Source organism: Sphaeramia orbicularis, chromosome 15 (genome assembly GCF_902148855.1).
Source record: "Sphaeramia orbicularis chromosome 15, fSphaOr1.1, whole genome shotgun sequence".
NCBI lineage: Eukaryota > Metazoa > Chordata > Actinopteri > Kurtiformes > Apogonidae > Sphaeramia > Sphaeramia orbicularis.
The window spans coordinates 51,712,951-51,845,096 of NC_043971.1; the positions used below are offsets into that span (position 1 = coordinate 51,712,951).

A 132,146-nucleotide genomic window follows, 5' to 3' on the forward strand; every position below is an offset into this window, starting at 1 on the left:
TGTTTCAGCCACTGTTTGAGTAAAGTTCTGAAGATGAGTAATAATAATAATAATAATAATAGTAATAGTAATAATAATAATGTTTATTTAGTGCTTTAATGCAAACGGGCCAGTGATCAAAGCTTAGATAAAAACAGAAAATAACTGTCTTAAAAGATAAATTATACAGTTATAGTGGAAATAGTTAGATTTAGACCATAATGAAAAGAAAAGAAAAGAAATTAGTGAGATTATCACTAAACCCTAAAAAGAAAAGCACTCGGAGAGTGCAGACCTCCACCAAGACAGATCTGGCCCCCCACCCCACCCCACCCCGCCCAAATCACCACCAAAATTAAATAATTTCTTCCTTGTGCCAGTATCAACATTTCCTGTACATTTCATGAAAATCCATCCATAACTTTTTGAGTTATCTTGCTAACAAACACGCACGCACGTAAACACACAAGCAAAGTGATCACAATAGGATGGTACTAAAGTGGATTTGACACATGACAGTGATAAATAAACTAACAGGATCATTGTCTTATTGTAAGTGTTGAAACTGTTCCAGTATTTATTCAGTTCCTTCATTAAACCTGTATTTTGTCCAAACATGGTTGTTCTGTAATAGAATAATAAACCCTCACTGTTTCTGCTCCATAAAACTGAACAAACTGATTTACAATCCAGCCTAAAACGTTTGGCAGTAACTCAAATGTTTCTGTTGTTTTTGCTGCTTCAGTTTTTCCCACATGTTTCTGAGGTGCATTGAATAATAATCATAAGCATTTTATACGTTTCATAGGCTTGGATTGGAAAATAAATCACATTTATGCAAACCAGTTGGTTTGTGTTTCTGCCAAAACTCTCACACATATGGAAAGAATGATACAACTCTTCACATTTGAGCACCTTTAATATGAACCATTCCAGATGATCTGAATTTATATGGAACTGATGATTGGAAAATAAATTGATGTTTTGTTGTTGATTTAAAAACTAAATTTACTGAAGAACCCATTAGATCTGATGTGTGTTTTTAAATAATGACCTGAGTGGTGATTAATGACACTGTTGTGTATTTGTTTGTATGAGTCTAATAATAGATTCATTATATTTACTGTTGTTTTCATACAGTTCACTACTGAAGAATGTGGCACAGTGATATCCAGTCAAACGGTGTCAAACAAAGGGTTAAATACTGATACACACTGGTGTTTCTGTTCATTCAGCTGTTTTATTCAGGTATTAGTGACATGAATGATATTCATGAATTTGTGACAGGTTTCTGTGACTGAAAACTCTTTAAGTTATTTTTTGTTTCATAGGTTTTTTAGAAGTTGTGAATGAAAAGGAGAACGTTTGGAGGTCTGGACCCCTCATCCCCTCGTCTCCTCACCCCCTCAGCTCCTCATCCCCCCTCCTCATCACCCTCCTCATTTCTTCACCTCCTCATCCTCCTCATTACCACCTCATTTCATCACCTCCTCATCCACCTCACCCCCTCATCCCTTCTCCTCATCACCTCCTAACCCCCTAACCTCCTCATCCTCCTCACTGCCGCATCCCTCTCACCTCCTCATTTCTTCACCTCCTCATCCTCCTCATTCCCCTCACCCCCTCATCCCCTCTCCTCAGCACCTCCTCATCCCCCTCAGCCTCCTAACCTCCGTCATCCTCCTCACTTCCTCACCTCCTCATCCCCTCTCCTCAATCCCCTCCTCATTTCGTCACCTCCTCATCCTCCTCATTTCCTCATCCCCTCACCTCCTCATTTCTTCACCTCCTCACCCCTCATCCCCTCTCCTCCTAACCCCCTCACCACCTCATCCTCCTCACCTCCTCATCCCCCCATCTCCTGATCCCTCACCCCGCACCTCCTCATCCCCTTACCCCCCCCAAAAAAAACATCAGATCCCTCCCTCTCCTCTGTTTATTGCCATTCTCATTCTTTCATATGTGCATGAATCTTCTTTTTTACTGACTGATGAACGCTGTGGAATAAACGCTGTGGAATAGGGCTGCACGATATTGGAAAAAACTGACATTGCCTTTTTTTTTTTTTTTTAACCCTGCGAAATGTATTGCGATATGAAAAAAAATACATAAAAGGATATAACAGCTGTGTGGTGCCGATGTAAATGGTCAAACAAATTAGTTGTGTTTCCTCTGGTTGTGTCGACAGGTGGAAGACACTGTCGACACAGAACACATTTTTCAGTTTTATCCTTCTGTAGCTGAAATAATTCCAGATAACTGACGATGTTATTTTTTTTGGCACCAAGTCTTTGTTTATGGTGATTTTTCTCGTGTTCACTGCTCATTTTTCAATGTTGTTACCAGCGACTCACTCCAAATTGATTAAGAACGATTGTGATTGGTGGATCACCTGTGTGCAGTGTGTGTCACATCCCTTGAAAGTAATAAGAACCGTTGAGTTCATTTGCCTCCTACATTGGCAGGACCTGTGATGTGACTATTGCGCACACTTACAGTGCAATGTCGATGCTCAAACGATACACTGTGCAGCTCTACTGTAGAATAAATGCTATGGAATAGATGCTGTGGAATAAACGCTATAGAATAGACACTGTGGAATAGATGCTGTGGTCAATCCCAGTGTGTGAGATCGCTGTCTAAGCATTAGCTTATTTTCCAGCGTTGGCTCTGAGGATGCGCCTGTTCCATTTTTCATGACTGTTGGAGTCTTTACTGAACACAGACTCATCTCATTCTGCTGCTGCCAGTGTCGCTTCACTGTATTTTCTTCTGGCGACGCTGGATGATTCAAGGCTCAGACTCAACACAACAGCGCCTGTTTGGTTTGGTTCCCCAACTAGAAAAACCAAAGACTGTTCAACTGCAGATGTGTGTGTGAACGGTGATATTTAACTGTGTATGTGTGATTTAACTGTCTGTCTGTGTGTGTGTGTGTGTGTGTGTCTGTGTGTGTGTCTGTGTGTGTGTGTATGATTTACTGTGTGGTTCAACGTCAGTCACATCAGATTCAGATGACGTTAAGAATCCTCCTGTCAGGCAGTAAAACCCAAAACACATCTGATCTCATCTTATTCTGTTTCACATCAGGTTCCTCCACCTTTACTGGTTTATCTGTGACAGCAAACACAGAACTTACTAAGAACTTATCACTTTATTATTTATTACCTCTGCCAAGTGAAACAGCGGAGGTTATGTTTCATCAGGGTCTGTCTGTTTGTCTGTTAGCAAGATAACACCAAAAGTTATGGATGGAATTAGGATGAAATTTTCAGAAATGTTGATACTGGCACAAGGGAACAAATGATTACATTTTGGTGGTGATGGGGGGGATGATCTGTCTTGGCGGAGGTCTGCGCTCTCCAAGTGCTTTTCTAGTTCTACTTGTACTTTCTAATGTGCAATTGCCTGTTTTCACAACGTTTTTAGTTATTCTGATTATTTTCTTAGCTTTTTGTCTTGTAATATGTCCTGTGTGTACATTTGCTGTTGTGCTGCTTCTAGAACCTTAATAAACTTCTAATTTCATCTAATTTCATCCAAATTGACAAAAATAAAGTCACAGTGAACAGAATTAGCAACAAAAATGATAAACCCTTTTACAATAAGGGATTCCCTCAGTTTTAAAGGGTTTGGATGCTGTGATTAGGTTTTTGTTGTCATTTCACTTTTTTTTTTTTTTTTTCATTTTAGACCTACCCTGTTATTAGTTTTAGAAAATGACAAAGTCAGTCTCCTTCCAGACCAAGTCAACACTAGCGCTGCAATGACAGGAAAAATTAATCAACACTAATTTAGTTGTCAACAAACTTTATTAGAACTGGAGTTGTTATGCAAAAATTATCAATGAAGTTTTCTCTTCTGTTCTATGTGTTTTAATAGCCAACAAAAAGGTTTAGAAATAACTTTTAGATAACTTTATTTTTAGTTTTAACTAGCCGACAAATAGTCAACAGTAAAATTTGCGGATGATAATTTATTAATCGACAGGTCATTAGTATGAGATGCTTATATGTTTAAATTGTTAAAGGAAAGGAAAATTTAGGTTATTGCTACAATATAAATAAGAAACCTTTGTCCTTTTTTTGTATGCAGTTCATAATCGGACTACTGGTAGAGGTCTCATACAGTAATCAGTATGTGTCAACTATTGAAATACGTTCATTAGGTTTCAGGCCCTCGTCAACACACCAGTAGGCATCATGCATGAATAACAGATACCACAACCCCACCACACTTGTAAAAAAGCTGATTTCTAGGGTAACATAATGTCCTTTCCATCCATTTTTTCTGTTTTTTCAGTTCTTGTAACTGCAATACAAACCCAGCGATATGTGAAATACCCTCTGACACACATCGTCGTCATGCACAGCCCTTGATTTACTGACTTTCACCGTGAGAAAAAGCAGTTGTTTGGCCCAAATGAGTGTAATTATCTCAGTGTGTTTCTGCTCCCATTCGTCTGATGGTTACATGGGTCTTCTGGCGGCGGTTTTCAGAATGGTTCAGGCTCGTTTCATGTACGAGAGCCGCAGGTGTGTTATGTCACCTCACGCCAAATCCCAGTTTCATGCCTTAATGAAGCACATGAGCCTGGGGTGTATTTTCCCACATCACTGACAGTAAATGAAAAGACAAACTGTATTAAACACTATTTACAGTGTAGTGTCCACAAACACCGTTATCTTCTACAACATCGATGCACCAGTAAACCCATGAGTTGGATCAATGACAGTGGATGGACACACTGGGTTTATATAGATAAATAATAAAGAAATGAACAAATATGAATTTAAAAAATTAGAAAATAATAGATTTAAAAAGTGCCCCCCCCCCCACAAAAAAAATTACAAAATGAAGTAAAAAAAACAATAAAATAAGCAACAAAATGAACAAAAACAAATAGTTAGCAAAATTTATAAAAATTAACAAAAACAAATGAGAAAATTCACTAAATAATAAATAACATGGAGATCATTATTGTCACTGTTACAGGAACAATGAAAATCAGTTTAGCAGCAAACACTGAAAAGTCCAAAAAGACTGCATAAAATATCACAAAATACTGATAAATATTGTCAATATCCTAAAAAACTACACAGATAAAATCCAGTGGATCCAGTGAATTGACAAAAAAAAAAAAAATCTTTGTTCTGGTTTGGATTCAGACCCTCTGTCGACGCTTCAGGGTCGACGTAAATCCCAAACTCCTCTGGAATTCTTCCTCCGTGGGTTTTGCCATCTCAGTCGGTTGAACTTTAGAAGCAGAAACATCATCTGTCACCAAGCACAAGAAACAAACAAACAAGCAAACAAAAAAAAAAAGTCAGTGTTTTCCTGCAGTCGACTGTAGGATGAATGGAATCTGATGAATGCAGGGAAATCCACGATGTGGACAAAGTCTGTGGACACGCTGGACATCAGGTGTTTGTTTTCTAATGGGTCTGGGATCCAAAACAATAATGACTAATGTCAGAATATAGTTTTATATTATGGGATAAATATCAATGCATTGGTTAGTTTGGGTTAAAGTGTTATGTTTGCTTCCAAAATGACTCACTAGTCACTTTTCCATTGAATCTCAAATTGTGTGAATATAACTTGCTTTTAAAAATTTCTGTAATGGAAAAGCGACAATTTTGCCAAAATTCTCGTTTTTCAACTAAAAGTTTTTGTGCAGGCAAGAGGTGTTTTTTTGGGTGTAGCGCAAATGTTACATCACGCAAAAAAAAAGCCCCAGATGTTGACGGACGTTACAACAAGCAAAGAGGAGTTTTATAAAAGAAACGTGTCGGTATGTGTGGACACACCAGGAATCCAAATCATTTTTTAATTTAGTATGAGATAGAGGGGTAATATATAATAATAATGAATATATCTGTAAATCAACACGATATTTACGTTTGGTCAAGCATGTTTAGTGAATGACTTCTCGTGTCATCTCGTCGATAATAAATAACAAAATCATCGCATTTGTGATTTAATGGAAAAACCCACATTACGCACTTCTGTTTTTTTCGACATTTAGTAAATATGGGTAAGTTTTGAGCAGATGTCCTGATGGAAAAAGAGACTAGTGATGGTTTGGACTTTGTTTATATCACTATTGATTTTGTTTTTATCTATGACTGGTTTAAAATGTTCTAACCTCGTAAAACAATATTATTGATGTTTTCTAAACTATATGGACATAAATATGGGACCAATCATATCTACAGCTGTAAGAATGTCGTGTTCATGTGGAGCTGAGATAAAAAAAAAAATCAGTATTTCTTTTATAAGTTTAATGGTAGATTTTTCTTCCTCATGGAGATGTGATGAAAAGTAGATGGTGAGATGTGATCGAAGATTATTTACAGTCAGAGCAGGAAAATATTATAGAAAGTTAGAGGTAGAACATTTAAAATCATAGTCATGGATTTAAAAAAGAATCAAGGTTGATATAAATTCACTCCAAACCATCTGAGTCATTTTAGAAACAAAGATAATAATTGAACCCAGACTAACCAATACAATGATATTTATCCCATAATATAAAACTGTATTCTGACATTAGTCGTTATTGTTTTGTTAGAAAACAAACACCTGGGTTCAGCAGGTCCATATAATGGATCAGTACCAGACCAACACCCCATCATCTGTCGGTGTCCACAGGTGAACAGGACTGATGTAAATGTGTTATCGGTCCGTTCTGGTTCAGTATCAGAGGTTAGGCAGCAGCTGCTCAGATAAACCATGAATGGGCCGCAGTCGAGTGTTGGACGGCGGCGGACAGAACTCGCTGTTGACTGGGGTCCAGCTGGTTCTGACGCCAGGCTGCACTAAAGACTAATGAGGTGTTTATCCAAGAGGCTCTGGACTCTGCCCCGAAGCCCATCTGTCACCAGCACAACGCCACATTGGCCTAATTCAGCTTCTGAGCACCAAAGAAGAACAGTTTCCACTGATTCAGATGATTCTGTTACAGTTTATTAACCCTTAAAGACCCAGAACATCCACCTGTAACCAGAACCACCTACTGATGTTAATGGGTAATACCTGGTGTGTGTGTGTGTGTGTGTGTGTGTGCGTGTGTGTGTGTGTGTGTGTGTGTGTGTGTGTGTGTACACATATACATTTCACAGTTGATTGTATACAGCCATGAAAAAAAATTCTTAAACCACCCCTTGTTTTCTTCAGTTTCTTGTTCATTTTAATGCCTGGTCCAACTAAAGGTCCATTTATTTGGACAAATGTAATGATAACAACAAATTTAGCTCATAGTAGTTTAATTTCAGAGCTGATATCTGTCCATTTAACATGTTTTCTTCATAAAAAACCAAAATCACTTCAGTTCTTCCATCAATATCTATGGCATTGTACTGACAAAAACAGTGCTTTAAGACATTCCATGATTTCTTTTCTGTTTTAGTCACATGACACACACAGGAGTTAGGACTTTAATGCATAACTATTGTTTTTGATGACTTTTAAAGGTCTGATAATTTTACCAATTACCAGCATTTTGGTCGTTAGTTTTACATTCATTTTATTAATAGCATTTAACACATTTAATCTGAGGAAGATCAACTTATAAATGCAGTTGTTTCTATCTGAAGACTTTAAACCTTGAATATACAGTAAACATTATAGAACCACATAATTTTTTTTGGAACAAAGTCACGTGTTTTCCTTCTTTTTCGTGAGCTTTAGTGACATTGACAGTAATGAACCTGACACAAAAATGCCGAATTAACGCTGCACTGAGCTGCATTGTCTTGGTCCTGACGTGTCCGTCGTATAAATAAAGCCTGTTCATATCAGTATAAACTCCTCCATCGTAACGTCTGGGTTCAAGTTTAAGGTGGTTTTTCCTGGTGACATGAGCATTGGTCAGGTCTGAGGATAATCCAGACATCCCCCAGTGCAGACAATTCCCACCAGTTCTAAAGCACAACCCAATCGATGCGTCCACTTTCGAGGCGTTGTTGCAGGGAAACGGGTGAAGTGTTTTAAACCCCTAAAGCCGATGCATTCATCGATCCGCAGCTGCACAGGAGGTGAATTAGGGATTAAAATTAAGATATTAGTGATCAAAAAAGGTTAGTCATTTAAAGTCAGGGTCAATATTCAGACTAACATGATCTAAAGTGGATCAGAACTAGTCAAATAATAACAGAATAACATATAAGTAATGACAAATACAAACTTTTCTGTTTGTTTTAGTGTTAAAAAAAAGTAAAATTACTTGAAAATATTTACATTTACAAACTATCCTTTCATAAAAAATGTGAAATATCTGAATATGAACAACATGAACTGTGTTAAGAAATGTACTTGTCATTTTAACATAATTTTCTCACATTTTTGTCCATTTTCATGCATGTTTTGTTATTCATATTTGTTCATATGAACTCTCATATCTTCTACTCTCAGATTTAATTTAAAAAAAAGTAAAAGTCATTAAAGAATATGAATTACTTAGGTGCAAAACAACCTAAATCTATCTGAACTGGTTACTATAGGTGAATTTAAAGCTATTTTAAAGGAAATCAATGAACTTGGTCAATGTGACTGTTTTTAAACTTGTACAAATGATTGTTTTGTAATTACGTTTTTGTATTATGTGTTGATGATGTCTGGTCTTGTCAGAAACTGTATAATGCTGCTTTTCTTGGCCAGGTCACTCTTGAAAAAAGAGATTTGCAATCTCAATGAGGCTTTTTTTTACCTGGTTAAATAAAGGATAGCTATATATTTAGAACTTTTTATTAAAAAAACAAAGCTAAGGCAAGAAAAATATAAAAGTAGATGTATTTCAGTTAGAGGGGTTAATCTTGGGAATGTCCCTGTAGATTGATTCGAACAGTCTAAAACACTAAAACTTTTAAAAAGATGTACAAATGAAACTATTATTTAAAAAAAATAGAGCTCAGGATTGACTAAAGAAAATACTTGTTTTAAAAGACTAGATCAATATTGATAGTTGAGATAAAGACATGATTTACCTTAATTAAATTGATGTTTAAAGTAATTAATGACTGAACAAGACTGCTACTACTACTAATACTACACTACTAATACTGCTACTGCTGCTAACCACTACTAATACTAATACTGCTACTACTACTATTGCTACTACTACTGCTACTACTACGATCTACTACTGCTACTACTACTACTACTGCTACTACTACTAATACTACAACTACTAATACTGCTACGGCTGCTACTACTACTAAATACTAATACTGCTACTACTACTGCTACTACTACTATACTACTGGCTGCTACTACTACTACTGCTACTACTACTATACTACTGCTGCTACTACTACTACTGCTACTATACTACTAATACTACAACTACTAATACTGCTACTGCTGCTACTACTACTAATACTAATACTGCTACTACTACTGCTACTACTACAACTACTGCTACTGCTACTGCTACTACTACTATACTACTGCTACTACTACTACTGCTGCTACTACTACTATACTACTGCTACTACTACTACTGGCTGCTACTACTACTATGCTACTATACTACTAGCTACTACTGCTGTTGCTACTACTACTAGCTACTACTACTACTACTAGCTACTACTACTCCTGCTGCTGCTACTACTACTACTGTACTACTACTGCTGCTACTACTACTATACTACTACTGCTACTACTACTACTGCTAGTACTACGATTGCTACTACTACTGCTATTACTACTTTCTACTGCTACTACTATACTACTACTAATACTACTATACTACTGCTACTACTGCTGTTGCTACTACTACTACTAACTGCTACTGAATTCTGCTGCTACTACTACTACTACAGCTACTACTACTGTACTACTACTGCTACTACTACTATACTACTGCTACTACTACAATACTATTACTATACTACTGCTACTACTACTACTACTGCTACTACTACTACTACTATACTACTGCTACTACTACTATTACTAAGTAGAGTGTTGGCCCGTGCGGATCCACTGGGTCTACATGTGGTAGTTTTTATGCTGTTGTTTATTCCGTGCATGCTGTATTGCATTATGGCCATAGCAACATGATTTGTAAACTATTGTATTCTACAATTAGTAATATCTCCCAAAATATTGGGTCCTATTAACTTACCGTTTGCACTAGTCTGTTCATTGACCAATAATACAGAAGTATGACAAACTGCAGCAGTCAGCTGTGTACGGATTTAGTGTGACACCCGAGACACACATACACCTACAGCCGGGGAGCCACTTGGCTTTCATCATATAGATAAATGTCTCCTACACTTAAGCCCCAAACTCTTTTCCCTCGTATCTTTACAAAGATCCAAGAGGAAACACTGGATTCATGAAGATAAAACATGTGGTGGTATTTGTCAGGAAGGCGTGGCCTAAAGCCTGTAAATATACGCCTCAGATCTGAATCCCTGTTGAGTAAACTCAGCTCTGCACCATGTAAACATTATCTGTGTTGTTCTCCACCACCACCACCCCCCTCCAGCCCCTGTCCCTCTGAAAACGCCACACAGACCGATGGTAAACATCCACTGGAGACAGTAGATGGAGCTGTGTGTTTGATGGAGCATCTTCACCGATTCGTAATGTACGAGTCCTTTAAGTTTTACATCCTACAGTAGATGAGGATGAAGATAAGGATGAAGATGATGAGGAGGAAGATTATGATGAGGAGGAGGAGGATAAGATGAGGATGAGGAGGGTGAAGATGATGATGATGAGGAGGAGGAGGATGAAGATGAGGGTGATGAAGATGATGAGGATGTGATGTTGAGGAGGAGGAAAATTATAAGAATGAGGATAAGAAGGAGGAGATGATGATTATGATGATGATGTATTGTTCTGTTGGCTGAGTCCACTGCTTTGGAGGGTTTCAGGTGTTGGGGTTGTGTTCAGTGGTGTGTGTGAGGTGGTGTGTGTGTTGGGGGGGGGTCTGTCTGTCCTTCTGTCTCTGTCAGTCCGTGTCTAATTCAACTGTTTTCTGTGGCTGAGTCACTGATCGGGGGGGTTTGGGAATGGTTGGGTTGTGGTTGGGGGGGTCTGTTTGTCCTTCTGTCAGTTGTGTCTAAATCCGGTGTTTTCCCGTTTTTTTATTTTTATTTTTTTCAGACTCTGGAGGAGCCCCCTACTTGACGGTGGGGGACGGATGTGAGCGCCAAGTACCGAGGGGCGTTCTGCGAGGCCAAGATTAAAAACGCCAAGAGGCTGGTGAAGTGCCAAGGTAAGGCCACACCCACACTGGGGGGTGGGGGGGTGGAGGAGAGCGGGCTGACCCAAACCCAGAATCAGGTTTACATCAGCACATCATGAGTCTGAATTATTTATACACAGGGCTTTACTCAGAGTTAATTTTCTACATTTCATGTCTCTATTAAGTTTTTTTCCATATAAAATCCACATTTTATATGGATTATAAACCTGTTGAATTCAAACATTTATTTTATATGGATTCAAAGATTTTTTATTGTCTATTCACCAGATGCACAGGACAAACAGAAAAATGAGAAGAATATAGAATATGTCGTGAAACAGTGATGAAAGAAAAAAAAACCCAAAACAATATGAAATATGGAATTGGATGAAAGCAGACAAATCATTGGAAACATGAGATTTTATGTGACTTAAAAACAAAACAAACCCTAAAAAAACAAACAAAAAAACGTGCATCCTAGTAATGATGCCCACCGTTTTAATGTCCAGATCTAACATGCATATTGATTGTTTTTTAATCTGAAAATCAGGATTTGTCTGAACTGAATGTCCACAAAAATAAATCCACTAATGGACTGAAACACCCAGACCAGGGGTTATGGAGTATCCTATTTCTGAGGTGCATTAAACACATCTTGGTTGTGTTTCGGAGCAGGTCTGATGGTTTTCTCATTACTCTCATCTGTTAAACCCTCTCTACATCCTCTGACGTCGTCTGTTCGTCGTTCTGATGTTCTGATCGACACCTGTTCGTTTCATACAAACAACTTCATTTCTCGTCTCTGGTTTGTTTTTGCATTTGGTAGCGTCCACCTGTTGCTTTCCCGCCACACTAACCTCACATGCTGGTTCTGGTTTTTACTGCGTATGGGGCTGAAACCCTGATCCGGGCCCAGTCCGGTACACAGGGGGGCCTGTGGTGGCGCTGGCGTTCTGCCTGGGTCACTGATGTAGCGTGGTATGTATTTCCCGAGGACCCGAAGCATCTGTATGATACAGTTCAGACAGTACGAGTGTGTGGGAGAGGCAAAGATGGTCCTTGGTGGTTTCACCGTGGCATTTCCTGGGGCTTTCCCTTTGCATTCACCGTGGCGTTTCCCAGCGCCATTGCACTTTCAGCCATATCATCAGATAGCCTACGTTGAAAGCGCTAAATAGCATTTTTGGTATCAGTAGTTCACAGTGTATAAACTTCTTTAAAATAAATAAACATGCGACGCTTAGCCTGGCGGGGGGGCAAGAAAGGCCTATAATGCACTGGGGAATCACTGAACAAAAAAGAAAACCAAAAAAACCAAAATGACCTCCGCCATATCTGCATTTGAATAAATACCTAAAAAATATCGGTACAGCACTTTTTAATATCCATACGGTATCGTGAAATGAAATACCTTGATATATTGCAGAACCGATATTTTCTTACAGCCCTAGTTCTGATCCACTTCAGATCATACTGGTCTGAATTGGACCCTCTGGTCTGAGCGCTCCTGTGTTTGACCTGGTCCTCCATCTGCTGCTGATGGGTTTGTCTGTGGGGTCAGAGGTCACAGGTCACATGTTCCTCCTTCTCCATTTCCCTGTGATTCCTCGCCTCCTTCCCTTGCGTCTGAGCGCTGGTATCATCTGTAACTGATGAAACGCTGCCTGTGGAACCTCTCCATTCCTCCGTCTTCCATCTTCTTTAATGACCTGACATCCAAGCTGCCTCCTCCCTCCATCTCCGTTCCATTCATTGTCTCCGTCGCGCCTCTCGCTGACGTTGAATCGCTGTTTCTGCTGTTGTTCTACTTGACTCCGACTCGGCGTTTTCTTCGACAGCTGCTGCTTAACATCTTTTTTTTTTCTCCTTTTTTTTCCCCATCCCGCTCTGGTTCAGCGCTGATTCCAAACTAAATCACAGTCAATAAAAGCGAAGCCGTTTCTTCTCTGACATAATTATGTTACGTTTTACTAGTACATGCTCTGAAAAATCCCTTTAATTTCCCTCAGCAACAGAAAAGGAAGCACAGGAAGGTTCTGGGTCTGGAACATAGAGGACAAGCAGGTTCTCAGGGTTTTGGCTGCAGTCGTACTTTTCACAAAATGCAGATGTAGCAGCGTGCATGACGGCTTTGGGGTTGTTTTCTGACACACGTGGATGCCAGGTCACTATGGAAACGGGAGATTACTACAAGATGCCGAGGGTCAAACTCATTTTAGTTCAGGTTCCACATTCAGACCAATATAATCTAAAGTGGGTCAGAACAGTCAAATAATAACAGAATAACCTACAAATGATGTTTGTTTTAGTTAAAAAACCAAAAAAAAAAGTCAAATTACAAATGAATTTTATTTTAAAAGCCATTTGAAAGAAGCGTAAAATCAATGAGCTTGGTCAGTGTAACTGTTTTTAAACTTGTACAAAATGATTGTTTTGTAATTATTGATTGAAAGTTTTTGTATTATGTGTTGATTATGTCTGGTCTTGTCAGAAACTGTGTGTTTATGCTGCTTTTCTTGGCCAGGTCACTCTTGAAAAAGAGATTTACAGTCTCAATGAGGCTTTTTTTTAACCGGGTTAAATGAAGGATATATATGAACATGTTTATAACTCTAAACCATAAAAAAAACATGAATAAACTGAGCAGCCATGAAAAACATGAAATTCTTCAGAAAAACAAGCGTAATTTTAATAATATTTTGCCTCAATTTATCATTACACATCTACATTGCAACATTCAGATTACATTGGATCTACAAATACACACAACATTTAATAGCAGACAGAATATTGGTATGATTACATTGATTTATATTAAGGCATTTCAGGTTTTTTCATGGTTATTTAGATTATTCACATTTTTTCATAAACTTTTTCATCATGTAATTTTACCTTTTTCCACACTAAAATTAGAAAAGAAAAATTTGAAGTCTTAACCTGAAATATCTGAAGAAAATAACTGCAATTCTAACAATGTTGTGCCCCAACTCATTATATATTCATGTGTAAAACAACTGGAAATGTTGAGATTTACAAACTATCCTTATACAAAAAAATGTGAATAATCTGAAGAACCATTAAACCCTTAAGTTTTTTTTTTTCTTTCTGATACTTTAATGGTCCTATGTCTACATGGTCTTCTCAGATCAGCTGTCGTTGATCTGTTTGACGTTTATGGTCTGAGTTTGTTCATGTTCTGATGATGTTTGCACCCGTTCTTCATCTAGAGTCTCATGTTCCTGTTGGTTCTCATGTGACTCTGTTTTCCACAGGTGACCTTTAAACCAGACCTGTCCACAGCCGAGGTCCACGACGACAGCATCAAGGGACCTCTGAAGGTAAGGACCGGTGGACATATAGACACAGGGACGGGTGGACACAGGGATGGGTGGACATGGGGACGGATCATGAAATGGTTTAATTTCCTTTTTATGGTAAAAGTTTAATGTAATAAAAAGCTAAAATATTTCCACTGTCGTCTTTCATTCTGATTCTATCATGATTCTAATATTCTAGTTTTAAAGGGTTAACGCCTGTTTTTGTTGTTCGTGTTTGATGAAAGTACTGATGTCTTTGCTGTGATTGGACATTTTAACATGGGCGTGTCCGTCCCCAGGTCGGCGCTGTTGTCGAGGTGAAGAATCAGGATGGAGTTTATCAGGAGGCGACGATCAATAAGCTGACAGATGCCAGTATATATACAGTTGGTAAGGCCAGGACACACTACTACTGATGCTACTACTACTATTCCTCCTCCTCTCTCTTTCTCCTCTTCCTCATCCTCTTTTTCCTCCTCTTCTTCCTCTTCTACAACCTCTCATATGTTTGTGTTCTGTGAGGGGTTTGGTGTTTTTGCCACTGGAGTTTGTAAGGATACTGCTGGTGTAAAGTGTCTGGTTAACTCTTTGTTTTACAATAACAAGTATTTAAACACTGAATACGTCAAACAAAAGAAGAGAACTTCAACTTTAAACACAAAAAACTATTTGATTCTGTCTTTGTTCCTTTCAGTCCAAAGTGAACGATGCTGTATATGTTGCTATAGGAACGATGCTGTATATGTTGCTACGGGAATGATTGTGTATATGTTGCTATGGGAACGATGCTGTATGCGTTGCTATTGTAATGATGCTGTATGTGTTGCCACAGTAATGAGCTGTTTGCATTGTCACGGTAATGATGCTGTATGCGTTGTCACAGTAATGATGCTGTATGCGTTGTCACAGTAATGATGGCTGTATGGTTGTCACGGTAATGATGCTGTATGTGTTGTCACGGTAATGATGCTGTATGCATTGTCATGGTAATGATGCTGTATGACGTTGTCACAGTAATGATGCTGTATGCGTTGCTACGGTTATGATGCTGTATGCGTTGTCACGGTAATGATGCTGTATGCATTGTCATGGTAATGATGCTGTATGTGTTGCTACAGTAATGATGCTGTATTCATTGGCTACAGTAATGATGCTGTATTCGTTGCTATGGTATGTTGCTATATGCATTGCTATGGGAATGATACTGCTTTCGTTGCTATGGTAATGATGCTGTAGGTGTTGCTACAGGAATGATGCTGTATGCGTTGCTATGGTAATGATGCTATATACGTTGCTATAGGACTGATACTGCTTTCGTTGTTATGGGAAGGATGCTGTATCGTAGCTATGGGCATGCTGCATATACATTGCTACAGCAATGTGCTGTATGCGTTTCTATGGTAATGATGCTACATACACTGCTATAGGAATGATACTGTATGCGTTGCTACGGCAATGGGTGCTGTATGCGTTGCTATGGTAATGATGCTATAGATGTTGCTGTAGGAATGGATCCTGCTTTCGTTGCTACGGTAATGATGCTGTAGGCATTGCTACGGTAATGATGCTGTATGCGTTGCTATGGCAATGATACTGTACACTGTGCCTATGGGATACAGGTTATTTGTATTTGGACACTTTACAGCGTGTCCTTTATTTTTCTGGAAGAGCTACTTCTTTGTTGTTTGTTTGAATCCCCCACAGCACCCCCTACAGTATAACAGTGAAAACAGGGTGGACAGATAAGTGCAGTCAGAGGTGGGAGCAGAGTTCATATTTCTAAAACAGTGGGTGGAGTTAAAGTGCAGCAGGTGGTTGGTGTGGTGGCTGATGGCGGCTGTGGGCGCCGTCATCTCTGCAGCTGCTCGGGGGGGCTTTTCCTCGTCTGGAAATGCTCGGTTTGGCACATTTTCACTCTTCCATTCATCAGAAGCAAAACAAGTGGTGTCACCGTTAAGCTGCGCCGAGTGTTTTCCTCGTATTGTTGTTGTTAAAACGTATTTGAGCAGCTGATAATGGAGCACACGTGTAAGTCACAAACGGGTTATTGTGTTTCAAGTGGAAGTGAACCCCCACTGTGGGTGGAGCTCCGCCCACTGGACTGTGGACTTTACTCCAACTGAGTTTCAGACTCCAGCTCATAATGAACCCCATCGGTCCGGATCGGATGGAAAAAAACACAGGTTCATTTAGATCTGACCTAAATATAGAAGTGGAACCAGAAGGCACATATTTAGATTCAGTGATGTTAAACGGTGGGGTCAAACATACGGCCTGTGGACCAAACCGGCCGCTAAAAGGGTCCAATACGGGAGGGAGGGCGGATAGACTTTATTTCGAACATAAGTAGGCATAAGAAATGACCAATTTAAACAGGACCCTCCAATATATTGAAGGAAAGAAATCAACTAAAAAAAGAACAAAAGTCACATAATATAAAACTATTTCATTGTGTTCTTTAATAGTTCAGGGTTCCATATTCAGACCAAAGTGGTCTAAAGTGGATCAGAACCAGTAAAATACTGTCATAATACCTTTAAATAACGACAAATACAAATATTGCTCTTTGTTTTAGTGTAAGAAAAAATAAGTAAAATTACATGAAAGTGGTTTATTAAACTATCCTTCATAAGTAATATGAATAACCTGGCATTCTTCAGAAAAAGTGTAAAGTAACCAGTATTCTGCCTCCGTTAATCTTTTACACACGTACGTTATAATAACTAGTGTGTTGACTCATGTGGATCCACAGGTTCTAGATGTGGTCGTTTTCTGCTGTTGTGTAATCATGCATGTTGTACTGCAGTTGTCCAGCAGTCATTGCCAAAGCGTTCTGGCCATAGCAATGTGATTGTAGGATATTGTATTAAAAATGACTAATATCTCCCAAAATATTGGTCCTATCAACTTTCCGTTTTCATTAGTCTGTTCATTGACCAAAAATACATAAATATGATAAACTACAGCAGTCAGCTGTGTACGTAGTTAGTGTGAATCCCAAGACACACACACACACACACACAGGCCACTTGGCTTTTATAATATAGAAAATGGATTAGATTTCTGTAGCGCTTCACATTATTGATCTATTATTCACTCTCTTACAGATCACAGTGGATCTACAAATACACCAAACATTTAATAACAGATGAAATATTTTTTTAATAAGTTTCTCATAAGAAATTTCAGGTTTTTTATAGTTTAGATTTTCACATTTTTTGTTAAAGTATGATTTGGTAATGTAAACATTTCCTGTTGTAATACACATGTATATAAGAGGATATGTGTTAAAATTTAATATTGTTATATTAAAAATAATATAATATAGTTAAAATTGCATCTATTTTTCTTTAGATATTTCAGGTTAAAAATCCAAATGTTTTTGTTTTTTTTTTTTCATTTGTTTTAATGTGTAAAAAAATCGTCAGTGGATGAAAACAGTGTCCTGACGTCACTCTGACAGAGGTTTCCTGCTTCGTTCTAATCTCTGATGTGGGTGTGAACTAAAACCCTGCATTAAACGCCCCCAGGGCTGTCACATGATCACATGATGCAGCACGGAACCTGCCCACTTCCAGCCCCGCCCACCCATAGTGACAGCGCTGTTACAGAGTCATTTAATCACGTCTTCACAGCCTCCATTGGATCTGTGGTTTAGAGCTGGACAATAATAAGCATCATGTTCTTCTAATGTTAGACAATTTATGACTTTAATCTGTTTCCTGGTGACACGAATGAAGACGAACCCAGTGAAAAATCCTCTTTACTCAACCATGTGACGTATATTACACATTAAAGTGCATTGTTAGCACAGCAATAACAGTTACAGAAGAATAATGTTGATTTTTGAGAATTTTTCAGAAAGCAGAATCTCATTAATCTGATGAACTGTGGTCTGTGATTCTACTAAATTTAATTTTAGCCAAATATTAATTTCAATAAAACAATAAAAACACCAGGTCGATATATTTAAACTAAAATGGTTTATAATGGGATGGTTTAATGGATGGATCAGAATCTAAACAATCATGAAAAAATGAACAAATGTTGCATTCTGACCTAAACATTTAATATAAAATAATCTGACCTTTAATAACATAAAGTGTAAAGTGTGTCGAATAAACTCACCTGGACACAGGAAGGATATGGTAAAGACCCAGAGGATCCGTCTGTAAGGGTCTGTTTAGGATCCACCACCTGTTGTGGTGCTTGACCTTTGACCTGTGTACTCTGGTCTAAGTTCTGTTTCTCATCCACAGTGTTCGACGACGGCGATGAGAAAACGCTGAGGGCGTTCGTCTCTGTGTCTGAAAGGAGCTCGACACTTCGCAGAGAGTGAAGTAAGTCTGGTCCACAGGTTTAACACTGGCATGGGTTCACTGGGACCTGCAGGGACCACATAGACTACAAAGACCGCATAGACCACAAAGACCACATAAAGCACGTAAACCACATAGACCATGTAGACCACATAGACCACATAGATCACATAAACCACAAAGACTGTGTAGACCACATAAACCACAAAGACCATGTAGACCACAAAGACCATGTAGGCTACATAATCCACAAAGACTACAAAGACCATGTAGACCACATAACCACATAGACCACGTTCGACAGCACTGGTGCCCAACATATGGCCCATGGGCCAACACCGGCCCACCCAAGGGTCCTCTCTGGTCCACGGGATGAATTTGTAAAATGCAAAAATTACATTAACATAAATGATGTTAAAATCTTTTTAGTTCAGGTTCCACATTCAAACCAATGTGATCTAAAGTGGATCAGAACCAGTAAAATAATAATACTGTATAATAAACTATAAATAATGACAAATACAAATATTTCTGCTTTAGTGTAAAAAACTAAAATTGCATGAAAGTGTTTACATTTATAAACTGTAAATGTGAATAATCTGAACAGATATAGAATCAGTATATTGTACCAATATTCTGTCTGTTATTAAATGTTGTGTTTATTTGTAGATCCACTGTGTCTGTATGTTATAATGAACATGTAGAAATGATAAACTGAGGCAGAATATTGGTCAAATTACACTGATTTTTCTTAATAAATTCCAGGTTCATGTTATTCATATTTTTTAAAGGATAGTTTTGGGGATATAACCATTTCCATCATATAATTTTACTTTTTTCACCATAAAACGTATAGAAACATTAGTATTTGTCATTATATTCTGTGTTCTTCTGTTGTTTTTCCACTGGTCTGATCCACTTTAGATCATAAATTCCATCACTGTTGTGTGTAAATGAGTCCCTGTGTTTTTGTGGCCCTCAGACCCTGGACCGACTCCCCCTCACCAACCCTGAACACTTTGGAACGCCGGTCATCGGGAAGAAAGGCAACCGCGGCCAGCCGCTCCAACCCCATGTGAGTGTTTTTACCTCCAAGTGTCTCCGTCTGATGCTCACTTTGGTTTATGACTTTTATTCACAGTTCGCTCCTCGTCATCGCCGTCGTTGTCATTGCCGTTACCATAGCAATTGTAGCAGCATGGTTATTTTGTGCATTTATCACCTGTTTTGGGTCGAACTTCAACACAAATGCAGTGGTTTGTCTTTTTGTCTCTGAATCTCCTCATCATGACCTTTTATTCTGTTGAAATCACGTCTCCAGCATCCTTATCGCTTGTATTCCAGCTTAAAAAAAAAAAAACAATAACCGATGACACTAAAACCTAAAGTGTTTTTTTTTTCTGTTTCATCTCTGTCTGAACTCAACTGTTTCTCGTTTCCAGTCAAGAGGAGGAGCTGTCGGCATCGTCCAGCGAAGAAGATGACGGCGACCAGCGGCAGAACGAGGACCTGTTCGGTAAAGTCGTCTGCGTGACGCCGTCGCTGCGGGAGACAAGAAGAAGACCACATGGTACCCCGGCACTGGTGAGTGAATCCGAACCTCCCGTTAAGGCATTTTCTTCTCATCAGATGCACAGATGGAGTAAAAGAGCTCCGATCACAGAAACATCCAAGTTAGTTTGTTCCAGAATCATCAGTTTGATCCTTTAACCCTGAGGTCAAAGTCAGTTTAGTTCAGGTTCCACATTCAGCCCAGTCGGATCTGAAACGGACCAGACCATAAAATAATAACAGAGAGAACAGTGAAACTACATGATGAAAGTGTTTACGTCTGCAAAGTATCATTAAAAATATGATAACATGAACAACCAGAGTATGAATTACAAACCATCCTTTAAAAAAAACATGAATAAACTGAACAACATGAACGTTATTAGAAAAATAAAAGCAATTTAACCAATATTCTGCCTCATTTAGCATTTATACATGTAATGGAATATCAGTTAATGGGTCATATTCAGATTATATGACCTAAACTGGAATAATAACAGAAGAACCCAGAATATAATGACAAATACTAACGTTTCTATATGTTTTACATAGAAAAAAAGTAAAATTATATGATGGAAATGTTTACATCCACAAACCATCCTTTAAAAAAATGTAAATAACATGAACAACCTGGAATTTATTAAGAAAAATAACAGCAATTTAACCAATATTCAGTCTCAGTTTTATCATTTATACATGTAATGGAATATCAGTTTAATGGGTCATATTCAGATTAATATGACCTAAAATGGATCAGACCAGTAAATAATAACAGAAGAACCCAGAATATAATGACAAATACTAATGTTTCTATGTTTTACAATGAAAAAAGTTAAATTATAATGATGGAAATGTTTACATCCACAAACTATCCTTTAAAAATATGAATAATGATCTACAAATACACACAACATTTAGTAACAGACAGAATATTGGTACAAATACACTGATTTTTTCTTTAAAAAATGTTTGTTTTTTTATGGTTACTTAGATTATTCACATTTTTGTAAATGTTTCATCATGTAATTTAACTTTTTACACTAATACGGAAACAAAAGAAAAAGTTGGAGTTGTAACGTGAAATATCTAAAGAAAAATAAGTGTAATTTTAACAGTAGTCTGCCTCAGTTTATCATTTACACATGTTCATTATAACGTACAGATACAGTGAATCTACAAATACAACAAACAGTTAATAACAGAGTATTGGCCCAATTACATAGATTTTTCTTTAAAAAATTTAGTTTTTTTTATGCTTACTTTGTTCACATTTTTTGTAAATGTTTTCATCATGGAATTTAACTTTTTCACACTAATACAGAAAGAAAAGAAAAATTGGAGTTGTAATGTGAAATATTTTAAGAAAAAATACATGTAATTTTAACAATATTCTGCCCCAACTAATCATTTATACATGTACATTATAACGTACAGATATAGTGGATCTACAAATACACAAAACATTAATAATAGACAGAATATTGTGCAATTACACCCATTTCAGGTTTTTCATTTAGATTATTTACATTTTTTTGTAAATATTTCCATCATGTATCTTTACTTTTTCACATAAAAAAAATTAGTCATTGTAACCTGAAATATCTTTTTAAAAAATAGGTGCAATGTTAACAATATTCTGCCCTAACTCATCTTTTATACATGTATATTACAGCTGGAAATTATTACATTGACAAACTATCCTTTAACAAAAATTTAAATAATCTAAACATAAAAAAACAAAAAATTCTTCCGTAAAATCAGTGTAATTGTACCAATATTCTCCTGATCCTAAATGTTTTGTGTATTTGTAGATCCACTGTGATCTGTACTTTATAAATAATAAAATGAGGCAGAATATTGTTAAAATTACATAATTTTCTGAATAAATGTTAGGTTGTTTGTGGTTGTTCATGGTTTTCACATCCACTGAAAAGCTGAGAAACTGAGTTTTTTTTTTTTAAAAGCACGAGTAAGGATCAGTGTTTAAAAAGGTATTGAACATTTAAACTATAAGGACAGGTGTAAAACTGCAGCAGAAACAGCAGTTGGATGTTTTAAGTCTTTCTGACCTGTGTGACTCCGCCCCCCCCCCCCCCCCCCCCCCCAGCGCTCACTAAAACGGTGACAGGCATCGTTTGTTTATGTAAGTGCTACAAGTAGGACCAGGAGGATGGGAGGAGGACGGTGGGTGGGGGGGCTGTCCCTTTAACTGTGGAGTCAGCAGAGCCCCGCCCCCTGGTTGGGGTTGTTGTTGCTGCCTGGGCTCCACGCTGCCTCCCTGTGGCGGCCAGCAGTACTGCAGCCTCATACTGTGAAGAGGCAGAGGGTGGAGCAGATTCCACTGGAGGGAGGAGTCACAACAACAACCCCCCACCCCCCCCCCCCCCACACACACACACACACACACACACAGGGCCTAGTTTAAGGAGAATCTAAGAAACAGGTGTGAAGGAGTGCATCTGTGAACAAACATGAGTCAGATCAGTGCAAAGGCTCTGATGAATCCACACATCAGTGCATTTACACATTTAACACCATATGGAGGAAAATACATCAACATGTCGTCACAGACGCCATTAAACCACACAGTTGGAATGATTTAGTTCAGTCACGTTCCTGTTTTTTTATTCCTATTTAATCACACACTGAGTCCAGGTACACAACAAGGAGTCACATGATCACTGTCATTATGTGAGAAGAAGGAAAAACTATTTTATTCCAATTTTACAACATTTAAGTCAAATTTATCTCAGGTTCATGTTCAAAGTTTAACCACATACTTGGAAACAAACAGAATTTAAGTTTTTATTGAGTTATTTCGATGTCAGACGGAAATAAGACTTGAAACACTGACAAATCAGGAGGGTATTCTTATTATTCTTATTATTATTATTATTGTTATTAATGTTATTATTGTTGTTATTATTATTGTTATTATAGGAGTATATTTGTGTTTAATTTGTTCTGTCTTGTTTTACTTTGTTTCATCTTAGGTTTTTCATTTGTTTTAAGACTTTAGTTTTATTTTTTACTTTTTCACTGATGGTGTAATTTTATTCTTGGTTTTAGTTCAATATAATGAACCTGGTTCTTTTTGAGATCTACCAGAATAAGTTGTTTCTCAGCTCCATTCACTGTCATCATGAACAGGATGTTTTTATTTGTTATTATTATCATGAGCCTTTTGACCATCAATCATTCATCCATTATTAGGCTAAATATTTGTAATTATTAAATGAAAAACCAGTTTAGTTTTGTTTTGTTGTTGTTTTGATGAAGTCTTGTTGTGTGATGTTTTTCTGAGGTTTTATTCTCTGTCTCATTCGCTTCAGCTGTTTTTATTGTGATGTTGTTTATCATATTATTGCATCATCAGGGTTTTAAGTGTTTCGGATGCTCTCATCCTGGTTTTACATCTTATTTTCATCTTTTTGTTTTTTTTTTTTCATTGTTTTGTTTTTGTTTCAGGTCATCTCCCCCGACTGCCACGACGATGTCAACATAAAGAAGGACACCGTCTTCATCCGATCTTTCAAGGATGGAAAATTGTGAGTCTTTATAAGAACATTGTAAGAACAACAAACAAAACAAATAAAAAAATAAACAAAATGAGCAAAAATCTACAAACTGAACAAAAATCAGCAAAAAATCAACAAACTGAACAAAAATAAACAAAATGAGCAAAAAAATGAACCAAAAAAACCCCCAAATAATCAACAAAATAATCAACAAACTGAACAAAAGTAACAAGATAATCAAAAAATGAACCAAAAAAACCCCAAAATAATCAACAAAATGAGCAAAATAATCAACAAACTGGACAAAAAATAAACTAAATAACCAACAAAATGAGCAAAATAATCTACAAACTGATCAAAAATAAACAAAATAATCACCAATTAGCAAAATCGACAAATGGAGCAAAAACATCAACAAATTTAACATGTCAAACAAAATAAACAAAGATAAACTGAAAACATAAAGGTATATATTAAAACATCCATGGATATAAACAACAACAAACAAGTCTAATGACATCTGCAAACATGTGCACTGCAGTCTTCAACACATTTGGATCTGACTAAACAAGATGGAAACAACATGATAAGAAGATGAAAAAAATGATGAAGAGAAAGTTAAAGAAACCACAGTTGAATTATTTATGAAAAATGAAAACCTGGTACACAAAGCAGCATGAAAATAAAAAGAAATAAAGATGTGAGAGAGAAAAAAAATACAAACAATAAAATGAAAACACTAGACAAAAGTGACATAAATGTGTGAAAGTTGAAGAAATCAGACGGTGAAATAATTCAGGAAAGATGAAAATAATAAAAACGTAAAGAAAAAAACATAAAAATGACATAAAAGATCAAATAAAATGGAGATAAAATGATGAGGACATAATGAAGAAAGTAGGTAAATATTCATAAAAGACAAAATGAAACTGAGATGAAAATGATGTACAGTGGGGCAAAAAAGTATTTAGTCAGCCACTGATTTTGCAAGTTCTCCTACTTAGAAAGATGAGAGAGGTCTGTAATTTTCATCAGAGGTACACTTCAACTATGAGAGACAAAATGAGAAAAAAAAATCCAGGAAATCACATTGTAGGATTTTTAAAGAATTTATTTGTAAATTATGGTGGAAAATAAGTATTTGGTCAATAACAAAAGTTCAACTCAATATTTTGTAACATAACCTTTGTTGGCAATGACAGAGGTCAAGCGTTTCCTGTCAGTCTTCAGCAGGTTTGCACACACTGGAGCTGGTATTTGGTCCATTCCTCCTGCAGATCTCTACTGTAGAGCAGTGATGTTTTGGGGCTGTCGCTGGGCAACACGGACTTTCAACTCCCTCCACAAATTTTCTATGGGGTTGAGGTCTGGAGACTGGCTAGGCCACGCCAGGACCTTGAAATGCTTTTTACGGAGCCACTCCTTCGATGCCTGAGCGGTGCGTTTGGGATCACTGTCATGCTGGAAAACCCAGCCACGTTCCATCTTCAGTGCTTTCACTGATGGAAGGAGGTTTGGGCTTAAAATCTCACAATACATGGCCCCGTTCATTCTTCCCTTAACACACATCAGTCGTCCTGTCCCCTTTGCAGAAAAACAGCCCCAAAGCATGAGGTTTCCACCCCCATGCTTCACAGAAGGTATGGTGTTCTTGGGATGCAACTCAGCAGTCTTCTTCCTCCAAACACGACGAGTTGAGTTTTTATACCAAAAAGTTCTATTTTGGTTTCATCTGACCACATGATCTTCTCCCAATCCTCTTGTGGATCATCCATATGCTCTGTGTCAAACTTCAGACGGACATGCCTGGACATGGACTGGCTTAAGCAGGGGGACACGCCTGGCGCTGCAGGAGCAGGAGTCCCTCTGGGCGTAGTGCGGTACTGATGGTAGCCTTTGTTACTTTGGTCCCAGCTCTCTGCAGGTTCTGGGATTTTTCCTCACCGTTCTCATGATCATTTTGACCCCACGGGATGAGATCTAGTGTGGGGCCCCAGATCGAGGGAGATTATCAATGGTCGTGTATGTCTTCCATTTTCTTCCAGTTGCTCCCACAGTTGATTTCTTCACACCAACCTGCTTGCCTATTGTAGACTGACTCTTCCCAGCCTGGTGCAGGTCTACAATTTTCTTCCTGGTGCCCTTGGACAGCTCTTTGGTCTTGGCCATGGTTGAGTTTGGAGTCTGACTGTTTGAGGCTGTGGACAGGTGTCTTTATACAGAGAACCAGTTCAAACAGGTGCCATTAATACAGGGAACCAGTGGAGGACAGAAGAGCTTCTTAAAGAAGTAGTTACAGGTCTGAGAGAGACACAAATCTGGCTTGTTTGTGGGTGACCAAATACTTATTTTCCACCATAATTTACAAATAAATTCTTTAAAAATCCTACAATGTGATTTACTGGATTATTTTCTCATTTTGTCTCTCATAGTTGAAGTGTACCTCTGATGAAAATTACAGACCTCTCTCATCTTTCTAAGTAGGAGAACTTGCAAAATCAGTGGCTGACTAAATACTTTTTGCCCCACTGTAAATGAGAAAGAAAAATGAAAATGACATAGAATGACGTTAAAGATGAAAAATATATATATCTGGGTTAAATCTAAAGAAAAAAGAGAGTAAAAAATTAAGAAAAGACTGAATAAGAGAAAAACCCACGTCTCCTGTGAGTTAATGTTTTATGTAGATTTTATCACCTGTTTTTGGTCCAAACTTCAACACAAATGCAGCGTTTTGTGTTTTTGTCTCTGAATCTCATCCCTGAGTCTCAGTTTCCAGTTAAATTTCTCCTGAATCTCCTCATCGTGACCTTTTTATTCTGTTGAAAAGGCGTCTCCGTCGTCCTTATCGCTCATATTATTCCACTAATATTCAGCACAAGGACCAGATGAGAGGCAATGAACCTCACATTTCCACATCCCTGTCAAGTGTTTCCTCTGATGGATTCTGTTTCCACTTCCATCAAGTTACAGCAGGAGTGTGTGGTGTTTTGTCTGTTCTTTTTCTTTCTGTTTTGTAGAATTGAGTTCCAGTTGTTAAAACCAGCTCATTTTTCACAGTTTATGTGTAAAATAGTTGAACTGACGTTGACATGGATGTGAATCTGTTTTGTTTTGGGTTTTTTTTTCAGTTCCATGGTTTTGCGGAAGGACATCCGTGAGCTGAACAGTGACTGTCCTCCTAAAGCCGACGCCAGCCTCAAACCAGGTGAGTTTATACTAGGGATTAAAGTTCTCCGTCACCACGACGGATTTCCGTCAAATGGAAAAATTGAGGGGGGAAAAAAGTCATATTTAAGTAACTTCCCCACGAGTTCCAGTCGGCACCGCGATCCTGTCCTGGGTCTGCGGTCCAGAATCTGCAGGTGTTTAACACAGGCACAGGGGGCTGGTAGGTTTAACAGTGATGATAATAAGATGACTTCTTTATTTTTATGTCGGGAGGAGAGATTGATGACTATTTCTCTTTGGAAGGAAACGCTGCTCATTCTGTGCCTCAGAAACACATGGACAAGTTCAGCTTTACCGAAGTTCAGCCTCCAGACGCTAACTTTAGTTTAGTGCGAACAAGTAGCTTTCATTATGAAAGAACCACAGCGAAAAGGGAAGAAGACAGAACTGATCTACATGGACCTTCATGTTTGGGTTCACAGCTGATCTCCTCTTGCCGGTATATGACTAGTGTGTGTGTTTGTGTTTGTGTGTATGTGCCCTTTCCGTGCGTGCGGCTGTGCGCGCCGCGGCCTTACGCGGTTACGCGCCCGACTGCATAAGTGCTTTATTTTGACCCGTTTAGCATCTTATTTCTATCTGTGTGGTACAGTACGAAGATAACATTGAATGAATGAGTAACACCCTTGGTATTTGCAAAGCCACTGTATTTTAAATACCCTCAGAGAGGATCTGTAACGGAATATAATTTCTGTTTCAGTTGACGTAATTTCTTCCAATCAAAAGAGAACATCATATTGGTGGGAGGGGGTTGTGGACGCAGGTTTGACCACGTACAGATTATTTTGGCTAGCATATATGACATCATGGACACGTTTGTAGAGGAAGGTGCTGAAGTGGTAACTATTGAGAGATGCGTGAAAAATAGATAGAGGTGGGCGTGGCTTGATGAGAAGGGAGACGATGGAACTGCAATTAGATCATGGTGCAAAAAAATGAAGCTGCCTGGTGCGTGCATGTGCGTAGTTTGCCACAAGAAAATTCTGTATGGTTGCAATGGTAAAAAAAGTCCAGATCCGCCATCAATCTGAGAAGCTGAAGATTAGTTGGCTAGGGTTACATTTACACAGACATTTTCCCCAAAATTCATGTGCTGTTGGAGTTGGAGTTATGTTTTAGGAGTTCCTAAATTGTTAAATAAAAAGTTTTTCACTCATTTTTTTGCAGTAAGGTTTTCTTCTAGTTATTTTCATTTGCTTCAAAGGTTTTCATACCCTTTAAAATTAACCAGAGAGCACCAAAATTGACCTGAAGCTCTAAAAATTTTCGGGGGGAGGACCCCCAGACCCCCCACCAATACCACTCATGACATTTTTTCTATCCATGTTACTAATCTTCTACACCTGTACACTCTCTCATTCAGTGTGTGTTTTACAGTATTGCCAAATTTGACTATATAAACTTGTACACTATAGTAGTATTGTATTGCATCATTTTTAATAGTGGCCAACGATTTTGACCAGAAGAAAATTTTCAGTCAGATGAAAAATTTTTGCTTTAATCCCTGGTTTATACTGATGTTAACCCTTAAAGACTCCCACTAGAACAGGACTAGACGTAGTTAGTTATGTGGTTTATGCAGGAAAAGTGTCAGAAAATGTCTTTTTTTTTTTTTTTGTTACTGTTATTATTTGGGCAGACATGGTGTATGATATTCTGTTCATGCTTTCTTTTCTTATATTCATCATTTAATAGGTGTTATGTATTTTACTTTATTGTTTTGTAGTTATGTGTGTTTGTTTTGGGGTTTTTCTCCCTCTCTCTTCTGCCCAGTTTACTCAGTTCTGGTTGTAGTTATTGTTACCATTATAATTATCACCATGGTTGTTACTGTTTGTATTGTTGATACTTTCTTGTGACGGATTTACAGATACAATACAACTGTCAATGAAATATATAAACCACAAAAGTACAGAAAAAAAAAAAAAACAGTAAAAGAACAGCGAAACTGGACAGAAACACAGTAAATCACACTCGTACAACACTCCAAAACAGCACCATCACTATTATATACAGGGTTATTCAAAAAGAATGAACTGATTTCATCACACAATATTTTAATAAGGAAAAGCATTAGAAAACTCCTGCCAAGTCACAAGTATTCTACTCACAATCAACTTTTATTTCCTCTTACAAGTGTTCAATGTGTCCACCACCTGCAGCACAGACAACGTCAATGTGATAAGAGAATTCCTCCCAGACGCGTATCAGCATATCACCATCCACTGAGTTGATCACTGTTGTTGTTCGATGTTTAAGGTCATCCAGGTTAGCCATTCAGAACTTTGAAAACCCCTCTTTCAAATGGTCATTGACTCATTTCATGACGATGCTTGAGAACTGAAGCAATGCCTCATGAAAGCCGTCCATTCTTTTTGAATAACCCTGTACAATTGTTTACGAGAATTCACAGCTAAAACTTCGAAAAACGCTGCTAAAAGTCATAAAAATCTTCCATCTCTCTCTCTCTCTCTCTCTCTCTCTCTCACCGACTGCACTCTGCTGCTCTAAGCTCCGCCCACTTCCACCCCTCCTTTTCAGCCAATGCAGACCTTTACCCTAATGTGCTATAGACCAATAGAAAGAAGCCAACCTCAGAAAAAAGATGTTTCGGTCCTTTGAATAACGGCGTTTGCATAAATGTGTCACCAAAGACACAATCGTCTTAAAAGGGTCAAAGGAGACATAGACGGGTTTGTGTCGGTAAAAGCTGTCGGCCTGCATTTCCGCTAGGTTGGATCCAATCAGATGGTTTGGTTTTTGTTCATAATCACAGTTTCTGAGGACATTCTGCGACAGTATGAGCAGAACCGGAGCGTAGAGTCGACATCTGTCGGGGCTTTTGGGCACCGTTCAACCCACCTGACTCCATTCATCCTCCTCTACCTGCCTCTGTCCTATTTTTACCCATGACTCCTCTGTCTCTAGACAGCAGCGGCGCTTGTGTAAACCCACTCCTTAACCATAAAAGTGTAATGAAAGCGCCAACGCATTCCGTGTTTGTGTCTGTGGAATTAATGCAGGATGTTGTTTGTGTCCAAACACCCACCGACAGATGCTCCGAGGTTTAACTCAGAGCAGGAGAAAGTCCTGCGTTCATAAAACAGCCGCTACGTTCATTCACTCTGTGGTTTTCACTTGAACAAGCAGCGAATGTGAAGACGTGAACATCTGTCCACGTCTGATTGTCTTTGTTCAGGATGAAAGCCTTTGATTCTCAGCATCGATTTGACACGGCTCAGTTCATCAGATGAACGTCGTAGGCAATAACAGACAAATATTAATGGTTATAATTATTATTACTGTTGGATTTTCACCCCAGGGTTGGACGTTCTGAACCTCCATCTGGAAAATGTACAGAAATAATTATATTATTTAATGTAATTTTTCAGAAATTGTAAAGTTATTGTTTCTGTCTGTAAATAAAAACGGTATCACCAACAATAATGATGTAAAAACAGATATGAGCCCTCCCTCTATGTATATATAAATAAGCAAGGAATGGGTGAATATGATGTTGGAGATTGTTACTTAAACACAAGCTGTAATTAAAAATAAAGTTGTCCTCCGAAGAGGGGTGGTGGTGGCAGGTTTAAGAAAATATTAAAATGGTATCGGCATGAATAAAATAAAAACGCTATCAACAACAATGATATAAAAACTGTATCAACAATAATATAAAAAATAGAAATGGTATCAACAACAATAATAATATAAACGGTGTCAACACAAATAAAATATAAACAGTATAAACAACAATAATAAAATATGGTATAAACAAAAATAAAATATAAACAGTATAAACAACAATAATAAAATACGGTATAAACAAAAATAATTATACAAAAATGGTATGAACAACAGTAATGAAGTACAGTATAAACAATAACAATTATACAGCTAAGCCAACCATACAGCAGGACATCTCCATCAGTATTGACTCCATACCTCTGGCTCCTACCAGTGTAGTACGTGACCTGGGAGTCATGATTGATAATCAGTTGACCTTCACGGATCACGTTGCCTCTGTCACCCGATCATGCCATTTCACTCTGTTCAACCTAAGAAAGATCAGGCCATACCTAACCGAACAGGCCACCCAGCTCCTGGTGCAGACTATGGTTATCTCCCGTCTTGACTACTGCAGTGCTCTTCTAACGGGCCTCCCAGCTTGTGTTGTCAGACCACTACAGATGGTCCAGAATGCAGCAGCGCGTCTGGTCTTCAATCAGCCTAAAAGGGCACATGTCACCCCCTTACTCATTGAGTTACACTGGCTACCCATAGCTGCCCGCATCAAATTCAAATCTTTAATCCTAGCCTACAAAATTCTCAGTGGGTCTGCTCCTACCTACCTAGGTGCACTGATAAAAGCTTATGTCGCCCCACGACCACTCTGCTCATCTGGGGAACATTGTCTGGTGGTCCCCAGACCTTGTACAAGACAATCCAGGCTCTTTTCATGGGTCGTTCCACGTTGGTGGAACGCTCTACCAAGTGCTACAAGAACAGAGTCATCCCTGCCTATCTTTAAGAAGCTCCTGAAGACCCAGCTCTTCCGAGAGCACCTCCTATCCTAACACTTTCAAACATTCCATTTTAAATATTCTAATAGGGTTTTTCCCAGGATTATCACAGATTCTTCCAGGATTATTTCTGGACCTGCTGCGGTGGTCCGGCCTCTTCCCTGCCCTCATCATCATCACTCACTTATCCTCAACTATCTCCATGTGTCTCCCCCTACTCCCCCCTTCTCCCCCAGTCTCTATCTCTATCGCTTTCTCTTTTTCTCTTTCTTTACCCTCACTCTTTAACCCCAACTGGTCAAGGCAGACGTCCATCCTCCAGGAGTCTGGGTCTGCTCCAGGTTTCTGCTGTTAAAGGGAAGTTTTTCCTTCCACTGTCACCAGTCACAAGTGTTTGCTCCTGGAGGATTCTGTTGGGTTTCTGTAAATTGGCTTAGAGTCTGGTTTTGACCAACTCTATATATAAAGTGTCATGAGATAACTTTTTTTGTGATCTGGCATTATATAAATAAAATTTGATTGATTGAGTGATTTAATTGGTTTTCCCCTGTAAGTCGCTTTGGAAAAAAGCGTCTGCCAAATGCATAAACATACAAAAACAGTATAAACAATAATAATAAAATACAGTATACACAACAATAATTATACAATAACGCTATAAACAACAATAATAAAATATGGTATAAACAACAATAATTATACAAAAACAGTATAAACAACAGTATTAAAATATGGTATACACAACAATAATTATACAAAAATGGTATAAACAACAATATTAAAATACGGTATAAACAACAGTAATTATACAAAAACAGTATAAACAACAATAATAAAATACAGTATAAACAATAATAATAATGATAGAAAAACAATATAAACAAGAACAATACAAAAACTGTATAAACAAATTACATAAAATCCATCTTTATAGGCGACTGTAGTTTTATTTTTTATTTATTTTATAACTTTATTGTGTTTTGATGTGTTTTCTGGGTCTGCGTGCAGAACTTCGATCGACTTTGATCGTTTAACTCTGATGTTTTATAATATATTTGAATTCGATATTAAACCTGTGATGGTTCAGTTGTGTTTGCACCTCAGTTAAATCCTCATCGACCACCAGGGGGCGGTTTTAAAGCACATCTGCGTGTTTTCCTTCAGCTCTGGATGCAGCGTTGGAGTTCCAGCAGCGGATGATGGTTCCTGGAAACTGGAAGACGGAGGTGAAGGAGGAGAGCTCCAGCAGCGAGGAAGAGGAGGAGGACGACGAGGAGGAGCAGGAGGAGGACGGAGGCGGCGAAGAGGAGGAGGTAGAGGCCACGCTCCGACCAGGTGACGCCGTTTCACCCCTGGATGATCCATTAAACGCTGATGTTTCCTGTTTTCAGGAGGAGGTGGAGCCGTTTCCAGAGGAGAGGGAGAACTTTCTACAGCAGCTTTATAAGTTCATGGAGGACAGAGGTGAGGAAGAACCGAGGAACGGGGGCCGACTACAACTACCACCAGATAGATTTAGGTTAGATTAGGATAGACAGACAGACAGACAGAAACACATTCACGTAAGGCTCCAAACAGTGGTGAAAGTAAAGAAACCATTCACATATTAGTGCAGATAAAGTCAATAGAAAAGAATAGAATAGATGTGTATTGTAACAGGAACAATAAAAATTTGTCCAGAAATACTTTAAAATAAACATAGACTCAGTTGCAGAGAATCTAACCTTTCTGACAAAGTACAACATGAATATATTGACCAAAGTTTTATTGTAGAAACTTAAATGTATTTAATATAAAATGGCGTCTGGATTGATCCAGTGGGAATGAAGGGCTTAAATTTGTTTCTGACTCTTTGTGTTTGGTTTCTTTCAGGGACTCCCATCAACAAGCGGCCCGTGCTCGGTTACAGAAACCTCAACCTGTTCAAACTCTACAGACTAGTGCACAAACTGGGAGGGTTCGACAATGTGAGTGTGATCGTGTGCCATTTACTCTGAGTTTCAGTTTGTATTCCAGTCATCGTTTCTGCTGTTCACCGTCTGCTTCTCATCCTGTTTGAACAGATTGAAAGCGGCGCGGTGTGGAAGCAGGTGTACCAGGATCTGGGAATCCCCATTCTCAACTCTGCTGCCGGTTACAACGTCAAATGTGCTTATCGCAAGTACGTAAACACCGCCAATCACAGTCAGGCCCGGAGCTCCTCAGGGCAGATGTCTGGGGCCTTTTGAGTTTCCCTTTTCTGCGTCTTCTGCTACTTTAACTCCCTCTTACAAAAGTTTAGAGCATGTAACTTATTTTCAGTAAATACAGATTCAGCTTAACTTCTAAGGTAGGGACGTTAAACATACGGCCCGTGGGCAAAATCCAGCCTACCAAAGGGTCCAATCCGGCCCATTGTGAAATACAAAATTTACACTGACGATATTAACAATCAAAGGTGTCAAACTCATTTTCTTTTTTTTCACTTATATTTTACTGTTTCATTTTTGAAATTTTCCAGCACAAACATTTAGAACATAGTGTCAGTTGTCATCCTGTATATTGTTTATTTTTTCCATCGATCTTCACATGTTGCCTGTTGTAGTCTTATGATATAAATAAGTCTGTCCATGTTGTGAATTGCTTCCATAATGTCTCTCCAATTTTTAAGGTGGGGGGGTCCTTTTACACCATTTTTGCGTTATGGCTTTTTTAGACGCTACCAAGAGGATTTTAATCAAATATTTATCCTTACTTGGTTTGTCTTTTCCTGTTAAATGACCCAAATATAGCACAGAGCATATCCTTGGTAGTTTGTATTCCAATATTTTTCCACATTCTTCACTGATATTATTCCAGTATTGGGATAATTTTGTGCACTGCCAAAAAACTTGTGCATGACCCACATCCTGCTCACAGCACAACCTCCAACAGGACTGAGATAATGATAGTGAAACCTTTTGGATCTTTGGTAATATAAAAAATCTAATTATTTTTTCCCAACTAAATATTTTCCAATTTCAGGAATTAGATGTAGTCACTTAAGTTTCACATATTTCATACCATGCATCATCATCTAATTCTACCAACAGTTCTTTTCTCTGTTTATCTCTAATATACAGAGTCGAAGTCTTCAAACTCATTTTCAATTAGTCACTTTTCATTTTTAAGTAAAATAATGGCACAGAAACTTAGAAATAATGACAACTCCTGAAAAAGTATAATTACATGATGAAAATATTTACATTTACAAACTATCTGTAAAAAAAAAGTGAAAAATCTAAACGACCGCGAACAACCTGATATATCATAATAGAATAAAAGTGTAATTGCACCAATATTCTGTCTGTTATTAAATGTTTGTTGTATTTGTAGATTCACTGTGATCTGTACGTTATAATGTACATGTGGAAATGATAAACTGAGGCAAAATATTGGTCAAACTGTACTTTTACTTGTTTCCACTAAAAGAGAAAATTTTGCAGTTATTATTTATTAGTAAACTATGCTGTTATTTTTCTGGTGGTTTCTGCTTTAGATCATACTGAACTGAATATGGAACCTGAACTAAACTGAGTTCGACGTCCATGTTCTAAAGTAGGAGATAGAAGTTTGTGTTTTTAACACTTATTTAATAATGTGCACATATTCACCAACAACTGGTTAATTATATATAAATTAAAAGCACATTGATTCTTTATCACTCAGTATAAAACCCTTTCATTATTGCCTGGTTCTGCATGAACATATTTTATAAATTCTAAGGCGTTTAGTAAAAATATCCTTTCAGTAACGTCGTAATCGCTGCTTTCTGATCATATGTAGTGAAACTGTTTTGCATAAAGTCCATTTATAATGTACTTTACTAGAAAAGTTTACAACCTGCGACTGATTTTAAGTAAATACAGACTCAGTTTAGTTTCTAATGTACATGTTGGAAGGGATTTTTGAGAGTTTTTATGACTGTTTTTATTAACACTTGAGAATAAAGTGCACATATTCACCATCAACTAGTTAATTACATATAAATTCTTACTTTCCCTCAATATATGGTCTCTTTTTAATGCCCTTTTCTGCGTGAGCATATTTTACTAATTCTCGGGCATTTGGTAGAAGTCCCGTTTTCATCAAAAAAAAAAAAGGTCCTTAAGGATCAGTAGACGGCAATACCTCGAGTGTGGAGCCAGTCAGTGAGCGAAGGTTTAGGGACCTTCTGCAAAGTAGTAACCAGAAAATTTCTACATATTAAAATTCAATAACCATTTACGTTTTGGTTTCTAGATCTTTTGCATCATTTAACATTGGAAAATATCAGATATTCTATAAGAGGATGTGCCAGTAAGTTTTTCAGTACCTGGCAACCTGTTCTAAATCACATAAAAAAGGTTGATCCCTCACTTATTCCACAATAGTCTTATTAATACAAGTCTGTGACTAATATCTGTATTCCTTATTTATTTATTATTGTTATTGTCCAATTTTTTTTTTTTTTGGTGCAACAGGGTGGGAATGTTCATGGGTTTGGGTTTAAAAACAAAAAAACAATGACTATTATATTTTTCTGTGACTCGATATATAAAAAACACTTTGAACAAAAAAAAAAAAAAAAACAGTCAATAACTTTGCTTCTACTCAGTGAAATGGCATCAGATTTATCTGACACACCCATGAACCCTTTCTGCACACACTGCATCACTCAGATTGGGCAAATATCATACACAGATTAGACAAAATATAATATGACGTACATCTGTATTTAAATAGGTCTATATAGTGTCACCAAACGATATATTGTTTGCTTATTTGTTTAAATGGTTGGATCATGTTCTTCAGCACATCTGTCATGTTCAACCTCTGACAGATAAAAAATCATATTTAAATCAAAAATAAACTTCTGATGTCTTCACAACTAATTTATGAGTAACAGAAAATTTAAGCTGGACAAAAATAGTGATTTGATTTATATCGTGATACATATTGATATCATCTGATTTGAAAAAAAAAAATTGTGATATCATTTTTTTCCCACATCACTCAGTCCTATGGTTCAGTCCCATCTTAATCACTGCTTTCTGGTGAAACTGTTTTTTATTGAATTAATTTATAATGAGGTTGAATATTAGTAGGATTTTAGCAGCTGATATAATATTATTAGTTACAGGAAAAAGCACATAAAACAGAATTGTATGAGTTTTGACTTTATTAGAAACTTGAATCTATCGACCTGAACATATAAAGGTATTTTTTACACTGAGTCTGAACCAGGGTTTGTTTTATTTTCACTTTGTCTCTTTGGAATTAGACTAATGATCTGGAAGTCACAATAAATAAATAAATATTTCAACAAAGAGTCCAGATTAAATGATTGACAGTGAGACTAAATGATGTTAAACCTGCAGAAGCACACCAGGAATCTGTGTTTTCATGATAAAGTGTCTGTCTGTTGATGGAAGCACAGACGTCTTCTTCCAGTTTGTGCGTTTCAGGCTGTTTTTGTCCATTCAGGTGTGTGTTTGTCCATTCAGGTGTGTGTTTGTGACCTATGGGAGTGTGTTTTCCTGCAGGTACTTGTACGGTTTTGAAGAGTACTGCACCTCCACCGCCATCACCTTCAGGATGGACCTCCCTCTGAAACAGGCGCCTAAGGGGGAGGTGAAGCCCAATGCCGAGGCTGGAGGCACCGGGGCCACATCTGGGCCGGAGGAGAAGAAGGTCCAGGTGGACGTGGAGCCGAGTCCGGCGCCGTCCACAGTCTGCAAGGTGAACACGACACGACAGTCTGACAGCGGTGGAAAACAAACACATCACATTTACAGTTTCTACACTTTGTTTCTGCTCCCTGAACATCTGAATGGTACATTATTGTGCTTTGACTCCAGCTGTAGTGACTTTAAGATGAAGATTGAACTAAATAGATAATGTGACAAGAAATATGACACATTAAACGCAGACAGAAAAGTCAAAAAATGAAGTAAAACTGTCAGAAGTTTTGGGAAAACTACTGTAATTAACCCCCTCTGACCATAGATTCAGTCCTCTAGAGCAGGAAAAAATAAACTAAATGAAAATCAGATCAAGAACAACAAAAATTTGGCAACGAAAATGAGCCAGAAACAAGAGGAAAGACGATGAAAAGTGGAAACAAAACAAAAATGAGAATCCAACTTCCTGTTATCGTCTTCTACGTCACTTCTGTTTTCTCTGATTTAATAGTTTTGCCACATGTTCAGATGTAACTGAACTAAATCAGATGAACCTGTTTACATGCATGAAGACATGGGAGGACTGGGACAAATCCAGGTGTGTTAATCTGATTGATTCTAATCAGATTACTGCTGTTATCTGATCAAACAGACCAGATTAGACTGTTTGCATGATCAGGTTCATGATCTGTAGACTTTCATCTGAAAATACATTAATGTAAACATATAAATGAAGGGGCCTAAGACAGTGCCCTGAGGGATCCCATTCTCAACATAATGAAACACAGACTAATGATCAATAATAATCTGATAACTCCACAGATCAGATACTGGTCGTAACATTAGTGTGGATGTAAACAGACTCACATATTGATTAAAATCAGTTAAACATCTGAATATTTGCTAAATATGTATAAAATAAAACAACTGTTTTTGTTTTTGTTTTTTTTTTTGTTTTTTTAACTTCCTGTGAACTGTTTCCAGGAGGAGAAACCTGACGTTATGCACAGCAAAACAGAGACTGAATTGCCAAAACCCGAAGAAAAGGAAACGGGAAACGACAACGAGGATGAAGAAGAGGAGGAGGAAGAGGATGGCCCCCATAAGGCGGACGCCGACGAAGGCTCGTCGACAGCTCGACTCGGTGCCGAGAACCTGAAGCAGGAGACCGAGGAGGAGCCGGAGAGCAAGGGGAACTCTGGGTAGGTGGCGTGAAAGGCTGGTCCTCCACGATGTTCAATCAGACATGTAAAGACAAACCCCGCCCCCGTTATGAGCAGATAAGACGTAGAACCCCCCCCAGCACTAAACCCCGCCCACCACAGTCCAGCTCCTTCTTCTAACCAGAGGACAGACCACCTCCTCTCCTAATCAGCTCCTCCCTCTGCTCTTATGATTTCCTCGTTGCTTATTGGGCATCAGCCGGACGAGACGCATCCATCACAGAGCTTGCCCCGCCCCTCACCCGGCGTGCGGCGCTCTGCGTTTGGCTGTGCTCTTCTTCATCCTGCACTTCCTGTTTTCGAGCAGCGCTTCTTGTCCTCTCTCTGATCTGTCTCTGTCTCTTCTGTCATGTTGAGCTTTATTAAATGTTCCATGTGTGAGTGTGGAAGGGCTGGGTGATACAGCGGCGTCCACCAGAGGGCGCTCCGACCAACGCAGCATGAGTGGATCACAGGTTAAAGCCTGAGGTTTGACTCCTGATGAGGTTAAAGTCAGTGTTATATGGCTTATTTTCTTAATTTTTTATCTCACCAACCAATGGGCTGTGAGCTGTTGTGAAGGCGTGTCTTCGTCGGCATCTTTGCCTTCATTATCCATTTCTTCAAACATCTTCTCTGATGAAATTACTGGTCAGATTCTTTTTTTTTTTTTTTTAAATGTATCTTCTTTGGGACAATGTCTAAAAAGTTTCTTCACATTTTAGAGAAATTTGGGGGGGGGGGGGGGGTGTTAAGATTTTTTAATGAATTTTTCAAATATTAAAAATGTGCCGTTCTTTCTAATGGTCCATATTTTGATGGTTTATAACGTGTAAGTAGTTACTGATACCAATATAGATACTATTGATCACTGATAGGAAGTCATATATGGACTGTCATTTGAGTCCATGACCTTTGACCTTTAAGGTAAAACTCAAAGTCACCAGTGTCTACAGTTCAACAGTCCTCTCCAAAACTATCAATTAGATTCATTTCAAATGTATATGTATCTTCCTTGGGACAATGTCTACAAAGTTTGTTCACAGTTTTAAACAAGTGGTGCCAGGCACAACAAGCCCCGCCCCTCACACATATTTCGCCCATTATAAGTAAAGCAGGAAGATTTTTAAAAATCATGAAACATTTTAACTTTGACCTACTTTTCCCAAAATGTAATCACATCTATTCTGGGTCACTGGCAAAGTATAAACCCAATGTGGTCTGAATTCAACCTATAGTTTTGCTGTTAAAGTGTTAACAAGTAAACAAACAAACTGAACCAAAAAAAAAATAGCTCTTGCCTCCCCTTCAGGGTGGTGTAAAAATTTTAATTTTGGACAAGTTTTTGAAATATTAAAAATGTGTCTTTCCTTCTACTGGTCGATATTTTTGATGGTTTAGAACAGGGGTCGGCAACCTTTAACACTCAAAGAGCCATTTCGACCCGGTTTCCATGGAAAAGACAACACTGGGAGCCGCAAACACTTTTTGACATCTGAAATGAAGATGTTAGCCTATATATACTGTAAATTCCGGACTATAAGCCACTACTTTTTTCCCACACTTTAAACACTGCGGCTTATACTCCGACGCGGCTTATACAACAATTTTACCGGTACCACAGCTTGGTGCCGCGGCGCACCTCGGGGCCAACGCTAGGTGCCGTTGCACCGCCGTACCATGGCTCGGTGCCAGGTGCCGTGGCACCGCGGTGGTGCGTCGGCTCGAGGTGCCGGGGGTACCGCGGCACTGGTGGCACCCAGTTGTGGCACCGCGGTGCCATGGCACCTGACACCGAGCAGTGGCACTGCAGTGCAACGGCACCCGGCACCGAGCCCTGGTACTGCGGTGCCATGGCACCTGGCACTGAGCCGTAGCACTGCAGTGCCACGGCACCTAGCGTTGGCCCCGAGGTGCCGCGGCACCTTGGTCGTGCCATGGCACCTGGCATCATTAAATGTTCTATTTTCTTCAGATATTTTTCTTTTCTTAGATTTCTCCATACTTGGCCTACCTGGGGTTGAAAGTCTCGATAATGTACGGTGTTTTGGCGGGCTGCCGGAGAGTGTGACGCATATTTTGAGCGACGAAAAATAATACTATATATATATATATATATATATATATATATATATATATATATATATATATAATTTGATTTTAATATTTCGAGATCACAATAATCTTACAATTTACAACTACAATTAAACAAACGAACAAACACAAATAAAATACTTTGTTCAGATATTGTGCAGTTTTGGTGTCGCAGGGCATTCCGCGCATGCCGGCTGCCGGCTGACACGTCAAGTGCTGTCAAACGTCTCTGAAGAAGGCGAGTGCTGATCACCAAAATTGCACAAGGTCTGAAGAAAGAAGTTAAAAACTTTGACTTAATAAGAAGACATGATACACATTTTTGAGACAAATAACATATACTTCAATCGGACACTTATTATTTATTTTCCCAAGCCACGCAGAGCCGCAACATAAGGATGAAAGAGCCGCGGGTTGCCGACCCCTGGTTTAGAACATGTAAATTGTTCCAGATATCAGTCTAGTTCCTATTGATCACTGATAGAAGTCATTTATGGACTGTGATTGGATGAGATGAGTTCTCCTCCAGTGAAAGTCCCGCCCACTTCTATTGTTAGATTGATCTGCATCCAGACCACAGGACTGGAATATAGAACAGAACCTGACAACCTCACACATTCAACTGGTTCTGATCCACAGAGAACAGACACTGACGGACAGGGACACTGGAGTATTTATTTATTTTTTTTATGTATTAGGGTTCTGACCCGTTTGCGTTGGTTCTATCGCCCAGCCCTCCAGTGTTGTCACCGATGCATTCGTTCACTAGATGAAGCTTCAGAGGCAGAAACATTCTGATGGGTTCTCTGGGTTCTCCAGGTCTGAGGCTGTTGGATAAACACCCCTTTCTTTGTGTTGGAATCTGTGGGACCAGTAGAACCAGTAGATGGGTCCAGTCCACATGTAGTTGGTTCTGCTGATGCTCTGATTCGGTCTCTGTGGCGTTTGTGGGCCTCTGCGGTGCTGGTGGACTCTGAGGTCGGGGTCAGAGGTCGTTGCAGTGTGTGGAGTTACAGTTAGACCCTCAGGTGGATCTGATGGATCAGGACCAGGTCTGATCTGGATCTGGAGGAAGTTAAACGGTTCTGTAGAAAAGTTTAGAACCTATGAGTAATTTTCATTAAATCCAGTCTCAGGTTGGTTCGACTGGACATTTGAGTTTCTGTTTCAGAGAGTGGTGGTGGTGTTGTTGTTGTTAGCACTTTATAAGAATGTGCACATGTTCAACATCAACTAGTGAAGTACATTTAAATTAAAGGTATAGAATTATATTTGTGCCAGCTTCTTGAGTGAGCAATGATAGATTCTGAGCACACAATTAGAGATTTTGAGCACATAAAAATATATTTTGCAAGCACATCAATTATATTTCAAAAAGAAATCACGCTTGAGCAAACAAAAATTGATATTGTGCTCCATAAATGCATTTGCATGTTAGTTTTACTCATAATGTTCTCTCACAAATTCTTTCCATGGCGCACAAACAGACCGCTGCACTCGCTCACTTTCCCCTTCCCTCCCTCGCTCAACCTCCCTCTCCCTGCGCGCTCAGGTTGTCGTGTCCACATGCTCAACTTGACACACACGTTACAATTGTGCCACAAAACCAACCAATCGGAGAGCTTGTGGAAGTACACTCTTGATTGGCTGTTCACTCTCCAATTAGCTCACTAGTTACATTTACCCGAAAAAAAAGCGCTCGATGAGACAGACATGGATCGGAAGAGGAGGAATTGATTCAACACAAACTTCAGTCAGTATTTATTATTATTATGATTATTGTCTCAGGTAAATGTAACTAGCGAGCTAATTGGAGAGCAAACAGCCAATCAGAGTGTACTTCCGCAAGCTCTCCGATTGGTTGGTTTTGTGGCACAATTGTAACATGTGTGTGTCAAGTTGAGCATGCGGACACGACAACCTGAGCGCGCAGGGAGAGGGAGGTTGAGCGAGAGAGGGAAGGGGAAAGTGAGCGAGTGCAGCTGTCTTTTTGTGCGCTATGGAAAGAATTTGTGAGAGAACATTATGAGTAAAACTAACATGCAAACGCATTTATGGAGCACAATATCGATTTTTGTTTGCTCAAGCATAATTTCTTCTTGAAATATAATTGATATGCTTGCAAAATATATTTTTATGTGCTCAAAATCTCTAATTGTGTGCTCAGAATCTATCATTGCTCGCTCAAGAAACTGGCACAAATATAATTCCATAAAAGGCAGATTTAATCAAAAACCCGTTAATTAATGCCTTTTTCTGCATGAACATATTTGATAAATTCTAAACCTTGGATGTTGAAGTCATTTAAGTTCAGGTTCAAACCAATATGATCTGAAGTGAGTCGAACCAATAAAATAATAATATAACATAACCTAGAAATAATGACTACACATTTTCCCATTTGTTTTAGTGAAATAAAGTTAAAATAAATTTTGAAAATTGTTTACATTCACAAACTGTCCTTTAACAAAAAAATAACCTGAAATTTGTTAAAAAGAAAATAAGTGTAATTTTATCAATATTCAGCCTCAGTTTATCATTTCCACATCTTCATTCTAATGTACAGATGCAGTGGATCTACAAATACACACAACATGTAATAACAGACAGAATATTGGTACAAATACACTGATTTATATTAAGACTGTTCAGGTTGTTTATATTTGTTCAGTTTATTCACATTTTTTGTGAAAAGATAGTTTGTAAATGTAAACATTTTCATGAAATTTAGCTTTTTTTTTTTACACTAAAACAGGAAAATGTTGGAGTTGTCATTATTTATAGGTTATTACGATCGTGATAATGATCATAATATTACATTATATCACAGTAATTGTCAGTATTGTTCCATCATACGAGTCCTAACATTTGTAACGAGATCAAATAATAAGTAATAACTGAATAACGTTTTAATTCCTGCTTTATGATCATACGTGGTGAAGCTGTTATTTATGGAGAGTTTTTATTGTAGAAGATATTAAAAAAAAATAATGTGAAGAAAATTATTTTATTTGAGTTGTAATTAGTGTTTAATTTTAAATAACGAAGATTTAATGTGTATCTGATTAATATCTGAGATGGTTCATAGTTAATGGAGAATGTGCACCTTCAGAATAAAGTGTTTGTGTTTTGATGTTGGTTTAATCACTGAGGGTTGAAAAGTGCACGGAAGTCATTTTTAATGAGTTTCATATAGTTTTATGTTAAACCTGGTTCAGTTGTTTTTCATTGGTTCTGAGTTCAGCTGCAGAACCCAGGACCCAGGTCTGGAGTCTGGGCCTAGGTCCTGGTCTTGGACTGGCACTTGGTTTTAAGGCCATGATGGTCTCAGTCCAGGTCTGGATCCTGTTCCCGGTCGGGGTGTCACTCTGGGTCTCGAGTCCAGGTCCAAATCTCGGTCCAAGTTCAGGTCATGGTATGGGTCCCAGTCTCAAATCAGGTCCAGGTTTCAAGTCTAGGACCAGGTCTTGGTCCATGTCTCGGTCCAGGTTCTGAGTCTCAGTTCATGATCAGGTCTCTGCCTTGGTGCAGGTCTCAGGCCTCTTCTGGGTCTCAGTCCAGGACCTGGTTCTGAGTCGGTCCATCTGCGGTGGCATCAGTCAGGCCTTGCCATCTCTTCAGGCCTAGGTCCAGGTCCACTTTGTGAGTACAGGTCTGGGTTCAGGTCTGGGTTTAGGACCTGGTGGCTATGTGTCCTTGTTCCAGGTCTTGGCCTAGGTTCTGAGTCCAGGTCTGGCTCTGGGTCTCTGTCCAGGACAGACAAGTCCTGCACTGAGACCCGGACCAGTGAGAGATGGCGATTACGGGTCTCAGTCCGGGTTTTGGATCTAGGTCCAGGTTGGGGTCTCGGTCCAGGACCTGGTTGCAGTGTTTCCTTGGTCTGGGTTTCAGTCCAGGTTCTGAGTCCGGATCTGGGCCAGGACAGACAGGTTCCGGACCTGGTTGCTGTCTCCATGTTCTGGGTCTTGGCCCAGGTTCTGAGTCAAGGTCTGGTTCTCTGTCCAGGACAGATGGGTCTGGGTCTGGTCTCAGTCCGTGTTCTGAGTCCAGGTTGGGGTCCGTGTTCTGAGTCCGGGTCTGGGTCTCAGTCTGGGTTCTGAGTCCAGGTTGGGGTCCGTGTTCTGAGTCCAGGCCTGGGTCTCGGTCCAGGACCTGGTTGCTGTGTCTCCTTGGTCCGGGTCTCAGTCTGGGTTCTCAGTCGAGGTCCAGGTCTGGGTCCAGGCCTCTGTAGTCTCTCTGCTTTACGTTGCTGCGCTTCCTGCCGACGTTGTGCTTTGCCGTTGCTAACCTGACCCCTGCGCCCCCCCCCCCCCCCCCCCCCCCCGCCTAATCCACCTACTGACTGTCCTGGCTCTCTGCACCCCCTCCGTGCTCCTCTGTACCCCCTGTGGCTGTGTGTTCAGTGTGAGTGTGACACCCCCCCCCCCCCCCCCCCCCCCCCGTGTGTGGTGTGACCGTAGGGTTAGAACAGCGACTGTTTCACAGATGATGTACATGTTGTAAAACACTCATGTTCTGTTGTAGTTCTACCTGGACTAGAGTTAGTGTGTTCACAGTTCACCTGTTAGCGCAGGTGAGGGTGGAGGGTGTTAACTTAGCGCAGGTGGTTAGAGAGGCGGGGCGGGCGGGCGGGTGGGTGTGGTCGTGGGCAGGGCTTCAACGGGCAGCCTAGGGCCAGGAAGTGCTGAACTGTTTTTCTTGCAGGGATGACAGCAGTCAGGAGGGGGAGGAAGGGGAAGAGTTTGAGTGTTACCCCCCGGGGATGAAGGTGCAGGTGAGGTATGGGCGAGGCCGCAATCTGAAGACGTACGAGGCCACTGTGAAAGAGGCAGACGTGGAGGGGGGAGAGGTGCTCTACCTGGTGCACTACTGTGGCTGGAACGTCAGGTAAGACAGGACCTGGGGAGATCCACCTAACGTCTATATTCACCCTGAAACTAAAAGACATCTCTTAACCTTGAATTCAGCTCGGGAGGTGTGGCCTTTACCTGGGCCACTCCCACTTCTTAACAAATACATCCCTTTTTTCCCCCCCTCCCTCACAATCCATTTGATCCAGCGCCATGGTCTGGTACCGGGTCGATGCGGATCATTCTTCAGCTTTGTCAAACCCCCCCCCCGTCTGTCTGTCTGTCTGTCTGTCCCCTGTCCCCCAGCAGAAGCCCCGCCCTCTCCCCTCCCTCACAGACAGACCGACATCCAACCAATTCGGCCAAAGCAGCAGTTCCACCCATTCTATTGTCCCCAGTGTAGCGCCCCCCTCCCACCCCCTGTGTTTGAGTGAAGGCCAGCCTGTACCTGTGGCCCCCTTCCCCCCTCTCCCCCCTCCTCCCCCCTCCCCAGCGGGTCAGGCAGTGTTCAGTAGAGTGTTAGGGCACCATGAGGTCAACGAGCAGCTCCAGCATCTCATCGTCACTGTCGTTGTGTGGTCCTCTAGCACTCTATCAGGACTGAGGGATGTTCTGCATTGTGTCTGTCGTGTGTGACGTCGTGAAACTGTTCATTTTCCTCCTCATTCGACCCAAGTTCAGCTCCTCCCTCGGCACCGTGGGAACTCTGTTGAATATGATTTGTGTGGTGGTCGGTGTTAATATTGTTTCTTTCTTCATCGTAAGGGTTTGTCATTTCCTCCTTTGCTGTTGAGGCTTATTGGGTTCAGACAGTAGAGGTGTCTGTGTGATGGTGTGAGAGATTATTGATTGACATCTGCTTATTTACTCCAAACTTCTGCCCGGATACCGATCGTCAAATCGTCCTGTCTCTGTCCTTGCCTTGTAGATACGACGAGTGGATCAAAGCAGACAAGATCGTCCGTCCGGCGAATAAGAACGTACCAAAAATAAAGCATCGCAAAAAAATAAAGGTAAAGCCCAGACTGTTTTTTTTTTTCTTAATTTTTTTTTTTTTTAAGCCATCTTTTAGGTGAGATTGGGTTCTTTCTATTGGTCTAGAACACATTAGGGTAGAGGTCTGCATTGGCTGAGGGGGAGGGGTGGAAGTGGGTGGAGCCAAGAGTGGCAGAGTGTAGTCGGTGAGAGAGAGAGGGAAGATTTTTATTAGGATTTTTATCAGCGTTTTAGTGGTGAATTATAGTAAATAATTGTATATAATAGTGATAGTGCAGTTTTGGAGTGTTCTACTGGTGTGTTCTGCCATGTGTGTGCTGATGTCAGCATATCAGTTGTCTCTATATATGTGACAAGTTTGAAGTGTTTTTCAAACTTGGGATCAGGACCCCACATGGGGTCACCTGAAATTTCTAGTAATTGATTAAAAAAAAACAACATACTAATAAAAAATAGATATGGTGAGTTGACAGAGTCAATCCCAATCCATATCAGACAAACTGTGGTTGTGAAACTGCAGCACTGTGGTTCTGTTTATCTGTCAAATGTTCATTGTGGTCGGTTTCAGATGCTGCAGCTCTTTCATAATTCATAGTTCGAGTTCTTGTTTGTTCAGTATTAATTGTCAGCCTTGTAAATCCAAGCTGGACTGACTGTACATATCCTGACCAAGGAAAATCCAATTCTCCCTTTGTGCAGTAATCTACACCTGGCTTTACTGCCTCCGTCCACAATAATATACATTATATAGACTAAATGTCCTCTAAAATTAACCTGGATTTGAAACAGAGGGTAGAAAACTATTACATGATCAAAAACAACTTAATTTTAGCAACAAAAAAAAAGTCTGTTTTGAATGTCTGGGATCGCCAGAAATTTGTGATGTTAAAATGGGGTAAAGATTAAAAAAAAAAAAAAGAGGTTGGAACCACTGCAGTAGCCCTTGTCTCCCCTCTGGGGGCGGGGTAACTTTCACATTGACCCGAGGGGAACCACAGGTTCCAGATCCTCTGATCCAGTTCATTCCTTTACTGTCTTTTCTTTCTTGGTAAATTCCAGGGTCATTTTCATCATTTTCAGTTGAATAACCTCTAAGCTGACATGTCTGTTTCTGCACAGGAAATTTGACACCATGGCAATGTGGCCTTATTGTTTATATGTAGATAGATAGATAGATAGATAGATAGATAGATAGATAGATAGATAGATAGATAGATAGATAGATAGATAGATAGATAGATAGATAGATAGATAGATAGAGTATAATAAAGTCTTGATCATTCTGTGTCCATGTTCCAGTTTCTTCTATATATTAATATTAATTAAATCTCTGAATCTCAGCTTTCTGCTGTTTAAAATTAGTCCACAGTGACACTGGTTCAGGAGTTTGGGTAATATGAATGTCCGCACTTCATCTTAAAAGGGTTAATGGACATATACTGAAAGTTCTTCCTGAAAAAGAATAGCTTAAAAGGACATTTTCTGACAATTTTATTGTAAAAATTACATAAATAACTGTACATGTCCTTTTCTAATGGTTGTCTCTAAAGGGTTAAGGTCATGTGACCAGATCAGCTGACCCCTGTGTTTACGTCCCCACAGAACAAAGCGGAGAGGGAGCGCGAGCGGTTGGACAGACTCAACGACCGGGACGTCCTCAGCCCGCCATCCAACGCCAACCGCGTCCCACGCTCCAAGTGCGGCCTGAGTCAGGATGTGTTTTCCAAGATGGACGAGGGTGAGGACAAAGGGACTGAGTCTCCAGTCAAGTCTATAGAAATTACCTCTATCCTCAATGGACTGCAAGGTAGACCCACCTGGTCCTCGGCCACTCCACTTGTAGTATCTGACTGTGCTCATATGTCAGTTTGGCTTTTGTTTTCAGGCTTTACAGATCTAGGACATGGGGCCCGTGGGCCAAAACTGGTGCCCACAGGGTCTGATCAGGCCCATGAAATGCAAAAATAACACTGAAGACATGAGGGTTCAGGATCCACACTCAGACCAATATGATCTAAAGCGGATCAGAACCAGGAAAAAAAAAATAACAGAATAACCCACAAATAATAAATACTAATTTATCTCTTTGATTTAGTGTAAAACAGTAAAACTACATGAAAATGTTTACATTCACAAACAATCCTTTTAATAATATGAACAACCTGAACTGTGTGAATATAAATCAGTGTATTTGTACCAATATTCTGTCTGTTATTAAATGTTGTGTTTATTTGTAGATCCACTGTATCTGTACGTTAGAATGAACATTTGGAAATGATAAACTGGCTGAATATTGGTAAAATTTTTCTCAGATCAGTTTGATTATCAATAACTTTACATCATAATAATTATTACATCATGTGAAATGTTTCATTTTTCGGTTTAATTTTGTTTTAAAGCTGCTGTAATGTTAAGTTAATTGAGAACTTTTGATAATTATTAATCAGTTTGAATAAGATTTTAATAGAACGTCTTTGGATTCAGCAAATAATTGAAAATCTAATCGACAGATAAATGGAAAATGAAAATAATTGTTAGTTTATATCATTCAGCTCTAAGTTATAGTTTAATTTTTACTTATTTTAATGTTTTCAGGTGTTGATTGAAGCTGAAAAATCTTTAGGTTTTATTTTGATTTGATGCTGCATTGATTTACTCTTGACTGTTAAATGAAACAAGAATGATTTTGTAAATTACTGATCAGTTTGAGTAAAAAAGAAGAGAGTAAATGTGACTGAGTGTCTGGAACATCAAACATGTTTAAAATACACTTGAAAATAATATTGAAATAATCAACAAATGAATTGACAATAAAAATAATCATTAGTTTACATTGTTCAGATCTAAGTGATAGTTTTAATGTTTCAGTTTTTATTTAGTTTTAATTTTTAGTTTAGTTTTTATTTTGTTTTAATGTTTTAGTTTAGTTTTTATTTAATGTTAATGTTTCTACAGGGTGAGGAAGCAAATTGTACAATGAACATTTAGTTGTTTTTTCTCAGCAGGCACTACGTCAATTGTTTTGAACCCAAACATATACTGATGTCATAATCATACCTAACACTATTATCCATACCTTTTCAGAAACTTTTGCCCATATGAGTAATCAGGAAAGCAAACGTCAAAGAGTGTGTGATTTGCTGAATGCACTCGTCACACCAAAGGAGATTTCAAAAATAGTTGGAGTGTCCATAAAGACTGTTTATAATGGAAAGAAGAGAATGACTATGAGCAAAACTATTACGAGAAAGTCTGGAAGATACTATTAAAGAAGAATGGGAGAAGTTGTCACCTGAATATTTGAGGAACACTTGCGCAAGTTTCAGGAAGCGTGTGAAGGCAGTTATTGAGAAAGAAGGAGGACACATAGAATAAAAACATTTTCTATTATGTAAATTTTCTTGTGGCAAATAAATTCTCATGACTTTCAATAAACTAATTGGTCATACACTGTCTTTCAATCCCTGCCTCAAAATATTGTAAATTTTGCTTCCCCACCCTGTGTGTTTTAATGTTTTTTGAGTTAATGCTAAACCTCTAAATGTTAGTTTTAATCTCAGTTTTAGTTTCAGTTTTCTGTAAAATCTCAGATGACCAATTTGATTGTTTTATGTCGCGTTTTTTTTTTTCCTTCTTGACGCTGATTTCGTTTCGTCCTCAGCATCTGAAATGTCCACAGATGAAAGCGAACATGAGGATGAGGATGGAGACCAGAACGATGAAGACCGCCCTGGCGCCCGCCTCCGGAAACCTCCCACAGATCCTCCCCTGGCGTCAGAGCGCTGGGACGGCGGGCCTTCCCCAGAAGCCACCAAACCCCCCCCAGCCTCCGGAAAGAACCAGGAGCCGGTGAGCTCGGACAATGCCGACGCCACGGCGAAACGCAAAAGCCAAACTGAGGCGGAGTCAGAGGCCGGAGTGAGGAAGAGGAAGTCTGAGGGTGCGGTGGAGCGGATGGCAAAGGGTCCGCCCAAGGCCAAGGCCCGCAACACCAGGAGCGCAGACTGGCTACCCGGAGGGTCGCCAAGGAAACAGGAGGAAAGAGGGGGCGGAGCCGGAGAGGAGAGCAGGGCGTCGTCCAGCAGCAGCTCCGACGAGGAGGGGGCGGCGCTCACGGAGGCGCAACCCGAAGACGGTGAACGCAGCCGCCCAAAAACCAAAGGCGCCCCCTCCAAGAAGTACAACGGCATGAAGGAGAAGAGCAAAGCGGCCCGACAGGGGGGCTTCTGGGAAATCCCAGAGAAGAGGGCGAAGGCGGCGGGCAACGGTGAGGAGCGGCCCGCCGTGCGCACCAAAGGCCAAAAGGACGTGTGGTCCAGCATCCAGGCCCAGTGGCCCAAAAAGACTCTGAAGGAGCTGTTCTCCGACTCGGACACTGAGGCGGCCAACTCGCCACCTCCCCCTGTCCCCTCGTGTCTGGAGGAGCCCGGCATGGAAGTGGACGCCGGCCCGGAGGACGCAGCGTCCGAGGAGCCGCCGGACAACGACAAACTGCAGGAGTTTCCCAGCAGTGGCAGCGACTCGGTCCTGAACACGCCCCCCACTACACCCGAGTCCCCGTTGGGAGGGGGCAGCGCCGTGGAGGACGCGGGCCCACCGCAGCCGCCGTCACCACCCCCCTCCACACCCCCGGCCCCGCCCCCCTCAGAGCCACCGTCCGCCGCCCTCCCCCCGGGGCCCGTCCCCGAGGAGGTGGCGGGCGGACGCAGCGAGACGGACAGCAGCACGGTGGAGGTGGAGAGTCTGGGGGGGGAGCTGCAGGACCTCCCCCAGGACGAGGGGGCGGGGTCACCCTCCAAGGCCTTCGACGTTAGCCTATCCTGTAACAGCAGCAGCAACTGCAGCCTGGAGCTGAGCGGCGGCGGCGGAGGCCAACAGGACGGCGAGCACAAATCCAAAGGTAACAAACACACACAAACACACACACACAAATACACACAAATACACAAGAGCAGCTGTTCAACAAACAGCATGAAAGATTAAGACAATTCCAGACACTGAAACTGATCAATTTATTTCAATTTCTATGTTTAATAAAAGTGTTGAAGACATTTGAACAGACACATGAATATTTTAATGTATTTTATTACATTTTCGCATATTTTAGTGTATTTTACTACATTTGTTTTGCATATTTTAGCATATTTTATTACACTTTTTCGCATATGTTATTGTATTTTACTACACTTTGTGTGTATTTTGATCAGGGAAAGTTTGGGGTCGGGGGGAAGTTTTTTACTGGGTAATTTCAGTGGAAACACAGCCAGGTTTTTCAGGATCAGGTGAACTTAAAATTCCTCTGGTGGAAGAGGGTCTGTTAATGACTGACCTGGTTAAATAACGGTTTACAGACACTTCCTGTTCTGTTTGACATATGATTGGACGCGTCTTCACCGTCTGTTCGCTGTTTCTTCGCAGCATCAGTGACTCAGAAGCGTCAGAAAGAATCCCAGGCAGGCGGAGCCTCAAAGAAACACAAGCCAAACCGCAAGAGCCTTGGTGTGCCTCCCAAAAAGAACAGGAAAACAGGTGAGTTCAGCCCCACCCCCCATCCCCACCTGGCTCCACCCACCTGGATGGATGGCAGGGGGCAGGCTCTGACTCCATTGTCATCGTCTTCTTCTGTTGCAGCCAACAGCAGTGACAGCGAGGACCAATCAGTCGTCGAAGGCACTGCCAAACCCACTGCCTCCAAAAACCTGCCGCCACCGCCGCCCGACATGAAGGCGGCGACTTCGCCCAAGTGTCCGCGGCGATCTCCGCCCTCCAGCCATAAGTACCACAAACAGGGTGACGCCGACCACGCCCAGCACCGGGAGAACCATGGGCGGTCGCCGCGGGTCTACAAGTGGAGCTTTCAGATGTGTGAGTGGCTTTAACCCAGGGTGTCCAACATACGGTCCACAGGTCCAATCCAGTCTGGAAAATATTAGCACTTATTCAGGTTCCATATTCAGCCCAAAGTGATCTCAAGTGGGACGGAGCGGATCAGAACAACCTATAAATAATAACTACAAATGTGTCTCTTTGTTTTAGTTTAAAAAAGTAAAAATGAGTTTGACGTACCTGTTTTAACCCTGCATAATGTTGACGTGGTTCTGATGGTCACATGGTTCTGACGGTCATGCGGTTCTGATCCGGTTTTCTGTTCTGTGGGCCTCCTCAGCTGATCTGGAGAAGATGAACAGTCTGGAGAGGATCTCGTTTCTCCAGGAGAAGCTGCAGGACATCAGAAACCACTACCTCTCCCTCAAGTCGGAGGTGGCGTCCATCGACCGGCGGCGGAAACGCATGAAGAAGAAGGAGCGCGAAAGTGAGTCTGAAACATTCGGCATAGATTTAAGTTCTTCACTTTTATCGTGTTCTTGTTTTTACTTTCATCTTGTAGCATCGTTGATGTTTTATTTAACTTGTTTACCTCATTTTCATGTTTTCATATTTTTCTAATTATTTAACTTTCCTGTACCCAGGTGAGAATATTGAACACACTTAAACTTCCTGTTATTAAAGGTCACATTATTTCACAGTTTGTTTTAGGTTGAATTCAAAAGTTTTTTAAATTCTGATCCATCCACTGAAACCAACCCATAATAAACAGTGTTAAATTCCTATACTAACACCCTTCTACCAAGTGAGTATAAAATACACACTAACACATTTAACATTTGACCTAGAACCAAAAATAATAATATGAACCAATGTTGGTGTTAATCACTGACACATAACAGGAGGAAAAAATAAATAAATAATACAATTTTTATGTAGAATTTTTTCTTTCTTTTTTTTTTTTTTTTTTTTTTTTTTTTGCATCAAAAATATGGTTTGTTTCCATTACAAACATCTCAAATAAAGGGTTAAAAATATGACAGTTATTGAGTATTTGGTATTTTTGTTTATGGCTCAAGTTGATGAAATAGAAAAAATGTAAAAAAAAAAAAAAAATACAATGAAATTTTAAAAAAGTTAAATGCAAACTGTATGAAAACTGTTTTAACATTAGTCTGACACTGTGCAGATGACGCCTTTGGACTAAAGGACATCTGATACTGAGGCTCAAACCGTCTGTTTTGTCTTCTGTTGTTTTCTTCTGCTTTAACTCATTAAACACATTCCTAGTTTTTATCATCTCTGCTTCATAAACCTTGTTAATGTGGGTGTGTTTCCTTCTGTCCTTCAGGCACCGTGGCCGCCTCCTCCTCCTCGTCCTCCTCCTCTTCCTCGTCCTCCTCCTCTTCCTCGCCCTCCTCCTCCTCGCTGACGGCAGCGGTCATGCTGACGCTGGCCGACCCTCCGGTGTCGTCCTCGTCCTCGTCTCAGACCTCGGGAGTGTCGGTGGAATGCAGGTGACAGGACGCGGCAGCGAGAAGCCCCCGCACCAAGCACTTAACCAGCAGGGAGGGGTCGGCCGGCCACGCCCCGGCCACGCCCCTGCCCCGGCCCCGCCCACCACCACGGACAGGTCATCCGACAGACTGTAACTACTGGGCACAAAAACCAGACCAGAGACAAAAAATACAAACAAGCACTATTTTCTATCGACAACTGTTTCCTTGGCAAGCTAATGGCACTTAAGTGCACTTTTATGAAGATTGTGTCCGCGACGAAATTTATCAAAAAAACAAAAACCTAAATAGTCTTTTGCGCTCTCCTTATTTGAACATTTATAAGAATTGTTTTTGCAAGCAATAATGGTTTCCATTTGATAAAGTTGGTAAGGGATGCTGTCCAGTCAAACTTCCTCATAGATCCACACGGCGCCACTTGACGTACCAGTGCATTATGGGGAATCGGAGGAACTGCCACATTGGCATCAAGGGCAAATTCAATGTAACGCCGCCATGTTTCTGTGTCCGCCCTCATCAAAAGGCCTTTACATGTTGGAAAGTACAGGAAGTCCTGTACCAGTCCAGTCTGGAGCCACAAGCACCAGGACCGGGATCAGCTGGGGAACGGCGAGGTAGAAACGGACTGCCGCAAGGTAGAAGTGGACCATCATGAGGTAGAAGCGGACCGCCATGAGGTAGAAACGGACCACTGCGAGGTAGAAGCATACCGCCGTGGGGTAGAAACGAACTGCCATGAGGTAGAAGCGGACCGCCACGAGGTACAAACGAACTGCCACGAGGTAGAAACATCCCGCTGAGGGGTAGAAACAGACTCCATGTTTGTTGGCTGCAGTTCATTCATTCAATAAAAGAGGATGAAGTCCAATCTCTCTGGTGTTTCGACTCAGTACTAATGGGTTGAAGGTCTGAAATAAAAATGAAACTATGAACATGAGAAAAATGTTCAAGTCAAATTCTATAACTTTTCCGATAAAGGTCTGGTTCTTTTTTTTTTTGTCCAAGTTAAAGGAACCAGACGTTGTTACAGGATTGAAATGATTTTTAAAAAAAGACAAAACATGGATGAAACAGTTTCCTGTATTTACAGAATTTAATTCTTATTTAACACGATCAAAAGGACATAAAAGTACCTCCTTTAAATAAACCGTTCAACATTATTCTCATCAAACATCAGAATAAACAGAAGTTCAAACACCATCAGAGTGTTTGAGTTTGGACACAAACTCTGTCCGTTGTGTCGTCCGTCCTCCACAGTCTGGGTCTGACCAGGTGTCTGCTGTTAAAGGAACGTTGTCCTTCCACTGCCACCAGGTGTTTGGTTCTGGAGGATTCTGGTGGTTCTGTAAATTGGCTTCAGAGTCTGGTTTGGACCGGCTCTGTATGTGAAGGGTCATGAGAGAACTTTTAGTATGATTTGGAGCTTCATGAATAAAATTGGATTGATTGATGACGGCTAAGGGCTTCAGGTCAGACCGGGTTCTAATTGTCTGGTTCTGGCAGATTGATGGGGTTCCTCAGATGGTCCTGGTCTGGTGTAAACGGGGTTCCTCAGATGGTCCTGGTCCTGGTAGACGGGGTTCCTCAGACGGTCCTGGTCCAGGGTAGATGGGGTTCCTCAGACGGTCCTGGTCCTGGTAGACGGGGTTCCTCAGACGGTCCTGGTAGACGGGGTTCCTCAGACAGTCCTGGTCCTGGTAGACGGGGTTCCTCAGATGGTCCTGGTCCTAGTAGACGGGGTTCCTCGGACGGTCCTGGTCCTGGTAGACGGGGTTCCTCAGACGGTCCTGGTCCAGGGTAGATGGGGTTCCTCAGACGGTCCTGGTCCTGGTAGACGGGGTTCCTCAGACGGTCCTGGTAGACGGGGTTCCTCAGACAGTCCTGGTCCTGGTAGACGGGGTTCCTCAGACGGTCCTGGTCCTGGTCCTAGTCCTGGTCCTGGTAGACGGGGTTCCTCAGATGGTCCTGGTCCTGGTCCTAGTAGACGGGGTTCCTCAGACAGTCCTGGTCCTGGTAGACGGGGTTCCTCAGATGGTCCTGGTCCTGGTAGACGGGGTTCCTCAGATGGTCCTGGTCCTGGTCCTAGTAGACGGGGTTCCTCGGACAGTCCTGGTCCTGGTAGACGGGGTTCCTCAGACGGTCCTGGTTCTGGTCGGGTTTTGCTGGGTGATACTGAAGTGCCTTGTTTCTTGTCCACGGGGCACTTTAAGAAAGGACGCACTTCGACCCCGGTCCTCATCTCGGACCTGAGGCTCGGTCCCATACGAAGCCCAACGAACGCCACGGGGGCCGAGGGCTGACGCTGCCTTCAGGTGCTGCTGGGAACGTGAACCTTTCCACTAGTGAATTTAACATTAGTGTTGCGTTCAAGTGCTTTTGTTGTCGTAGCAAAATGAAGAACGGCTGAACACAGTTTATGGTGACCTGCTACATGTTCATTCATCTGATGCAGCATATTTAATTTTTTTATGCTATAAATGTGCAAAATCATCAGCCAACAGCAGCAGAAGGTTCATAAAAGCGTTGTTTACCGTTGGCTGTGAATCCCTTGTTGAAAAGGTCAAAGGTTATTTTCATCTCATGTTAAATTTGTGGAAAACACGTCATGAGGCATTCATGTGTCATTTTCAAGGTCGTAACTAGGGCTGTGTATCAGCAAGAATCTGGTGATACGATACAAATCACAATACTAGGATCACGATACGATATATCATGATATATCATGATACTGTTAAAAAGACAATTTTTTTTTTTTTAATGATTATTTCCTGGAAGAATTGAATTACACCAGAAATCTGCACAAATACTAAACACATTTATATTTGATCCCAACAGGATCTAATGTTATATCACAAAATGTTCCTGTGTTCAAACTGAAATTCTGTTTTACAGACATTACAGTTTAAGATCCTGTTCAAATGTTCATATTCTGTTAGTTCAGAACTAACATGAGAACAGTATTTTAGTTCATTCCCAACAAAGGAACTGCCATCTGCCTCTCAGACAGTAAAAAGTGCTTTTAAGATGCTTCAAATAAACATTATTTAATAAAACAGTGTTAAATAATAATAAATAGGACGTAAACAAAAAGAAAAACTAAAAACTTAAATGAACCTCCACCATATCTGCATTTGAATAAATACCTAAAAAATATCAATACAGTACTTTTTAATATTGATACAGTATTGTGAAATGAAATATCGCGATATATTGCAGAACTGATATTTTCTAACACCCTTAGTGATAACTAGTATTTACCACAGTTCCCATAGCACATGAAGGCAGCATTAGCGGCGGCTGTCATCGGCTTTTGGGAGCGTTTCAGAATGTGGTCCTGGACAGATCCTGGATCTCTGTGGTCAACTACTGAGTCCTGGTCCAGCGGGTCGGACTGTTTCGTGGCAGTATGAAATGTGCAATGATGGAGCAGGTGAACGCATCGGTCACATGTCCTTCCGTTTGTCAGCATCGTTTTTTTTCCATCCTGTCTGCTTGGGTTTGTCGTGTTTTTCAGCCTCATTCAATCCCTCTCGTCTTGTAACTGGATCCACGTCACGTTGAAGGAGGTTTCCACAGCGCGTACTCGCACAACATGAAGTTATTTAATGCGTTTCCTTTTTTCCCCTCCGGTTGCTACGGGCAACCATCCGTCTCATCCTTTCCAAATCAGCTTCTGTTTCACGTGCTACGACCAGAATAAAAGTAAAGATATTGTAAATGTGCATTTCTATCATAATGTGGCGTTTGTGGACACATTTTGAAGACATCTCCAGTGTTTTTCCTTTTGTACAGACCCCGACTGTATGATAACCTGAAGTTCCGTTTCCGTTTGGCACTTGTATGTAATTGTATGCTTTTGTTATACATTTGTATATTGAGAAGTGTTTTGAGTCGAGCTATTTAATATCTTGCACTGTTAATAACATGTACTTTTCTGTACAGACAGTTTTACGGTTTTAACTGTAGTTTAAGTGTAAATACCGAGGGTTTCCGCATGTCTTTTTTCCTCTTTTCTTATTAGTTCTTTGGGTTCATTTACTGTTATTTTTTTCTGCCTCGTTCATAGTTTTCTGTTCGTTTTCCTGTTTCTTTTTATTATTTTCAGTTTTCGGCTTTTGTTTGTATTCTGTTTTTTTGGGGGGTTTTTTCTATAGCTTATGCTCGTAAGAGAAGAACGATCGATTGTTTTCGGTTGAACCGTTTTCCGCCTGAAGCTGAAGCTGTATGAACTTGTAAATGGAAAATGGTCTTAGTTTAAGTGAAACTAACGGAGCTTATTGGAAAATGCTTAATAGTATTTATTAGGCTCATCTGATGATGGTCATGTGTAATTTATTGTAAAAATGTAAGCAAAGCAGAAGCCTCTGTTTGAAATAAATGCCATAGTTTGTGAAGTATCTGCTGCATATTCTACTGTTTCATTCAGTTTCAGTCCAAAGTAGTTCTGTTACAGTGGAATCATCTCACATTTTTATTCCTGTTTTTTTTTTTTTTTTTTTTTTTTTCCCATTTCCTCCATTATGCCATTCCAAGTCTCTTTTTGTCATTGTTGTCTTTTTACATTGTTTTCCTCTTTACTGCCAATATATTTATGGCCTTCTACAGTTAACATTGTTGTTTTACAAACTTTTTGTTTTAATCTTTTTTTAAATTTATTTAAACCCTTTAATTTTTTTTTTACCTCATTTTCACCATTTTATGTCTCTTTCATCTATTTACATAATTTTTGTTTTTTATCATTTCTTTTTCCGGTCTGGTTTCGTAATGACATGTCATTTTAAGTTGTTTCTAAATGTGAATCATGTCCAAAAAAAAAGTGGAACTATTTGGATTTTCAGGCCAAAAATAGTTCTGGTGTGATCAGTTTTGGCCTCAATGTGTTGTAGTCCCTTAGTTAATTTCAAAATTCCAAAAATTATCCCAAATGTGTATTTAACAAATATAAGACATCCGTGAACTCAGCAGGATCTGTTATGAAATGTGATTGAAATTTATTCAGAACAGTTACAGAATCATCGAATTAATCAACAACAAATGTGATAGTCACTTTTACAGTTTTATGTGAATGTTCTGTTGACTCAAATGTTTGTATATTTGCATCAGTCTTCATTTAACTGTGTTCAAACTGTTGTAACTGAGGAATCTCCAGCTGTGGAAATTGTTTTTTCAGGTCTGCGCCCGGTTGTCCCCTTCCAAGATGGCGGCGGCTTTAGTAACAACTCAGCTTAACTGATGTTTCTGATCTTGTACACGTTTGTGCCGCACATTGATCGACTATCTGACAGATCTGTAGGAACTGACTATGAGTTTCAGCCTGCAGGAGAACATTTCATACCTCTGTTCTTGTATATATCTTCCTAATACGTTTTATTCGTAGCGTCCCCTACCAAGATGGCTCCTCTACCGGACGCACCATTGCGTGTGTCGTCACTGGTCACGTGTCTCCTCCCAGCGCCCTCTGCGTTAGCTTGTAGATGCTGTGATGCTAACGGCGCAGTGATGATGAGCGGCCGGACGGGTGCGATTGTCGCCGGGGTCTGCGGAGTTCTGTTCGTCGCATACTGTATTTATTTTGACAGAAAGCGACGGAGCGACCCGCACTTTAAACAGAAGCTGCGTGAACGTAAGTGTTTGACATTTAGAGGCTGAATAAAGTTAGCAAACACTGTTTAGTGCGTCTAAAGGCTGTTAGCATGTGGCTAGTTGGCTAACTCCATGTGACAGTAGATGACGTTAGAAAGTAGATTTACAAAACGAGAATCTTGAATTAGACTGGTTTACTCATTTTTCCTCTTAATTAATTTTCAGTTACACAGTGAATGTCTTTGTAACTTAGTCAGCTGTGGAAAAACTCGTGGTTGCGCATGTTTCTAGCTAATGTTAAATGCTAACAAGGGTCACGTGTTTAACCTCAGTGTGAAGGAAAACACATTCTAAAGTCTGATTTGTTTCACAGGCCGGAAAAAACAGAAGAGTTCTACTGCGAAGTCTGGGTTGGGAAAGGTAAGCCTCACAGGGAACATCCATCAAAGACTGTTAGAACCAGTGTTTCCAGGTTGTAATTGTGTTTGTTGGTGTTGAAGCTCCCAGACCTAAAGGACGCGGAAGCTGTTCAGAAGTTCTTTCTGGAGGAAATCCAGTTGGGAGAAGAGCTGCTGTCACAGGGTGAGACACGTGGACCTGAACATGCTACAAACACCAGTACATATGAGATGTGGAGGTCAGGTCGGGGTACAGGACAGTTAGTGTGGTCCTCTTTTAGGAAAGTGTGTGTGAACATTTCCTGTTTTCACTCATATCTGACAAAAACATCTAGAACAGTCTTTAGCAAAGCAGAGAAGGGTGACATAACCTAGAATATCAGTCATTATTAATGATCATGATAAATGTTTAATTATTAGCCCTGACTGCAGTTGTAAAACTCCAGAATAAAAGTAGTGAAATGTGGTAAATTAGGTGTTTTCATGGAGATGTCACATTTCTGTAATAATGGTTCTGAAATATTGAAGATAATCAATCAGACATAATTTACTGTAACTGCATCTGAGAGTTAATTCATACTCTAACCCTGAATGAACATCAAGAAAATCTCACTCTGTTCTATGACACTAACATACACAGTTAAAAACTAGAAAAGCACTCGGAGAGCGCAGACCTCCGCCAAGGCAAATCCGTCCATAACTTTTTGAGTTATCTCGTACACGGACAGACAGACAAACCAACGCTGGTAAAAACATAACCTCCTTGGCGGAGGTAACAACAAAAAAAAGTTATCTGATATGAGTCTTTTACGTGGTTATTTATTTATCCCTGAATGATTCACAACCTTCTAGTAACTTATAAGTAACACTGGTGTAATGAGTAAAAATCCTCTAGAGTTAAAGTAGTGAAACTTTCCCCAGTTTAAGTCACTTATACATGTAAGTTCAGTCTAAATCCTGTTGTCTGTAGTCACACATACAGTCTGTGTCGAAATGTCAAATAGTGTCAATTAGTGATAGAATGAGTTTGAGTCCAGAGGCTAACACCATCTGTTCATGACAATACATTCACTTATAGGTTCTATGTACTGGAACATTCACCAATCTACTGGATAAATGCACACAAACCAGTTTATATATATAATAATGCTTTTTCATATACACTGAAAACATCAGATAAACAGCACTTTTCATTAGTTTGAACTTTAACACATTTAATCTAAGGGGAATCATTTATAATAAACTGCAGGTCAGTGAATTGTAAGTATTTTAATAGTTTCATAGACTTTTATTATTGGTAAATCACAAAAACAAAACAAAATGAGCAAAAATAATAAACTTTTTTTAAAGTGGGAAGTGAATATAAAACTGGGCAAATATGAAGAAAATAAACCATTAAATGAACAAAACAAAGAGAATAATGAAAGATATTAATAAAATGATTTTTAAAAATGGTGGGAAATTGTCATAAAATCAACAGAAAAACTATACATATATGTAAAATAATACTTTATTATATACACTGAAAACAGCAGACATTTGGTCATTGGTTTTAAATTCATCTGATTAAAGGATGTGAGGTTGAATGAAGTTAATCTGAGGATGATTATTTATAATAAACTGTGGATCAGTGAAAGTTACAGTATCCAAGTGGGTCAAGTATTTGTTCCAGACAGAAACACAGCTGTGATTAAGGACTGAATGGTTGTTGTTGTGAAGCTGGTGTTTGTTTGTTTGTTTGTTTGTTTGTCTGCATCCTTCATAAACCCCCCGGTTATCGTCTGTGGTCTCTGGGATAAGGACGGATGCCACATGAACCTTAGAACCATCCAAAGCTGAGAGTCGGTGTCAGTGGGTCTCAGTTATTTCACCTCTAAGACACGAACACGAGGCTGGATGTTCTAGAACCTTCTAGAACCTTCCACTTCCAGTGTTTGTTTACTGTTGTATCTGAAACAGGAAGTGTTTTCAATGTGAACAAACCGACTGGGTCTCAGACCTGCATATGTGGTTCAGATCAGAGTCTAAACCTGGACCAGATCAGTGGTTCAGGTCAGGGCTAAAGGCAGACGTTTGGGTCTTTAAGGGTTAAAGGTGGACGTTTGGGTCTTTAAGGGTTAAAGGTAAATGTTTGGGTCTTTAAGGGTTGAAGGTGGACGTTTGGGTCTTTAAGGGTTAAAGGTGAATGTTTGGGTCTTTAAGGGTTAAAGGTGAATGTTTGGGTCTTTAAGGGTTAAAGGTAAATGTTTGGGTCTTTAAGGGTTAAAGGTGGACGTTTGGGTCTTTAAGGGTTAAAGGTGAATGTTTGGGTCTTTAAGGGTTAAAGGTGAACATTTGGGTCTTTAAGGGTTAAAGGTGGACGTTTGGGTCTTTAAGGGTTAAAGGTGAATGTTTGGGTCTTTAAGGGTTAAAGGTGAATGTTTGGGTCTTTAAGGGTTAAAGGTGAATGTTTGGGTCTTTAAGGGTTAAAGGTGAATGTTTGGGTCTTTAAGGGTTAAAGGTGAATGTTTGGGTCTTTAAGGGTTAAAGGTGGACGTTTGGGTCTTTAAGGGTTAAATTAGTGGATTTTTTATTGTAAACCTCAGCTGTTTGTGTGTTAACCGTCCTCATGTCCTTGGTTGTTGACGTCCTGCGTCTCTCTCTCTCTCTCTCAGGTGAGTTTGAGCGCGGCGTGGACCACCTGACCAACGCCATCGCCGTCTGCGGTCAGCCTCAGCAGTTGCTGCAGGTCCTCCAGCAGACGCTGCCGCCGCCCGTCTTCCAGATGCTGCTCACCAAACTGCCCAGCATCAGCCAGGTAAGGACCGACCCCACCCCCCACCGCCCGCCCACCGCATCCTTCATAAACCCCCCAGTTATCGCCTGTGGTCTCTGGGACAAGGAAGGATGTGAGATGAACCTTAGAACCATCCAAAGCCGAGACTCTGGTGTCCGTGGGTCTCAGTTATTTCACCTCTAAGACATAAACAGTAATGCTGCCTTCAGGGGCTGTGGGAATTATGGGAAATACGAACTCTGAAATGTCACATGAACGCCTCTTAATATCGTATTTTCCACTAGAGAACTGGGAAAAAATGTTGTTCCACTAAATGAAACTAATGCTGCATTCAGGTGCTGTGGGAATTATGGTAATACTCGTTACGACCTCTGAAATATCACATGAACGCCCCCTCATGTCGTACTTTTCGCTATTAAACCGGGAATAAATGTTGATCCATTATATGAAACTAATGCTGCCTTCAAGTGCTGTTGGGAAAATTACCCTTTCCACTAGTGAATTCAAAGTTACATTTAGTGTTGTGTTCAAGTGCTTTTGTCGTCAGTGAAATGATAAATGTCTGACACTTTATATTGACCTGATACTTTAGTAAAACAGGTTTGGATGCTTTAATTCGTCTGATGCAGCATATTTGATTTATTTTTTGCACATTGTTTATATTATAAATGTGTAAAATTATAAACAGCAGCAGAACGTTAATAAAAACAACATTCATCATTGACCCTGAATCCATCAGTTACATTTTCCTCCCAGGTCAGTGGATTTAAAATACACCAAACATTTACTAACAGGCAGAATATTGGTCCAATTACACAGATTTATATGAAGACAGTTATCTGCTCATATTTGTTCAGTTTATTCACATTTTAGTTTGTAAATGTAAAAACTTTCAAGTAATTTAACTTTTTTTTCACTAAATCACAGTAAAGTATTGAGTCATTATTTATAGTTTGTGTTATTTTCCTGGTTCTGATCCATATTGGTCTGAATGTGGAACCTGAACTAAACTGATTTAAACACCTTTTATTGTTAATATCGTCAGTATTTTTCTGTTTCTTACGTTCATCCCATTGGACCGGATCAGACCCATTGGCGGCCCAGTTCCGGTCTGCGGACCGTATGTTTGACCCCCCTGATTTAAAAGCACAAACCAACGTAAACTCATCCTTTCACCTTTAATGACCAACACCAACCTGCTGTTTCCTCATCATGTGTCAAACATGGCTGACGTTGTTAAATCTGATCCAGGGTCAGATTTTCTCCTTCTGTTTTTGTTTTGCTTGTTTAACGACGTGTTTGTTGTTTCCAGCGAATCATCAGCGCTCAGTCTTTAAGCGAAGACGACGTGGAGTGACCGTACGGGATGGTTTCTGGGTCCTTAAAGGGATCGTAGACGCTGCGGCCGCCGGAACAGTCATCGGACGCAGGTCACATGACCAGCGCCGTCCAATCACACGACTCCTTCAGGAGTTCAGGAAACACATTCCACCAGTCGCCACCGCCGCGTCGGCTGTATTTATTTGTGTCTGAGGTTTGATGTTGTGTGGGTTCATGTCATGTTCTTATGTTGTTAGATGTTATTTTTCTATTTTCTGTCACATTTGAACATATTTTTGTGTAAAATCATTCAATAAAACATGGAAATGACTGAGCGGTGCAGTGTGTGTTTGTACCAGCAGGGGGCGGCAGAGACACACGGAACAGCCCACCGCACCTGAACAGCACATGGAAACAAATGAGAGAAGGTCATTGAACGCATCTGAGGATTCAAATGACTGTAATGAACCTGGAACAAAAACACCTGAAATCTGTTTAAAAACCAACAGTGAAAACTATGGACATGGTACTGAGAAGAAAAGGATTATGGGAAATAAAAACAGAAAAAACTACCAAGATAAAATGAATGAGAAAAAGGATAAAACTAAGAATAAAATGAACAAAATCTGCAAAATATATATATATATAGATATATATATATATATATATATTTTTTTTTTTTTTTAAATTAGCAAAAACAAATGGAATGTGTTGAATGTTTCCCCTCAGGATGAGTTGAGTGTGTGAAGTTGTAGTGTGTGTGTGTGTGTGGGGGGGGGGGGGTAGTGTGTGTGTGGGTTTATTTCTTGAACATTAACTGGACCTGTGTGGTTGTGTTGTTCAGTTGTGTAGTTGAGTTGCGGTCCTGGGCGCTGCTGCCGGGGCGTCTCAGTTGTTGTCAGTCTCTTGAGGTCCAGTAGATCTGTGGTTCTGGTCTCTATCTGCTCCTGGTCCTGGTCCCTGTCCGGGTCCCTGTCCTGGTGTGTTCAGGTGCAGTATGAGTCAGCTCCTGGTCCAGTTCCTGTCCCTGTCCACTGGGGGGCACTGTGGCTCCAGGCTGGTTTGGTCTCTGGTGCTGATGTGAGGACTGAGCAGCATCGTCCCCGTTGACGACGGTAACCATGGCGAGGCCTGAACTCAGAGGAGGTTCCGACACTTCCTGGTCTTCAGCGTCAACGTGAAGACGACGACAGAAGAAACACAAACAGGAAGTGGATAATAGTAATAATAACAGCAACAATAATAATAATAACCTCTGTGCTGTATTTCCAGAGGGTCAGTGAACGCCTCATGGTGACATCATGATGCTCAGGTTTGTACGTCTTTAAGGTTAATTCTGTTCACGTCAAAAAACGAAAAAAAAAAACACAAAACACTTGATAGTTTCACTTTATTTAGTCTCCTTCACATTTGATATCAGACAAACATCGTCATCTTTTACGATGTTTTTTATTTGGTTTTCGCCTCATTTTTATCGAACAAACATTGTCATCTTTTACGATGTTTATTTGGTTTTCATTTCATTTTTACCAGACAAACATCGTCATCTTTCACAGTGTTTTTTATTTGATTTTCATGTCATTTTAGTTGTTTTCCAAATCGTTGCGTTCATTCGTACGTTTGTATCATTCATAGTTTTTCCTATGATTTTCATCTCATTTAAACATTTTATGAAGTTTCTTGTGACGTTTTTATCGTGTTAATATTGTTTTATCATCAATTTTCTAGAAATTTCATCAACTCTGATGTTGAACATTTTTTGCTTAGTTTTTTGTCGTGTTTCATCTTGTTTTTCATCTTGCATCGTTTTCATTTCATTTTTTCCTTTCTTTTTTAGTTTTATTGTTTTTGGTCTTTTTTTTCATGCCATTTTTGTCTGAAAGTTTTTCTCGTGTTTTTTTTTTTTTTTTTAAGTTTTCATATAATTTTTTGTTTTGATGTTTCAACTTGTTTTTCTCATGTTTTTATCTCCTTTGTGTCTTGTTTTCATCTCATTTTTTTCATTTCTTTGTTTTATTTAATTTTTATCCATTTTTGTTTCATTTTCATCTGTTTTTATTTCATTTCATCTGTTTTTATTTCATTTTCATCTGTTTTTATGTCATTTTTATCTGTTTTTTTTTTATTGTGTTTTTATTTCATTTTTGTCTGTTTATTTCATTTTCTTCCATTTTTGTTTCATTTTCATGTTTTTATTTCATTTTCATGGTTTTTATTTTATTTTCTTGTGTTTTATTTCATTTTATTCTGTTTTTATTTCATTTTCATCTCTTATTTGATTTTTATCTTTTTGTTTCATTTTCATCTCATTTCATTTTCCTCTGTTTTTATTTCATTTTCATCTGTTTTTATGTCATTTTCTTCTGGTTTATTTCATTTTCCTTTCTTTTTATTTCATTTTCATCCATTTTTATTTCATTTTCATCCGTTTTATTTCATTTTCCTTTGTTTTTATTTCATTTTCATCCGTTTTATTTCATTTTCCTCTGTTTTTATTTCATTTTCATCTGTTTTTATTTCATTTTCATCCGTTTTATTTCATTTTCCTTTGTTTTTATTTCATTTTCATCCGTTTTATTTCCTTTTCATCTGTTTTTATTTCCTTTTCATCTGTTTTTATTTCATTTTCATCTGTTTTTATTTCATTTTCATCTGTTTTTATTTCATTTTCATCCGTTTTATTTCATTTTCCTTTGTTTTTATTTCATTTTCATCCATTTTATTTCATTTTCCTCTGTTTTTATTTCATTTTCATCTGTTTTTATTTCATTTGTATCTGTTTTTATTTCATTTGTATCTGTTTTTATTTCATTTTCATCCATTTTATTTCATTTTCCTCTGTTTTTATTTCATTTTCATCTGTTTTTATTTCATTTGTATCTGTTTTTATTTCATTTTCATTCTTTTTATTTCATTTTCCTCAGCTTTTATTTCATCTTCATCTGTTCTTTTCATCCTCATTCGTCTCCAGCTGTGTTCTCGTCTCCATCCTTCACATCTTCCCGTGTTGGAGGTGGTTGCCATGGCAGCGTCTGGTCGGAGCATCTGCATCCTCTAAACTCCGCGGGTGGAGATGTCAGATCCTCGTGGACTCGCGGCGTCCTCGGAGACCTCTGTCCTCGCCGCCGCCTCTCGGTTTTCGGAACATGTTTTGCGCGGCTGACGTCACGGCTGCAGCTACTGTACGTTGTCATGGCGAGGGCGGGCGGCGAGAAATACGAGCTGTGTTTAGGCTGCGCCGGCAGCGATAATAAAGACCGCCGCTCTTCTTCTGCTGCTGCTGCCACTTGTGTGCACGGCAGCAACACGATATATTAATTACCCAGCATCCCCCACTCTGCCTCGGTGTCATTCAGCAGTGAGGGGGAAAAAGAAGAAGAAGAATTTCCAAGGCACGTCCTAAAAATAAAGCAGCACTGTACGTGTTCAGAGTATTAACTTCCACACTGATGACCCATTTTTCCATCTCAAAGGGTCTGAGGATGGTTATAAAAAGAGAGAGGGGGGGGGGCGGGGGGGGTGAGTGCTGCAGCCAATCACGTGAATCTAAAGCAGGCTACAAATCCTGGTGGGTTTCTCCTCCTCTGTCGTCTGTTTTTCCATTTCTCTCCCTGTGGTCGAACACATTCTGTCCTTCCTCCACTTCTGCTCCATTCAGCTTGTTTACATTCCATGGGAGGGGCTGCGAGCTGCAGGGTGCGGACGCCCCCCCACCACCACCACCACCAGCCTGAGCCCCACCTACACCCTGACCCCCCCCAACCTGAGCCCCCCACCACCTTTACCACCAACCTGAGCCCCCCACCTCTCTAATGTCAGCTCCACCTTTATCTCCTCATCACCAGATCCCAGATAAGGCTGAAACCCAACACTGTCTGGAAGGTCACACTCCAGGCCCTGGTCCAGGTCCAGGTCCAGGTCCTGATTCCAGACCAGAACCATGAAACCCACCTACGCAACAAACCGGACCTCGCATCACATCTGGTTCATTATCCTGCGTATTCAATATCGGACAAATATCGTCTTTTATGGTGTTTTTTCTTTCGTTTTCGTCTCATTTTAATCTTGTATGTTTCATTTAGTTTAATATTTTTCGTAGTTTTTTGTATAATTTTATTTTATTTTGTTTGTTTTTTTTATCGTTAATCATGTTTTTTTGTGTTTTTTACAAATAAATTTTGTCATTTTGCATCTTGTTTTCCATCTTTTTTATCGTCTTCTGTAAATATCTGTCTGCAGTGTATCACATCCCAGGTCCAGGTCCAGGTCCTGGTTCTGATTCCAGACCAGAACCATGAGAACCACTGTCGTCAAACGGAAGATGGAGCCAAACGAGGTGAAAAACTAGCGTTAGCGTCGGTTCCATTGGTTCCATCAATTAGTGTCAGCTCCATCAGTTCTGTCGGTTCTGTTGGATCCATCAGTTCTGTGGGTTTTGTCGGTTCTGTTTATTCTGAAGGTTTGTGTTGGTTCTGTGGGTTCTGTCAGTTCATGTCGGTTCCACCAGTTCCATTGGTTCCTTTAGTTCTGTTGGTTCCTGACTGTTCCATCGGTTTATGTTGGTTCTGTGGGTTCCAGCAGTTCGTGTCTGTTTTTGTCGGTTCCGCTGGTTCCGTCAGCTCCATCAGTTCGTGTCGGTTCTGTCTGTTCCGTCGGTTCCTGTGGTCAGTGTTCAGTAGAACCTGGTGGTTCTGCAGGGGTTAACAGACGGGCTGGTCTGGGATCAGTAGAACCTGGTGGTTCTGCAGGGGTTAACAGACGGGCTGGTCTGGGATCAGTCAGACGCTCTTGTTTTGAAAACTCCAGGACTCTGCATTGACTTGTAGCAAATCCCTGCCCTCGGGAGGCATGTCAGGGGGGATTAATGGGGGGGTGAGGGGGGGCCGGGGCCTCACAGAGTTTCCCATTGTCGCAGCCCAGGCCCTGCACTGTATTTTCATCCCACGGAGTGAGAAAAGAGCGAGCAGGTGGGGAGGACGGGGGGGGGGGGCTGTGTGCAATGTCAGTGCAGTGTAAGGGAGGGGGGGTTTAGACAGTGGTGTTATTTCCCTCTGCCCTGATTCTTTTGAGTGGAGTTGAAGGGAGGGGGGAGGGTGTAAATAATGTATTTGGAGCGATGGGGGGGCAGGGGGGGTGATTGGGGGGGGGTGGGGGGGGTGGAGCTTGACCGGCTCAGATCGGGGAAAGGAAAGGTTGAGTGGCCATGCTGCTGCACAGGAAGCTGGGGGGGTCCGAGGGGGGGGGGGGCGTGTGCAGGAATGAGAGGGGGAGGGGAGGGGGAGGGGGGGCTGAGGAGGAACTGTACAGCTCTGGGGAATGGGAAGAGGGGGTTTCCAGCCCCCTCCAGTCTGCTGCTGCAGCAGAGCCACTTTAACTGCACATTAACAACAGTGGGTCTGGACCTGGACCTGGACCTGGACCTGGACCTAGACTTAGACCTGGTTCAAACCAGGACTTGCTTCAGACCTGGACCTGGTTCAGACAGGAACCATCTGAAATTTAGATATTTGACATTTTTACCATTTTTTCTTAAATCTTCTACCTGTTCCTTTCCTTCTCCTGGTCCATCTGTTGATGGTTTAGAACATGTACATGGTTCCAGATATCAGTCTAGTCCCTATTGGTCACTGATAGAAGTCAGATATGGACTGTGATTGGATGAGTTCACTTCTCCTCCAGTGGAAGTCCCGCCCACTTCTATAGCTAGGTTGATCTGCATCCAGAACCAGGACTGGAACATAGAACAGAACCAGAACTGGAACATAGAACCGAACCAGGACCAGAACACAGAACAGAACCAGAACTGGAACATAGAACAGAACCAGGACCGGAACACAGAACCGAACCAGGACCGGAACACAGAACAGAACCAGGACTAGAACACAGAACAGAACCAGGACCGGAACATAGAACAGAACCAGGACCGGAACACAGAACAGAACCAGGACTAGAACATAGAACAGAACCAGAACTGGAACATAGAACAGAACCAGGACCAGAACATAGAACAGAACCAGGACCGGAACACAGAACCGAACCAGGACTAGAACACAGAACAGAACCAGGACCGGAACACAGAACCGAACCAGGACTAGAACACAGAACAGAACCAGGACTAGAACACAGAACAGAACCAGGACTAGAACACAGAACAGAACCTGACACCCTCACACATTCAGCTGGTTCTGATCCACACAGAACAGACGCTGGTTCTGTTTTTAATAGTTTTATTTATGAATTTGGTCTGAGTTTGTGTTTGAGGAGAAAAAAATGATGCAAATGACGTTGAATCTTTGGGAAAAGCTGCAGATTGAACTGAAACCTGCTAAAGAAACTGTCGCAGTATCTGGGCTGAACCCCCCCCCCCCCCCCCAGGTGATGAAACCCTTCTCCGTTCTCCCATCATGCTCTCTGTCGGCTCCTCTTCTCCTCGTCTGGGCGTTCTCCCTCGGCGTTCCCGTTCTCCTCTTCCTCCCACACCTGCTGCATTTTATGGCGTCGATAAAAAGAAGTTAACCTTGAAACATGAGAGCCCGCCCACTCCCAGTGCGCCCGCCGACCTCAGAACACACGCCCGCTCTGCTCCGCTCACCACGTAACCGCGCTGCAACCCTTTCATGTCCTCGCCGTTTCAGTTGCCGTGGCGCCCTCTGCAGCTCGGCGCCGTCGGCCCACTCCTCCGCCATCGTATCTTTTGTACCCGTCGTCTTTGAAGAATTGGGCTTTGAGCTCCGCCTCTCATCGAATCCCAACACGAAGAAGCTAAATGTGAATGTGATGGAAGCTCCGACCCATTCATCGACTGTTTTTACAGCGTGTGTTTGTGTTTATGTAACCGCCGGCGTTACGTCGGTGCAGTTACTTCACACCTGAAACTACAGCTTTTATTGTAACAAAAACATCCGACTGCATCGAACAGTAAAAATAACACAAAACAACAACAACAGCGGGTGAAACGAGGCAACGTTAGCACACGGGAGCTAAATATGGTATAAGTTTCATGCAAAGACCCTAAAAAAGAGCCACAAATTTTTTTAAAAATTAGCTAAACTCTGCAGATTTTCCATAAAGAAGTTAAAACAAATGACAAAATTAGCAAATTCTACACAAAAAAATACATCCAAGCGTTAGAGAAGCTAAAAAAAACATATTAATGCAGATGCTAAAAACATGGAACCCCACAGTTTTTTTTTCATAAAGGTAAAATAATCTGCAAATATTATAGAAAAAGCTGAAAACAAGCATTATATTCATAAAGTTTACAAACAAAAGCTAAAAAAAATCAATAAATAAATAAGTTGCAAATTTTCCACAAAGAAACTAAAAACGAGTCATAAATTTAACACTGGTGTTAAAAAAAATGAACTAAACTGATTTTTTTTTTTTTCATAAAAGAAGCAAAAACAAACTAAACTAAATAAAAAAAATTTACACAAAAAAAATATAAACAAACTCAAAACAAACTAAAACCGTCCATGTATTTGTTTTTGTACAAAGCTAAACCACAGGAGCAGAACATTCCTGAAAAAGAAATTTAATCTCATTGAACTTTTTCCTGATTAAATAAAAGTTTTAATAAAACAGACAAATGTTTTACAAAACAGTTAAAAACAAGTTAAAAAAACAAACAAACAAAACACCACTGTTCATGCAGATGTTAAAAACAACAGTTAACGTTTTTCACAAAGAAAATACACCAAAAAAAACTAAGGGAATTTTTGTTGTTTTGTTTTTGTTGATGTTGCTGCTGTTGTTTTGGTTGCTGTTATTGTTGTTGCTCTTATTGTTGCTGTTGTTGTTACCGTTGCTGCTGTTCTATTTGTTGCCATTGTTGTTGCTGCTTTTATTATTGTTGTTGCTGTTACTGTTGTTTTTGCTGTCATGTTTTTTGGGTTTTTTTGCTGTAGTTGTTGTTGCCATTGCTGCTGTTGTTGTTTTTGTTGTTATTGTTTTTGCTGTTGTTGTCGTTGCCATTGCTGTTACTGTTGTTGCTGTTGTCGTCATTGTGGTCTCAGTTGTAACTCCCTCCGATCGTGTCGTTCCGTTTCCCAGACCGTCTGTTTCCGTGGATGATCGGACTTTAATGAACTCGTAGACGAATAATGAATTAATTATCGGAGGCGTCGTCTGATTGGTGGGCGGTGCCGACAGCTCGTCCAATTGAAAGACGGCTCGGCCGCCGCACTGTCAATGCACCGCCATAATTAGAAATGCATTAAATAATTAACAAACAAGGCATCATTCCACTGGGGGGAGGAGGGGGGGTCATGTGGGGTCATGTGGGGTCGTGGGCGGCGGCCTTGGCGTTCTCAGCTCAGTCCACTTAGTCTGATAATGGCGGGAACAGAGGTCATGTGACAGCGGGTGACGGGCTGATGCAGCGGCGGCTCTTAGTCCTGATGACGCTCAGTGTGAGGCCTGTGAGTGCCCGCAGCCCCGCCCCCTCACCGCCGCCCCCACCCCCCCACTGGGACGCCTTGTTGACATCCATTAGGAGGTTTTCCCAGCATCGAGCCGAGCAGGAACGAGGCTAATGATGATGTCATCCCCTCAGAGATGACATGAAAATGTCAGAGCGCCGCCGCTGACATCATCCTTTAACTCACATTTTCCAATAATCGACGTTTATCGAGGCTTGTCCTTCAGTTCGTTCGACGTCTGTTGAGATCTGACGACGGAAGGTTCAGCCTGTTTTCATCCTGTTTGTGTGCAGTTCAAATGTGTTCATGAGAAAACACAGATCAGATCCAAAGCAAAAACCTGCTGCTGTCTGTTTGAACTGCAGCCGTTCGCTTCATTAACCCTTTAATTCCACGTTTGATCCATTTAAACGACACCGAACTTCTACAGAAAAATACTGTTAACATTTGTTTCAGTCTCATTGGTTTTAATGTGGACCCTTTAATTAATGTAATTAATGATCTGATCCATTGAACAAGATGAAAATGAAATGAAGACAATGAAAAAGAAGATGCAACATGACAAAAAAAAGAGGCAAAAAATGACAAAAATGTTCAACTTCAAACTGAATGAATTTTAGAAAATGGTACAAAAAAACAAGATTAACGTGAAAAAAATACCAGCACAAGAAACTTCTTAAAATATTTCAATAAGATGAAAATCAAATGAAAAACAACAAACGAGGTGAAACGATTTGTAACAAATTTAGACAAAGACAAACAAAAGAAAAAACATCATAAAAGATGATGTTTGTTTGATATCGAATAGAAAGGAGATGAAATAAAGGAAAACTATGACAGGTTTTGTGTGTGTGTGTGTGTGTGTGTGTGTGTGTGAACAGAATTAACCTTAAAGATGCAGAAACTGAGCATTATGATGTCACCATGAGGCGTTCACTGACCCTCTGGAAATACAGCACAGATGTTATTATTATTATTATTATTATAATCACACCTGAGGTTGAGTCGAAGCTTTAACATCAGGGCTTCTGTTTATTGACTTAAACATATATTTTTTATTTATTTAACTTATTTCTTTCATATAATTCGAGTTAATTTTCTTCTTCTTACCAGGTTTTAAAGCTTAGAACTGAAGAACCACAAGCACTAATGAACCAATGACAACTCATTTAAAGGATTTAAATTAGATGCCAGTATTAAATAATTTGGTCAGCTGATGGCTGATATCTACTGCTGATTTTTGAGGCTGATATTTAAGACGTTTTTATTTTTATTTTTATTTTTTTAAAGCATATTGACCGTAAAATACAACTGAAACATTCAGATAATTAGAATTTTTGACGAAATTTTCAGGAAATGTTGATTCTTCGTCTTTTGATTATTTATTTAATTGGTTTATTGTTTTTTTATGGGCTTTAAATTCCATGGGGTCGCCTTTGACCCAGTTTAAGGTTAATGTTCCTTTAAAAAAGTGGACCTGAACCGGTTCAAACTCTAAATATCAACCAGAACCAGCCTTTAGCAGACGTGTGTCCTGTTCATATTTCCGTCTTCATTCATCTTTCACTGTGTGATGCGTTCACTGACACTCTAAACCCTCGTATCTTCCACATCCAGAACATCAGAACCCGGTCCTTGGTGGACCCTGGTGGTTCTGGTTCAGGTGGAGGCGTGGGTAATGGAAGCTGGAAGGCAGAGCGAACAGACGTGACCTGGAAGCAGAGCAGCGCCGCCTTCAATAATGAATCAATTGATCCCCCTGCAGATGATGAATCCGGTTGCCATGGCGACAGATGCAGTCTTACCCAGAAAGCACAGCAGGTTGGTTTTCCCAGAATACATTTCTATTTTCTGTTCTTACTTTGTTCATTTTGATCCTTTTTCTTTATGATTTTGTTCATTTTCTGTTCATCTGTGGGTTTATTCAGTTCATATTTAGTTAATTTGTTCATTTTTTGTTCATTATTTTTGCTCAAATGCCGATTATTTTACCCATAATTTGTGTAGTTTCTGTTTTAGTTTAGTTCATTTTCCTCTTTATTTTTTTTTTTGTTTTTATCCATTTTGTTCATATTTTATTCATTTATTTGTTCATATTTAGTTCATTATGTTTTTTGTTTGTTGATTTTTATCCTTTATACTAATTATTTTGGCTCTAATACACAAAGTTTTACTCTTGTTTTGTTTATTTCCTGTTTATTTAGTTATTTATGTTGATTTTTTTGGTTCATTTTATCTCTTTGTTCATTTTCCTTTCATTTATTTATTTTTTCTTCATTTAAAAAAAAATATATTTAGCTTTTTGTTGATTTTTATCCTTTTTGTTCATATTTTGTCAGGTTTTCTTCATCGTTTATTAATTTATTTGCTTATTTTTTCATATTTACATCATGTTTTTTTGTTGATTTTTATCCTTTTTACTCATTTATGTTCAAATACGTAACATTTTACTCATATTTTGTTTATTTTTCTGTTTATTTGGTTGCTTATTTTGCTATTTATTTATTCATTTTGTTGATTTGATGCTTATTTTACCTTCATTTCATCTTTCACTCATAGAAACCTCACATATTCCAGGTGATAAGATGTCCTTCAGTGTGTTTTTATGATGTAAAATGTTAAAATCAGAGTCTTGTTTGGTAGGAACGCAGTTAAATGTGGGTTTCAGATGCTGTTTGGTGAAACCAGATATGTAGAGGTGACTAAAACATGTCCAGATGGATGGAATTATTGTGTGAAAGCTGTAATCCATCACATTGTTCCACCGTTTGTGAGTGTGTATTTTTTTTTTTTTTTTTGCGTCTATTTTTATTCAGAGCTGCAGGTGTGTGTGATCCATTAATGTGGGCGGAGCCTCTCATCTCTGATGGATGTGTTTAGTCCTGACACACATGTGGAATTTCTCCAACATGTTTTACCGTGTGTGTGTGCGCGTGCGTGTGTTGCGTTGCCATGGAGACGTGGCTGATGCGGGTCCAGCTGGGACCACGTTGCCAAGTAACAGCTGAGTTATGAGAGAGGAGGAGAGGAGCGTGGGCGGTGGGGGGTGGGGGTGGGTGGGGGGGGATACGAGGACTTCTACAAAGACTCACAACAACAAAGACTGGAAGCATGAGGCAGAAAAAACCCTGTTTATTTAGGTTGAGGCGCTGAAAATAAGCCGTGTTTCATCTGACTGCGCCTTCCTGCCTCCGAATATTAATATCTGCATCACAAAGAGCATCTCTGCAAACGGATGATGAAAAACCTGAGACAGAAGTGATGCAGCAGAGAAGAGACACAAGCATTAACCCTTTAACGGAAACACACAAAGCAGGCACCGGCAGGAAGAAAAACCGAAAACAGCACCGGGTTCAGATCAGAAAATATTAAACAGGGTTAGAATATTAAATATAACAGGTTTATAATATTAAATATGAGGTTTAGATTATTAAATAAAAGGTTTAGATTTGGAAAAATTAAACAGGTTTAGACTATTGAATATAACAGGTTTATAATATGAAATATAACAAGTTTATATTATTAAATATAACAGGTTTAGATGATTAAATATAATAGGTTTATATCATTAAATATCAGGTTTATAATATTAAATATAACAGGTTTATATTATTAAATATCACAGGTTTATATCAACTATTATTATCACTCTGACTTATTTCTTTGCTTGAAAACGACCACAATAATAATAATAATAATAATAATAATAATAATAATAATAATAATAATAATAATGTGAGTTAATGGTTTCCAGTTAAACTGTTCTGAAGGTTCCGTGGCTCCGCCCACTAAACCACACCCCCAGACTGTGACCCAGACTCATGTGGACCAGAACCCAGGACCTGGTTTCCGCCGTCGTCTGCAGACTTTGGTGTTGATGCTCATTAAGATCTCGTTCCTCTGTCATCCTCCGCCTGAGCCTGTCGTCGTCATGGAAACTGATCAGGAAGAGCTGCTGCTTCATTTGGGACTAATTGTCGTCCCCAAACGAACTGGAACCGGACCAGTCCTGCGTCTGTTTGGGTTGTGATCCGGTCCGCCACCACAATGAACCCCCGAAGAGAAGCGACTGAAACCCAGCAGAACAGACAGAGCCGGTTCTGATCCGAACTGCATCAGCGTCAGTCTGGAAACGTCAGGATGTAATGATTGACACATTCAGGCCTCGGATGGAGGTTGAGTTTTAAAGACGCGTCAAAAAATCACACGGAGTCGAGTGGAGTTCAGGGACCGAAAAATGGAAATGTTTTCATCTTTTACGTTTCATCGACTCAACGCCAAAAATCTGAGAGAAATCTGATCAGTTTTCAGAGGAAACGTTGACATTTTCATCTCAAACACAAATGTACGACAGCGTTTTAGGGCCACGTAAGAAACTAGAAACCGACTCTACGAGAAGAAAGTCGGAAAATACTGAGAAAAAACCTGTAATTTTATCAGAATAAAGTCGAATACAAAAAGAGTCATAATATTACGAGAATGAAGTTGTAATATTATGAGAATAAAGTCGTCATATTTCAAGAATAAAACCATAATATTACGAGAATAACGTCATAATTTAAAAACAGGTGGAAATATATTGTAATTTACCAGAATAAAGTCATACCCATTTGTCGTATAAAGGAGAACGTTGAACATTCTGGGAGGTTCTACTTTTATTTGGGGTTTATGCACAAAGGCCAAATACTGAGCGAATTAGCCCCGCCCACCAAATACTGAACCTAAAAGCCCCACCCACCAAATACTGAGGCTATTAGCCCCGCCCACCATCAACACATTAGCATTAGTTGTCCGCTCCAACAGAAGTGAAAGTTGATGCTTCCCTTGTTGCGTTCACTGTAACCGAAAACGCTGTCATCAACAAGGATAAAGGCTTACAATTTATAAATGATGACTTTTTATCAAACTATTGTAAATTTATTTTCAAAATATTACAACTTTAATCTCATTAAAGTACGACATTATTTTCATTAAATTATGAGAGTTTTTTCTAAAACTATGACTTAATTCTCAAAATATTACAACTTTATTCTCGTCGTGACCATTGTTTTTGTTTTTCCGATGTGGCGCTAATTTGCCATCGTACAAATGAAACCAGTAAAAAACACACGAAAATAAGTAAAATCACATTCTACACGTGTGAGTTTCACATTTTTGTTGTTTTCGTCCTGTTTCGTTTCATTTTTGGCATCGATTCATAAAATCTACGGTTGTCAGTTCTTTTTTGCTCTGTTTCATCTTTCCATCTTTCCTCTTGTTTGTGTTTTTTTTAATTCCACTTCTTGTTTTTGTCTTATTTTTTAAAAATGACTAAATCATAAAATATTTTAGTCTCGTTATGTCTTTTCCGTTTCTTTTTATTTTCATCTTTTGTTTTTAGATTGTTTTTAAAGGTGCTGAACAGACTTTCTGCATGATCTAAAAAAGTCTAATTTATATTCATATATATATAGATAGATAGAGATAGATATATATATATATGTCTGATTGTAGTCCGCAATTTAAAATGAGATTATCTTCACCTAAACGGGTTCTTTCCTAATGCTATTCCATCTTCCCTGGTCGGGTCGGACTGGACTGATTTACGGCAGATTTACATCACTATGACAACAACACACAGACCGTTTAAAAGAAAGAAGTCAGACGAACGAGTGAGGAGTCAGATCTGTCCTTGAACTAAACAAAGGGATCAGTTGGATTTCTGTAGGTGTGAAGGTGGACACTGGAACTGAAGAAACAGAAAACTAAAGGGTCAAGTGAACGAGCCCAGACTAAAACAGAAGGAAACCTGTGCATTGAACCCACGGATGGAACTAAGGATAGAGTTAAAGGAATGAACACAGCTGCAGTCGGACCTCTGCCTTCTCCACAGCTGTAGAATGATTCTGTTCTTTACACACATGCATGTGAACCGAGGTTCCAATGGTTCTGGATTTTTCATTATAGTTTAGTTTTATTTAGTTCTGACATTTTTGTTTTTGTTTTGTTTTTTTCTCTAATTCAGTTAATTTTGATTTGTTTTTAGAGCAGGTTTGCTAGTTTTTATTAGTTCTTGTTTTTTTCTAAATGCTCAGTTTTACTATTAATTTGAGTTTAGTCGTCTCTTTTCTCTTCTTCTCTGTCGTCGTATTCACATAAATCCCAGACAGGACTCTGCTGCTTTCTCCCAACTTTAGTCTCCATGTTTCCAGGTAGAGTGGGGACCAGAAGACGACTGGAAACCACAAGTGACGGACCGTCAAGTGTCATATGGTGCCACTAGCTAAAATTGCTCAAGCAAAATAAATCTGTTTCATATCAATCTGACATTGACAGAAATGAAAATTAAGGGAACTTTATACATAATTTTTAGTTAGTTTTGTAAACACACCATGCAGTTTCAGTTAGTTATCATTTTTTTTCTTTCAATTATAGTTTTTATTTATTTCAGTTAACAAAAATGTTTTTACAGTTCTAGTTTTCGTCATTTCGTTAGTTTTCGTTATCGATAATAACCTTGATTGGAACGTTGGATTTGACTCTAGTGTCTGTTGGTAGCTCAGTCAAACACTTGGTAAATGCTTGTGTGTTAGCCACAGGGCTAGCTCTTTAGCATTAGCCACAGGGCTAGCTCTTTAGCATTAGCCACAGGGCTAGCTCTTAGCATTAGCCACAGGGCTAGCTCTGTGACTGGGCTAATCTGTTGGATTTGGAGCGTTGGTTCAGTCCAAACTAAAGGCCTTGGAAGGTCCCACTGAAATGAGTCTGGATGGAGTTGAATGTTCATGCCGGGGCGTGGATACTAAACGGTCCTTCAGGAACCAGACAATGGACTCTGTGCACAGCCCCACTACCTCCTGAACTTCAGGTGGGTCCTTTATTTCCTGTCTTTCATTATTGGACACACTGATTAATCCAGGTGTGTCTAATTAATCAGTAGTCACAACAAGAAGTAGCAGATATATTCATTCTGGTGCAGATTTGTTCGTTCTGGTGCAGATCGGTTCATTTTGGTGCAGATCTGGTGCAGTTGTGGTGCAGATCTGGTGCAGTTGTGGTGCAGATCTGGTGCAGATCTGGTGTAGTTGTGGTGCAGATCTGGTGCAGTTGTGGTGCAGATCTGGTGTAGTTGTGGTGCAGATCTGGTGCAGATCTGGTGTAGTTGTGGTGCAGATCTGGTGTAGTTGTGGTGCAGATCTGGTGTAGTTGTGGTGCAGATCTGGTGCAGTTGTGGGGCAGATCTGGTGCAGATCTGGTGCAGATGTGGTGCACTTCTGTAAATGTAGGTGCAGACAGGTTGAAGCAGATGAACGGCAGCAGTGGCGGTGCCGTGTCCTGGTGCTTTATACAATAGTGTTAGCCTGTGGCGCTCATGCAGCATGGCGGCGGTGTTGGTGCTGCAGTCGTAGTCTGTGCTGATGTAAACACGGTGTTGGCGCTGCAGTCGTAGTCTGTGCTGATGTAAACACGGCGTTGGCGCTGCAGTCGTAGTCTGTGCTGATGTAAACACGGCGTTGGCGCTGCAGTCGTAGTCTGTGCTGATGTAAACACGGCGCCGGCGCCTCTGGAGGATCAGCCGGGCCTTGATGCAGCAGTTATGGGCACATGCCCTACTTTCATAAATCAGAGCTGGAAAAAAGGAAACGGAGCGAAGAGGAGGAGGAGGAGGAAGGGGGGAGAGGGGATGCCGAGTGAGCCGGGGGGGAGGCGGGGGAGCGGGGGTGGATGGGGGGGGCGGGGTCTGAACAAGGCTCATATTGATGTTCCAAACACAGCTGCAGGCGTCAGCTGACTCCGGCCTGGAAGCCTTTATCAGCTTACACTGTGACCTTTCTGTCTATACTGGAATAGATCCCCCCCTGACCCCCCCGAACCCCCCCCCATATCTGGCCCTTCACCACACACTGTCCAGCCTCGTCGTCTTCTCGGACTCGGACTCGGACTCTTGTGCCGGGTTTGGATCTGAACGCTGGCTCTGTTTTTGATGGATCAGCGTTTTTATTTGTCACATGGTTCAGTTTTCAACCTTTTACAAAACAGACACCCACCCAGAGGGACCAGGACCACTACAGACCACTACAGACCACCATGGACCACTACAGACCACTACAGACCACCATGGACCACTACAGACCACTACAGTCCACCAGGGACCACTACAGTCCACCAGGGACCACTACAGACCACTACAGACCACCATGGACCACTACAGACCACTACAGACCACCATGGACCACTACAGACCACTACGGGCCAGTACAAACCCCCACAGACCAGCACGGGCTAGTACAGACCACTACAGACCACCTTGGACCGCTACGAACCACCACGGACCACTACTGACTACCACAAACCACCACGGACCACCATGCCGTTGCCGCCCTAATGCCATCACAAAAAGAACAACATCAATACATATTGCAATAAACGGAGTAAGGTAGTTCACGTTTGAAGGCTAATTTTTGAGCCTAAGTAAATGAAAGAAAAAAAAAACAGACTTAATAAAAACAGCATAGATTTAATTATTGAATGTTTCAGACGCCACTGGAAAAGATCTGGTCAAAGTTGAAGCAACGAGACGATGAAAGTATTCATAAAACAAAAACAAGATTAAAAAAATGATGCAAAAGAAGTAACGAGACAAAAACTCCAGAAAACGACCATCTTTAATTTGATGATTTAATACGTGTCTTGTTTATTTTCTTTTATTTTGACTTAATGTTCCAAAAGCAAATGCGGAAAAAAAAAAAAAAAAACAGTTGTGATTTTAAACAATTCATAAAAGTGAAAATATTGCAATTTTTTTTTGGTCTGATTTACAGTGAAGAAATTATTATGACCGTTTTTGTGCCTAAGAAACAACTGCACAAGACAAACAAAAGCATGATTTTGGCATCTTTTTGTTCAAATTTATCCTTTTCATTCATTATTTTATTCATATTTTGTTTATTTCTTGATATTGTTATTTATTTTGGTTTATTATTCATTTAGTTGTTGTTTTGGTTCATTTTGATCCTTTTTGTTTACATTTTTGTTCATTTTCTATTCATCTAGTTGCTTATTTTGTTCCTTTTTTTTTATCCTTTTTCATCATTATTTTCCTCATATTTTGTTTATTTCCTGTTGATGTCGTTACTTATTTTGGTTTATTATTCATTTATTGTTCATTTTCCATTCATCTAGTTGCTTATTTTGTTCCTTTTTCTACCTTTTTGCTCATTATTCTGCTCACATAAATATCATTTTACTCCTCTTTTGTTTATTTCCTGTTTATTTTATTACTTATCAATAATATGTGGAAGAGGAAGATGAAACTAAATGTGATGATTTTTGAGCTTAAGAAACCATGACACAAGACGAACGAGGTGAAAGATGCAACGGGATGCAACAGTTTTGTAATCGGAGTTTAAGAAGATGAAAACTGCGTCAAAACATGAGTGATTTTAATTAATTTAAAACAAGAAATTAGACCAAACAAAAGCCTTCCTGTCATTGGTGATTTTATCATTTTGAGCTGATTCATGCAACTTATGTGACATATTTTCATTGTTTTTTCATGCTCAGATTTTGTGGTGATGTTGAGTTGATGATGATGATGAAGGTTGCTTCGGTTGCTTTGCAGGAACTCGTCTGATGTTGCAGCGTTTGACTCCCGTGACGTTTCCGATGACTAAACTGAGGTTTGGACATATTTAGTGAAGCTGAAGTTGTTCAGAGTAAGTTTGAAGCTGCAGCTGTTGGAGGGGCGGGGCCTGTGATCAGCAGAGGTAACTGTCAATCACCGTCCACGGCCTCATGGGCTTTTTCTCAGAAAGACACAACACACACACACACACACACACCTCCCCTTGATGACGCTCTTCAAGTGTTACTGGATAGTGTTTCTATGGAAGCTGTCCACCCACGCAGCGCGCCCCCCTCCTCATTCACCCCCCCCCCCCCCCCCGCCCCTCCTTTCTCAGTGTTTGCAGGAAACACTCATCCTTCTCTGGAGATGTCGCCCGTGGCTGCTCATGCTCTGAAACCCAGGCTCCTTTTCTGGGAAATGAAAGATCCATACATACACTGAGAGGCATGGGGAGGGGGGGGGCATGGGTGACGGAGGGGGGGGGGGGGGGGGCGGCTTACAGAGTGAATGTCCTCTGACAATGAGGACAGAGTAGGAGGCGAATCAGCAGCGTATTCCAGTTACTGTGTGAGAATGTGGACACTGCGGTATCCAGGCAGACCTCAGCTACGCCCGAAACATCACAGGAATGACAAGTGTTTGGACGGCGGGGGGCGGGGGGGGCTGAAGGGGGGCGGGGTGAAGGGGGGGCGGACAGAGGCAGCGAATAGAGAGGATAGGAGTGTTTAAAGGCAGCGTTCAGACCCTGGATGTCAGTCAGACAATAGAACACAGCTGTTAGCGCCTTTGAACTGCAGCTGTCCACTGTCGGCCATGGCCGCCGCCTTCCTACAGTCACATGACACGTCTGAACACGAACGCACGCACGCACACACGCACGCCACCGCCGGGCATCACACGAAGACCACGAAGATGTTCAGATGGTCGATGCAAAGGGTGGATCCAGGTCACAGAGACGGAGGAGGTGGACGGTGTCTCAGATGGTCCCGATTTAGAACCAGTCCAGTTAAGAAGGAGGTGGGGGGGCGGGGTCAGAGGTCATGAGGAGGGGGAAGGGCCTGGAGGACGTCACAAACCTGGTGTCAAAATCTGACCGTATGGATCCAGTGTGAACGCAAACACGGCATTAGAAACATAAGAAATACTGTACAAGTACTGTAAAAGTACTGTACAAATACTGTAAAAAATACTGTAAAAATACTGTTAAAACTGTAAAAAAAAATACTGTAAAAATACTATAACAAATACTGTAAAAGTACTGTACAAATACTGTAAAAAATACTGTAAAAATACTATTAAAACTGTAAAAAAAAATACTGTAAAAATACTGTACAAATACTGTAAAAGTACTGTACAAATACTGTAAAAAATACTGTAAAAATACTATAAAAACTGTAAAAAAAAATACTGTAAAAATACTATAACAAATACTTTAAAAATACTGTACAAATGCTGTAAAAGTACTGTACAAATACTGTAAAAAAAATACTGTAAAAATACTATTAAAACTGTAAAAAAAATACTGTAAAAATACTATAACAAATGCTGTAAAAGTACTGTACAAATACTGTAAAAAATACTGTAAAAATACTATAAAAACTGTTTAAAAAAATACTGTAAAAATACTATAAAAATACAGTAAAAAATACTGTACAAATACTGTAAAAGTACTGTACAAATACTGTAATAAATACTGTAAAAATACTATTAAAACTGTAAAAAAAAATACTGTAAAAATATTATTACAAATACTGTAAAAGTACTGTACAAATACTGTAAAAAAATACTGTAAAAATACTATAAAAACTGTAAAAAAAAAAAATACTGTAAAAATACTATAAAAAATACAGTAAAAAAATACTGTACAAATACTGTAAAAGTACTGTACAATACCATAAAAAATACTGTAAAAATACTATAAAAACTGTAAAAAAAAAATACTGTAAAAATACTATAACAAATACTGTAAAAATACTGTACAAATACTGTAAAAGTACTGTACAAATACTATAAAAAATACTGTAAAAATACTAGAAAAACTGTAAAAACATACTATAAAAATACTGTACAAATATTGTAAAAAAAAAATGTAAAAATACAATAAAAATACTGTACAGATACTATAAAAATACTATTAAAACTGTAAAAAAAAAAATACTATAAAAATACAGTAAAAAAAGTGTACAAATACTGTAAAAGTACTGTACAAATACTATAAAAAATACTGTAAAAATACTATAAAAACTGTAACAAAATACTGTAAAAATACTATAAAAACTGTAAAAAAAAAAAAAAAAAAAAACGTAAAAACACTGTAAAAAAATACTGTCAAAATACTGTTAAAATACTGTAAAAACTACTGTATAAATACTGTAAAAAAAAATTGTAACAATACTATAAAAATACTGTACTAATACTATAAAAATACTGTAAAAATACTATAAAAACTGTAAGAAAAAAATACAGTAAAAAATCTATAAAAAATACTGTAAAAAATACTGTACAAATACTATAAAAATTACTGTAAAAAATAATGTACAAATACTGTAAAAATAGTAAAGTAACAGTAGAAGTACTGAGTCAAATGGAGGCGTTTATATCCTGTTTATCAGTAAAACGAACAAAATAATCAACAAAACATAAACAAATTAAGCAAAACTTAACAAACCTGTGAATATTTCAGTTTATTCCAGTTTTCTTTTATTTCTCTTTCTATTAATTTTCCTCTTCTACTCTTTATTAACTTTGTTTTGTTGTGTTTCTTCTTTTTAATCATTTTCATCCAGTTTTGTCTTTTATGAATTATTTAAACCTGTTAATATTTAAAATCTCTCCTTTAAACTTAAATAATTTGTTTATTGAGATAATTATTGATGCGACTGATATTAAACAGTATTTCCTCATCCTTCAGGTTCAGGTTTTCCAGAGATGCTAGTTCTGGTTCTGGTCCTGGAGCTTCAGTCCATGGTTTAAACTCTGAGTGCCTTTGTGTGGCGTTCAATGACGACATGTCTGCGTCTGAGGTTGTGATGAGTCAGCACGTTGTCGTGGGAACGGGGAAGGAAATTATCCTGAAGAAATAAATCAGCCTCTGATGTTTTCTGCATCGGTACATTTTCCTCTACATGCTAACAGCGACGTGCTAACGACGGCGTGCTAACGACGGCGTGCTAACGACGGCGTGCTAACGACGGCGTGCTAATGGCGGCCTGATGCAGCTCCATGTGTCCCCCCGCCGTTGTGGTTCATGCCTGGTGTGTGAACGTGTGCGCGGGCCTCCGACTTTGTGTTCATTCCACACTAAATCGATCTGGCTGCTCAGTAGACTGGACGGGAAAGGGCCCGTGGCGGTGGCGGTGGCGGCGGCGGTGGGGAGGGCGCCGTGCATCAGCAGATGGGAGAACCCGCTGTGTTGCCATCACACGGCATTCCTGCTCACTGGGCATGCTCAGTGGGCCACGCCCCTCTCCCCTCCTCCACCCAGGGTCTGTTTGAACCAGCTGTGGCAGTGGTGGAGGGGGGGGCGGGTCTCTGGTTCCCCATCTGACCTTGGGGGGGGGGGGCGCTGTTTGTGTAAAAGCTCTTTGGAAACAGAGCTGATCTGTCACTCATTATTTCCACTCTGTGCTTTTACTCTGGTACAGAGTAAAAGCAACGACCCAATGACCCGCTGCCTCACATGCCACCGCCACCGCCGTGTCACAAAAACATCACATGACAACAAACGAATATTAGACGATCATTAACATAATACATGGAGGAGATAATTAGAAGAAAACCAACAGGTGATGAAGTCACAATGATGAAATGAAAACAAGAAATGATTAAAAAAAAAAAACTGTGAAGAAAAAGAAATGAAAATGAGCCAACCAGAGGTGTTTCTGTCAGACTGCAGTGGAAGCTCAGCTTCCCCTAAAATGATGAAAATTAAATGTTCAAATCTGTTCGGTTGTGTTGACATTTCATTGACTCCAAATGTGTTGGAACACGTTCATCTCACAGACCAGTTCATTCAGAATCAGTTTGATCCCAGATCACAGACTGGATGTTGTTCACTTCTCCTCCATTCCCGTGTCTGTGTTTTCTCCTCCATCTCTGCTCAGTGCATTTGTCCGTAGACGCTCAGCGTCCATGCACTTCAGTGGGACTGAGTGGAACTGCTTTAAACTGACTCTAAACTGGACGCTAATTGGATAAATGCTACGATGTTGTCCCGCCCCCGGACGCTCAGTGTCTCTGGGGTGAATGGAGCTGTGGGCGGAGCTCGGCCGGGCTGGACGCTGAGCTTCCACGTGCTGATTGGAGGTTCAGTCCAAGGCTGAATGCGGTTTGATTGACAGCTGTTTTCAGATCTGCTCCTTCACTGACACAGTTCAGTTTAATACCATCACACATTCCACGACCAAATGACTTGTTCATTTCTTGCACTGTAAATAAAACACACTCATTGTACTTCCTTGTTTCAATTTAACATAATTTCAACGTTTTCTTGTTTAGTTGGTACAATAAGGTCACTGAGCATTTTCTTAAAAAGGAACGGAGGACGAATTTATGTTTAGATAACTTTTTTTTATGTAAGCGGACAATGAGCTTCCCCTGTCTGAAAGACGAGCAGCCGCCGCTGGAACCAACGCATCCTCGTTGTCTCTGACTTAGGCCACGCCCACACCACTCCACTCCTGGTGTTTTTCTTTAGTGGATTCTAACAGTTTGTCGTTCATACACGTATCATTTCCATAAATATCTGCATCCAGATGTAAACAGAAAACTGGGTTAAATAGTGTCATACGTATGAAACACCTGTAGGTGGAGCTGTAACAAACACAGACAGAGCCACAGGATGCACTGACACCACAGAAGGATGCAGGGTCCGGGTCCGGGTCCGGGTCCGGTCGGTCCGGGTCCGGGTCCGGGTCATCCTTCTACCTGGACACTGTGGTAGATTCAATTTTTTTTTTTTTTTAAATAAATACTTTAATTATCTAATTTCTTCAACTTTCATTTAACCATAAAATTAAATGGATTTCACTTCATTTAATGTGATTTAAAGCTCTACCTACCGATGTGGCATTTCTCACGCACTTAGTAAAAGTTTGAACATGAACAACCCGCCTCCCTCCAAAGCCCCACCCCCTTCCCGCTGCCTGAGCTCTGAGGCTCCTCCTCCTCTCTCCTGATGCGCGATGGAAACAGAGGAGGAAGCAGAGGTGGAGGTCCGGTCCGTTTTGGCGTGTCCGCGGACCCCTCCCTCAGTAATCAGATGCATCATCCACCTGCCGCGGGCCCGCTGCTCCTGTTCCATCAGTAGACCTGTTCCATCAGTAGACCTGTTCCATCAGTAGACCTGGTCTGTGCAGTACTGGGTCAGGGTCTTCACTGCAGTGCCCAGGGGATGGGCGCGCGCACTGTGAACGCGCGGCCTCCGCGAATTTTCCGTGGACATTTGAAGTTTCATAGTCCATACATTTATCATCCTACATCATCTTACATGTGTGACACCAGGTACATGTACCTGTATGAGTCCCACCGTCAGAAAAGCTGAGCTTTATGCAGACCTGTTCAGTCCAGTACAGCTGACTTCTGGACTTTTATCTCCATCCTTCATTCATCAGACTCCCGTTTCTTCCCCTCAGTTGTCGTTTCTGTTCATAAATCCGTTTTTCCCTTCCACATGTGCATGTCAGTTCTATCCAAACACATCCTAGACAGTAGACTGTGGTCAGTGGTCAGTAGACTGTGGTCAGTGGTCAGTAGACTGTGGTCAGTGACAGGAGAAGCAGCGCCAGTGAAGCGTCAGATTCAGAGGAACACATCGGATGTGAGACGGAGATAATGGATCAGATGCTGGACGGCCGTAATGGATGATTGACAGGAGGCTCAGTCAGGTTCGGCCAATTATTTTATTCGGACCGACTAAAATGATTGGTCAGACTTTTATCAGAAATATATGAGAATTAAACATTTTTGAGTTTCAATGCCTGGCGGATTTCTTTTACATTTTAGTTTGACACACACTTATTAGGAGCATTTTAATATGGCAAAAGAAAAGTGTAAAAATGCCACATCATACGGTAGAGCTTTAATGTCTGTGTTTTCATCATGTACAGAATTAAAACAGCTCAGACGTTGTAGTTGGGAAGTTTTCAGTAGTTTTAGTTTTGTTTGATAAAAGCACAAGTCGGTGAATTTGACTAGTTTTAATTGGACTAGTTTTCTATAATTCAGACCAGTTTATTCAAACATTTTCAGTTCATGAACGCATTATTTCTGTCAGTCTGCCCCAGGGCAGCTGTGGCTACAGATGTAGTTTACCACCACCAGAGGGAGAATGTGAGCGCAAATGAATAATGGGTCAGTAATGTAAAGCGCTTTGGGTGTCTAGAAAGGCGCTATATAAATCCAATCCATTATTATTATTATTATTATTATTATTATTATTATTATTATTATTATTAGGCCTGTAACGGTACACGTACCGAACCGTTTCGGTACACACCTGTTCGGTTCGGCACACAGCTGTACCGAAACGGCACAGTATGTTGACAAAAAGAAAAAGGAACGAAAGATGTCGTTTAATGCGGAACTTTAAATCCGCGCAAGTTTCACACGGACATATTAAAGGACACGCACATTGACCCAAAATACCAAATAGCAGCTGATATAAGGTAAAAAAAAAAAACAAAAACAAAACAAACAAACAAAAAAAAAAAAACAAATATGATGTGAACCTGGAAGGAAGAGACTGAAGACCCTCCACCATCAGTACAGTCCAGTTTGGATCAGTTCAGGTCCCAGTGAAAGACAACAACGAGGAAAGAGACGGAGATAAGACGGACGTTGTTTGGCCCCTAGGAACTACGGTAGTTCTAAAACACACTAGCTCTCTCTCTCTCTCTCTCTCTCTCTCTCTCTCTCTCTCTCTCTCTCTCTCTCTCTCTCTCTCTCTCTCTCTCTCTCTCTCTCTCATGCACGCTGTATAACAGAGGAATAAAACTCGGAGTTGGCCACTGACAGTTTATAAAAATAAAGTTTCACTTTCGTTTCACGCCAGCGTTAGTTACGTTAGTTATGGACCGGACCGCACCCCCCCACCCCCCGGCTCCGACCAAAAAAAACAAAACAAAAAAACAACAAACAAACCATCCCCCAGACAAATCGTACGTTCCATGCGCGCGCGCGCGCACACACACACACACACACACACACACACACACACACACACAAGTACACACAGTGTCCTAAACAATTTATTCTCTGTCCTAAAATAAATAATTTGGTTCAGTTTGTTGTCAGTGTTGCTCTTCAGTTTGTTTAAACAGAATACCAGTTTACCCTCCTGTTGATGTTGAACTTCATGCAGAATTTTTTTGTTGATATTTTTCTGCAGATTGTGAACTGACAGAACTGTGATTAGATTTTTCTTGTTTGTTCAAAACTACCTGTCAGAGAAAAGTGCAATACTAATGTTTAAAATACATTTAGTCATATTAATAATTTATTTTATTTTCTATTTGATTTATAGCAGCAGAATTATATTATTCCTGTTTTTCTATATTCTATTGTGTCCAAAAATTGGGGGAAAAATGTTAAAAAATTCATAAATGTATTAAAGACATTTTGAGGGGTTTTCTTTCTTCCCGTACCGAACCGAAAAAAACCGAACCGTGGCTTTGAAAACCGAAAACGTACCGAACCGAAAATTTTGTGTACCGTTACAGGCCTAATTATTATTATTATTATTATTATTATTATTATTAATTTCACCTGTTTCTAGTTTTAATTGTTTAGTTTCTGTATCATAGTAAAACTTTTATTTTCTGCTGGTTTTTGTTGTTGAACTGGTGTCGTACGAACCCAAACACTGAAATAAAGAAAAGTGAAACCAATGAAAATGAACCAAATATTCCACAAAATATACATAAAAACTTAACAACAAATAATATATACAGGCAATAAAAAAACAATGTTGAAGATTAGTTGTTCAACTGTTTTTTAATACAATGAAGAAAATGGACATGATAATTATATATAATATATCATTTAAATATATAATTTATTTTAGATATAAAAACAAATAAATCCACAATATGAACAGAAAAATAAAAAAAAATCACAAACACAACAGTTGACAATGAACAACCAAAATTGCAGCAAAAATGGCAAAAGATTACACAAAATAAACAAAAAATTCAACAAAATAAATTTTAAAAAAGTAATGTTCAAGTTTGTTACACTTTTCTTTAATACAATGAAGAAAATAAACAGAATTAACCAAAACAAACAAAACATTCCACAATATGAATAGAGAAAGAGAAAAAAAAAAAATAGAAAATGAACAAAACACAGAAAAAAAATTAACCTGAAATTAGCAAAACTTTTAACAAAATACACACAAAAAAATCAACAAAATGAACAAAATAATTGATAATCATTAAAAAAAAGTTGAACAGATGAGTTAGTTTTTTCTTTTATTGTCTTGGATTAAAGGTCAAACTGTTGTCGTCTGAACCAAAGGCTGAATGGAACTGAAACCCTTTTCTTCACTTATGTAATTCATCAGTTTCACAATGTGATAAAAATAAAAGCAGGAAGTGCATTCAACTCCTGATGTGAATTCTCACATATTCAGCTGTGAATCAGTTCAAGTGGAGGTGTCAAACCTTCCTCCTCCTCCAACGGCGTTTGGGCCGAAGGTGGAAACGAACGCGTCGACTGTAAAATCTAAAAACACTCAGAGTTTCATTCACACTCCGACAGTTTCAGCAACGGATCAGACAGAGGAGAAGTTTAATAGAGGGTTTGGAAACAGAGGCAGATTAGAGGGAGAGGGAGGGGACCAGATGATCAGTAATCAATGAGTACGATCAGTTAGAATCAATAAGGTACAATCAGGTAGAATCAATACAAACAGAATCAGTATGACTCAATGCAAGTGACTTGTATCATGACATGATGCAACGTAATAAGATCCAAATAATTACAGTTTTAGATGAAATGATTCAGTAGGAAACAATTAATATATATATTTATTAGGCCTGTAACGGTACACAAAATTTTCGCTTCGGTACGTTTTCGGTTTTCAAAGCCACAGTTCGTTTTTTTTTCGGTTTGGTACGGGAAGAAAGAAAACCCCTCAAAATGTCTATTAATGCATTTATGAATTTTTTTTTACATTTTTCCCCCAATCTTTGGAGACAGTAGAATATAGAAAAACAGGAATAATATAATTCTGCTGCTACAAATCAAATAGAAAATAAAATAAATTCTTAATTAGGCCTGGGCAAGTTAACGTGTTATTACTGCGTTAACGCATTCATTAAATAACACCAACAATTTTTTAAAAATTTCCCGTTAATGCTGTTTTATTATTGTTCTGCCTTCCAAGCAAGTCTTAGTTCATTTATACATACGGACTCTTATTTTGAAACTCATGCTTTTATTTTGGCGCTCCACGCACCGGCTAAGAGGAGAAAAGAGCGAACTTTCCAAGTAATGCAGAATCAAACTTTAACTCCTGCAGTTCAACGCCTGTATGTACCAATCATTCTGTTGTTTGCTAAATAATTTCACATGCAAACGTGCCGTTAGAAACATGTTTATGACGTTGTTTTGGATGTGTTTATTACAATGTGTTATTAACATGTTTAAGCTAATTTGTTTATGCTAGCAGTCGCAGATGGGTTGCTAATTCTTTATGCAGGCTCATGCTAAGTTTATGTAAATTCATTGGTTGTGTTTAGGTAGAATATGCCAGCCTTTGAACTAACCTTTACTTATTTATGATGTGATTAGCTCAATGCTAACTTGAATGGGAAAATCCATAGACACGCTAACGATTAGCATTTACAGATTAATTTAAGATTTACAACGTCTTTTTATCCAGCAACAAAGGTTCACATCAGAGATATTTAATACTATTCATTCTTACAACAACTGAACATAAAATACTCACAGGCAAACGTTTTTGGGGCCATACAAACAGAGTGAAAGAAACGTGTCTGTTAGTTCCTTCTTATGTTGAACTGACTACGGGAACACTGCAAGGACAAAACATACATTAGTGCAACTTATTCCGACCACTAGAGGGCCCCCTTTGGTTGCTTTGAACAACTGAACATCGCATATTATTGGGCTTATTAGTATTAGTACTGATTAGCGGGCTTAAGACTCCTGTCAATCACTCACAAGCGGAAATAAACTGGTGTGGACATAAACATGGAGAAAAGTAGCGGTCTGTTCCATGGACATTTTCATTTTAAAGTAAGTAAGTAAATTTTATTTATAGAGCACTTTTTACAGAGTCACAAAGTGCTTTATCAATTCAAATCAGAATCAGATCCAGTTTACAGAGACCCAACAGAATCCTTCAGGAGCAAACACTAGTGACTGGTGACAGTGGAAGGAAAAACTTCCCTTTAACAGCAGAGACCTGGAGCAGAGCCAGACTCCTGAAGGATGGACGTCTGCCTGGACCAGTTGGGGTTAAAGAGAGAGAGTAAAGGAGGAGAAAAGAGAAAGTGATAGAGATAAAGAGAGACTGGGGGAGAGAGGGGGAGGGGGGGAAACACATGGAGTACGTTATGATGAATACATAGAGTGTAGTCAGTCTGTGGTGGTCCTGGGTCAGGTGGGAGACTAAAAAGCCTTTTTGAACAGGAGGGTTTGGAGGTGTTTCGTAAAGCTCTCTACAGAGTCCATGGACCGTAGGTGTAGAGGCAGGTCATTCCATAGACGTGGTCCACAGCTTTAACAGACCTGTCACCGCGTGTGCTAAAACAGGTGCGTGGAACCATCAGCAGGTGTGTGGAACCATCAGCAGGTGTGTGGAACCATCAGCAGGTGTGTGGAACCATCAGCAGGTGCTGTCCTGAAGACCTCAGGCTACGAGTCGAGCTGTAGGGCTGGATCAGGGAAGCAATGTCTGCAGGGGCCTGGCCATGTAGGGCCCGGAAAGTTAGCACAAGAATTTTGAAATGAAGATGATATAGAACAGGAGCCAGTGGAGAGATTTAAGGATGGGAGTGATGTGGGTTCTCCTGTTTGTGCGGGTCAGGAGCCTTCAGCAGAGTTCTGGACAAACTGTAGACGGGCCAGCTCCTTCTGTTTAAGCATGTAAACAGGCTGTTGCAGTAGTCTAAGCCAGAAGATACAAAAGCGTGAACGATCATCTCGAGCTCATTGATGGACACCATAGACCTGAGTTTGGAGATGTTGCGGAGTTGGAAGAAACAGTTTTTAACTGGGTGTTTGGAGGAGAATTCTAAAGACATGTCCTGGTCAAAATGTCTTCAGATGGTGGGGTTGAGAAGGACAAAGTTGTTTATAAGCACTGCAATGTGGAATTATTTTTATCACTGGAATACTAAGAGTCTGAAACATCACTGAAAGGGAATAAACGCTGTTGATGCCAGCAACCCCTCCCCCAATATAACTATGCGATTAATCGCAGAAATCCACACGATTAATTGCAATTAAAAATTTTAATTGCTGCCCAGCACTATTATTATTATTAAATGTATTTTAAACATTAGTATTGCACTTTTCCCTAAAGGTAGTTTCGAACAAACATTAAAAATCTAATCACAGTTCTGTCAGTTCATATTCTGCAGAAAAATAGCATAAAAATTCCACATGAAGTGCAACATTAACAAGAGGGTAAACTGGTATGCTGTTGAAACAAACTGAAGAGAAACACTGACAACACAATGAACCAAATTATTTATTTTAGGACAGAGAACAAACTGTTTAGGACACTGTGTGTATTTGTGTGTGCCTGTGTGCACGGGGGATTTTTTTTTTTTTTTTTTTTGTCGGAGCCGGGGGGGTAGGGGGGGCGCGCAGTTATATACCTGGGGGTGCGGTCCATAACTAATGTAACGAACGCTGTCGCAAAACAAAAGTGAAACTTTACATACTTTCAACGTTCTATTTATTCCTCTATTATACAGCGTGTGTGACAAACAGACACACAGACAGAGCTAGTGTCAGTGTTTTAGAACTACCGTAGTTCCTAGGGGCCAAACAACGTCCGTCTTATCACCGTCTTTTTCCTGGTTGTTGTCTTTCACCTGAACCTGAACTGATCCAAACTGGACTGGACTGATGCTGGAGGGTCTGCAGTCTCTTCCTTCCAGGTTCACATCATATTTGTTGTTTTTTTTAACCTTATATCAGCTGTTATTTCATATTTTGGGTCAATGTGTGCTCCTTCAATATGTCCGTGTGAAACTTGCGCGGATTTAAAGTTCTGCATCGAACAACGTCTTTCGTTCCGTTTTCTTCTTCTCATCATACAGCTGCGTACCGAACCGAACAGGTGCGTACTGAAACGGTTCAGTTCGGTACGTGTACCGTTACAGGCCTAATATTTATGATTCAATAGGAAACGATACGATGGTAAAACTCACTTGTCTCAGTCCGTTCCTCTGTTTCAGTCTTTTATGGCAGTGGTCCCCAACCCACGGCCCCCAGACTGGATCATTTGGTTCCGGGCTGCAAAGAAAAAAAAATTGTGGTTAATATTAACGTAATTGTTTCCATTAGTCTTAAGGAGATTTTATTTTGAAAAGCAACTGTTTCCTCCCTCACCTCACAAACCACTTTTGACTCTGGTGCCATTTCATGAATCAGTAGAAACACAAGCTAAAGAAATGAACCAAAAACAAAATTCACTGGAGAACTTTTTTGGGAAGAAACAAGGAAATGGTGAGACTGTAGAAGGGTCACAGACTGAAGGGTCACAGACTACAGAAGGGTCACAGACTGTAGAAGGGTCACAGACTACAGAAGGGTCACAGACTACAGAAGGGTCACAGACTGAAGGGTCACAGACTGAAGGGTCACAGACTGTAGAAGGGTCACAGACTGCAGAAGGGTCACAGACTGAAGGGTCACAGACTGCAGAAGGGTCACAGACTGAAGGGTCACAGACTGCAGAAGGGTCACAGACTGTAGAAGGGTCACAGACTGCAGAAGGGTCACAGACTGAAGGGTCACAGACTGCAGAAGGGTCACAGACTGCTGAAGGGTCACAGACTGCAGAAGGGTCACAGACTGAAGGGTCACAGACTACAGAAGGGTCACAGACTGCAGAAGGGTCACAGACTGAAGGGTCACAGACTGCAGAAGGGTCACAGACTGTAGAAGGGTCACAGACTGAAGGGTCACAGACTACAGAAGGGTCACAGACTGCAGAAGGGTCACAGACTGCAGAAGGGTCACAGACTGTACAAGGGTCACAGACTGTACAAGGGTCACAGACTGTAGAAGGGTCACAGACTGCAGAAGGGTCACAGACTACAGAAGGGTCACAGACTGTAGAAGGGTCACAGACTGCAGAAGGGTCACAGACTGCCTCAGTTCCAGGTTCCTCAGGTCAAACCTCTGTGCGTTCTGGATTTAAGTCACAGCAGAATATGAGGATATTGCCACAAAAGTCCTGAAAGTCCTTCTTCTGTTTCCAGCCTCATGTCTGTGTGAGGCTGGGTTTAAATACAGAACACAACTGCAGTGTGTGTCTCCCATCAGCTCCAGATGGGACCGTGTAGTTTCAGGGAAACCAGTCCAGGGTTCCACTGGTTCTGCATTAGGGTGAGTTGATATTCTGCTGTAGAATCAGTGGAACTGTCAGATCTACAGTGGAAGTGTTTCAGATCACATGCTCTGAACTGACAAAGGGTTTTGTACCTGGAACCCCCTCACCTCTACCCGGTCTGTGGAAAATTTAATGCATGAAACTGGTCCATAGAACAAAAAAGGTTGGGGACCACTAGGGATGGGAATTGTTAAGAATTTAATGATTCCGATTCCATTATCAATATTGCTTATCGATCCGATTCTCTTATTGATTCTGTTATCGATTCTCATTGGGTGAGGGAATAAAAGAGTACAAACAGGTTTGCATTAACTGTCTTTTATATTTCCATCTGCACAGAAAATAGAACATATACAGTATGCATAAATAATAATAACAGATGACGCCGGGCTGGTTGGGGGGTGGGGGTGGGGGTGGGGGCGTACAGTGAAAGTGAAACGACAGACTCTTTACTAATTCCTCTATTGCCACATTTGTACTACGTGGAACCGGTTTGACTCGGCTTGGCTTGTCTCCCATTGTTGTGCACCTCATTTCCTTTCCCTTCTTACCTTCGGAAACTTGTATTTGAGGAGTTACGACGTTTGTTGCCCGAACCGGAACCGGCCCGGCGTTCACTCTGCCGCTACATTCACAAGCACCGCTGAGTATCAAATACGTGACATTCCTGTAAATGAATCACATGCTGTGGACAAATGTTTGAGGATATTGGAGGGATTCCACCCTTTAGAAGACATGGAAGCTTTGACAGTGTACCACGTAAGTGGACCTGGTGTGGTCTGTTTAGACCTGGTGTGGTCTGTTTAGACCTGGTGTGGTCTGTTTAGACCTGGTGTGGTCTGTTTGGACCTGGTGTGGTCTGTTTAGACCTGGTGTGGTCTGTTTAGACCTGGTGTGGTCTGTTTAGACCTGGTGTGGTCTGTTTGGACCTGGTGTGGTCTGTTTGGACCTGGTGTGGTCTGTTTGGACCTGGTGTGGTCTGTTTAGACCTGGTGTGGTCTGTTTGGACCTGGTGTGGTCTGTTTGGACCTGGTGTGGTCTGTTTGGACCATTTCTGCCTCAACACCATGTTGTCTACGTTCTGACCAAAACAATGCAGCGTACGTGTGACGTCATCGCGCATGCGCAACGAAGGCGGAATTGATAAGCAGAATCGTTAAGCAGGCAGGCAAACAATTCCAAGGAATCGAGCTACTGGGAACCGGTTCTCAAAAAGAACCAGTTCTAGATTCCCATCCCTAGGGACCACTGATTTATGGAACATGCTGCTGTTAAGGCGGCCTTACACTGTGCGAGTTTAGAGACGATTTCTCACTCGTGCGACTATTTCTGGGATCGGGCCCGATGTGCCTCTAATCGTGTGTCGTGCTTCGTGCAGTGTACATGGGGTAAAGAGAAGTGATTAGCACCTCACGACCACCTCACAACCAGCAATCGTGTGTTCGCAAGGAAAACGGAGCTGTTTGAAATCCTGCTCGCTCCTTGTGAGTGTATCGTACTGTCAAAGCAGTGCCAAGAATCGATGTGCCTCAAATTCTCACACTGTGCACGCGCGAACACAGACATGTACAGTAGCGTACAAGCTAACAGTAGCTGGCTGTTGTCGTAGTGCAGTTTAGCTTTTGCAGCTTACCTCTAGTTCCTGCTGTAGGACTGACAGCCCATACTGTCCACGTCTGGACAACCAGTTCCTGCACCAAACACATCGTTGTCTTTTCTTCTTTTTTGATTCTCCGCAGATAATGGCACATATTACCAAAGCAGCTCGTTGGTTTTTGTTGAGCACTACCATTTCGTGATTCACGCCAATACACAATCGTCTATGCACTTTTACGGATTCCTTGGTATTTTAACATTGTATTTCCGGATACAACACTCAAACGTGTTGTGCGTCCTGTGGTGTATGGTCCTACAGTGTGAGCAGTCAGGTCGCATACGAGCGTCGGTCCGTGCAGTGTGAGAACAGGAATCGTGAGCCTGACTGAACGACTGATTCGCACAGTTTGAGATGGAGCTGCGTGCAACGATCAAAATAATCGCACAGTGTATGGCCGCCTTTAGGACTCATCACACAACTGTTGTTTAACTCAGTGAAAACAAACATGGAGCAAAGAATTCATCTGAAATTCCTTGTTCAGTCTGGGAGGAGCCAAACAGAGGGTCTCAGACTTCTGCATGAGGCTGATGGAGAAGATGTAGTGACACAGTGCTCCTTCTGGTCATCTGACTGAACTTAGGGCACCATCCTGCTCCACACCTTTCCCATCTCCAGCTCCTCCTCCTGGATGCTCCACACCTTTCCCATCTCCAGCTCCTCCTCCTGGATGCTCCACACCTTTCCCATCTCCAGCTCCTCCTCCTGGATGCTCCACACCTTTCCCATCTCCAGCTCCTCCTCCTGGATGCTCCACACCTTTCCCATCTCCAGCTCCTCCTCCTGGATGCTCCACACCTTTCCCATCTCCAGCTCCTCCTCCTGGATGCGCCACACTGCCTCCCAGTTCAGTCTCGGCTCTTCGTCATCATCATCTTCACCGTCCATCTGTCATCACTTCACACCAGCTGCTTCAATCTCAACCTTCTCCTCCGTCTTCGTGGTGGAAGTCCGTCCTGACTTTGCGTCATCATCCACCTCCTTCAAGTGTTTGTGCCTCTCGACGACTCGGCCGTGTCACTGCATCTTCTCCATCAGCCTCATGCAGAAGTCTGAGACCCTCTGTTTGGCTCCTCCAAAACTGAACAAGGAATGTCAGATGAATTCTTTGCTCCATGTTTGTTTTCACTGTGCGACACAACAGTTGTGTGACGAGTCCTAACAGCAGCATGTTCCACAAAAGACTGAAGAACGGACAGACAGAAGTGAACAATATTATAGCAGATGAGTGGAGAGAAGATGAACAACAACACAATGAAATAAGTGGGTAGACACCAGGCACTGAGTCAGGAGCAGATATATATATACAGTATATATAGAGAGAGGATATATTAGGAAACCTGGTGTTTGTGTTGTGAGTATTGTACTGTCCATTAGACTGGGGGTGGAGTTTGTTCAGTCTGTGTGTGTGTGTGTGGGGGGGGGGGGGGCTTGAATCTGTTTGTTTTTTTGTGTATCTCAGAACATGAAAAATAGTACAGATGTTCCAACAATAGACTGATGAACAGATGAACATCAGCGAAACCAAGTCCACTTGAAGGGTTTAGGTGAACCAGGTCCACCTGAAGGGTTTAGGTGAACCAGGTCCACCTGAAGGGTTTGAAGGTTCACTGGTGTAACTCCTGTTCTTCTTTCTCTTCAAACCAAACTTCACATCAGAGCTGTGATCTGCTGACGACGCAGACGAGGAGTCACATGACACGTCCGCCAAACCCCTCCTCTTCCTCATCTTCTTCTTCCTCTTCAGTCTTTTCCACTTCCTGTCTTGGTCTTTCCTCCACTTCTTCCTCCTCTTCTTCCTCTTTTTCTTCTTCCTCTTCTTCTTTCCACTTCCTGTCTTGGTCTTTCCTCCTCTTCTTCCTCTTCTTCTTTCTACTTCCTGTCTTGGTCTTTACTCCTGGTTCTTCTGGACGCTGCTCTTGGCTCTTCTACTTCCTGTTTGTGTTGTCCAATCAGCTGTTCCGCCTCCATGGTCCTCCTGCTGGCTGTTTACACCCTGTGGTTTGTTGAAAACTGCCTGAAGCCTCATCTGCTGACTCAGCAGACGTGCAGATCTGCGCTCCCTGACCTACATGGGTTTCCTGCTCCTGTGTCGGAGCCTTCATTTATTTGCTTTCGTTCTTTCTCACAGCGCAGCAGGATCTCACACAGGTTTTTTTTTTGTTGCCGCTGCTGAGCTCTGGAATGTGCAGCTTTGCAGGTTTTGGAGATAACAAAGCAGTGTGAGGTGGCTGCTGTAAACTCTGGATGAGGTCACGGTCCAACGGCCTGGGGGGGGGGGGGGGGGGGGGGGGGGCGTCTGGATTCCCCCCTTGCTGCTGTCACGCCTCAGCCTGAGTTTGGATTCACAATTATAGGTTCTAGAGGTAAAAGAGTCAGAGGATGGATGATACTATACAGATGAAAGGAGGAAAGAACGGCACAAAAGCACCACCTGGGACTGAAACACATAAATATATCAAATATATCAAATAAATATCAAATAACAGACAAGTAAGAATATATATAAACAGACAGTAAAAACACTACAGCACTGATCCTTTTATTCCCATCAGACTATTAAAGCAACACAAGAAACAAAAAAAATAAACAAAATAAGCAACAAAATGGACAAAATTTGTGACAAAATGAACAAATCAGCAAGAAAATGGACAAAATAAGCAACAAATTAGACAAAATAAGTGACTAAATGAAATAAGTGACAAAATAGACAAAATTAGCAATGAAATAAACAAAATAAGTCGCAAAATTAACAAAATAACTGACAAAATAAGCAACAAAAAAGACAAAATAAACACAAAATAGACAAATCAGCAAGAAAATGGACAAAATAAGTGCCAAAATGAACAAAATAAATGACAAGAGGAACAAAATAAACAAAAATACAGACAAAATAAGTGACAAAAAAGGCAAAACAGCAAGAAAATAGACAAAATAAGTGACAAAATGAGAAAAATAGGTGACGAAATAGACAAAATAAGCAACAAAATGAACAAAATAAGCAACAAAATGGACAAAATAAACAACAAAATAGACAAAATAAGTGATGGAATAGACAAAATAAGTGACAAAATGAGCAAAATAAGCAACGAAATGGACAAAATAAGTGACAACATGAACAAAGTAATTGACAAAATGAACAAAATAAGCAACAAAATGGACAAAATTTGTGACAAAATGAACAAATCAGCAAGAAAATGGACAAAATAAGCAACAAATTAGACAAAATAAGTGACTAAATGAAATAAGTGACAAAATAGACAAAATTAGCAATGAAATAAACAAAATAAGTTGCAAAATTAACAAAATAACTGACAAAATAAGCAACAAAAAAGACAAAATAAACAACAAAATAGACAAATCAGCAAGAAAATGGACAAAATAAGTGCCAAAATGAACAAAATAAATGACAAGAGGAACAAAATAAACAAAAATATAGACAAAAGTGACAAAAAAGGCAAAACAGCAAGAAAATAGACAAAATAAGTGACAAAATGAGAAAAATAGGTGACGAAATAGACAAAATAAGCAACAAAATGAACAAAATAAGCAACAAAATGGACAAAATAAACAACAAAATAGACAAAATAAGTGATGGAATAGACAAAATAAGTGACAAAATGTGCAAAATAAGCAATGAAATGGACAAAATAAGTGACAACATGAACAAAGTAATTGACAAAATGAACAAAATAAGCAACAAAATGAACAAAATAAGGAACAAAATAGACAAAATAAGCGACGAAACAGACAAATCAACAAGAAAATGGACAAAATAAGCAGCAAAATGAGCAAAGTTAGTGACAAAATAGACAAAATAAGTGACAAAATGAACAAAATAAGCAACAAAATGGACAAAATAAGTGGCAAAATGAGCAAAATAAGTGACGAAACAGACAAAATAAGCAACAAAATTAACAAAATAAGCAACAAAATAGACAAAATAAGTGATGAAATAGACAAAGTAAGTGACAAAATGAGCAAAATAAGTGACAAAATAGACAAAATAAGTGATGAAATAGACAACGTAAGTGACAAAATGAGCAAAATAAGCAGTGAAATAGACAAAATAAGTGACAACATGAACAAAATAAGTGACACAATTAACAAAATAAGCAACAAAATAAGCGACAAAATAGACAAATCCACAAGAAAATGGACAAAATAAGTGACAAAATGAGCAAAATCAGTGACGAAATAGACAAAATAAATGATAAAATGAACAAAATAAGTGACAAAGTGAACAAAATAAGCAACAAAATAGACAAAATAAGTGATGAAATAGACAAATCAGCAAGAAAATGGACAAAATAAGCAACTTAAACTTAACTGACTTTCTTTCTTTCTTTCTTTCCTTAAACCTGTTTGTTGTCTTTTGCTTTAAAACATAGTCTTAAACCAGGTTCAGTGTTTTTTTAAAATAGTTTTATTTTTCTTTTTTTGCATTCGTTTCCACTTTGGGTCAAAGCTGCTCCTCAGACCGTCTGAGAATCTGGAATTAAACGGAGGAAGTCATGAGGTTTCCAGGTGCTTGGCTTTTCCTCGAACCGTTAAGAAGGATTTACACAGCGTCGCCAACACACATTAAACCCAGAACAACGGCTGATGGAATCCCACCTTTAAGTTCCACATGGATCATCTACGTCCAACAAACGATCTGAACATGATTAATAAAAAAAAAAAAAAAAAAAAAGAGTTAAACTAATTCAGCAGGTTCATCAGAACACCTCTACATGTTCTACTTCTACATTCAAGACCAAACAGAAGGATTTATGGGATCATGATTTACTAATAATCATCATATTCTTTTATTTGAATGATTTAAACAATAATTATTTCATGTCATTTTCAGGAAAAATTGCACACATTTTACAAATTTTTAAAAAATCATTTAAAAAAAAATACAAGTGTTTTCGTCTGTTTTCATTGTTTTTGTTGATTTTTGCTGTTTTTCCAATTCGTATGTTGATATTGTTTTCGTGTCGTTGAATTTTTTTGTTTTTCATCTCAGTTTTTATCGCGTTTTGTCGTTTACATCAGCTCCGTCTTATATTCATGATTTTATCTTATTTCCATCTTTTTATCACGTTTTTGCATCATTTCTATTATTTTTGTCTTGTTAATGTTTTCATTTCTTTGTGTCTTTCACATGGTTTTTGTCATTGCATGGTTTGGAAACGCTGCATCAGGTCATGGAATCAGAGACGAAAGGTGAGTTTTTGTGTTATTTTAAGCATATTTTCATCTTTTTTGGTCTGTTTTTTCATGTTGTTACATTTTGTTGTTGTTCGTTTCTCTACGTTCATCTCATCGTGTCTTTTTGATGTTTTTTGTTGTTGCATCATTTTCATCTCATTTCTTTTACGTTGTTGTTGTTACATTTATATGTCTCTTTTCCACCTTGTCTTCTATTTCTTTGCAGAACTTGGTTTATCCAGGAAATCTGATGAAATTCAACAGGAAACGCTGCATCAGGTCATGGAATCAGAGACAACAGGTGAGGTTTTGTCTCGTTTTCATCTTTGATCTGATTTCTTTCACTTTCTTTCTGTGTTTCCTCCTGAGTCCTACTAATCTGACGTGTAATGTGCTAATTCTCTGCTTTAACTCAACACTACGGAAATGCCCAGACCCATTAAACGTACATGTTTCCATCTGCTTCTGTCTCTACGTTAGCGCCAGCCCTGACATGCAAACCCTTCTTGCACCTTTTCCAGACAGAAACAGCTCGGCGGTGCCACAGAGATGCATGAATAATGAATGGGAGCTGAACTCCTGCTGAACCCTGTGCACCAGCACCGATCCACAGATCAGCACCACATGACACCGGCTCGCCGTGAACCCGCCGACCTCTGCAGAGCTGCACGTCCATGCCACGCCGGCGGATTCACTGCAGATCAGCACAACTCGCCTTCATAAACCCGACGACGACGCCACCGGGAGGAGGCGGAGCAAACGTAAATACTACGAGAAAAACAAGGAGACGCAACGCAGCTCCGATGGCGCCATGATGCAATGCCTTCTGGAAGGCGAACAATGATGTGTGAGCAATGATTAACAGGAGGAGAAAAGAAAGAAACATGAACAAAGTGATCAATAAGGTGGAAAATGGAAGGAGGAATGAAGAAGGCATGAGCAAAAGCATCAATAACGTGGAAAGAAATGAAGAAAATGAAGCAAAAATGAAGAAAAGACTCAACAATATAAAAAGAAAGGAAGGAAAAATGGACGAAATAATCAATAATGTGGAAAGAATTGAAGAAAATAAAGCAAAATAATTAATAACATGAACCTGATCAAAGGAAAATGAACAAAATAATCAAATGAAGACAAATGAAAAAATATGACCTTCACTATGATCATCATGAACAAAATAATGAAGAGATGAAAAAAGAAATAACAAAATAATCCAAAAAAATGGACAAAGTAATAAACAAAACCAACACTTTAATGAATAAAATCGCAAACATGACATAATAACAAACAAAAATTAACATAATAAACAATAGCATGAAAACGAATGAAGACAAATGAGAAAATAAGTTAAGAAAATACATAAAATAATGATCATCGAGAACAAAATAATGAACAAAATTAGCAAAAATGAACAAAATAATTTTAAAAAATGAATATAATCCATAAAATAATCACCATGAGCACAATAATCAACCAAAATGAACATAATCAACAAAATGATCTAGAAAATGGACAAAATAATAAACAAAACCCAACACTATGATGAATAAAATCATAAACATGAACTAAATAATAAACAAAATTAACATAATAAACAATAACGTGAACACGAATGAAGACAAATGAGAAAATAAATGAAGAAAGTACATCAAATAATGGTCGAGAACAAAATAATGAACAAAATTAGCAAAAATGAACAAAATAATCAATAAAGTGAACAATATAATGAATAAAATAATCACCATGAGCAAAATAATCAACATAAATGAACATAATCAACAAAATTATCTAGAAAATGGACAAAATAATAAACAAAACCAACACTTTAATGAATAAAATCGTAAACATGAACTAAATAACAAACAAAAATTAACATAATAAACAATAACATGAACATGAGTGAAGACAAATGAGAAAATAAATTAAGAAAATACATAAAATAATGATCATCGAGAACAAAATAATGAACAAAATTAGCAAAAATGAAAAAAATAATCAACCAAAATGAACATAATCAACAAAATGATCTAGAAAATGGACAAAATAATAAACAAAACCAATGCTGTGATGAATAAAATCGTAAACAACATGAACTAAATAATAAACAAAAATTAACATAATAAACAATAACGTGAACACAAACGAAGACAAATGAGAAAATAAATTTAAGAAAATACATAAAATAATAATCATCGAGAACAAAATAATGAACAAAATTAGCAAAAATGAACAAAATAATCAATAAAATGAACTATATAATGAATAAAACAATCACCATGAACAAAATAATCAACAAAAATGATCTAGAAAATGGACAAAATAATCAATAAAATTAATAATATAATGAATATTAGAATCACCACGAACAAAATTAGGGAAAAAATAATCAAGAAAATGGACAAAATAGTGGAGATAAGAAAAGCACTTGGAGAGCGCAGACCTCTGCCAAGGCACATCTGCCCCGCCCCCCCTCCCGAACTCCACCAAAATTCTATCATTTCTTCTTTGTGCCAGTATCAACATTTCCTGAAAATTTCATGAAAATCCATCCATAACTTTTTGAGTTATCTTGCTAACAAACAAACAAACATACAAACACGCAAAGCGATCACAATACCTCCTGGCGGAGGTAAAAATGGACTGAAATGAAGGAAAAAATCCACCAAACAATCCTAAACTAAGTATAATCTGCAGGATAGCGTTGCCGTGGTTACAGTGGTGACCTAAATCTGGCGGTGGTTGTTGACCCGGTGAACACGGTGGAAGAGTTGGGACGTTTAATCCTGTTAAACCTCCGACTCTGCACTTTAATGTTTAACCCTTTTGTCAACAAGTGTCACAACAGCGGCAGCATTCCACCGACGCCTCATCATGTGACCGAGCTGTTTCATAACCGAGGGGAGGGGGGGGGTGGGGGTTACGATGTGTTGTCTGACTGGTTTCATGTCGCTGCAGGTTAATGTTCATAAAGGGTTAAACTAATGCAAGTAAAACCAGCTCCAACAGCAAACACTGCACTGTTTACCCACAATCCCCTGAACCACTCACCCTCCTGGTAAATGGTTAAGTCGGCGGCGGAGGTCATGTGACTGCCAGGAAATGTGGGCTCGGCTTTTTCTGCTGTTACACGAATGAACTTTGCTCTGTTTGTTCTTAGGCAACGACATGTTCGATTTAAGAGTAAAAAAAAAAAAACCTAAAAAAAACATTGGACAGGAAGGAGGAGGAGGGAAGTCTGCAAATGACACATGACACATGAGATCATTGATAAAAACCACAGACACATGGAATCTGCATGACGACACTCTCACCTCCTGCTGCTGCAAATGGAAGGAGAAAGTCTGACTACAACTTTTTTGCAATTATTTTTTAGGTCATTTTGATTAATGTTGTCCTCGAATGAACAAAAATGCACAAAATAGTGAACAAAATCAACAAAAATGCACAACTTATTCAATAAAAATTTACAAAAATGACCAAGAATGAACAAAAAAAGAACAAAAAGGTGCAAAATACTGAACAAAAAGGAACAAATTAATCAATAAAATCAACAAAAATGAGCATAAACAGAACAAATGAACAAAAATGCACAAAATACTGAACAAAACCAACAAAAATGCACAACTTATTCAATAAAAATGACCAATAATGAACAAAAAAGAACAAAATTGCGCAAAATACTGAACAAAAGGGTACAAATTAATCATTGAAATCAACAAAAATGACCAAGAATGAGCAAAAATGTTCAAAATAACTGAAATGAACAAAAATGCACTAATAATGGTAAAAAGTGAACTAAAATACACAAAATAATTACTGAAATGAACAAAAATGACAAAGAAATGAACAAAAATGCACAAAACAGAGCAAAACCAACAGGAATGCACAACTTATTCAATAAAAAATCCACATAAATGACCAATAATGAACAACAAAGAACAAAAATGCAAAAAATACTGAACAAAAAGGTACAAATTAATCAATAAAATCAACAAAAATTAGCAAAAACGCTCAAAATAATCAATGAAATGAATGAAAATCCACTAATAATGGTAAAAAGTGAACAAAAATGCACAAAATACTAAACAAAAAGGTACAAATTAATCAAAGCAATCAACAAAAATTAGCATAAGCAGAACAAATTAACAAAAATGCACAGAATACTGAACAAATTTAAAACATAAATTAAGCAATAACATCAGAAAAAGTCACAAAATAATCAATGAAATGAACAAAAGTGAAAAAGTGACTGAATAAATGAATGTACTGATCCACTAAATCATCGCTGGTGTGAGTAAAAGTGCTGCGTCAGGCGGCGGAGGCGACCTTCAGGCTAACCCTGGGCGGGTCCAGACCTGTCACTCTGGGTGAAACCGTTTCCTCCTCAAGGCTGTCTGGCTCCGCCCCCCTTTGTGCAGCAGGAGGCGGGGCTGACCTTTATCCTTTTGTTGAGATGGAGCTGGAGGTGATTTACATGAGGTTGGATTTCACAAACAAAAGCGGCCTCCCACCAAACCTGTACGACGACACCTGCGTTCGGATCACAACCCAAACGCTCCAATCACCCAGATAACACAGGCCACACCCACCGCCACGCAGCGTTTCTGCAAACACACGGCGCAGACGGCGTCCAATCAGCTACGGCCCCGAGGCGTTCACTGACTCGTATCACCTCGGCCTTATCAGGTTCCTTCAAGGGCACCAAACTTTCCCACCAAACGCCCTGGGCCCCGGACGCTCTGCCCCGCGGGATTCTGGGATTGCGTCAAAGCTGTTGTTCATGTTCCCACAGTGTTACAGTGTGGTTGCCATGACTACACCCAGCGCTATGCATGTACAAATACTGACTGTGTGACAACATCCAGTGCCTGCAAAACCAGTTTGTCAGAGATAAAATGTAGAGCGTGAGGTTAGAAATGTGACGGAACATGAGCCTGAAGGTTCAGCGCCGTGGAAACCTGGAGGACGATCTGCCGCTACGCTAACGTTAGCATGAAACAAAGCATTAGCCTTCAGTATATCAACACAAGGTTAAGAGAAGCAAAGAGAGTAGAGCGAAAAGAGCCAACTGAGCTGTAGCAGTTCAGTCTGAAACACTGGAAAAGGAACAGCAGAACTTTGATTTAATTATATAACAAATATATTTTATAATACATGTATTATATATAAAAAATAAATATAATAAAATATCGACCTTTTTTATGACACAAATATAATAACTTTACATAAAGAGAATAGTAGGAACAGAATACTTAACATGACTGAACAACAGTAGTACGTCTAGATTTTACTGACTAAAGGTTTTATACGTCTACTGTCCACAATCTGAACAAAAATATAAAAGATAACAGCTGGATTTATTCTTCTCTTTTACAACTGGAAAGAAACTAATCAAATATATTTTCTAAATGTCTTATTGGTTTAATGAATTTACTAATAATACATAAATGTTAGCTTTACTTTTAGTAGTTATTAAATATGACTTTACCTGACATACACTTTTATATACACTTTTTTTTAGTTAAGCACTAGCTTGCAGGCTAACAATGGCTAATATTAGCAAATACAAAATATTGAGCAAAGATGAATGATTAAAGATGTTCTATCTGTACTATAGAGGTGACTGCAGTTAGCATTAGCTAAGGAGATAATTTACACACTTATTATGTATATTTATTTAATTAACATATTGATAATATATTGTTATATTTCTTATGTATTGATCATTTTTAACGCTGATACTTTTATTCTGCTTGAATGGAGCGTCTGTAACACCCAATAATTTAATAAAGTATTTTGATTCTGACTGAACTAACATTAGCTAACAAGCTAACAGCAGATAGCAACAGCTAAAGAGGTAACAGAAGTTAACATCAGCTAGTATAAGGTCAAGGATGCTAGGAGTAAAGATGCATTTGTAGTCTATAAAATTAACAATACTATATATTATAGTAACTATTATACTATATAGTTAATGAAATAATAGCAGCTAATATTTTTTTTTATTTTTTGGCAGTATCTTCAATGTTTAACTGGACTAATTTTGCCAGACTTACACAGACTGCAGCTAATATTAGCTACAGAGGTTACGACAGATAATATTAGCTGGCAAGCTAACACTGGCTAGCAACAGCTACATGAGCAAGAACAGTCTAATTATGCTGCATTCCAGTACACCTGTAACTCATGTTTTTCCAACCGTCTACCTGTGAAAAGGCACTGGAATGTCAGTCAAACCTGGGACTTTCCACCTGTGAACTCAGACTAGATCCATGTTCTCCCCGTTCCAAGTTCTGACGTCACGTAGCAATGGCGCTCCCCCATGGATGTGGTGTTTATCCCAAAGTATTTATTAAAACAAGGTATTGCTCAAACATTATTTATTCACAAATGTTCTGCATAATCAGCAGCTGCTCCATCGTTAGCTAGTTTTCAGTCCAATGAGTGCAAGAACAAATTAATACCAAATACAAATCCAAATATAAAAATAACACAACATAAAAGGTAGAACTGCTTCTCTTGCTTTATGCGCTGTTTTTCCTCCTCTGTTTCCCTCAAATAAACAAAGAACAAACACCTCAGGGATAAAAATGACTGTAAATGAACATAACGTACGGTCCGCCATGCTGGTTTATTTACATCTAGCTCCCACAATTCCTTGCGTTCGAACAGTTTGGCGTGACTTGCGTGGAACGTTAAAAAGTCGTGAGTCGTGGTTTGAAGTCGTGACTTAGGGGCTCAAAAACCGGCCTGGAACGGAGCATTAGTTGGATGGATAACAGCAACTAATGTTAGCAAAGAAGGTAAGCTAATATTTAGGAGAAGTCATACTGGAATTATAAAACCTAATAGATTCAGGTTCTCAAGAAAATATGTGGAACCTCGGTTTATTTAATGAATGAAGAAAATGGAACTGGTTTAGTTTCATTGGCATCAGACACTCGTTACAGATTCAGATGAACTTTAATGATCCCCAAGAGAAAATTGAGGATTAGTATTAATAATATTTATGAACGACAAACAGATGTATATAGTAATAAATTATCTGTAATAAAACAAAGACACATATTTACTTCATCAGGTTTTCCAGTACGTTAGCTATCATTCGCTAACATCTAAGCTAACATTCGCTAGCTTAGACATTTGGAGGAATCCCTTTTTCCTTGTATTGTTTCTTTTGTTCGTCTTCATCAGGAACAGAAGTGTCTCTGGTACAGTGACTCATTTTCGTTTTGGACCGTCCTTGAACTGACAGACTTGGGGGGGGTGAGGGGCGTCCTCGTCGTCCTCGTCCTTTTTAGTCCACGTCTATTTTCTGTTTCAGTTTTTCACACTCAGCTGTTTTCTGGGATGAAGCTTTGAAGTGGGCGGGGTTGATGCAAGTCCAGAGTCTGTGATCATTGGGGGGGGGGGGCACTCACCTCCTGCCCCCCCCCCCCCCCCCCCCCCTTGTCTTTCAGCACAACAGGAGTCTGAATATGACAGCCTAACACCCCCCCTCCCCCCGCTGCTCTGAGGCCGGTCCGGTGAAACCACAGGCAGATAATGAATGCAACACTGTCGTGACAACTCTCACTTTTGTGGAGGAAGGACACGGACGCTGAACATACGATCAAACATCCTCCATAGAGCAGACGATCAAACAGAGGCCAGCGAAGCATCCCTGGAATCTGTGACGGGAACCTCGACTGATTTATGACCCACACCAAAAAAGGACAGTTTCCAAGTAAACGACTGCAGGAAAACAGAAATCTTGACTTTCCAAATGCAACCGCAGCATCTGTAAACAATGCATTGGACTTGGATCGGCTTGAATCGACCATCTGTTATCTGTTAGTTTGACCAAAATGATCAGACTTGTGGTTTTTCTACTGGAATTAGGTCAGTGTTCGCTATTGTTGAGCTGGAGATAGTCAGAAATATGCTAACCGCTTAATCCTCAGAGCCTATCACAGCTAAATCGAAAATACTAACGATAAAATGTTCGTATCAGTTTATGTCGATTATTTACAGTTTAAAGGCTGATTTTAGTGAAAGTTGAGGAAAAGTTACCATTATTTGTGGGAATTATTGACGACAACATGAAAAAAATGACAGAAAAGACAAAACAAGATGAAAATATAATATGACAAAAATAAAAGACTTGACAAATAAAAATGATGTGAAACATATGAGGTGGAAAATGAGATAAAAGATGCTACAAGACCAAAAATTATATTAAGGATATAAGTAAGGATGTCCTAGGGATGTTCCACATTCAGACCAACTGGGACCTACAGTAAAATAATAGAATAATAACCTCTAAATAATGACTCCAAATGTAAATCTAAATTTCATTGTAAAAAGTTGGTTTTGGATCGGTATCAGATCGGTATAGATAGATAGATTTACTTTATTAATCCCCAAGGGGAAATTCAAAATTGTGGTCACTGCTCCACAGAAACAGTCACAACCACAGCAACAATAAATAAATAAACACAGAGTGTAAATAACTAAAAATAAGTATAAGTATCGGCAAAACTAATCCTAAAAAAAATTGTATCAGAAGCAAAACAATCCAGATCGGGACATCACTGTTTGTAACGAAACAAAAATTACCGTAAAGATGCAACAAGAAAAAATTATGTTAATGACACAATAAAACAAAAATGTAAAATATGAGATGAGATAAAAATAAAGAACAGAAAATGTAGCAAACGTCAAAATGGGATGAAATGACATAAAACAAGACAAAAATGACAAGAAAGACAAAAACTACATGAAAACTACATGAAAGAAACATGATCAGACTAAAACACACCTGTCATCTCTGATTTTCTGCTTTAGTTTAGATTTTTTTTCCAGATTTTTGTCGAATTTAACGACAGTCGGAACAAACTCAGAACTGTAGTAATGATAAAATATTAAACAGCGGATTTAAAAATGCCGGAACATTTGGACGTTTTTACTGTGAATGTGAAAAAACTAAACTCTGAAGACAAACATTTTCTGTGATGACGCTTTTCGTCGTCTTTTTTCATCAGTCGTGTTTTTACTCTTTCAAGGCAAACGTTACTAGAAAAGGAGAAGCTTTGATGTTTTTCCAACATCCAACCTGAACCGTCGTCTAAATAAAGACCTTATAAATATTCATATTCACACATATTCCTATGTTTTATTTATCAGGAATTTATGTGAAGCTGAAAAAACATGAATAAATGCAAATGAGTCAATACAAATGACTTGACTGTTTCACCTAATGATGCAGAGGACGGTGGGGGTGCGAAGGCTCCGGGACAGAAACGGCTGGGAATGTACGACACGTTGGAGAACGGAGCCCATCGCCGCGGTAACGCCACCGCTGCGGCTGATGTCACATTCCGTTCTCAAACATACAGGAGCTCTGGAATAAATCATCCGACTTTGTGCTCCTGTTACTTCAGCGGCGCGTAACAGAAACAAAGTTCAAGGTGTTTTGTTTTTCTTCCTCGTTGCCAAAGTTGAATTAGCGGTTCACGCCACAAAAACTGACTTGTGCACAAAAATGGATGTGAAAGCGTGGCTGTGGATTTGCATGTTTCTGTGGGGTGTCTGATTTTAAGTGTGAGGAGATATTTGGACTAAAAATGAGACAAATACACTTGGGAAGATTTAGATTTTTGCAGTGTATCTAATGTAATGTAATCTAATGTCATGTAACGTAATGTAATTGAATATAATCTCATGTAATGTAATATAATGTAATGTAATTTAATATAATCTAATGTAATGTAACGTACTCTAATCTAATCTAATGTAATCTAATCTAATATAATGTAATCTAATGTAATATGATCTAATGTCATCTAATGTAATGTAATGTAATGTAATCCAATCTAATCTAACGTAACCTAATCTAATCTAATCTAATCTAATCTAACCTAATATAATGTAATGTAATCTAATCTAACTGTGGGTAACACGTGTGTGAAGGTGCGTTTGGGGGCGTGGCCTAGCGCCCAGGCCTGCCCATGTGCTGAGGTGGGTTGTTTACATCCAGGTCTGGCTCTGACTCAACGTTATGGGGGTTTCCACTGGACAGGAAGTGACGCTTTGTGCTCCTGTTACTTCAGCGGTGCGTTACAGAAACAAAGTTCAGGGTTTTTTGTTTTTTTTTTTCTCGTTGCCAAAGTTGAATCAGCGGTTCACACCACAGAAACCGACTTCTGCACAAAAATGGATGTGAAAGCGTGGCTGTGGATTTGCATGTTTCTGTGGGGTTTTTCCTGCCCCCCCCCCAGCCTACTGGTACTGCATTAGGGGGATGTGTTAGCACAGTGTGTGTGTGTGTGTGTTTTTTTTTTCTAACTGGATCCACATGTGGCACATCTGGGCCCGGGCCTGACTCATTACTCACTCCTTTATGTTCCGTTCTCTGCAGCCATGGCAACTGCTGCATGTTTGGCACAAAGCTTTTGAAGGCAGTGGAAAAAGAGAGAGAGAGCCTAGGGAGGGAGTATAAAGGCAGAGCGAGAGGAGGGAGGGCAGGGGGGAGGAGGGGGGGAGGGGGGGAGCTCTCAGTAGTTGGCCTACATCCAGTGTAATCATGCCATGGAGCCGAAATGAGGCCTTTGGCAGCACACCAGGTTTCTGAGAACAAAGATGTGAGCTTCTAATGTTGGCGGTGGGGCCTGCTTGGCATCCTTTGCCATTTCCCAGCAGCCCTTGCCTTGGCCGACCGCCAGCCCCCCCTCCCTTCCCCTCCCTCCCCTCCTCCCCCCTCCTGCTGGGACTGCAAAGAGGATCAGAATAAAGAGCGAGGCTTGTTTTTCGTGGCCTCCTGCTCTGGTCCAATGACATCACCTCTGCAGCTCCAGCCTCCAGATTCCAGACGCCCAGCACATTTTTCCCCCTTTCACCGTCCACCCTCCATTTTATTTGAATTCCTCCATTTTATACCTTTATCAAAGTCCACTTCTGCACCGACCTGGGGGGGGGGGGTGTTTACGCTGCTGCAGCTCATTCTACTGTCGAACACGAACGAACACATAAAGACATGAAAAAAACCTTAAACATTCAAATGCCATTATATCAGGACGTAAATGTTACCCATCCTTAGCACTGGAACAATGTCATTTTGATTATTTTTAGATTTATTTACGACTTTATTCTCGTAGTGACACGTGTTTTTATTTTCTCATGTTAAGTATCGACATTGAAATGAACATTGTTGGCATTTACAACATTTACATGTGATAAAGTGACGGCGTTTATAATAATTTTAATGTGAAATAATAATTTTTCACAACTTTAAAATAGTGAAAATGAACTAAATGAGTTCAGTTCAGGTGTGTTTTTGTCATATTTTGGATCCATTTAACCTCATTACTTCAACTTTCACTAAAACACTAGAGACATAATGGCATCATCACCATGTTCTATTACTATGTCATTTTTATAGTTTTTACATTTATTTACAGCAATATTTTATGACTTTATTCTCGTTGTGACACGTGTTTTTATTTTCTTATGTTAAGTATCAACATTGAAATTAATGTTTTTGGCATTTATAATATTTATCTATGATACAGTGACGGCGTTGATAATAATTTTACTGTGAAATACTGATTTTCACAACATTAAAATAGTGAAAATGAACTAAATGAGTTCAGTTCAGGTGTGTTTTTGTCATATTTTTGATCCATTTACCCTCATTTCTTCAACTTTCACTCAAACACTGGAGACATAATGACATTATCACTATCTTCTATTACTATCACTATGTCATTTTTACTGTTTTTACATTTATTTATAGTAAATCCTTTATATTCTGACACCGAACCAACATTTGACCATATATTATTTGATGTTGACCTTCTTAAAACCATCTCGTTGCATAGATATGGTTTCATCTTTTACCGCAGCTTCAATGTTGTTGCATCTTTTTACATCATTTTCATCTTCTACGAACAAACTCAATCATAAATACCATCTATCACCTTTAAACTGTAAAAAAACACTGATTTGATGTTTCTGCTCATATCTACTGATGGGAAAATGCATATATCACAGGTGTCAAACATGGGGCCCGGGGGCCAAATCCGGCCCATGGGAGGAATTTGTAAAATGCAAAAATGACGCTGAAGATATGAACAGTCATTGGTGTCAAAACCATTTTAATTCAAGTTCCACATACAGAACAATGTGATCTCAAGTGGGTCAGAACCAGTAAAATACTAGTATAATAACCTATAGATAATGACAACTACAAATTTACTCTTTGTTTTAGGCCAAGAAAGTAAAGTTACACTAACAAACTATCCTTTTATAAAAGCAATTGTACCAATATTCTGCCTGTTACTAAATGTTTTGTGTAAATTTTAACGCACTTTTGTAAATGATAAACTGATAAATTGAGGCAGAATATTGTTAAAATTGCACTTGTTTTCTTAAATGAGTGATATTTTTCTTTATTTTAAATGTTATTCTTCATTTTCCAACATTTCCCTGTGGTTATCATCAAGAAAACATGTTAAATGGATAGATATCAGCTCTGAAATTAAACTACTATGAGCTGTTTTTGTTGTTTTCATTATATTTGTCCAAACAAATGGACCTTTAGTTGGACCAGGCATTAAAATGAACAAGAAACTGAAGAAAACAAAGGGTGGTCTCAGAAGTTTTTTCCATGACTGTATTTATTATCAGGGTTCCTACAGGTTTCAACAACTTAAATTTAAGACCTTTTTAAGACACTTAAAACAGAATTTAATGCCTATTTCACAGCCTATTTCGTGGCCAAACTGGCAAAAATTTGTGACTCCTAGAATTTAGAAAAATGTATTTATTTACTGTTCAGAGTTATTTCTCACCGGGGGCTGAAAATGTATCAATAATTAGTTCCTAATTTCAATATAAATGCAGTTCAGACATTTAACAGACACATTTAAACACAACGAGTTTATGGCAACAAAACTTAAAGCAGTGATATTTAGCTTTTTTTTTAATGTAATTCTTCCTTTTCCCACATTTCCCTGTGGTCTCCATAAACTGTAAATGCTCTGCTTGGATCTGAATTCTTCATTCATTCAACTCCACAGGTCCATCTTCAACCCTATTTCTGGGGAATGACACCAGAAAGGTGGTTTGGAGCGCTGGCCCTTTAAATGCACATGAGCCACTCCAGGCCCCGCCCCCTCCAGGTTGTCGGCTGTGCTGCTCTGGCCCGTTCAACCAACAACTGAACGTTTTAGGTAATGGACTCCAAGTTTGGACAGATTTACAGTCTGGACTACAACCACTGATGACGACAAACAATTATTGAGAAATGTCGGAGAAATGTTCGTCTGAAGTCTGGACCTTATATGCGTGAATGTCGGAGAAATGTTCGTCTGAAGTCTGGACTTTATATGTGCAAATGTCAGAGAAATGTTCGTTGGAAGTCTGGACTTTATATGCGCAAATGTCGGAGAAATGTTAGTCGCAAGTCTGGACTTTATATGCGCAAATGTCGGAGAAATGTTTGCCAGAAGACTGGACCATATATGCACAAATGTTGGAGAAATGTTCATCAGAAGTCTGGACCTTATATGTGCAAATGTCGGAGAAATGTTCGTCTGACGTCTGGACCTTATATGTACAAATGTCGGAGAAATGTTCGTCAGAAGTCTGGACTTTATATGCGCAAATGTCGGACAAATGTTCATCGGAAGTCTGGACTTTATATGTGCAAATGTTGGAGAAATGTTCGTCGGAAGTCTGGACTTTATATGCGCAAATGTCGGAGAAATGTTCGTCAGAAGTCTGGACTTTATATGCGCAAATGTCGGACAAATGTTCGTCGGAAGTCTGGACCTTATATATGTGAATGTCGGAGAAATGTTGGTCAGAAGTCTGGACTTAATATACACAAATATCGGAGAAAGGTTGGTCTGAAGTCTGGACTTAATATACACAAATGTTGGACAAATGTTCGTTGGAAGTCTGGACCTTATATGCACAAATGTCGGAGAAATGTTCGTTGGAAGTCTGGACTTCATATGCGCAAATGCCGAAGAAATGTTCGTCAGAAGTCTGGACCTTATATGTGCGAATGTCGGCGAAATGTTTGTCAGAAGTCTGGACCTTTTATGCAGAAATGTCGGAGAAATGTTCGTCAGAAGTCTGGAGCTTATATGTGTGAATGTCGGAGAAATGTTCGTCAGAAGTCTGGACCTTATATGTGCAAATGTGGAGACGGAACTAGTTATTGATGTAACATATTAAGCAGTAATTCAAACAGGTTGGAGAAATCCACTGGATTTTTGTCCAAATGAATATACAGATAGTTTAGCAGCAGCTGGAGAGTTCAAATTCAAACTGTCTGAACTATTAGTGTTTAGTGAAATGTACATTTTTGATGCCGTTCCATTTGACCACTGGGGGGAGCTGATGACCGATAGAAAAACGGTTTAAAACACTTTTAAATACGTAAACATGAAAACAGAGAATAGAACAGAAGCACAGAAACTGGGTCGGACGTTTGAAGTGTGTTAAGTTTCACTTTAGATTTTTGACAGAGCACCCCACACACACACACACACACACACACACACACACACACACCTTCACTGGTCTCCTTCACTATACCGAAAATGTACCAAACTAAAATTTTTCTGTACCGTTCCACCCTTAGTTTGCAGAAATCCCCTCCCGTTAGCAGCAACAGTCAAATCATTACCAAGTAGAAATAAGTTAAGATCAAATATATAAACTATAAAGATAGTTTTGGGTTCTAGTTCAAACTGTCTTAGTGTCCAAATACACAAAGAAATGAACGACAAACTAAGAAAAGTGGGTTTAGACAAATATGAGCCCTTTAAGGTGTTTCAAGTTGTTCATATTATTCAGATTTTTAAGGGAACTTTGTAGATATAAACATTTTCATTATGTAATTTGACTTTTTTCACTGTTACTATTGTACTGATTTCAGATCAGATTGGGCTGAATGTGGAACCTGAATTAAAATCAGTCCCCCCCCCCCCCCCCCCCCCCCCACACACACACACACACACACCCTTTATTGGCCTCCTTCACTGTACCGAAAATGTACTGAAAATGTATTGAACCGTAGACCCCTGTACAGAAAGCGTACTGAACCAAAATTTTTCTGTACCATTCCACCCTTAGTTTGCAGAAATCCCCTCCCGTTAGCAGCAACATTCAAATCATTACCAAGTAAAAATAAGTTAAGATCAAATATATAAACTATAAAGATAGTTTTGGGTTCAAATTCAAACTGTATGAACTATTAGGGTCTAAATACACAGAGAAAGGAACCACAGACTAAGAAAAGTGGGTTTAGACTAGGGGTCTCAAACATGCCTCCCGGGGGCCAAATGCAGCCCGCCAAAGGTTCCAATCTGGCCTCTGGGATGTTTTTGCGAAGTACAAAAATTCCACAGTCTTGAATTGAATTAAGCAAAAAATAAATAAATAAATAAATTTGCTTGAATTAAATAAAAAATCATGAATTAAGCAAAAAAAAAAAAAAAAAAAAAATTCAATTAAGTAAAAAAAATCTTGAAATAAGGAAAAAAAATCTTCAATTAACAACTTCAAATTTTTGTCTTTTAGTGCAAAAAAACCCCATTACATTATGAAAATATTTACATTTGCAAACTATCCTGTAACAATTAAATGTGAATAACTTGAACAAATATGAACAACCTGAAATGTCTAAAGAAAATTCAGTCCAGTTTGAACTCTTTTCTTCCTGTTCCTCAGTGTTTAGTGTCTTTGTAGATCTGATCCAGAATGCACATGGACTAATGAGAAGTGGAGGCAGAATATTGTTAAAATTGCACTTAAGAAATTTCAGTTTTTTCAGGTTATTCACATCTTTTTATTTGGATAGTTTATAAAAGTAAGTATTTTCATAATTTCATGGGTTTTTTTTGCACTAAAACAAAAACAAAAATGTGCAGTTGCCATTATTTATCGGTCATTCTGTTATTATTTTACTGGTTCGGCCCACTGGAGATCAAATCAGGCTGAATGTGGAACCTGAAAGAACATGAGTTTGGACAAATGGCTGGTTTAGACAAATATGAGCCCTTTAAGATGTTTCAAGTTGTTCATATTATTCAGATTTTTAAGGAAACTTTGTAGATGTAAACATTCTCATTATGTAATTTGACTTTTTTCACTGTTATTATTGTCCTGGTTTCAGATCAGATTGGGCTGAATGTGGAACCTGAACTAAAATCAGCCCCCCCACCCCCGCATTATATTGATTAATGTGGTGTTGCAAAACTCCCCAAACTGCATGTGCACTCCTCTAGTCCCGTCCCCTTCTAAAAATAGCGTGGTAAACAGTGCATACATCAGCGCTGGTGATAATCTCCATGGTTACTTCCGCTGTTACAGACCCACTATAGGAGCTGCTGCACAGCCTTCACATGGCTCTCTTGACATTTCCCTGCGTCCGCCGCTCTGTCTGGTTATTAATCTACCAGATAAACCGCTCTCACAGCTGCTTGACTTCAGCTGCATGTCAGCGCGCCGTCCTGTTTTCAACCGCTTTATGTTTGTGTGAGCTCAAAGGGTTATATAATGGAAGAGAGAAAGAAGAAAAAACACAACAGAACAGACAGAAAGCATGCAGTACTGCAGCCGTTTTTATGTCCAAAAAAAAACTACACAGAGAATGTGTAATGGTGGAATCCATGAATAAAAGATGGCCGACGTCAAAGCGAACAGGCTCAGAAAGCTAAGAACAGAAATAACGTCATGTGTTTCGGGGCTGCGCTGGTGTCACATGCCGGGTATTCCCCTGGCCGTCACCTCGCTCGGGCTCTTTATTTAGCAGCTTCACGTCTCCATTTACACCAGAAAACAGGCCCAAGCATCTTCAGAGCAAGGTTATTATCATTAACGAAAACTAACAAAATGACGAAAACTAGAATTAAAAAACATTTTCATTAACTGAAATAAATAAAACTATAAAAGAAAAAAACGATGAACTGAAACTGTATTGTGTGTTTACAAAATTAACTAAAACATATAAAAATTATGGATAAAATTCCCTTAGTTTTCATCTATGTCATCATCGGATTGATACAAAATCGATTTATTTCGCTCAAGCAATTTTAGCTAGCGGCACCGTACGACACTTCATGGTCCAACATTTCCCATCTCTTGTTATTTAGAGTCGTCTTCACATCCTAACAACATGGAAACTAAAGTTGGGCGAAAACAGCCGAGTCAGGTACTGGAATTTATTTGAATATGACGGCGAAGAAGATAAAAGATAGGAAAAAAACTAAAGCTAAACTAAAACTAAGCATGAAGGTTATTATCGTTAACAAAAACTAACGAAATGACGAAAACTAGAATTGTAAAAACACTTTCGTTAACTGAAATAAATAAAAACGATAATTAAAAGAAAAAAACGATAACTAACTGAAACTGTATTGTGTGTTTACAAAACTAACTAAAATGGAAAAAAATTATGGATAAAATTCCCTTAGTTTTCATCTTGGTCAATGCCGGATTGGTACGAAATCGATTTATTTTGCTCAAGCAATTTTAGCTAGCGGCACCATACATGGTCCGGGAATTTATTTGAATATGATGGTGAGAAAGATAAAAGATATGAAAAAAACGAAACTAAAACTAAGCATTTAGAAAAAACAAAAAAATAATAAAATTAGAAAAACCTGCTCTAAAAACTACTTAAAACTAACTGAATAAGAGAAAAAAAAGTCAAAACTAAATTAAACTAAATTATAACAAGTGTTCAGAGAACACAAACCTCCGCCAATCACCCTGAACGGTGTGCATGTGTGGATGGACTATTTCTGTTTAAATTCCAGTTTCCAGGTTGTTCCATACAGCAGAAACAGCTGAAGCTTGGTACCAGTCATGTGTCTGTCCAATTATATTCAATTCCAATCAATATTAGTTGAGTTCTAATTTTAAATGTGTGGGAAATGGGATTTTCAGTGTTCAATGTAAATGTCCACAGAGTCCACATTCCACAGTGGATGTGGACAGTTTAGTTCCAGATACAAGATATTGTTCTAAGCTACAGGTGGATCCAATTGGAGGCTAATCAGAGTCGTTTTGAATTTTTTATGAATTTTTGAAAATTGCTCAATGATGACAGATGGAAAATTGTAGATGTTGTGACCTTGCTGTGACCTTCAACTTTGGCCTACTTGGCCCAAAATGGAATGGTTTGGTCCCAGGGCCTAGGCCTATCTGTGGGGAAGATTTGGTGAAGATGGTTGGAATAGTTTTCCTGTAAAGTTGCTAACAAACAAACAAACACACAAAGCAAAGTGATCACAATACCTCCTGGTGGAGGTGATGAAAAATCCAAAACTATTAGAACCTTGCTTCAGAGGGCGGCGGCAGCGGTGGTGGACGGGGTCACGGTGTGGAGATCCCGCCGCATCCACCTCCTCCCACGCTTCTATTTGGCTTAAATCTCTGGATCTTCCTATTATAGAATCAGGTCATTTAGGTTTTAATTGGATCGCAGCACGCCTCCGTCTTGCATAATAGTGCGTAGTTATTTACTGGCACAAACAGTGAGTGGAAACCGAGGGATCAAAGCGCCAGGCGACGCTTTCCCACCGATCTGGAGGGAAGAATGTGTTTATTTTGCCCTTCACAACAGTCGTTTCCTAACTGTGTCATAAAGCCTAACAACACTTCCTAGTGTTGTTCGGCCGACCGACATGGACAGAAAGGGCTGATGGGAAACGCTGGGTTAACCCGCTCCTGTACAGGCCACATGTGACGTCTCTTTGGAACCTATAGGGAATATTATTGTGTATTGTGTGGATTTAACCCTGAAAAACCCAAACATCCACCTCCGACCAAACCCACCCACGGATCTAAACGGTTTAATACCTGTTGATCCATTAAACCTATCAATACATGGAAAGAACTGCTGTAAAATACAGCTATTCATCTTTTCATGGTCACGTTTTAGTCACGACAGACCATAAAAAAGATGTTTAAACTGAAAAAAATGGACTGTTTTAACCCATAAAGACGCAGAGCTGCTTATAAGTCAGTTCCCAAATGATTTTCTTCTCTATGTTTAACCTTTCTTAAGTGATTTACTCTAATATTATGCTCTATATTTTGCATTTTTAAGTGAAAATCAGGTATTTTCTTACATTTAATTCACTGATCATGTAGATGTTCGTTAAAGCGCAGATTAAAGTTGAAGGTTATTTAATCAGAAACAGAGAAAACTGAAGAAAAGGATATTCTATTCTGCAAAATGTACAGTTAACTGAACATAAACCAGTGTGTCCATACACTGTCATTGATCCACCTCCATGGGTTTTACTGGTGAATCAGTGTTGTAGAAGATGATGGTGTTTCCACGGTAACTACGGAGCCTCTGAACAGCCAAATATGGTCATATCTGATGACCACGAAAAGATGAAGAACTGTATTTTACGCCAATTATTGACATGGATTGATAGAATTAAGGGATGAACAGGAATTAAACAGTTTAGATCAGTAGATGGTTTAGGTTAAAGGAGGACGTTTGGGTCTTTAAGGATTAAAGGTGGACGTTCGGGTCTTTGAGGGTTAAAGGTGGGTGTTTGTGTCTTTAAGGGTAAAGGAGGCCATTTGGGTCTTTAAGGGTTAAAGGTGGACGTTCAGGTCTTTGAGGGTTAAAGGTGGGTGTTTGTGTCTTTAAGGGTAAAGGTGGGCATTCGGGTCTTTAAGGGTTAAAGGTGAATGTTTGGGTCTTTAAGGGTTAAAGGTGGACGTTCGGGTCTTTGAGGGTTAAAAGTGGATGTTTGGGTCTTTAAGGGTTAAAGGTGGGTGTTTGTGTCTTTAAGGGTAAAGGTGGGCATTCGGGTCTTTAAGGGTTAAAGGTGGACGTTTGGGTCTTTAAGGGTTAAAGGTAGATGTTTGGGTCTTTAAGGGTTAAAGGTGGACGTTTGGGTCTTTAAGGGTTAAAGGTAGATGTTTGGGTCTTTAAGGGTTAAAGGTAGACGTTTGGGTCTTTAAGGGTTAAAGAATAATGAGGACAAAAAGTGCAAAAGGCTTGAAAAATGAGTTAAAAACACAGTATCTCATACAGTATATCTGTAATTTGGACATATTTTGATTGCACACTTCTTGATATTATATTTTTAAATATATGTTTTAATGTATTGTGTTATTTAACTAGAAAACCTATTCTATTCAATTCTATTCTATTCTATTTTTTTCTATAAAAGTGAACAAATACATAAAATGCGGAGAAACTGTACAATATAATTGAGTTCAGTGTTTCATAACATCCAGAACCTGCATTTTAACCCTCAAAGACTAAAACCATCTACTGATCTAAACTGTTTAATACTTGTCGATCAATTAATCCGATCAATACATGGAAATAATTGGTGTAAAATACAGTTATTCCACCCCATCGATGATTAAAAACCAATTAATACTAGGAAAGCACTTGGAGAGCGCAGACCTCCACCTAGGCAGATCACGACCCCCCCCCCCCCCCCATCACCACCAAAATGTAATCATTTGTTCTTTGTGCCAGTATCAACATTTCCTGAAAACTTCATCCAAATCCATCCATAACTTTTTGAGTTATCTTGCTAACAGACAAACAAACCCTGATGAAAACACAACCTCTGCCGTTCCTTGGTGGAGGGAACCACAGGCAGGACATTGGTACGCTCCACTATGAAACCTCAAACGTCTGCAGTGTGCACACAGCGCATGCGGAGTCCACGCCGCTCACAGTCCGTCCGACTCTGTGTGCACCTTAACTTTCACCTGAACTGTCCGCAGTCTGGGAATTTCTGAACGTCCCTATGCACATAAATCCATCATATATGACGCAAGTTTATTACATTTGGCGTGCTATACATACACATTTTCATCCTTTCGCGTGTTATTTAATGTCATGTGGTGGCGTGTCAATGCGCTAGTCGCTAATTCCGCTAACCCTAACCGCTTATCGCGCTAACTGCTAACCTTAATCGCTAATCGCACTAGCTGCTAATCGTGCTAACCGCACTAGCCACTAATCGCGCCAATGGCGTGCTATATTACACGGCATAAATATACACATTGAAAGCTTATTATGCGTACAGATAACACGCCAGTTAAAAGTGGCGTGTTATCTGTACGCAATTCATGACATCACGTTGGTATACCTTACCTATCTGTCTCTCTCTCTCTGTATATATCAGTGTCTCTCTCTCTCTGTGTCTGAAAGTGACATTATTTGGCCCGCCCCCACCGGCAGGTAACCAGCTGATCCGCTCATCACCAGTACGGACGGACGTCTACAGGCGCTGACGTACATGTTCAACTGCATCTGAATCAGTAGGTTTTTTCTTTTTTACAGTGGCTGTCACAGAAAACTCAATGTTTCAGGTCTTTGTAGTTTGTATTAAAGATAAAGGTTCAACTGTTGGACATGTAATAGGACCGACTGTTAACTGAAAACAGACTTAGGTCTGTTTGATCAGTTTTTTCATGATTTAAAAAAAAAAAAAAAAAAACAATAACAAAAAAACCTCCCCTCTCTCTGTTTTTCAGACAAATCACACCTGACTATAGGGATGGCTAGTCGCTACATAATCATAGTCTAAAACGTTACCTCCGTGTCCAGTCGTGGAATATTCAAAACATTGTAAAATGGTGCACTGCTGTGTTCCAACAACAGAAATGATGTAAAGAAAACAGTCCCTTATTATTGCTTTCGTCCCAGTGAAAAGGAGAAGAGAAAATGGCAGAAGTTGATACAGTAAGTTGGATTTCAAATGATGAACAATACAGTTTAGTGTCAGCTAGCACTAGTAGCTAACGTTAGACGCCTGTCCTTAGCTACCTACCTAACTAACCTGTCCGGTTCTTATAAGATATTTCCAGTGTACAGTTGTCAGTTACGTTGTCAGCTAACCATATGGTACTTATTCTAACGTTAGCTACTTAAACGCTAACATTACCTGGGTGCAGTAATGTTAGCTTTATTGCTAACACCCTTATGTTTGCTAGCTACTCGCTCTCACCTCGACCTCGTAACTCCTCTTTTTCACTGATGCCTGAACTTTCTCCGTCAGACTTCCACCTGGTATTAAACTAACTCTTATAACTCTTTGAACTAACTTTGCAAAGTCAGCAGAGTAGGTAAATATTTTTACAACTTTATTCTCATAGTGATGTGTTTTTATTTTCTTATGTTAAGTATCGATATTGAAATGAATGTTGTTGGTGTTTATAACATTTACATATGATAAAGTGATGCCTTTGATCATTTTAATGGAAAATACTGATTTTCACAACATTAAAATAGTGAAATTGAACTAAGTCATTATCACAATGTCATTTTTAAATATTATTTTTTACATTTATTTAGTTTAAATCCTTTATATTGTGACACTAAGCAAACATTTGATCATATATTTTTTAATATTAATGTTCTCAAATCCAGAAATCTTTTCAGTGTTTTCATCTTGTTGCATCTTTAACATTATTTTCATCTTTTATGAATCACAAATACCCAATGATCGTCTTCACTTTTCACACTGTTTGACGATAATTTTTCTGTGAAATACTGATTTTCACAACATGAAAATAGTGAAAATGAACTAAATGACTTCAGTTCAGGTGTGTTTTTGTCGTATTTTTGATCCATTTGCCCTCATTTCTTCAACTTTCACTCAAACACTGGAGACACAATGACATTATCACTATGTTCTATTACTATCACTGTCATTTCTACTGTTTTGACATTTATTTATTGTAAATCCTTTATATTATGACACTGAACCAACATTTGACCATATATTATTTAATGTTGATCTTCTTAAAACCATCTTGTTGCATAGATATGGTTTCATCTTTTACCACAGCTTCAATGTTGTTGCATCTTTTTACATCATTTTCATCTTCTGTGAACAAACTCAATCATAAATACCATCTATCACCTTTAAACTGTAAATAAACACTGATTTGACATTTATTTTTGTTAAGTATCAACACTGATATGAATGTTTTTGCATTTGTAACATTTATCTATGATACAGTGACGGCATTGATGATAATTTTAATGTGAAATAATGATTTTCACAACATTAAAATGGTGAAAATGAACTACATCATTATGACACAGTCAAGTTTTGAATATTATTTTCTACATTTATTTAGTGTAAATCCTTTATATTGTGACGCTAAGCATAGATTTTATCATATACTTTTTAATATTAATGTTCTCAAATCCACAAATCTTTTCAACATTTTCATCTTGTTGCATCTTTAACATCATTTTCATCTTTTGTGAATCACAAATACCCATCGATCATCTTCACTTTTCACCTTTAAACTGTAAATAAACACTGATTTGATCTTTATTTTGTTAAGTATCGACACTGATATGAACATTGTTGGTGTTTATAACATTTACATATGATAAAGTGATGATAATTTTAATGTGAAATAATGATTTTCACAACATTAAAATAGTGAAATTGAACTAAGTCATCATTACAATGTCATTTTTAAAAAATATTTTTACATTTATTTAGTGCAAATCCTTTATATTGTGACACTGAACCAACATTTTCCCATTTGTTGTTTAATGTGGTTGCTCTTAAAACCATTTTTCTTGTTTCGATATGGGTAAATTCAATCATATGTTTTCAGTTTAACTTTGTTTTTTACATGTTTTTGCTCTTTTCATGAGCTGTAAATGTCCACTTTGAAGCTTTTCTCCTCTTGTATGTGTATATTTTCATTCTCTACCTCTGTCCTATCTGCTGTTCATCTGTAACCTCTATCTTTTGCTTCGTGTCCTGGTGTCTGATCATGTTTGTTTCTGCTCGGTGCTCTTATGTTCTGACTCTAAAAACACACGCATGTGCAGTGGCGGATCCCCCTGAAGGCCTTCCTCGCGCCCCGGTGCCTGATCTCGGCCTCCGGCGTGGGTCCAAACGGCCTGACGGTCCCGTAGATGGGGTGAGGCGGATGAGGGTACGTGACTAAACATCTTGCTTCCTCTTTCCAACGTCACATGGACTTGCACAAACATATCCTGCTTTGTGTCTGCAGGTTTCAGAGGCATTGCCTCACCCAGAGCCTGAGGCCAAAGCTGCAATGAGCTGGAATGAGCCCAGATGAGAGGGAGGAATCTGAGCCACTGGGACACTCCCCCCCACCCCAGGCTCACATGTGCATCAAACACACACTCTGACTGCAGGGCTTTTGGAAGGCTGCTGCATGAAGTGTCTAGTAAGAGTTTTTTTTTCTCTCTCTCTCTCTCTCTTTTCCCTCAGTGGTGTAAAGCAGTGCAGTCGTTAATCATGTTCCAGCTCACAGACAGTGTGTTTGTGTGTGTGAAAGGCTGATTCATTCCACTGTTATTTCATTTGGTGGCAGATCTGGATGACTTACTGCTCACTGCACTAGAATCAGATGTGGGCAGAGCTATATTCATGCTGTAACCCCGATCCATTCAAGTTTACAACACACTGGTGGAAATCCCCACCTCATGACAGAACAGAGCTTCCTGGTTTCTGGCTAATGGAGGCGCTTTTTCTGTGTTCTGTGAAGGGGGGGGGGGCGGTGTGCGCGCGGACACGATTGTGTAACCGGTGCAAAAAAAACCCGAGGTCAGAACGTGTTCAATAAAAACACAATGAAAGGAGGAGGCTGTGCAAAACCCAAAAAGCCTCCATAGTAATGTGCCAATAAAGCCTGTGTTGTGTTTGCGCTGCCGCTGACGGTGCGTGCGCGGCAGATGCGCATTTCCAGGATCAGATCAGACCACATCGCCTACGTGTCGAGAAAGAGAATGCGTTTGCGCTTGTTTTTGTTCGGCTCAGCCTCCTCATTCATTGCACAGCAGTAGTAGAGGAGCAGCTCAGCGGCGTCGAGCCTCCGCGCATTGACAAAAAAAAACAAGCGCGTTTAAAGCCCCGCATTCAGGACAAAGCGGCACCCCCACCCACCAGCACGTCGAACCCACGGACTCATTTTTGACGGAGCAGGAGCGACGTTCGTGCAGGTTTGGAAGTGAAAAAACATAAAAGAAGAAAAAAAAAACGGCGGACGGGGCTCGAGTGCTCGGGTCTGACGGGAGCGGCAGAGGAGCGGAGCGCGTGTGGATGCGCGTCAAGTCATTAAATTAAAATAAAAAGCAGTGAGTGACAGAGGCTGCAGTAAACCGGGGAAGGAGGAAGAAGAAGAAGAGGAGGAGGAGGGGGGGTCTGTCGAAGAAATCAAGTCAATAGAAACTTAAGTGGAAGCAGGCGTTTAGAGCTCCTGGTGACGTCACTGGTCCACATTGAGCCAGTAGTAGAGACTCGGTGGATGTAGACAGAGGAGTACACACCGACATGAACTTCTCCCTCTGAAACTTCGCCGTTGTTTTCGCGGAGAGGACGCGTCTACGCCTCGGTGTGTTTTTTTTTTTCCTCGACGCACACGGAACTGCGCCTTTTTCACGGAGCTCGGGCGCACGGGGAGCGCGAGGCTTCGTTTTGGGTTTCTGGTTGTTTTTTTTTCTTTCTTGGGGGGGGAGATCGGATCGACTCCACCGACGACGACGACCGACCGACCGACCGGGCAGCTCGGCTCAGCTCAGCTATGTCGTCCGCGGCGGTCGCTGCTTCTTCCAGGCGGCAGTCGTGCTATTTGTGCGACCTGCCCCGCATGCCGTGGGCCATGATCTGGGATTTTACGGAGCCGGTGTGCAGGGGATGTGTCAACTACGAAGGAGCGGACCGGATCGAGTTTGTGATCGAGACGGCCCGGCAGCTCAAGAGGGCGCACGGCTTTCAGGAGGGTCGGTCTCCGGGGCCGGGCAAGTCCCAGCTCTCCGGGAAGGACATCCAGGCCATCAACCACGCGGCGGCCGGAGACCCGGGCTCCCGGCCGCCGCAGCCGCTGGACCGGTACCCGCTGTCCTCCGAGCGCCCGCCCCGGCTCGGCCCCGAGTACCAGTCCGGCCGGCAGGCGAACGGCATCCCCGTCCCCAATGGATTTCCTAAACCCGACGAACCCCCGGAGCTGAACCGCCAGAGCCCGAACCCCCGCAGGAATAGCACCGTGCCCCCGAATCTAGTGCCTTTGGTGAACGGGGGCCCGGTGCCCCAGGTGCACAGCGTTAACGGGCAGCGCATGGGGCTGCCCTCCGCGCTCGGCACCGGGAGCCCCGCGGACCTGGCCAAGAGACCCGCGTCCGTGTCGAGCACCGAGCACGAGCGGGAGGTGAAGGAGAAGCACCGACCCGACAGCCTGACACCGGAGATCGGCGACGGACACAAGAACCGGGCGGACGCCGACTGGATGGGCAAAGGCAAGACGGTCCGGGACCTGATGGCGCTGCACACGTTCGACAACCGGTTCAAGAAGGACCACGCGGCCATGCAACAAAGGGTGATGGGGTACGAGCCCAGCGCCGCCGCCTCCAAGTCCGGTAAGCACGGCAAGAACGGCAGGGTTTAGGACAGGTTTAAGTGGAATGGAGTCTGAGAGAGGAGGGGGTGTGAGTGTGTGTGTGTGTGTGGGGGGGGGGCAGTGTTCTGTTCATGTTCTGGTGCTTCTACTTGTTGTTGTTGTTGTTGTTGTGTCGTCGCCTGCGGTGCAGCAGCAAAAATGCAGCATGTCGTCTTTCCAGTGTAATTGTTGATCTGTGTGTGAGCTGTGCAACTCACCCAACTGTTTAACCCTTTCCCTCCCCCTCCCCCCTCCAGACAGAGGAAAACACCCCCGGAACATGAAGAGAAAAGCCTCCCCGGAGCCCGAGGGCGAGGGCACGGCGGCCAAGCTCAACGGAGACGGCCAGCAGTGGCTACCGCCGCCCAACGACGGACTCAAAATGCCCCCGGTGCCCCCGCCCAACTTCGCCTCCCCCCCTTCCACAATATCCCCCCACTCCCGCACCACCCCACCGGAGGCGGCCCAGAACGGCCAGTCCCCCATGGCGGCCCTCATCATGGCGGCGGATAACGCGGGCGGGAACAGCTCCCCCAAGGACGCCAACCAGGTCCACTCCACCACCCGCAGGAACAGCAGCAGCCCCCTGTCGCCGTCCTCCATGAACCAGAGGAGGCTGGCGCAGAGAGACGCGTCCGGCGCCGGCACCCCCCACGTGCCCGGCATGGACCAGGTGCACCCCCAGAGCATTCCGGACTCCTCGGTACCGGGCAGCATACCGCTGTGCTGCACGCTGTGCCACGAGCGTTTGGAGGACACACACTTTGTTCAGTGCCCGTCGGTTCCTTCTCACAAGTTCTGCTTCCCGTGTTCGAGGGAGAGCATAAAGCAACAAGGCGCCACGGGCGAAGTGTACTGTCCGAGCGGAGAGAAATGTCCCCTGGTCGGCTCCAACGTACCGTGGGCTTTCATGCAAGGAGAAATCGCCACCATCCTCGCAGGAGACGTCAAAGTAAAAAAGGAGAGGGACCCTTGATTTGGTCTGAACTACTTCTTTGGGGTCGGGGGAATTAAAAATATGAGTATAAATATATAAATATCACATACATACCATTCAAACAAACTAACGGACTTGTACATATTGGACCCAAGGGAAGAGTATACTTCGTAAACATGGTTGTATAATTTTTGATTTTTGAATACATTGTGTTTCTATATTTTTGAAGATAAAGGTATGTACTCATTATAATGGACTACGTTCCCTCTTTGTTGATGTTTAACAAAAATTCTTGATGTACTTCTAGGTCTGGTGGCAGTTCCTGTTTAACGTAGAATGTGACTAATGCTACTCTACGAGCACTTGGCAAAAACTGAAAATGCTTTTAGCTGTACTTGTATGCACTTGTTTAAAAATTGCCAAATACAATTTCTGATCTTGTATGAACTTATTGTCTGAGCTTGCTTCATTTTGAGCGTTCCGGTCCTGCCCTGGGTGGGGGGGGTCGGTAGGACTCCGGCTTCGGCTCTGCAGTTGCTTGTTGTGACGGCTCAGGAGACGTGATTTACGCTGCACAACAGAAGTAGGCTACTGTTTCAGAGCTGCAGGGGAGCGGCGACGTGCACACGGGGAAGCGGAGCATGGTCGCACAAAAGCAGCCGCTCGCAGCCTTCTCCAAAGCTGTGCACACGGACGTCGCTGTAATTGATTGTAGCGCGCAGAAATAGGTGCCAAGTCATGTTCAGTCAGCTGGAATCTGTCGAGTCAGTAATGTGAGAAAGTGCAGGATGGGTCACATGATCCCACAGTGGAACCTCCTCGTGGAAACACCAATGAGGACGCACGCCAGCCGCCCTCCAACACCTCCTCAGCTTGGTTTTTACACATTTTTACCTCTTTTTTTGTTTTGTTTTGTTTGTTTTGATTTTTACTGGTGCCTCGTGTTTGCACATTGTGTCTGTTTTGGATGCAAAGTGTGAATTCGATAGAGCTGCAACCGATTAATTGACTCAAAGTGATCCCCAAAAAAATCATGCAACCACAATTCTCCTGAATCAAAGCTTTGTTTCCTTCGTTTCTCTGCTGTTAAACCCTGGTTCCACTGTAGTGTTTCACACGGACGCTTATTGTGACGCATGAAGAAGCTTCAATTCAGGAAAACCTGCAATAGAATATGTCCCTTCAGTCAATTCGAGTCGATTAATCGAATCGTGAATTTTGATTTCACTTCAAGCACCTAATCGATTAATCGGTTGCAGCTGTAGAATTCCACCTGAATCCAGTCGAAGCGGGTGCATGCATGGGCGCTGCAGCAGGAGGCATTTGGGTGCTTCTTTGTGTCGGTATCTTCCCCCCGTTTGTTGCAGCAGCAGCAGCCTGTCAGGGTCACATGATCTGAACAGATTTCTGCTTTACTATGCAGTGTGTGTAAACAGCCTCACATGCATATTTAACTGTTGCAGCGCCGCCGTAAACGCAGCAGCGGCGTCGTGTATCTGCAGCGCTCGGACCCTGACGTTGGAACGTGTCTTCTGTAGTCGAGCGCTGGGGGAACTTGAGGTTGCGTAATTATTTCAGACATAATCTGCTTCCTGAACTCGTCTGTGTGTCTGTCTGTGTGTCTGTCTGTCTATCTGTAAGTCGACTCGGACTGGACGGCTTTTGCTTTTAACTCCGATCTTCCAAAAATCTGTCGGATCCCTGTGGACTTCCTGACGTCACGGGCCCACAGAGGCGTGTCCCGTGCACGTCCACAGTGTTTCAGACGCTGTTCTGCTCTGATTCATACGCTGATGAATGAAAACGCAGCCTTTTTACTCCGACTGTTGTTGTTGTTGTCGTCGATCCGCTCCAGACGTTTAACTCTTTTAAGACACTGAGTAACTTTTTTTATGACGGGATTTCACAAGCGGGTTTGTTTATAGTTGCGTCTTTTCCCGTTAGTTGGAATGTTATCAGTGACTTATCAGTTGGACTTTCAAACCAGAAACAGCCCGGTGCGATAACGGCGCCGTGCTCGTCAAACACGCCCACGCTGTCGTCCATCACACATACTGTTCTGTTTTTGTTTTATTAGCTGGCACTTTGACCTACATGTTCCTCAGTTTGACTGGAGCCGAACATCAGAGGCCAGAGCCAGTCTGTCTATCTATCTATCTATCTATCTATCTATCTATCTATTATGGTACTTATGTCTGTTTTTGTCTATTTTCTTGCCTATTTTTTTTATTCATTTTGTTCATTTTTCACTAATTTTGCTGCTTATTTTTTGTTTTTACTCATTTTCATGCTTATGTTTGTTCATGTTTGTCCTTTTTTTCCCTATTTTATTAGCTTTTTAAATCTATTTTTTATTCATTTTGTTCATTTTTTAGTCATTTTGCTGCTTATTTTTTCCATTTTAGCTCGTTTTGATGCATGTTTGTCCCA

General features: G+C 40.0%; 3 protein-coding genes and 2 non-coding genes across 5 annotated transcripts; all 5 read left to right on the forward strand.

The window, feature by feature from the left end:
* The first annotated feature begins 6,012 nt into the window (after positions 1–6,012).
* arid4b (AT-rich interaction domain 4B) lies at positions 6,013–54,086 on the forward strand. The gene is given in 25 exon segments (XM_030155462.1): positions 6,013–6,016; positions 11,101–11,150; positions 14,455–14,520; positions 14,799–14,889; positions 18,759–18,790; positions 18,792–18,839; positions 19,801–19,878; positions 19,880–19,893; positions 20,261–20,402; positions 23,838–23,917; positions 27,019–27,095; positions 32,809–32,957; positions 33,036–33,108; positions 33,517–33,611; positions 33,708–33,805; positions 37,188–37,383; positions 38,310–38,527; positions 45,326–45,508; positions 46,400–46,484; positions 48,070–48,274; positions 50,129–51,367; positions 51,886–51,996; positions 52,099–52,332; positions 52,634–52,780; positions 53,645–54,086. Coding segments are annotated over 25 exon segments (3,885 nt in total). The 3' UTR covers positions 53,815–54,086.
* Positions 54,087–59,274: 5,188 nt separating this feature from the next.
* On the forward strand, positions 59,275–64,218 carry tomm20a (translocase of outer mitochondrial membrane 20). Its single transcript, XM_030156836.1, has 5 exons — positions 59,275–59,433; positions 59,767–59,813; positions 59,894–59,975; positions 62,446–62,588; positions 63,880–64,218. Exons 1-5 carry the CDS (start codon positions 59,310–59,312, stop codon positions 63,922–63,924), a joined length of 441 nt encoding a protein of 146 aa, XP_030012696.1. The 5' UTR covers positions 59,275–59,309; the 3' UTR covers positions 63,925–64,218.
* LOC115434799 (small nucleolar RNA SNORA14) lies at positions 61,542–61,675 on the forward strand. Its single transcript, XR_003937597.1, has one exon. It is a non-coding gene; the product is annotated as a small nucleolar RNA SNORA14 (small nucleolar RNA).
* On the forward strand, positions 62,623–62,757 carry LOC115434800 (small nucleolar RNA SNORA14). The gene has a single exon (XR_003937598.1). It is a non-coding gene; the product is annotated as a small nucleolar RNA SNORA14 (small nucleolar RNA).
* A 62,405-nt stretch (positions 64,219–126,623) lies between the features above and the next one.
* On the forward strand, positions 126,624–130,163 carry irf2bp2a (interferon regulatory factor 2 binding protein 2a). The gene is made up of 2 exons (XM_030155911.1): positions 126,624–128,759; positions 129,037–130,163. The coding sequence occupies exons 1-2, from the start codon at positions 127,928–127,930 to the stop codon at positions 129,753–129,755; spliced, it is 1,551 nt and encodes a 516-aa protein (XP_030011771.1). The 5' UTR covers positions 126,624–127,927; the 3' UTR covers positions 129,756–130,163.
* Positions 130,164–132,146: the final 1,983 nt, after the last annotated feature.

What these genes read in the sequence shown, in the direction of transcription:
- tomm20a (XM_030156836.1), top strand. Translation starts at nt 59,310, where the DNA reads ATGATGAGCGGCCGGACGGGTGCGATTGTCGCCGGGGTCTGCGGAGTT. An exon ending in AGAAGAGCTGCTGTCACAGG is followed by an intron (nt 59,976 to 62,445) that starts GTGAGACACGTG and finishes TCTCTCTCTCAG; the next exon opens with GTGAGTTTGAGCGCGGCGTG. An exon ending in AACTGCCCAGCATCAGCCAG is followed by an intron (nt 62,589 to 63,879) that starts GTAAGGACCGAC and finishes TGTTGTTTCCAG; the next exon opens with CGAATCATCAGCGCTCAGTC.
- irf2bp2a (XM_030155911.1), top strand. Translation starts at nt 127,928, where the DNA reads ATGTCGTCCGCGGCGGTCGCTGCTTCTTCCAGGCGGCAGTCGTGCTAT. An exon ending in CGCCGCCGCCTCCAAGTCCG is followed by an intron (nt 128,760 to 129,036) that starts GTAAGCACGGCA and finishes TCCCCCCTCCAG; the next exon opens with ACAGAGGAAAACACCCCCGG.